Here is a 113,489-nt window from a genome sequence, read left to right as displayed (position 1 = left end):
TAAATGTATATAAGCAAAGCTTTTAGGACTGTGCTTGGCATGGAGTCCAGCACTCTACAGGGTAACTATTGTTATGATGACCTTAGTTGTCTTCGTCCCTTCCAAATCTTCCCGGTGCACCTTAAATGCTTCTCTGATTAACCAGAATGCACCTTGCACCCCAGTCTCAAAGCACTCATCCTTCCCTCATTCCTCTGAACGTGTTAGTCTTGGCCCTTAACTGCTTTCCTCTGAGTGGCCCATATGTCTCGCACCAGGTCCATAACTCCCACCACGTTGGGATGAAGGAGGCTTGGTCCATGAGTGTTCCAGAATTCTTATCCAATGGTACTCGGAGGAAACAAGATGATTAGAAGGGAATTCATCTTAAAGCTGAGTCTTCTGAGTATACGCGATGATTTTACTTAAAACCCAAGTACAGGAAGGTTTTCAAAAATTGAGGCAATGTCAATTGTGTCTAGGAAGGGTTATTTTTCTTTTATATGGAAGGACATTGGGAGTGACATACGGAAAGGGGGGACATCCCTCCCAGCACACTCTTGGCACTTGTACTACGAAGAGGAAAACAACTGCCCCACCCAACAAGGCAATGGAACAATATGGGAGGTGATGCTTTAGGTGGGTAGTCAGGGAAGGCCTCTGTGAGGAGGTGTCAAGTCCTGAGAAGAGGGAGAAAGCCCATCATGTGAGCATACGGTTAAAGAGCACTCCAGGAAGAGGGTACAGTGTGCAAAGGCTTGAGGTGGGGATGAACTTGGGGTATTTGGGAAACAAAGAACAAGCTGAGGGGAAAGGCAGGATAAATTACAGTGACAAGGACACAAGGTCCAGGCCAAGGTCCTCGTCGGCCATGAGTCCCCCAACTCTGTTATCTGCATGCCAAAGACCTGATTCATTTCACAGCCACGTGGTCAGATGCCTCCTCATCCCCCTTCTCCCCTTCCTGCCCCTGCCTTTCTCTGAGCTCTGAATGTCCCCTTTTCTACCAGTCATATTTCCCCAGCCCCCTCCTCTCCCCACTCCTTTGCCCATCCCATCTGTGATAAATTTGGCAGATTTCTCCCATGAAAGCCTAAATTATCGGGGTCCCTAGTCACTTTGGGTCTTAGTCCCTCAAAAGACAGTGTTGAAATTGCAAGCATCCATCAGAACGTGAATTTCAAAATTTCTAAAAATTCCCTAATTTAGGTTTGTCTCAACTGTTCTTCAAGACCAGAACTCTCCTTGGATTTTTCAGCGGGCAGTTGAGCCCGATCCCTACTCCTCCACCAGACTGCAAACTCCCTGAGAATGAGAAGCTCAGACACTCAACTCTGAGCCACTCTAGCACAGCACCCAGCTCCTAATACGTACCTAGAAGGTGGCCTCTTTAGTATTACTATTACCATGATTGCATCGCTGCTGTTGATACTGCTGTCTGCTCTGCTCTCCTCATGCCTTGCCCAAGGCCTCGCACACAGTAGGGTCTCAGCAAAGTCTTACAGGTACACAGATGACAAATGCATAGTTGTCACCCCCACCTCGATGGTCTTGCTTCCTACTACCTCATTTGCCTGTAACAGCTTCTCCCTCATTTGCCTTTTTTTCTTTTCTTAACTGCTGCTATGTTCTGAGCCAGAGCATTTGAACGATTTTTGTGCAGTAACTCCCCACCCCCATGCCCAGATCTTAGAGGCCTAGGAGATTAGTGTCAGGAGATTTGGTGGGTAATGGGTTCTGGGCAGTACAAAACAGCCCCCTTTACAGAGATACAATGACACAGGTTACACTTCCCTGAGTTCAGACACAGCCACAGACCTCAGGGAACCTGGTGTCAGCACAGATGGTGCATGGGGCCACATTATACGGAATATTCTCCGCTTGCTATAAAGCTGTTGACAAATATAGGAAATGAGATGTTTTTCTTTTCCATGATTTTTTTCCTTTCCTTAGCCAAACACTGCAGGCCCTCGTGAGTCACAAAAGTTTTGAGATATTATTCAAAAATATAGGAGGAAAACCCCATATTTCCCCCGTCAAAGGTTTGGCTTTCTTATTTATTTATTCGCATGCCACTGGGTAAATTGAGCTCCGAACAACATTAAAAGGAAATAAACATACCTCTTAGCTGCTCACAGACCTAGCACTCATCAGGGAGCTGGGTTATCAACAAGCAAGCCTCCCCAGGAGGGGACAAAGTTGCAGTCTGGAGCGGGGTGGGGGTCCAGGGGCCTGCAAAGTGGAGAGGGCCCTACAGGTCCCCACTCCTGGCAAGTCGAAGCTCCCTCTCCCCTGGCCAGCCTCCAAGACCCACAGCTGATGAACACATCCACTTGGTGTCCACAGCAGCTCCCAGAAGGTGGAAAGACTCCATTTCTATTTCCAGCTTTCCAATACCTGTGCCTCTCACTGACCCAGCCCAACACACACACACTCACACACACGCACACTCACATGCATATCAGCAATGACTAACAAGCCCAAACCATAGGGGAATGTCATTTCAGAGTCTTACCTGCGTGGTTGAAATCAGAGGGTGGAATGCCTGAGAGCATTCATATGGCCTGTTTGCATTCACTGAGAATCAATACTTACTTTGAGGGAAGAAAAAATTATATTAAAATATATATATATATATACACCTACACACACACTCAGATACATATCGGTGGTGGACAGATGGATCTTTCTCACCCTGAAAACCATGACGGATGAATTTTGTGTGGACCTCTATGCATTTTAAAGGGGCATTTAAACTCACTAAATTAGAATCTGAATTGGTGGTGGTGCCAACCCAACCCTGCCCTCCTCTTCCCCTCAGCGGGGGGACAGCCAACCAGGTTCTCATTCAGAATTTAATCTTGCCTGGGTGGCGTGACCACTTCTCTCTCTGCCCGGTTTCTTTCTTTCTTTCTTTCTTTTTTTTTTGAGATGGAGTCTCACTCTGTTGCTCAGGCTGGAAAATAATAGCATGATCTTGGCTCACTGCAACCTCAACCTCCTGGGTTCAAGCAATTCTCCTGTCTCAGCCTCCCAAATAGCTGAGATTACAGGCAGGCACAATCACGCCTGGTTAATTTTTGTATTTTCAGTAGAGACGTGGTTTCGCCATGTTAGCCATGTTAGCCAGGCTGGTCTCAAACTCCTGACCTCAGGTGATTCACCCACCTTAACCTCCCAAAGTGCTGGGATTACAGGTGTGAACCACCAACGACCGGCCTCTGCCTGGTTTCTGTGATGAGAAAGCTGGGCCCTCTCCCCAGGGGGACAGGCCTGGCCTAGGTGAGTTTATAGGGTGAAGGCAGAGACCCCACTGCCCTGGGGTCTTCAGAGGGCCCTTCCCTCACTGAAAGTCAAGGTTGATGGGATCATGATAAGCAGTTCACCCAGGATCCAGGAACACAAAACTTGTTCTGACACCCATTCTCCTGCTCAAGAACATGCAGTGGCTCCCAATTACCCGCAGCAATGATGTTCCCTCTCAACGGTAGACCATAGGTGGGGACTGCCTGGAGCTCTGGGTTGAACAGATCTCTTAGGACTTGTGTGGGTTCAGCAGGGAGGGTGCAGTGGCCGATGATCCATGTCTGCCATGAAGGGAGATTGCAGCTGCCCACACTGAATATCAGTCTTCCCCTGGCTACGGAACTAAGTCTAAATGTCTCTGCTGCTCTACCAAACTCCTCCACCACCTGACCCCTCATTTCCTCTCCAGGATCATTGCCCATTCCTCTCCAGCAAGGCCACCCCTGCCACGACAAGCTTTGCACTGTACTTGGCACACGCGACCTCAGACCAACCTCTGTGCCTTGACTCAAGCTGCTATTCCCACTCTCCTGCGCCATCTCCATCCTTCAGGTATGAGTTTAATTCCTAGCACTTCTTAAGGTCCAGCTCAAATCCTCCTCCTCCAGGAAGCTTTCTTAACTGTTCTGATCCATCCCAGCTCTCAAGGCACTCAGGAGCATGACCATATATTGAAATAGTCAGTGTTCAAAGAGTTTCCTGTTTCCAAGTACTCTTCTCACCAACCTGATTGGAAACGCACCATCACCACCACCAATGAGAATCACATCTGATTTTCTTTTTTTTTTTTTTTGAGACAGAGTCTCACTCTGTCACCAGGTACCAGGCTGGAGTGCAATGGCGCCATCTCGGCTCACTGCAACCCCTGCCTCCCGAGTTCAAGCAATTGTCCTGCCTCAGCCTCCCGAGTAGCTGGGACTACAGGCCTGCGCCACCACGCCCAGCTAATTTTTTTTGTATTTGTAGTAGAGATGGGGTTTCGCTATGTTGGCCAGGATGGTCTCGATCTCTTGACCTCATGATCTGCCCCCCTCAGCCTCCCAAAGTGCTGGGATTACAGGCATGAGCCACCGTGCCCGGCCTATCTGATTTTCTTTTGATTGATTTGATTTGATTTATTTAATTTTTTTGAGACAGAGTCTCGCTCTGTTGCCAGGCTGGAGTGCAGTGGTGCAATCTCGGCTCACTGCAACCTCCTCCTCCCGAGTTCAAGAGATTCTCCTGCCTCAGCCCCCAAGTAGTTGGGACTACAGGCATGCGTCACCACTCCCAGCTAATTTTTTTGTATTTTTAGTAGAGATGGGGTTTCACCATGTTGGCCAGGATGGTCTTGATCTCTTGACCTTGTGATCCGCCCACCTCAGTCTCCCAAAGTGATGGGATTACAGGCCTGAGCCACCATGCCCGGCCTTTGATTTTCTTTTTTATCCTCCACAGCATTTCACACGATGCTTTCCAGGAACCAGCCTGGTCACAAGCGCTTACTGACGTCCACAGGTTTATCTAGTTGCTTTAAAATCCTTGGGGTCTTAGAAACCAAACTTGTGGGGCTGGAGGTGAAATCAGAAAGGCCCACCCTGGACTGAGAGTCCCCCCAACACAAGTCCCATTCCCAGCTCATTGTGCAACCTGTGGCTTATGGGCTGGGGTCACTTAACTAAATATCTAGCCCTCGATGTGCCCATCTGAAAAATGGCCAGCCATGTTCTACTTCCTCCCTCCCTGCCCACCACACCAGGGGCAGAATTTTCATCTCAACCCTTCCGCTCAGTAACCAGTGGAGCTGGGCACCAGCCCTCCTCAAGCCCCAGCATCCTCCCTGTGCACTGTAACGTTCCGAGTAATGGAGCAGGTGTGCGGACAGCCACGCTCTCCTGAAGCTCAACAGCGGGCCGCTGGGGGGTGGTGAGGTGTGGGAGGTACAGAGGCGTGAGCTCCAGCATCTCATTTGTGGCATGCTTTCCTTCCTCCAGAGCTGTCTTTTCCCCCCTTCTCTTTTTTCTCCCTTTCCCTGGGGCTAGGAAAGGGTTTGGGAAGACAGATGTGCTCCCCAGGGTGTGGGAGGGGGACCCTCACAGCTCCGCTGGCTGAGGTGGAAAGACACCCCTGAGGTCTAGAAGTCAGTCACAGGACAAGACAAGGACAAGGGAGGTGGGGAGGGCTCGAGGCCCTGCAGCCGCCCTTTGGACTTTGGAGAGGGCCTGAGAAGGCAGGCAGGCTCCAGGGAAAAATGAAAGAGGGGCAGAGAGAACATGTCAACCAGGCCAGGAGGCTCCGGCTCCATTCATCACAGGCCCCACCCAGCCAAGTGCCCACAAATCCTTCCCCACCCCAAGTGGGACCCACAAGCCCCTCCCTTCCCCCCATTAACAGCAGACCGCAGCTGCTCTGCCCTGCCCTTCCCCATGGAGCCACCACAGATGCTGATGACAGAAACTATGGGAAATATCTGTGGCTCGGTTAACTGAGGGAAGCAGGGCACAGGCAGGGGGGCAGCGAGGGCACTGGGGTGCAAGGGTGCCAGAGGCAATGGCGGGCTCTCCAGCAGACCACCCAGGTCGAAACCCAGCTCTGCCTCACATAAGCCGTGCAACAGTAGCAAGTCACTCAATCTTTCTGTACCTCAGTTTCCTCACCTTTACGACAGAGGTGACTAATGTGAGGACCCAGCTTGCATGACTTAGTCCTCAGAAGCAATTTGGGGCAGGCGCAGTGGCTCACACCTGTAAGGCTGTGAGAGGCCTTACAGCCCAAGAGTTCAAGACCAACATGGCAAGACCCTTGGCTCTACAAAAATACTGTCTGGGCACAGTGGCTCACGCTTGTAATCCCAGCACTTTGGGAGGCCGAGGCGGGTGAATCATGAGGTCAGGAGATCGAGACCATCCTGTCTAACACAGTGAAACCCCGTCTCTACTAAAAATACAAAAAATAGCAGGGTGTGGTGGCACACACCTTTAGTCCCAGCCACTCGGGAGGCTGAGGCAAGAGAAGTGCTTGAACCCGGGAGGCAGAGGTTGCAGTGAGTGGAGATCATGCCACTGCACTCCAATCTGGACGATAGAGCAAGATTCTGTCTCAAAAATAAATAAATAAATTAGCTGGGTGTGATGGGCACACCTGTGATCCCAGCTACTGGGGAGGCTGAGGCAGAGGATCACTTAAGTCCAGGAGGTTAAGTGAGCTGTGAACCCCAGCATGGGTGACAGAGAAAGACACTGTTTCAAATTTTTTTTTTTTTTAATGAAGAGAGAAAGAAAGAAAGCACTGCAAACAGTGCTTGCTTTTTTTTTTTTGAGCCGGAGTCTCACTTTGTTGCCCAAGATGGAGTGCAATGGCACAATCTCGGCTCATTGCAACCTATGCCTCCCGGGTTCAAGTGATTCTCCTGTCTCAGCCTCCTGAGTAGCTGGCATGTGCCACCATGCCCGGCTAGTTTTTGTATTTTTAGTAGAGACAGGATTTCCCCATGTTGGCCAGGCTGGTCTTGAACTCCTGACTCCAGATGATCCGCCCGCATCAGCCTCCCAAAGCGCTGGGATTACAGGCATGAGCCATCGCGTCTGGCTGAACAGTGCTTTCTACCACTATAGAAGCGACTGGGATGTGAGCCCTAGAAGGGTACAGACTTCCACCTCTTTTATTCATGACTTCATCCTTGTACCTAGGCCGACATCCAGCATACAGGAAGCACAGATGTTTGCTGAATGATTAAACTGGTGAGGGGGAACACATGGATCAATTAGCGGCGGCCACACACCCACTCCTGTTAGGAAGGCAAACGCACGCATGGTAACTGTCAATACAGGCCTTTCTGCAAACATGGAGTGGTTACTATGTACCAGGCAATGTGCTGTGGGGTGGCTGGGGCACAACACAGGGATGAGTGAGGCAAGGGCCCTATGGCAGAGACTGCTGGTCGTCCCCTCTCCACTCTCCCCTTCTTCCCTAGTCATGGAATTTGTGGGAAGGCACATAGTGTACAGAATAGAGACTAGATTTCCCAGCCTCTCTTGCAGCTAAACATAGCCCTTTCACTAAATTCAAATCAATACAGTGCAAAGTGTCAAGTGATAGCTTCTGAAACTCTCTTTAAGGGATGGCTAGCACTCCCTCTTCCCCCTGGTGACTGAAAAGTGTATGAAATGGCTGGAATTGAAGCAGCCATGTTGGATTGTGAGGAAATGGACGTCACCCCTCCCAGAGCAACAAGACAGTAGAAGCCTGGGCCTCAGAGGAACATATCAAACAGAGCCATCAACCAGCCCCATACTGCAGACCTCCAGGAGAGAAAGAAAGAAAACTGCTAAACTGCATAAACTGCGGGGCACAGTGACTCACGCCTGTAATCCCAGCACTTTGGGAGGCTAAGGTGGGAGGATTGCCTGAGGTCGGGAGTTCGAGACCAGCCTGACCAACATGGAGAAACCCCATCTCTACTAAAAATACAAAATTAGCAGGCATGGTGGCGCATGCCTGTAATCCCAACTACTCAGGAGGCTGAGGCAGGAGAATCGCTTGAACCCGGGAGGCAGAGGTTGCGGTGAGCCGTGATCACGCCATTGCACTCCATCTAGCCTGGGCAACAAGAGCGAAACTCCATCTCAAAAAAAATTGCATAAGCCAATATTTGCGGTTGTATTTTTCATGACCTACAGCCCATGCTAATGCTAACTCACATTGACATTGACCCGTCACTAGAAGCTCATAATCAGCTGGAGGAGACACACAAAGAAACAGACTAACGCATCCTTCAGAGTAAGGTGAGGATGTGTAGGCACAGGGGGAGGAAGCGCAGGGGAGGGAAGGGTGGGAGGGGATCTGAGAAGGCTTCCTGGAGGGAGTGACATCTACATCAAATCTCGAAGAACAGCGGGAGTGGAAGGAGAGGGAAGAAAGTGCTATAACTGAGACAGATACACGCAGAGTTTGGGGAGTTCAGGAGTGAGAGAAAGAGAGAGACAGGGAAATTTTATCCCAAGGGACTGAGAAAGATTTTTCCATAGTGGGTGGAGCAAGGCTCTGAATGATGAGAAAGACTTAGGTTGGGAGAAAGAATGTTCCTGACTAAGAAACAGCAAGTGCAAAGGCAAAGAGGCCCCGACTGGACGTGGCTTCAGTGTGGTGTGTTCAGGGAGGGGCTAGGAAGGATGGCAGATATTGGGGAGGGCTTGGATCTACGTACCGGGTGCTTTGTATTTTAAGCGTGTAACTCGTATTAGCTAGCTTACCCTCACCACCCTCTGAGCTAAGTTTGAAACTATCATTGTCTCCCTGCACAGATGCAGAAACCAGGCACAGGGAGATTCGGCCACCTGCGCAAGGCTGCACAGCAGTGCCCGGCAGAGCTGGGATTGAAGCCTGGGCAGTGGGGCTCCTCAGCCAGCATGCTCCACTATCACAAGGCGGCGGGGTTTGACAGTACCCACCACCCCTTCCCGCTCCCGACCTGAGCACCTGTGTCCACGCCCAGCATCCTCCAAGACCTCCTGTACATCTATGCTGGCTGAAAGACATATCAGGAGGTTTTGATATTGGACATGGAGGGAAAGGGAAATGAAGGGGCACCAGAGAGGCCCAGGGAAGTCCAGAGCAGCCAACGAGAAAGGCAGATCTGAAAAGGGAGCCCTTGGGTTTTCTCAGACGCAGCCCTCTTTTCATTCCAGGGGTGAGAGTTCCACCAGGAAGCATCACATCTACCATCTTACATCTGAGATAAGGAGGTAACAACTAATTATATACTAATGTGTTTCTTACATTGTCTCATTTATAACCCTCACATCAGTCCTATGAGGCTGACAAGCTGACTGTCACTTTATAGATGAGATGAAGCACAGAAAGGGTAAGTAACTTGCCTGAAGTTGCCCAGCTCCTAAATGCGGAAGCCAGGACTCACCCCAGGTGGGCCTGATGCGAAGTCCACATTCACAGCCATCTCGCTCTTACAAGTCCTCGGGCAAGGCTCTTTCTACATCCGAGACAGAAGTCTGTTCAGACGCTGCGGCCTCCCCGCCTCCCCGTTCTCCTCCCCTCCCCTCCATCCTGCTGCCACAATCTGTAGTCAGCATATGCCTCAAAAAGGCAACAAAGCCACAGACACGTCCTCAGAGGTTTTTTAAAAACGTAGTATTATTATGCAGGAGCTGAGAGAATCGTTGCTAGAAACACCCCTCACCTTACTTAATCCTGGCACGTTGGAAAACCCATCCGAAGACATGAATCTGAGTCTCTGGGGCACGGAAGACCTTGGACTGGTTTTCTCCTCCATCCCCTGCCTCTGGAAGGAGGCCTCTTAAATATGGGCTGAGACAGAGAAGGGCTGCTCCTAAGAAGACATGTGCTCCCCTCACTCTATAGGGAGAGGCCCAAACCAGGATTGCCCAGCTGCACAACTCCAGGGGGCGCCATTCCCACAGGGTGCAGCGTGCCTGCATCCCTGCAGTGGCTGCAAGCGGCCTCCCTCCTCCCAAATTGCCTGCAGTCCTCCAGTGCCCATGGTCCTGTCCGTCCTCTGGAAGCTTTGCGCTGGCTCTAGGCCTGCCTGCTCCAGGCCTTGTGGCATCTTAAGCCCAAACTTGAGTCTGATGGATGGCTGGAGCTGGGCGCACACGCGTCTGGAGTCTTTCCCGGGAGAAGCCCCAAGTACAGGCCAGTAAATCAATAAACAAATTAATAAGCAAATACTGCTGTCTGCTGAGCTGAACTGGGACTACTCAGCGAACAGATTTAAAATCCACAACAGACGGCCATGGGGTATGCTGGAACTGGGGCACCATACCTGGGTGGAATTTTCAGAGCCTCCAGCCCCCAGCCCATCGCTCCCAGGACTAGAAACAAGGTGGGGCGGAGGCCGGAGGGACTCCTGATTTGGGGCTGGCAGGGAGCAGCATGGGACAGGCTGTTACCTTGGAAAGCCCCTCTCCAGCTTCAGCTCTCCCCTCCCCTGCTCTACTCTGCTGCTTCCGGCCAAGAGGAGGGCTTGGTGCGCCACTGGCAGGACTTTTGACCTGGGTACCACAGATGATGATGTGACCAAGGAATCCCAGTCACGTGGGGCACCAATAAAGGGGGTTGGCCCTTCAGAGCTGACTCTCAGCCACACTGGCAGGGAGGGGGAGGCCAGGTGGCACAGGACTGACCCCTGTGGATGCCACCTCATCACCCTGTTGGTGAGAGGGAAGGCAAGCAGGGCACATGGGCCTGGGGAAGACCACAGGGCCAGGTCCTCCAGGCAGGGAGGCCCTGGCAGAAACCTCAGCGCCAACCCCCTCCTGTCCCCGCATGCAGAGGCCTGCCCCTCCCACCCCCCCCACAACAGTGCCCAGGAGGCCAGGGTCAGGAAGCAAACAGAAATGCCTGCACGCCTGCAAATAGACTCCAGCCAACCTCAGGGGAATCTCAGCCAGCAGGCCTGTGGCGCCCTTTGCTGAAAGGGCCTTCTGAATGCCTGAGTCTTCTCTTTTGTGCTCACAAATGCCACCCAATCGCAGCGAGGCCCCGAAGCTGCATAATAAGGCAGAGAGAGTGTCTGCCTGGGGCGCTGGCCTCTGGGCTGCCTGCCAGGGCTGTCAGGCCGCCCAGACTTCAATACCAACAGACTTAAGGGACAAGAAAACAGCTCCAGTAAAGGCTTGGAAGCTTGGGAGGGGAGTGACCTGTCTTGTGAGGAGACGGAGATCAGTCTGCTCAGGGCCTTTTGACACAAGGGAGGCTGTGGCGAGGCCCATGCCCTGCAGGCTTTTTCCCACCAAGTGGGCACTAATGGTGCCCAATGACTGGGGAAGCAGGCCTTGTGAGCGCCGCCCTGCTGCGGCCCATGCCTCGTGCTGCTGATAAGCCAGGTCCACCCTTTCTTTTGCAGTCCCTGGGGAGAGGCTCATCAGGCTGCTTGAGCTCTCAGCAGACACTTCAGAAAGCAGGGAAGATGTTAACTGGGCTTGATGGTGTGCACTGCAGTCCCAACTACTCGGGAGGCTGAGGCAGGAGAATCGTTTGAACCTGGGAGGCGGAGTTTGCAGTGAGCTGAGATCGTGCCCCTGCACTCTAGCCTGAGCAACAGAGACTCCGTCTCAACAAAAAAAAAGGAAGGGAGGGGAGACATCAGCCAGCCCCAATCACCCCAGGACACGTGGACAATTCTGACGGTGAAACTCACCTGCTGGAAAACTCTGGTGACCCACCAGGCCCACAGAACATGTCAAAACCCTTGAGCACATCTGAACGTTCCTTCGCAGATTCCAGCAGTCATTGGTACCTTCTGTGTCCCAAAGCACCTTTGAGGAAGGTGTCGGGTGGTGACAGTGGGGAAGACAGATGTGGTTCCTGCCTTCCAGGAGTTGCAGCGAGGGAATCCGGGCTCTCAGATTCACAAGGCTGGGGCGAGCAGGACACTCTCCAAAGACACTGCGGGATTTCCCTAGGCCTGGAAGGCAGGGGCGCATCTCATGGACTAGGGGCAGCAACCCATTGCAGGTGGTGGGGAGGGAGGTGACAAAGAGCTGAGGTCAGGGGTCGCCAGTCAGCCAGGGAGGGAGAGAAGGAAGCCAGCCTGCCCGAGGTTGTCTGAGCAAACAGAAACCTGTCCCTCCTCCAGGCTGGCTGGGAGAAAGTTTCCACTCCGGGCCTTGCCTCTGCCTCCACGCTGCCTGTTCTAGGGCGCTGCTCGTTAATTACCACAGTGCAGCCAAGATAGCCCCGGCCTGGACTCGGGTCCCACGCCGATTGCCACATGAGAGGAAAAGGGCTGGAATTTGGGAAAAATGAGAGAGACAAAAAGAGATCAGCTTCAAGGGAACAGGCCCCGAGTGTAGCATTCTTTCTGGCCCTGGGGAAGACAAGAGAAGCTGCATAATGTGGATTGGAGCACAGGCCCTGGGGTGAGTCCTGGCTCTACTCTGCATGCTGTGTGGCTGTGGGTGAGTCATCTGACCTCTCTGTGCTTCAGTGTCCTCATTTGTAAAATGAAAGTAAAAACAGTACCAGTGTTAACGGACCTGTTGTGGGGATTAAATGAACGAATGCATATTCAGTGCTTAGCCTGCTGCCAGCACATAGGAGGAGCTATATACGTGTGACTCCTTATTACTCTCACTGAACAAGGTGGTTGGGTCTCCCCTGGAGGCAGACACTCTGGGCTGGACCACTTTGGCCTTGTAGGGATGGGCTAAGAGGAGTGAGAAGAAAAGACAGGGAGGGTGGTAGCCCTGGAACTACAGGCAGCCCCAGCCTCCTGGTGAACAGTAGAAGAAAAGGGGGAACCCCCGGGCCCAGATCGGGGTGTGTGTGATTCACACACGGCCACGTGCACTTTTTACATGTGTGTACACTCATCTAGTCGCCATACAGCTCGAGATCATGTTCCCATCACCCTGGAGTGTTCCTTCCGTGCCCTGGCCTTTGAACACGGTGTTCCTCTGAGCAGGGAAAGCACACCCCCACGGCACAGGAAAGAATCTACAGGGGGTAGAAGAAATGGAACTGAACTTCCACTTCTAACTATTTACCACATACCATCCCCCTTTTTCTGTATACTTTTTTTTTTTTTTTTGAGATGGAGTCTTGCTCTGTTGCCCAGGCTGGAGTACAGTGGTGTGATCTCGGCTTACTGCAAACTCCACCTTCCAGATTTAAGTGATTCTCCTGCCTCAGCCTCCCAAGTAGCAGGGATTACAGGCATGCGCCACCACAATCAGCTAATTTTTGTATTTTTAGTAAAGAGGGGGTTTCACCGTATTGGCCACGCTGGTCTCAAACTCCTGACCTTGTGATCTGCCCTCCTCGGCCTCCCAAAGTGCTGGGATTACAGGCGTGAGCCACTGCGCCTGGCCTTTCTGTGTACTTTATAATGCACATATTAGCACAGTTGCACGTTTCGAATTTACTAATAAATAAGTGTACATTTGCTGGGGATACACGCTGAGTATCTCCTGCTTACCCTGGGTTCTTCACCTCCTCTGTCCCGCTCTGAGGCTATCCTGCGTGGACCCCCTCATCTGGGCTCCCTGCCCTCAGGTGTCAGGTAGGATTTGACTGAAGGGAGACTTGGGGAGATCAGAGGACACAGCAAAGTGCAATTGGGAATTGATTCCACCGCTCCATCCCTTCAGGGCACCGCGGGCAACTCTTTCCTGGAAGCGGCTTACAAGCTGACTCTCTCCTTCCAAATTTGGCTCGGCACCCCTCCCCTCACAGCAGCCACAGCCCTGCGGTGGTGGCCAGCTCCTGCTTACTGCAGTATCCCCCCCCTTCCCCTGCACTCGCACCTTTATAAAGAGTCCTTTGTGAAGAAAACTTGTATTACCCTAATTTAAAAGTGGCATCTGTCTCCCGCTGTGACCCTGACCTGATACTCGGCACATCCTCAAAAATATTCTACCCACTGGGGTGTGTGATCAAAGTATTTGGAGGTGACTGTTAGTGCACTGGATGGTCCCCATGGGTGGTTCAGAGCAGCTTGCCTTCCTAGGGGAGGAGTGGAAGGAGCCGCCTTCAGCCCTTGCTCTCAGCTCCATGCTTGGAAGCAGCAAACACTAAGACAGTCAGTGGCGTTTACTGAGCTCCTGCCTGTAGCTCCCTGAGGGGTGCCTCCATTCCAGGAAAAGGATGCTCAGGGAGTGGCGGGGGTGGCCCCCTGCCCACAGCCTGCTGTCTCAGTCCCTGTTTCCTGTCTGGGGATTCGCCTCTTCCTCAAGCACTGGATTCGTGCAGGATGCTGGTGGCACCGCGATGGCAGCCTCACCCTGCGCAGCATGAGGAGACTTTAATAACGCGTCTGTGCAAAGATGGAGGGAGGCTTTAGGGAAACCAACATGCGGAGCCTTGGAACCTAGGGCTGTCAAGAGTGGGGAGGCCCCTCTGAGAGTGACTGCCTGGCAGCAGCTGCAAGCAGGGGTCAGAGGGACACAGCCACCCTGTGGTGACCTTGCAGGGAGGGAGCTGGGGTCATAAATTCCCTGTCCTCACTCCCCTCCCTTCCTCCAAACCCAGCTGCAAGCCAGAGGGCAAGGAAACCCTTGGATGCAGAGAAGTCAGCCTTCCAGGCCCAGAAGGAGGGGGAACCAGGTGTGGAAAGGGAGTATGCATGGAGAGAGACAAAGGGAAGCTTTCCTGGATGCACTGCAAGAGACCTCTGTTCCAGAAAGGCCTGGCCCCTTCCCACATGGCCGCTCCTTGCCCCTTAGGCGCTCATGATAACCACATCGCATCTCCACACAGCTCCCCTACAGGAAGGAGAGAGGGCAGAGGGACTGAGCGGTGAGGAAAGGCGGGCAGAGGCTGGAGGAGTGAGCTTGGGCCGATCAAGTGGAATGTCAGATGAAGAAGCCTCAACTTTCCCAGCCGGCAGCGCAGCGCTGGCTAAGGCTCAGCTAAGGCAGCTGAGCAGTGAGCTGGCTAAAGCCAGGCCCGAGCAGGTGCCTTCGTGGAGGGGATGCAGGCAGGACGTGGAAGGAGAGCTCTCTGAATCCTTACTCAGCTCAAAGAAAGAAGGCAGAGAGACAGGTCACCAACACAAACGCTGGCCCTCCAGCAAGACATTTAGGAAGAGCCCCCTGAGTCTTTGTTCACTGCCATATACACAGCTCAGGCTCTGACTTTCCCTCTGGAGCGCAGGCTTCTGGTGTTGAAGGCTCTGAACTAGCTGGGAAGAGGCGGCTGGCAGAGAAGCGGGCACGGGAGCTAACTCTCTGTCAGCCCTGAGGAACTGAGAGGTGGCTCTGACCCCTGTGCCTCCGACTGACTGTGCAGCTGCTCTGGGCAGGCTCCTGCCTTTCTTGGGGTGGCAGCGTGCTCGTCTGGAAAGTGGCAATAAAGCACCCACTTCCCGGGGTTCTTGGAGGATGAAATGTGACAGCACTGGTAAAAGCATGTGTTTCCCATCAGAAGAAATGTGGGGGCTGGAGGATAGGCAAGCCCCACTTGATGGGAATCCCAAAGGAAACGCTAGTCGCTACATGTGTCTGATGGAACTGACAGCACCTTTCCCTCTCCCTACGAGAGTTTACTGAGCATCAGTGGGCGCCCTCACCCTGTGGGCTTCTTGGTGCACAGGAGGAGATGGGCTCTGCTGTTGCAGGCCGGAAGTGGGGCTGCAGACAAAACTCATAAAAAAACAATGTGAGATGGCTGGGCGCTGTAATCCTAGCACTTTGGGAAGCCGAGGTGGGTGGATCACTAGGTCAGGAGTTCGAGTTCACCCTGACCAGCATGGCGAAACCCTGTCTCTACTAAAAATACAAAAATTAGCTGGGTGTGGTGGCGTGAGCCTATAATCCCAGCTACTCGGGAGGCTGAGGCAGGAGAATCACTTGAACCCGGGAGGCAGAGGTTGCAGTGAGCCAAGATGCGCCGTTACACTCCAGCCTGGGCGACAGAGCAAGACTCCGTCTCAAAAAAAAAAAAAAACCAATGTGAGAACTCTATGAGGCTGCATTCATCCTTGGGCTGAGGGGAGCAGCACAGGCTTCAGTGCACAGGAATCCCAAAAAGGGGGAAATTGGTGGGAGGAAGCAGGGACTTTGGCTAAGCAGGACCGGAGAAGTCAGGATTCCATGACAGGAGTCGCCCAGGTAAAGGCAGGTGCTGGGAGTGGGAGGGAGGCAGGCAGGGGGCAGCCCTCTTTCCACTGGTGAGAGCTGGCCAGGAAGGGCTGGATACAGGTCCTGGAGTCCATGCTCTCTCACGCCACACCATGTGCCTTGCTAACCGCAGACGTGCAGATCTCGCCCCAGAGGAGCCTCTCAAAGCCCTCGCCCCTCTTGCTGACTTTCCTTTGCCTCCTCTGAGCCAAGCCCCATCCCTGAATCAGGCCAGATATCTGCTTTCATCCTCCAGGCGGCTGAGATCAGCAAGAGAAAGTAACACCTTCCTATCAGTCCTGGAGTTCCTATAAATTCATTCATTCAGCAAATGTTTAGTGAACATTTCCTGCTATCCTTCACTACGCTAGGCCCTGGGGATCCATCAGGGAGGAAATGGAGCTACATTCTAGTAGAGTAAGACAATAAGCGAAATATACAGGAAATGCTATGGAGGAAAAGGAAGGGGAATAAGGGAAGTTCAGAGGGGACTCAATGTAAAGACAGTAGCCAAGAGGGCCTCCTGGAGAAGCAGCTTTTGAATGAAGACTGGAAGGAGGGGACAGAGGGAGCCATGTAGGCTTCAGGAGGGAGGGCATGCCAGGGCCAGGAGTAGGGTGAGAGAGTGAGGCACCGCAGGGACAAATGTTAAGGGGGTGTTCCCTCTGGAGTGGTGTTGCAGCCCTGCTCCCCACCATCCTCCCTATTACAACCAGGCTGCCTGTTCTCAAACACAAATCTGATCACGATGGCAAAAAGCTCAGTGCAGCCCAGGGGCTCCCCTTGGCTTTGGTATGAAATCAGACTCCTTAGAATGGCCCAAAGACCCCGCTGTCCCCCCAGCCTCCTCTCCCCATTCCCTCCTCCCTGTGCACGCCATGCCTTGCCTTTCTCATGCCTCCACCGTTGCAATCTGGAGCCTGGGCCTGCAGCACCCTTCCCCCACCTCTGTGCTCTCCTATCTCTTTTAACTTTTCTTTCTATTAATATTATAAATATTTAGGAGCCACATAAATGGTATAAATAACAGTAAAACAATTCCCCATGCACCGGTACCACCACCCAGCTTAAGAAAGAAAACATTACCAATGCAATAGAGGCCCCCTGGGCACATCTGTCTCTCCAGGGACTGGGACCGTCACTATCTTGCTTTTTATATCTACCATTAGTACAGCACATATTTGAAAGTTAGCCATGCTGTGGTTTGAATATTTGTCCCCTCCAAAACTCATGTTGAAAAATTAATTGCCATTGTAACGATATTAGGAGATGGGATCTTGAAGGGGTGATTGGGCCCTGAGGGCTCCACCCTCATCTGTGGGATTCATGCCATCAGAAAAGGGCAGATTCAGCCCCCTCTGGCTCTCTTTTGCCCTTCCACTTTTCACCATGCAGAGACTAAGCATTCCTCCCCTCTGCAGGTCACAGCTTGGAATCAGAACTACCAAATCTGCTGGCATCTTCATATTTGATTTCCCAGCCTCTAGAACTTCGAGGCAATACATTTTTGTTCTTAAATTCCCCAGTCTGTGGTATTCTGTGATTGCAGAACAAAGAGACTAAGACAAGCAGTATGTTGCGCCGTTTAGAACATTTTGAATGTTTCAGACCTGTAGGTGAATGGGATCCTCTGCTTTACATTCCTCTGCAACTTGTCTTTTCATGGAACATTATGTTTGTGAGATTTATCCATGTCGACATATGTAAATCTATGTTATAAGTAAAATTTTCAGTGCCACAAAAGAAGAAACACTCTAATATAAATTTCCTCGGCAAGTTAATTTACTTCTACAGAAGGGTGCAGCTCACAGATGGAACAATGGCGAGTGCACACCTGGACAAGGAGGGAAAGGGGTACTTATGCCTGACGAAGGTCACCCCTACTGCTGTGTCGTTCCCCCATTGGCTAGGATTAGACAGCACAGTCTAGTCTAATTCCGATTGGCTATTTTAAAGGGAGCAGGGGGATGAGCCAAAGTGGAGGGGTGGGTAGTCTGGCAGAAAGGACAATTATGGGCAGGTCAGAGCAGGTAAGCAGGGGTCAAAGCAGGTGACTGGAGCACGTGACTGGGATGAGTCAGGATGGGGCAGGGGACTGGGGGAACAGATGTGAACTACCGATTAGAACTGGTGGAGAAGGTTGTTTACTGAAACTACAAAGAAGTTAAACTTTACAGAATTAAAGAATAAGAGAGCTGAACATACTGACATACTGAATCTTTGAAGAGAAACTTGGGGTTCACTATATCTAACATCTAGATCAGAGCTCAGTAAAGTTTTCTGGAAAGGGACAGATTGTTGATATTTTAAGCTTTGTGGGCCCAACAGTCTGTTACCGCCGCTCAACTCTGTCATTATAGTGCAAAAGCAGATACAGACAATGGGTAAATGAACGGATGTGGCCACGTTCCAATATGACCTTGTTTACCAAAACAGGCAGCAAGCTGGATTTGGCCCATGGGTCATAGTTTGCTGATCTAGGCCATTTGTTTCCATTGCTGTATAATATTTCATTGTATGACTATACCATAGTTTATTGATCCATTCTTCTATTCATGGTATGAATGAATTAGCACTCCCAATTCTTTTTTCTTTTTTTTCTTTTTTTTGAGATGTAGTCTCTCTCTGTCTCCCAGGCTAGAATGCAATGGAGTGATCTCGGCTCACTGCAACCTCCGCCTCCTAGGTTCAAGTGATTCTCCTGCCTCGGTCTCCTGAATAGCTGAGATTACAGGTGCCTGTCACCACACCCAGCTAATTTTTGTATTTGTAGTAGAGACAGGGTTTCGCCACATTGGTCAGGCTGGTCTCGAACGCCTGACCTCAGCTGATCTGCTTGCCTTGGCCTCCCAAAGTGCTGGGAATACAGGCGTGAGCCACCATGCCCAGCTACTCCCAATTCTTTACTCCATGACTGTATAGGACTATACATTCACACTCTTTGATGTAAAGAGTAGAGGTAGAATACATCCCCATCCCATTGACTTGGGATTTGGCCTAATGGAATTTAACCATCCAAATGCTAAAGAATGGATGCATACGGAGGTTTTAAATGGACTTGTATGATTTAGTTTGGCCTCTTGTGGTCCTGCCATTTGACACAGAAGAGCATGCTCCCAGTAAGCTGTTGTTTCTTCAGGTTGAGTCCCCAAATGAGAGCTACATGTAGCCAGTGTGAATGTGAGCTCGCCCCAGCTCACCTGCACTCCTGGGTGTAAGAAATAAATGTTTGTTGTTATAAGCCAACGGTATTTTTAGGATTGCTTGTTTTACAGCTTTACTGCAGCAGCAGCTAATGAATACAAAGGACATTTCATCTTTGCTTCTTTGTTGTTGCAACAAAGTTCAGGCTCATATACCTCAACTGGTGCACAAATGCATCTTCAACTTTCCTAGTTAATGTTGATTTGCTTTCCAAAGTTTTGTACCCATTTACGCTCTGCCAGCAATATCAGAGTTTTCTTGGCTCTACAGGCTTGTCAACACTTGGTTTTGTCAGGCGTCTGCTAATCTGTGGGTGTAAATTTCCATCGCCCATCTAACTCTGCTCATCTTTCTCTTCCTCTGGGCCTCCTTCCCTAATGCCCCCGTCTGAACTGGGTCCATATACTCATTGCATCCATAGCTCCTTATGCTTGCCTCTTTCACAGTCCTGGTATTATATTTATCTATTAATCTGTCCCCATACAGACACTCTCTGTCCAGCCCTGGTATAGAGCTCAGCACATAGTAGGCACTTAGCAAATAGTTGTTGAATGAAAGTTTCATGGGAAACTTCAATCAAGCTGATCAGCTCTTGTCTTAGGGGAATGTATACACTGAGACAAGTGCCTCATCACAGGCACAGTCCTCACATCAAGGTGTGTCAAAGGACAGAGACTGACTGCTTTTCATGTGGTTATCACGCATGGGCTTTGAATGCGACTTGTTTTTATGCTAAAAATGTGATCATTCCAAGCGGGATCTCAGAGGATCTGCAGTAACTAGAGAGATGTAAGTGAAAGCTAAACCCTAAGGGTCTAGGAAGGTTTTGTCAGAAAATGCCATCTTTTTTTTTCCCATTTATTTATTTTATTGCATTTTAGGTTTTGGGGTACATGTGAAGAACATGCAAGATAGTTGCATAGGTACACATGTGGCAGTGTGATTTGCTGCCTTCCTCCCCATCACCTACATCTGGCATCTCTCCCCTTGCTATCTCTCCGCAGCTCCCCACCCCCCACCGTCCCTCCCCTATTTCCCCTCAACTGACCCCAGTGTGTAGTGCTCCCCTCCCTGTGTCCATGTGTTCTCATTGTTCAACACCCTCCTATGAGTGAGAACATGCGGTGTTTGATCTTCTGCTCTTCTGTCAGTTTGCTGAGAATGATGGTTTCCAGGTTCATCCATGTCCCTACAAAGGACACAAACTCATCGTTTTTGATGGCTGCATAATATTCCCTGGTGTATATGTGCCACATTTTCCCTGTCCAGTCTATCATCGATGGGCAAGCAAATGCCATCTTTTAAAAGCAAGTTACTCGCCTAATAAATAGTCTGCATTGCCACACACTGCTCTAAGCACTTTACATGTATGTGAAGCCTTACAATGACCCTATGAGATAAATATCAGAGGAGGAAGTTGAGAGAAGTAGCTTGCCCAGGGTGCACAGCTGGTGAAGGCCTCACTGTAGCCACCATCCTCTGTTGCTATTCATCACACTCCCACTCCAAGGTAATTGCTTTAGAGATCAAAGAACTTGACACCTGCCAGAACTACACCCACCCCCACCCCTACTCCCACCCTACACCACCACTTGCCCCCACCCCCATCCCCACCTACCCCCAGCGTTTGGATGGCATGAGTTTGTTTGGTGTATCCAAGGTCACATTTAAAGAGCAGAGAAAGTTCTGAAAAATCCATGGGGAGACTGTCTTTGCTGCCAGTTGGCATGATGAAAAAACATGGGAGGCGGGTTTGAATCCAAGCTTGGCCACAATCTTAATTTAGATTATTTTGGTTGGAAGGAAGAGAAATCAATAACTTCAATAACTTCAAAACCCCTAAATGAAGAGGAGGCATGTGTTGTAAGGAATGGGTGGTGCTCGTAGGACAACAAAGTGTTGGAACCAAGAATTAGACCATTGATATAACCATACTGTCATTCTGTCCCCTTCCTCCCTGGGCTAACTATGATCAGCATCTCATCCTAGGGTCAAATTCCTGGGAGTTAAAATCTGATTGGCCCAGCTTCGGTAGGTGTGTTCCTCTGGTCCAATCAGCTGTGACGGCATAGGTAGGATCACACAAACCTCAGGAAAGGAGGCCTATCGTGAGCTAGGCAGATATTCTCTAGAAGGTGTCTAACAAAGTTACTAATCCACAGTAGACCGTAGGGAAGATATCTTCCTTCCAGGACTCACGGTTCTCATTGTAAATGAGAGATTTGATCTGTGTCTGGTTCATCATTACATCTACTATGCCTGTTTAATAAATGCTGAATGGACTACAGTGATCTCTATATTAGCTCCTGGTTCTGACTGTCTGTCTTTTAGAATTCTCCTAAGTAGAGTGTGTGGGCACAAGGAGCTGGCAGTGAGGGAGATGAAGGGGAGAGGGAGGGTGCATTGACACTGGCTAGGGGTGCCTGGGGACATCAGCTTAAACAGTCTTTTCTCTGGGCATCTTTCCAGGGCCAATCCCTGGAGGGACAGTGCCCTTTATAAGCCATTAAATTGGCCTCCTGAGAGTTGCCAACATAATGCCATTTGGGAAGCGCAGTCCAAAGGGGAGGACTCCGGATTTCATTCCAGTGTCCAGAATCCAGACTCTTCCACTTATCATGTGACCTTGTGGGTCACAGCCCTCTGAGCATCACAGTCTTCGCTGCCCAGACAGATATGAGAATATTTGTTCTGCCTCATTCATAGAACTGTTTGAGGGATATTATGTATAAAATTATCCATAATAGCCAGGTGCGGTGGCTCAAGCCTGTAATCCCAGCACTTTGGGAGGCCGAGGCGGGTGGATCACGAGGTCAAGAGATCGAGACCATCCTGGTCAACATGGTGAAACCCCGTCTCTACTAAAACTACAAAAAATTAGCTGGACATGGTGGCGCGTGCCTGTAATCCCAGCTACTCAGGAGGCTGAGGCAGGAGAATTGCCTGAACCCAGGAGGCGGAGGTTGCGGTGAGCCGAGATCGTGCCATTGCACTCCAGCCTGGGTATCAAGAGCAAAACTCCGTCTAAAAAAAAAAAAAAAAAAATTATCCATAATAATTGAACTATATTTGTGGTGTGTTAATTAGATGCCAAGCATAGCATCATGTGCTGAAATGTATTATTACGTATAGTTCTCACAAGAGCTTTATGAGGTAGCTGCTACTATGATTTCTGTTTCACAGATGAGAAAACTGATGTTCAGAAGTTAAATAACTTGTTGAAGCTTACACAGTTGATGAGCAACAGAGTCAGATGCTGTGCTCTGAACCACGAGTACCTTTGTTCGTGGTCCAGTTGCAGACAGGCACATTATCATGATTACTTCCCAGGGTCTAACCCCCCTTGGATAAGCTGAACACTGGGAACCAAAGGTGGGAGGCCAAAACTTGGACACTACAGGAGAAAACTTCTGGGTTTATTTTTTCAGTCTAAAAACTACATGAATCGAAAAATCTGTGGGCTGTAAATAAAGTAGCTCAGCTCAAATTAGCTCACTCAAAAAAGAAAATTTGTTGGCCTCCATTCTCTGAGGGGCAAAAGTGAGGCTAGGGCACTTGGAATTCAAGTTTCAAACAGGCATCCTCAGGGCAGTCTGCCTCATCGTTTCTCATTGCTCCTGCCCTCTACTGGCTGCCTGCCCTCTCTCATACATACCTCATCAGCTTCTCAGGAAGAGAACACCGTTGCCAGCAGTTCCAGGATCACATGTCAACTGCTCTGCAACCAGACCTAAGGTGGGATTTCATTTCCCAGCTACAGATGAAACAAATCTCAGGGAAGGATTCTTATTGGCCCAGGTCAGGTCACGAGTCTTTCCTTCTGAACCAATCATTATGGCTAGGGACGTGTGGTTCTCTGATTGGCTGCCCAGCTTAGATCTTATGCAACCCATGTGACCAGTGGGAGTGAGTCTGTTATAGGATGGTGGAGTGGGAGGGGGAGATGGCAACACCAATGTGAACTCTGGGGGACTCTGAAGCCTGGGTCACCCCAATTTGTATCCTTTCCAACTGGCAACAGCAACCTTGGTTTTTTCCTTCCTCAACGTATGTCTACTAAGAAGTCACCTAATAGGTTGTTCATTTCATATCCTTGTCTTCTTCAGAGAGGCTCATATAGAAGAGACTTATATAGAAAGGCTTCTATATAGAAGGAGGGGGTGAGAATCCTCTCCTGCAAACTAGTTCATTTATACATGTACCTCAACTTCCATGTTTGCAAAATTGGGGCAATGGAGCCCGTCCTACTTTCCTCACAGAGGTATGTGAGGAACCCACAGAGTTAATGGATACAAACAAGGCTTTGAAAAGAACAAAGCGCCATATTTACAAACACAGGAGTTATTTATTGATTTATTTATGCTCCTTTGTGCTTCAAAAAAGGATTTGAGGGAGCTTACCAAAATACACACAATATAGTGGAATAAAAATAGTAAGAGGATCGAGCAGAGGGAAAACACAGGTAGAAAAATGAAATAAAGCCAGCGAAAATGCTAGTACCTGGAAACTTATGCTCAAAGTCCCTGAGCAAGTTTGGCTCTGAGCTTCCTCACGGACAAAGTGGGAAACACAATCGGTTAACAAAAGGTATAGTGGTCATAGGATAAGAGACTATCAGCATGCCAGGGGAGGCCATAGGGTTTAGCTTGGCACCAACATCTGGTAGAAATTTCTTCTCATCAAAAGGATGCTGTGGGGTGGGCCAGGCATAGTAGCTCATTCCTGTAATCCCAGCACTTTGGGAGGCCGAAGCAGGTGGATCACCTGAGGTCAGGAGTTTGAGACCAGCCTGGCAAACATGGTGAAACCCCGTCTCTACTAAAAATACAAAAATTAGCCAGGCGTGGTGGCACATGCCTGTAATATCAGCTACTCGGGAGGCTGAGGCACAAGAATTGCTTGAACCCAGGAGGCAGAGGTTGCAGTGAGCCAAGTTCACGCCACTGCACTCCAGCCTGGGTGACAGAGTGAGGCTCTGTCTCAAAAAAAAAAAAAAAAAGAGGATGCTGCGAGGTAGAGTGGTCTGCATATCCAACAATATTTAGAGATCCTTTGATTTTCATGTCACTGGATGTCTAATTCAATTTCACGTGGATTCACTGTCTATGATTTGATTTACGTTAGCTAAAAACGATACCAGCGAAATAGAAAGCACATTCTTTTCCTCTGTCTGCTGCCTTCCTTCCTCCCTTCCTTCTTTCCTTTTCTTTCTTTTTGCATGGTAACACAAGGTTGGGTGCAAGGAGTGGTATGTGAGTTTTCCCCAGTGAACTATGTAGACAAAAAAGTTCTAGCATCTTGGCTTAGCTGAAATGTATAAAACTCACAGAGACATAAAACTGTTCCAAGCAGGCCATAAAGGCGCTGGGCCTTTGCCTCAGAACTTGGGCTATAATCTGCTGCCCTGGAACAAAATTCAAACATAAATCAGCTTTCACAGTATTTTTAACCACCTACAAAATTCTTCATTTCCTGCCTGAAATGCTTCTGACAGTGAATGATGCCACTCTCCCTCACTCTTGCTCTGAAAAGTTTCCCTTGGGGCAGTGATGGGGACCCCACCCTGGGCCCCACAGCTCAGGCAAGGCCCAAAGGAGGCATGGGATAGAGAAAATGGTCTCCCAGGGTCTCTAGGACAAATAAGCCAGGGATGTGGCTAGAGAATAAAGTGCTTTCGTGCAAAGTTGGAAAGGGCGCCCCCTCTTGGCACAGGAGGTCCCGTGGTTTCCCACCTGGGATGCCCTCTCCTGCATCTTCGCCTGACACAATCTCTTCTGTCCTCCTGGACCCATAGCCTCCAGAAAGCCACCCCCAAATACCCACCCCATTCTCTTCATTCTGCACTCCTAATGCATCAATAGTGAGTACCAGACAGTTGGCATTTAATTATATGACGCCTGGCATGCACTATTTCATGTTGTCAGTCTGTCTCTCTAACAAGATTAAAGGGATCTTGAGGGTAATCATTAGTTCTTACTTTATATCTCTCCCTTACAGCTAACGAGGGAGCTTTATCTGGGTACCTTACAAATAACAAGGTCACGAAAAACAGGAGCTTAGGGTTTCTGTCTTGTTCTCCCCACTGTACCCATTGCACAGACAAAACTGAAAGCCAAGGCCGGGCACGGTGGCTCATGCCTGTAACCCCAGCACTTTGGGAGGCTGAGGCGGGTGGATCACCTGAGGTCAGGAGTTTAAGACCAGCCTGATCAACATGGAGAAACCCTGTCTCTACTAAAAACACAAAATTAGCCAGGTGTGGTGGCGCATGCCTGTAATCCCAGCTACTTGGGAAACTGAGGCAGGAGAATCGCTTGAACCCAGGAAACAGAGGTTGCAGTGAGCTGAGATCACGCCATTGCACTCCAGCCTGGGCAGCAAGAGCAAAACTCCATCTCAAAAAAAAAAAAAAAAAAAGAAAGAAATTTGAGAGCCAAAAAGGAGGCTCGACCTGCCCAAGGTCATGCAGTGAGAACTTGATCTAGCCAGGAACAACCCCAGTTCTCCTATCTGCCAGTGCAGTCTTCTACTTCCTTTAAACACTTAGCTCTAAAACCCCCAAAGAGGAGGTTCAGAAGCACATCTCCCTGGGGTAATAAAGACAGACAGACAGATAGCTGGCCCACAGTAATCCATCTGCTCATGGGCAGAGTTTCTAACATAGAGCCAAGCCAAGCTGTTCTAAGGCTCAGCAAACAGCCTCCACGGGAATCCAAGCTGGGTCTCTGTATGTGTCAGGGGGATGAAAGGACCTCAGTGGGGTACTGGGGCGCCTGCATCCGACCTGACACCATGCAGGCCACTATTGTCTGCGATGTCTGGGGCAAAGGAAACTAGCAATTGATGGTCTCAGCAGGAAGGACACATAGGTGGAGAGGGCATCTCCTGTTTACGGAGAGATGCTTGTGTTTACTAGGGGTTGTCTTTTACAATGAACTACCCACCCTTGATAGCAGGAAACCACCCAAGTATTTGCCCCAAATTTGTAACAACAGAGACTACACAATAGTGCTAAAGCTGACAGATACTGAAAACAAAACAATAACAAAAAATGCCAATGGCAACAATTTCTAAGCAAAACCCTATGACAAGCTGGCAGCAGCCTCATCAGTTCTGCTGAGCCTCTCCTGGGCACTCACAAGTCACAGTACCCGCCACTTAGTACTTCTCGCCAACACCCTATGAGTTTCACATGATGTGCTCATTTTATAGACATGGAAACGGAGGCTTAGGGAGCTGAAGTGTCTTGCCTCACATCACAGGCTGCTAAGAGGCAGAGCTGGGCTAGGCATCCAGGTTGATCTCCCTCTAAAAGCCTTCCATTGCACTACAACCCATATTGACTCCCATTCCAACCCCATTTCAAATATTTCGCCCCATTAGCGGACCTGTGGGACAAGGTTTGGTTGGGAAATTATGAGGCTCTTCAGGGAGATAGACTGCCCATCATTTCATGGGGGAATGGGAGAAAGAGACAAGGGACCGATAGGAGGTGCACCCAGATCTCTGTGGCTTTTTCTTGGTGCCAAACAAATGCAGAAGGAGCCACTTCTAAAAGAACACAGTGTTTTTCTTCCTCTTCTCACCTCCCCTGGGCTGGTGCCTGTGATAATTGGGAAGCAAAGAGTCTGGTTTTTCTGGGATTGGAACCAATGCTGTGAAGAGTGCTCTGACAATAAGTGTTGTTGATTGACAGTTGATGGACAATGTTCTTGAATTAGTTTTTCCTGTGCTGGGTGGTAAGCTGAGAATTGCACTAAACAACTGCTCAGTGGCCTGCTTCCCGTTCAGATAGAATTTACTACACCCTCTCTCTGTGGGCCTCAGTCAGGCAGCCAGGCGAGATGGTATCTCAGGCCCCTTCCAGCTCCATCACTCAATGACTCTATCAAGAGGAGAACACAAATCCGAAAACACTTTTTTCCCCCAAACACCGAGTTGGGGTTATTATTCACACACAAAAACCCAGGCACCAACAGAGAGATAACCAGTCAGGAAATAAGGAGCTTTGATTCTGGTCTCATACTCTTTGACCTAATAATTCTACTTCCGCAATTTTATCTTGAAGAAAGAATCCAGAACAGAGCTGTGTACATGAAAATGTTTGCTTTGGCAATATTTGGAGTTACTGTCAATAAAATGATGTCCAATGCAAGAACGGGAGAGACTCAGTGCCACATGCTGCCACTGCAAATGATGATTTCAAAGACACAGAAAAACGTCTTTGGCAGCGTTTTTCAAATTTCAGTTCACCCTCCATTAAGGGGTCATGAAATAAACCTAAGAGGTCTCCTGCCACCAACTTGTTTTTTTAATTAAATCGGCTAGAACAGAAAATAACAGAGTGCATCACAGGCGGTAAAGGTACTTACTGCGAAACTTTGGTTTTGGTTTCATCAGTAACTGGGCCATGGTATAAAATGTATTTTTTATTGTGGGGTCACAGTCAAAATATTTCAAAGGGCGTGGGTTTACAGTGTACAGTATAGTAGGATTACAACGGTATAAAATTCTGTGTGTGAGGCCAAGCCAGGAAGGAATAAACAGAAGCAAAGAGGAACTGATAAGGTTGGTAGAATAAAGGATGCTCTGCTTCTCAGTTATATGTTTTCTGTGCTGTTTGTAGTCTGTTATTACAATAAAACAAACCCAAATAAAAGAGCAAGAACTCAAGACACCAAGGAGGAATAACAATAGAAGGCTATTATCAGATTCCATAGGCCAAGGAGCTCAGGGCTCCAGCACAGGCCTTGAAAGACGGCCAGAAATTGAACGGGGGGCGTGGCCTAAACGGGGGTGGGATGGTCGCTGAAACACAAAACACACTGAAAGAGAATATGGGGTTAAAAAAGGCTCTCAGTGATCAAAGCGGCTTAGAACTGGGGAAGAAAGGGGCACCTTCACTCCCACGCGGTCCCTTGTGCCTCCCGGCACCGAATTTTCCTCCCTCCATCCACCGAGGCTGAGGTCTCAAGCTAGACGTTGCCCCTCATAAACATGGCCGCACCAAGCCGGCCGCGCCCCTCAACAAGATGGCGACGGCAGCAGCCTCACCTCCCGCTGTCTCGAAGGCCAATGAGGGAGAAGCACGAAGACTTGAGCATGCGCATAGCTACTTGGTGGGCGCGTCCAGTCATGACTGGGGGATGCCGGCAAGTAACATGACTAAAAAGAAGCGGGAGAATCTGTGCGTCGCTCTAGAGGTGAGGGGAGAAGTGGGGTTTGGGCCACCTCGTCAGTTGCCTTCTCTTGGCCGCGGGGTAAGGGATGGGCTGGGCTATAGGTGGGAGGAGGAGCCAAGTGGTGGAAGAGAGGGCAACGCGGCTTGGGGAGAGGGACGCGAGGGGTGAGAAGGCCCTCGGGGTTCCCGGAGGCGACGGAGCCCAGGGGGGTGCCGGATGGGCGAACCAGACCCGAGGGCACCTCCAGAGCGGAAGAGACATGGAAGTGAAGGGGAGCCCCAAAGACGGCCTTGCACAGAAGTGAGGGGACTCAAAGCGGGGGACACAGAACAAAAGGATGGGTACAGAGGTGAGGGAGACCGCAGGGAAGTAGGGACCTGTAGATGAGGGGAACTCTAAAGGGCTAGGAGGCAAAGATGCGGGAGCCCATTCTGGTGTATATTACTAATGGTTTAAATATCCTCTAAAAGAGGAAATTTTTCCTCCGGAGTGTTGAAGTTTGTACCTTCAAAATTACTTTGGGAATATGACAAGAGAATTCTGGAATTGGTGATGTCACTGAACGGCTTAAAAATAATTTGCTGCATATAGAAGGGAAAGAAAACATGCACAGTGAACAACTGCTTTCATTGCATTCTCGGTTCATCCTCCCTGCAAGCCTGTGAGGTTTGTACAGATGAGGAAAGTGAGGTTTCAGGTGGAATCCAGGCTCAGGTGGTGGAAGTGGTGGAGCTGAGAATCAAGCATAGGTGGTCTTCCTGGAAATACATCTTGTTTCCTGTTTCCCTTCCCTTAGGGCATCCTCCCAGAGGTTGCAGGAGACGTACAGGGTAACAGTCTTCAGGCTTCGCTAGTGAGTTCAGTGATTATCAGATTTTAGCATGCATAGAGTCACTTACAAGGTTTGTTATAAATGGAGAGTTGTACTCTTCCCATGCCCCAACTAATTCAGTAGGACTTTGTGATGTGCATTCTTAACAAGGAATCTGCATTTTTTAGAGTCTCGCTCTATTGCCGAGGCTGGAGTGGGGTGGAGCGATCTCGGCTCACTGCAACCTTTGTCTTCAGGGTTCAAGTGATTCTCATGCCTCATCCTCATGAGTAGCTAGGATTACAGGCACGTGTCACCATGCCCGGCTAACTTTTGTGTTTTTGTAGAGACAGGGTTTCCCCATGTTGGTCAGGCTGGTCTTGATCTTAAGTGATCTGCCAGCCTCAGCCTCCCAAAGTGCTGGGATTACAGACACAAGCCACCATGCCTGGCCAGAATCTGCATTTTTTTTTTTAACAAGCCTCACACACCCCATGGTGATGCAAGTAATTTTACTAGCACCCCTTGAGAAATACTTGCCTACTTGGTAGGAAAAAGGCTGATGGAAATGTGAAGAGGAGGGTTTATGAGTGGTAAAATGAGGGCACTGTGTAGCGGGAAGAACACAGACTTTATAACCTGTATTAGGGTACAATAAGCTGCAGTAACAGAGAAACCCCAAAACTTAATGGCTTCTAGAACAAGAAAGTTTGAGAGTTTTTTTTTTTTCTAACAGGCTAGCACAAGGGGCAGCAAATGCAAACCAGTGGGAAAAAATTTGAGTCACCTGAGGTCCATGCGCCCAGCTAAAATTGAACAGCTGCCTTGTTTCAGCTGTCTTGTAAACAAGGGTCCTTATTGTGGTCTATTTAGTGCCCTGTTTTTTGCATTCTCGTGTTTTTTATTGTCGATTTTGCTGTTTTGTTTTTGAGACGGAGTCTCATTCCGTTGCCCAAGCTGGAGTGCAGTGGTGCAATCTTGACTCACTGCAACGTCAACCTCCTGGGTTCAAGCAATTCAGCCCCCTCCCATTCCCCGCCACCGCCTCCTTAGTAGCTGGGATTACAGGTGCCTGCCACCACGCCCAGCTAATTTTGTATTTTCAGTAGAGAGGGGGTTCACCATGTTGGCCAGGCTAGAACTCCTGACCTCAGGTGATTTGCCCACCTTGGCCTCCCAAAGTGCTGGGATTACAGATGTGAGCCACCACACCCGGCCTAATTTTGCTGTTTAAAGTGCCCCCCCACCCCCAAGCATAAGTGCTGTTGGCGTTCCTAAGTCCGAGAAGGCTGTAATGTGTTGCAGAAGAAAACAGGTTTCTTAGACAAATTGTTCAGGCATGATATAACTCATGGTGTAACAGCACTATATGTGTTGTTGGTTGTGAGGTCCACTGTTAATTAAGCAACAATATATATTAAATAAGGTCACTTTAAACAGAATCTCACATAAAACAGGATTTTGTATGGATCAGTTGTGAAATGCTGTGTCCAGAGGCTTGTAGGAACCTGACCTGGTTCGGTATTTGCTAATTCAGTGTTGGAGGCAACTTTATAAGACACAGCTACCAGGGATAACAAGAACCAACTGTACTCAGGCTAAGGAGTATGTAAATGAAGCAATATGTAAATGAGTGGGCGTGTCAGCGTCCACTAAAGCTTTATCTACGAGAACAGGTATTAGACCTTTTGGCCACAGGGCTTAGTTGCCAACTCCTGGTCTAGAGTACCAGGACTATGTTGGTTCTGCCAGATTCCCTCCCTTTGGCTCTGCCAATCTCTCAGGATCTTATCCCCTTATCAGTGGACCCAGGGTGTACCCCCATTGATGTGTCCACCAGCAGGGAAAGAGGAGAATGGAGGAAGCACACCCACTGTCCTGTCCCCAAACTTAAAAGGTCCTGGGCCCAAACTGCCCACTTTCCATTAGCAAGAACTAAGACATGTGACTCCACCTGACTGCAAGGGGGCCAAGGAAATGTGCTCCCCAGTCAGGAGGCCACGTAGCCAGCTACTGCTTGCTTACTATGGAAAAAGAGGCCAGCATGTTTTCACAGAAAGCCTGCAGTCTCGCTGCAGATGGCACCTCACCTCACAGTGTGGTTGTGAGGATTAAATAAGACAATATGTGTTAAATGTCCAGCACATGCCTGGCACAGGATTAGTAATCAATACACGGTAGCTCCAGCCTTTGCATTTCTTTCGCATCCTTCCACCATGGCTAAGTCAAACTCCTTCTTGGGTATTGGTTTCCTTGTCTATAACATGAAGGACTTAAATTTCACCAGGGGTCACAAACTCCTTGACTGTGGTCCAAATACAGGTCACAGATGTCTTCTGTTTTGCAAACACAGATTTTTAAGTTTTTATTTATTTATTTTGAGACAGAGTCTTGCTCTGTTGCCCAGGCTGTAGTGCAGTAGTGTGATCTCGGCTCACTGCTGCCTCCGCCTCCCAGGTTCAAGTGATTCCTGTGCCTTAGCCTCCTGAGAAGCTGAGACTATAGGTGTGCACCACCACGCCCAGCTAAGTTTTGTATTTTTAGTGGAGATGGGGTTTCACCATGTTACACAGGCTGGTCTCGAACTCCTATCCTCAAGTCATCTGCCCGCCTCTGCCTCCCAAAGTGCTGGGATTATAGGCGCAAGCCACTGCACCTGGACGGATTTTTAAGTTTTTAAACTTGGTGGGGCATGTACTCTCCAAGTGCTTTATACTGGGGCAGATTGCATTGCTTTACCCTCTTCATACCACCATAGATATTTATATTTGCTATCTTATCTTGGTTTCCAAGTTTACTTTTTGCTTGGATATTTGAAGATTTGACATCTGGAACCCTGTGCCTTGGAAAAAGCCTGACGTCTGGCTGGCTGTCTCCCCACCTTGTTTCTCAGTTGCCCCCAGCAGGTCTGAGTATTGAATGTGCACTGATGCTCAGTATCTGTAGATATTGTCCTCTTATTAAAAGTCGTGTGCTCACAGCCAATGAAGTGGTGATTTAATCAAAAATGTTTGTTAATCTGACGAGTGCAAAAAACTCCCACAAGTGAGTGATCTCAGCACCTGCAAACAGTCTCCACTTGTAATGAAGCAATTTCCAAGTAGGCAGCACTCACCCCTAGGGCTGGCTTGGGCCAGCTGTGCAGGCAGTCACCTCCTAGGACAACCAGGGCACCTTCCAGCCTTCACATCAAAGTGGTTCCTTATGAGGTCTTTTTATCCAATTCAGTTGCCACCATATGAGATCTCAGAGTTGGAAAAAACTGAGTTTTAGCTTCTGAGAGTTTACTCTTAATAAGAAAATTATAGTTCAAATGAGAAATCACCCACCCAGTTCTGATTTTAATGTTGTGTGGGAGGAAGGAAAGGTTGAATTTCAGTCTAAACGGATGGGAGGGTTTGGGCTGATGTAGAACCTGTTTGTGTTTTTGGATCTCTGATAGTAACAAGCTATTCCTTGGTCATTGCACTTTTCTCTTGTAGCTGTTCAAGCTGGTGTCTTTAGGTGTTTCAGTGACCAGTTGGTCATAAGTTAACAGATGTGTGGTGTCTTAGCCGATATGTTAAAGCAGATAACTTGGTTGGATCTGACCCCTAGTACAGGAAATCTGTTTGGAAAGCTTTTCGCTACAAGTTATAGAAAACTGACCTCAGTGACTTAAGCAAATGGGAGTAGACTTTTCTCCCTATAGAAATTTGTAGGTAGGTGGCTACTGGCATAGGTTCAAAAGCTCTGCTATGCCAGGGCTGATATTTCTGCATTCTCTCTTTTTTTTTTATTTATTTAAGTTCTGGGGTACATGTGCAGAACGGCAGGTTTGTTACATAGGTATACACGTGTCATGGTGGTTTGCTGCATCCATCACTTTGTCATCTACATTAGGTATTTCTCCTAATGCTATCCCTCCCCTAGGCCCCACCCCCACCCACAGGGAGGATGTTCCCCTCCCTGTGTCCATGTGTTCTCATTGTTCAACACCCACTTATGAGTGAGAACATGTGGTGTTTGGTTTTCTGTTCTTGTGTCCGTTTGCTGAGAATGATGGTTTCCAGCTTCATCCACAGCTCCGTGAAGGACATGGACTAATCCTTTTTTATGGCTACATAGTAATCCATGGTGTATATGTACCACATTTTCTTTATCCAGTCTATCATTAATGGGCATTTGGGTTGGTTCCAAGTCTTTGCTATTGTGACCAGTGCTGCAGTAAACATACCCGTGCATGTCTTTATAAAAGAATGATTTATAATTCTTTGGGTATATACCCAGTAATGGGATTGCTGGGTCAAATGGTATTTCTAGTTCTAGATCCTTGAGGAATCGCCACACTGTCTTCCACAATGGTTGAACTAATTTATACTCCCACCTACAGTGTAAAAGTGTTCTTATTTTTCCACATCCTCTCCAGCACCTGTTGTCTCCTGATTTTTTTTTTCTAAAAAAAAAAAAAAGAAAGAAAAAAAAGAATGAAGGAGAGGAAGAAAGAGGAAGAGGGAGAGAGAACGGGGGGTGTTGCTTTATTGCCTGGGCTAGAATGCAGTCTAAAAATGGGTATGCCTATAATTGTGCTTAATAATAGAGACATGAAAAAAAAATGAGGGAAGAAAATAACAGACAAGCAGCCAACCAATATTTCATTGAAACCTGTAAATACATGTGATGTGGTACTGATAAGAGTGTATATTTTTTGTATTTAAAGTGGAGAGTTCTATAAATGTTAATTAAGTTTACTTGTTCCGGATCTGAGTTCAAATCCTGGATATCGTTGTTAATTTTCTGTCTCATTGATCTGTCTAATATTGATGTTGAAGTCTCCCACTATTATTGTGTGGGAGTCTAAGTCTCTTTATAAGTCTTAAATATCTGGGTATCCCTGTATTGGGTGCATATATATTTAGGATCTTTAGCTCTTCTTGTTGCATTGATCCTTTTATCATTATGTAATATCCTTCTTTGCTTCTTTTGATCTTTGTTGCTTTAAAGCAACACCTGCTTTTTATTTATTTATTTATTTTTGCTCTCCATTTGGTTGGTAAATCTTTCTCCATCCCTTTGTTTTGAGTCTTTGTGTATCCTTGCATGTGAGATGGGTCTGGATGCAGCATACTGATGGGTTTTGGCTTTTTTTGCCTGTCTGTGTCTTTGGATTGGGGGATTTAGTCGATTTAAATTTAGAATTAATAATAATATGTGTGAGTTTAATACTGCCATTTGATGTTAACTGGCTGTTTTGCCTATTAGCTGATATAAATTCTTGATTATGTTGATGCTCTTTACTTTTTGGTATCTTTTAAAAAGGCTGATACCGGTTGTTCCTTTCTATGTGTAGTGGTTCTTTCAGAAGCTCTTGTAAAGCAGGCCTGGTGGTGATGAAATCTCTGAGTGCTTGCTTGTTCACAAAAGATTTTATTTTTCTTTCGCTTATGAAGCTTAGTTTGGCTGGATGTAAAATTCTGGGTTGAAAGTTCGTTTCTTTAAGGATGTTGAATATAGGCCCCCCACTCTCTTCTAGCTTGTATAGGGTTTCTGCTGAGAGATCTGCTGTGAGTCTGATAGGCTTCCCTTTATTGGTAACCTGACCTTTCTCTCTGGCTGCCCTCAGTATTTTCTCCTTCATTTCAATCCTGGTGAATCTGGCGATTATGTGCCTTGAGGTTGGTCTTCTTGAGGAATATCTTTGTGGTGTTCTCTGTATTACCTGGAGTTGGATATTGTCTTGCCTTGCTAGGTTGGGAAAGTTTTCCTGAATAATATCCTGAAGCGTATTTTCCAGCTTGGATTGATTCTCTTCGTCACGTTCAGGTACACCTATCAAGCATAGATTAGGTCTTTTCACATAGTCCCTTGTTTCTTGGAGACTTTGATCTTTCCTTTTTATCCTTTTTTCTCTAATCTTGTCTTCTCGTTTTATTTCATTAAGTTGGTCTTCGACTTCTGATATCTTTTCTTCTGCTTGATCGATTCGGCTGTTAAAGCTTGTGCATAGTTTGCGAAGTTCTCATGTTGTGTTTTTCAGCTCCATTAATTCACTTATATTCCTCTCTAAATTGTGTGTTATTGTTAACATTTCATCAAACCTTTTTTCAAAGTCTTAGTTTCTTTGCATTGGGTTAGAACAAGTTCTTTTAATTCACAGAAGTTTCTTATCATCCACCTTTTGAAGCCTGCTTCTGTTAATGGAACACACTCGTTCTCCATCAGGCCTTGTTCCATTGCTGATGAGAAACTGTGATCCCCTGTAGAGGGAGAGGCGTTCTGATTTTGGGTATTCTCAGCCTTTTTAGGCTGTTTTCTTCCCTTCTTTATAGATTTATCCATCTGTGGTCTTTATAATTACTGTCTTTATAATTGGGTTTCTGAATGGACATCCAACTTGTTGATTCCCAGCCGCTAAAATCTGAGCAACCCACTGCGCTGGCCAAAACAGTGGCGTTATGATTGATGGTGCTTTTCTGACCCTGCACCAAGAACCGCCACACCAAGGCAGTGGCAAAACTGCCTCGCCAGCCACAAGAGTCGCGCTGGCAACCCGTGGGGCTCCTCCACTGGGAATCTCCTGGTGCGTGAGCAACAAAAATTCGTCTGAAAATGTGGCGTCCTCTCGTTCTCTGCGCTTTCACTGGGAGCTACAATCCCAAGCTGCTAGTGATCAGCCATCTTGGATCTCTCTCCCCTGTGTCCTGATTTTTTAATGATTGCCATTCTAACTGGTGTGAGATTGTATCTCAGTGTGGTTTTGATTTGCATTTCTCTAATAGCCAGTGATTATGAGCTTTTTTTCATATGTTTGTTGGCTGCATAAATTTTTTTTTTTGAGAAATGTCTGTTCATACCCTTCACCCAGTTTTTGATGGGGTTGTTTTTTTCTTGTAAATTTAAGTTCTTTGTAGATTCTGGATATTAGCCCTTTGTCAGATGGGTAGATTGCAAAAATTTTTTCCCATTCTGTTGGTTGCTGGTTCACTCTAATGATAGTTTCTTTTGCTGTGCAGAAGTTCCTTAGTTTAATTAGGTACTATTTGTCTATTTTGGCTTTTGTTACCATTGCTTTTGGTGTTTTAGTCATAAAATCCTTGCCCATGCCTATGTCCTGAATGGTATTGCCTAGGTTTTCTTCTAGGGTTTTTATGGTGTTAGTTCTTATGTTTAAATCTTTAATCCATGTGGAGTTAATTTTTGTGTAAGATGTAAGGAAGGGATCTAGCTTCAGCTTTCTGCATATGACTAGCCAGTTTTCCCAACACCATTTATTAAATAGGGAATCCTTTCCCCATTGCTTGTTTTTGTCAGGTTTGTCAAAGATCAGATGGTTGTTCTGTTCCATTGCTTTATATCTCTCTTTTGGTACCAGTACCATGCTGTTTTGATTACTGTAGCCTTGTAGTATAGTTTGAAGTCAGGTAGTGTGATGCCTCTAGCTTTGTGTTTTCTTTTTTTGGTTGTTTGTTTGTTTTGTTTTTTGCTTAGGATTGTCTTGGCTATGCAGGCTCTTTTTTGGTTCCATATGAAGTTTAAGGTGGTTTTTTTCCAATTCCGTGAAGAAAGTCAATGATCGCTTGATGGGGATAGTGTTGAATCTATAAATTACTTTGGGCAGTATGGCCATTTTCACGATATTGATTCTTCTTAATCATGAGCATGGAATGTTTTTCCATCTGTTTGTGTCATCTCTTATTTCCGTGAGCAGTGGTTTCCAGTTCTCCTTGAAGAGGTCCTTCACATTCCTTGATAGGTGTATTCCTAGGTATTTTATTCTCTTTGTAGCAATTATGAATGGGAGTTCACTTGTGATTTGACTCTCTATTACTGGTGTATAGGAATGCATGTGATTTTTGCACATTGATTTTGTATCCTGAGACTTTGCTTAAGTTGCTTATTAGCTTAAGGAAATTTTGGGCTGAGACGATGGGGTCTTCTAAATATACAGTCATGTCATCTGCAAATAGAGACAATTTGACTTCCTCTTTTCCTAATTGAATACCCTTTATTTCTTTTTCTTGACTGATTGCCCTGGCCAGAACTTTCAATACTACATTGAACAGGAGTGACAAGAGAGGGCATCCTTGTCTTGTGCCAGATTTCAAAGGGAATGCTGCTGGTTTTTGCCCATTCAGTATGATATTGGCTGTGGGTTTGTCATAAATAGCTCTTATTATTTTGAGATACCTTCCATCAATACCTAATTTATTGAGAGTTTTTAGTATAAAGGGCTGTTGAATTTTGCCTAAGGCCTTCTCTACATCTATTGAAATAATCGTGGTTTTTATCTTTGGTTCTGTTTATGTGATGGATTACATTTATAGATTTGCGGATGTTGAACCAGCCTTGCATCCCAGGAATAAAGCCGACTTGATCATGATGGATAAGCTTTTTGATGTGCTGTTGGAGTCAGTTTGCCAGTATTTTATTGAGGATTTTTGAATCAATGTTCATCATGGATATTGGCCTGAAATTTTTGTTTTCAGTTGTGTGTCTGCCAGGTTTTGGTATCAGGATGATGTTGTTCTCATAAAATAAGTTAGGGGGCATTCCCTCTTTTTGTATCATTTGGAATAGTTTCAGAAGGAATGGTACCAGCTCCTCTTTGTTCTTCTGGTAGAATTTGGCTGTGAACCCATCTGGTCCTGGACTTTTTTTGGTTAGTAGACTGTTAATTGCTGCCTCAATTTCAGACCTTGTTATTGGTCTATTCAGGGATTCAGCTTCTTTCTGGTTTAGTCTTGGGAGGGTGTCTAAGTGTCCAGGAATTTATATGTTTCTTTTAGATTTACTGGTTTATTTGCACATAGGTGTTTGTAATATTTTCTGATGGTAGTTTGTATTTCTGTGGGATTGGTGGTGATATCCCCTTTGTCACTTTTTATTGCATCATTTGATTCTTCTCTCTTTTCTTTATTAGCCCGGCTAGCAGTCTATCTATTTTGTTGATCTTTTCAAAAAACCAGCTCCTGGATTCATTGATTTTTTTTTTGAAGGGTTTTTTTTGGTGTGTGTTTCTGTCTCCTTCAGTTCTGCTCTGATCTTAAGTTATTTCTTGTCTTCTGCTCACTTTTGAATTTGTTTGTTCTAGCTTCTCTAGTACTTTTTAATCACGACATTAGGGCATCGATTTTAGATCTTTCCTTGTTTCTCTTGTGGACATTTAGTGCTATAAATTTCCCTCTAAAATACTGCTTTAAATGTGTCTCAGAGATTCTGGTACATTTAGTCTTCATTCTCATTGGTTTCAAAGAACATCTTTATTTCTGCCTTCATTTCATTATTTATCCAGTAGTCATTCAGGAGCTGGTTGTTCAGTTTCCATGTAGTTGTGTGGTTTTTGAGTGAGTTTCTTAATCCTGAGTTCTAATTTGATTGCACTGTGGTTTGAGAGACTGTTTGTTATGATTTCCATTCTTTTGCATTTGCTGAGGCATGTTTTACTTCCAATTATGTGGTCAATTTTAGAATAAGTGTGATGTGGTGCTAAGAAGAATGTATATTCTGTGGATTTGGGGTGGAGAGTTCTGTAGATGTCTATTAGGTCCACTTGGTCAAGATCTGAGTTCAAGTCCTGGATATCCTTGTTAATTTTCTGTCTCGTTGATCTGTCTAATGTTGGCAGTGGCATGTTAAAGTCTCCCACTATTATTGTGTGGGAGTCTGAGGCTCTTTGTAGGTCATGAAGAACTTGCTTTATTTATCTGGGTGCTGCTGTATTGGGTGCATATATATTTAGGATGGTTAGCTCTTCTTGTTGCATTGATCCCTTTACCATTATCTAATGCCCTTCTTTGTCTCTTTTGATCTTTGTTGGTTTAAAGTCTGTTTTATCAGAGACTAGGATTGCAACCCCTGCTTTTTTTTCTTCTCCATTTGCTTGGTAAATATTCCTCCATCCTTTTATTTTGGGCCTATGTGTGTCTTTGCATGTGAGATGGGTTTCCTGGATACAGCACACTGAGGGGTTTTGGCTTTTTATCCAGTTTGCCAGTCTGTGTCTTTTGATTGGGGCATTTAGCCCATTTGCATTTAAAGTTAATATTGTTATGTGTGAATTTTATCCTGCCATTTTGATGCTAGTTGGTTGTTTTGCCCGTTAATTGATGCAGTTTCTTCATAGTGTTGACAGTCTTTACAATTTGGTATGTTTTTGCAGTGGCTGGTACTGGTTGTTCCTTTCCATGTTTAGTGCTTCCTTCAGGAGCTCTTGCAAGGCAGGCCTGGTTGGTGACAGAATCTCTTAGCAGTTGCTTGTCTGTAAAGGATTTTATTTCTCCTTCACCTGTGGAGCTTAGTTTGGCTGGGTATGAAATTCTGGGTTGAAAATTATTTTCTTTAAGGATGTTGAATATTGGGCCCCTCTCTCTTCTGGCTTGTAGGGTTTCTGCTGAGAGATGCACTTGAGTCTGATGGGCCTCCCCCTTTGTGGGTAACCTAACCTTTCTCTCTGGCTGCCCTTAGCATTTTTTTCTTCATTTCAACTCTGTGAATCTGATGATTATGTGTCTTGGGGTTCCTCTTCTGGAGGAATATTTTTGTGGTGTTCTCTGTATTTCCTGAATTTGAATGATGGCCTGCCTTGCTAGGTTGGGGAAGTTCTCCTGGATAATATCCTGAAGAGTGTTTTCCAACTTGGTTTCATTCTCCCCATCACTCTCAGGTACACTGATCAAACATAGATTTGGTCTTTTCATGTAATCCCATATTTCTTGGAGGCTCTGTTCATTTCTTTTCACTCTTTTTTCTCTAATCTTGCCTTCTCACTTTATTTCATTGAGTTGATCTTCAAACTCTGATATTCTTTCTTCCACTTGATTGATTTGGCTATTGAGACTTGTGTATGCTTCACAAAGTTCTTGTGCTGTGTTTTTCAGCTCCATCAAGTCATTTATGTTCTTGTCTAAGATGGTTATTCTAGTTAGCATTTCATCTAACCTTTTTTCAATGTTCTCAGCTTCCTTGCATTGAGTTAGAACATGCTCCTTTAGCTCAGAGAAGTTCGTTATTACCCACCTTCTGATGCCTGCTTCTGTCAATTTGTCAAACTCATTCTCCATCCAGTTTGTTCCCTTGCTGGTGAGGAGCTGTAATCCCTTGGAGGAGAAGCGGCATCCTGGTTTTTGGAGATTTCAGCCTTTTTATGCTGGTTTCTTCCCATCTTCGTGGATTTATCTACCTTTGGTCTTTGAAGTTGGTGGCCTTTGGATGAGTCTGAGCAGACATCCTTCCTGTTGATATTGAAACTATTTCATTCTGTTTGTTAGTTTTCCGTCTAACAGGCCTCTCTGCTGCAGGTCTGCTGGAGTTTGCTGGGGTCCACTCCAGACCCTGCTTTCCTGGGAATCATCAGTGCGGGCTACAGAATAGCAAAGATTGCTGCCTGTTCCTTCCTCTGGTAGCTTCGTCCCAGAAGGGTACCCGCCAGATGCCAACCAGAGCTCCCCTATATGAGGTGTCTGTCAGTTCCTGCTGGGAGATGTCTCCCAATCAGGATACACAGGGGTCAGGGAGCCACTTGAGGAGGCAGTCTGTCCCTTATCAGAGCTTGAGCACCGTGCTGGGAGATCTGTTGCTCCCATCAGAGCTGCCGGGCAGGGACGTTTAAGTCTGCTGAAGCTGAACCCAGAACCACCCCTTTTCCAAGGTGCTCTGTCCCAGGAAGGTGGGGCTCTATTTATAAGTCCCTGATGGGCTGCTGCCTTTTTTCAGAGATGCCCTGCCCAGGAAGAAGGGAGTCCAGTGACACAGTCTGCCTGCAGAGGCCTTGCTGAGCTGCTGTGGGCTCTCCCTAGTTGCTCTGTAAACTTCCCAGCAACTTTGTTTACATGGGCAAAGGTAAAATTGCCTACCCAAGCCTTAGCAACAGCAGACGCCCCTCCCCGCAAGGAGCTCACATGTCCCAGATCGAGCTCAGACTGCTGTCCTGGCTGTGAGAATTTCAAGCCAGTGGATCTTAGCTTGCTGGTCTTTGTGGGAGTGGGACCTGCTGAGCCAGATCACTTGGCTCCCTGGCTTCAGCCCCCTTTTTTAGGGGAATGAGCGGTTCTGTCTCGCTGGTGTTCCATGCGCCACTGGGGTATGAGAAAAAGAAAAACCTTCTGTGGCTAAAACAGCGGCTGCCCAGTTTTGTGCTAGAAACCCAGGGCGCTCGTGTTGTAGGCACCAGAGGGAATCTCTTGGTCTGTGGGTTGTGAAGACCATGGGAAAAGTGCAGTATCTAAGCCAGAGTGCCAGAGTGTCAGGAAAAGTCTCTAATGGCTTCCCTTGGCTAGGAGGAGGGAGTTCTTTGGCCCCTTGCACTTCCTGGGTGAGGTGATGCCCTTGTCCTGAGACAAGGCTAGGAGCAGGTGAGTGGACTGTCAATAACTATTTGCTGAATTGGCTCGAGTGGCCGGAGGAGGCATTGGACTTCCACCCTGACGTCTGGGCCCAGTTGAGTGGCTCGGTGGTCAGAGGTGAGGCGGCCACAGTAGAGCCCACGGTTAGACACTACGTTGTGGGGAGCCCCGAGCCAGGGGCTGGGAGAAAGCCTCGCAGCACGCAGGGGACTGTTCGGGGGCCGCTGACCATTAAATGAGCCTCACCTGCTGCCAGACGAGAGCGACAGGTCGCCATTGGGCAGGTGATTTCTCGCCAGCCTGCGTCTGGCTCTGCGCCACCTGACAGGGGTCAGGAGACTAAAACCTCATTACCTAGCGTGGCTGGATGGCGGCTTGTGTGGAGTGGCTGTCTGCCAGCATCTTAATTAATGAATTCATAAGGCTCGGGGTAGATGCCAGTTCTTGAAAAGTGCTTTGAGCCTTTCAGCGATGAAGAAGCTTTTGCTAATTTATCAAAAAATAGATATCGGGAGGAAAGAAGAGAAAACAAACCCCACACCATCTTCCAGCCCAGGGACAGCTGGTGGCTTCGGGCACGGTCCGACTCGGGTGCTACCCGGGCTTGGCCTCCGTCTCTGTGCGGGCTGCAGCAGCCCCCACACCTTTCCAACCTGGCCTGGGGGTGAGTGACCAGGCAAATGACAAGCCCCCAGGCTCTCCCTGCTTTTCCTGAAAATCGTTCATTGATTAAAAACCGGGAAGGTCTGCCGTCTTCATTTGCACAACCTGCGAGGGAAATCCTCACAGGGCCTGCTGATTTGGGGGGCTGTGAGCAGAGGTTTGTTTGTGAACTGCCTCCACAGAACATCCCTTAAGTGGTGTCAGGATGATGGGCCCTTTGGGGTTTCAGGCTGGTCACCTGGAAAATTGAGGCCCAAGGCTCCTATGTGACTTGCTGTGGAGACTGGAGGCCCCAGATGGAAAGGCCCTGTGCTCTTGCCAGAGACCATCTGGAGAGGCACTTGGCTGCTTTACCCATTATAATAAACGTCCTGGGGTCTCCTGACGTGTGAAAATGAGTGGATTTTCAAAAATCCAGTTCCCAGGCTGCTGGGGTGGAGATGAAACAGCTGACACCACTCTCCAGGCTGTGAATTAGCAAGTGAAAGGGATCAGGCCCCAGTAGCCCACTGTGTTCTCCAAACTGGATCTGTTTTGTGTGAATGTTGGAGGGTGCTTTGACAGTCGAGGTGATCTGGGGCAGGGTGCCTGGGATGTTTGTGAAGCTCATTGAGTTGGCTCGATGTAAGGGCTTCTGCCTCCTCTGTCTCAGCAAACAAATTTCAGTCAGGGCTTTCCCTCACAGAGAGTATCTGTTATGTAGACAGAAACTGACCAGAGCCTTGTACAAGATTATTCCGAGGAGAGAATCTGTTGAAGCCAGATCAGAAAGCTTAGAGGGACTTCAGCTGGGATGTGGAATCACTTTGTTTTGCAGAACCCTTCTTTGTCATGAATGTTTTCATGGCCGATTTTGGAGAAAGAGCTTGAAGTGGTGGAAAGAGCATAAGCCCTGATGTAGACAAACCCAGATTCAGGCCCCAATTCTGTCCCTTCCGACTTCCATGACCTTGGGCAAGGTGCTGAAGACCTCTGAGTGGGGCACGTGCTCCTCTGTAAGATCCAGACAGACCCTTCCTTGCAGGGCGGTTGCAGACACAGGAAGCCACCCTCAACCTGCCCAGCCCTGGGGGTAAGGTGTGGAGGCTGTGCCCAACGGCTAAGAGTCCCTCAGAACTGGTGATTGCTGCCTTCTCCATATGGTGTGGCAGTGAAGGGCACAGACCCGGCTGCCCAGCTTCCTAGCTTACTGCCTGTGTGGCCCTGGACAGTTACCCCATCCCCGTGTCTGAGTCCCCTCGTCTGTCAAATGTGGATGCTGATAATACCGCCCACCTCAAAGGGTTCTTGTGAGCATTACATGAGTTGATCCATGTAAAGCACGTAGGTCAGTGCTTGGCACACAGCACAGACTACAGAAGTGTTGCTGCTGCTGTCACTGTTGTTCCATTTTGCCTGGACTTTTGGTTTCCAGGGGCTGCTCATACTCATGCTGTGTCATGCAGATACTGGAGACTCCGAGACTTGAGCATGGCTCAGGTACCCTGGCACCACGCTCTTTATTGAAAGGTCTCAGTGCCCAGCAAGGACCTGGCCAGCCAGGTGCAGGGTATGCCCCATGACCACTGCCTGACCCTGTGGCAAACCTGTCACTCGCTGTCCAGAAGCTCCCAAGAGTAAGGCTGGAGAGACAGCAAACAACTTCCTAAACCAGAAAGCAGAGCGGCCTGTGTGGCCCAGCGCCAACCCCGGAGGTGCCTTCTGCCCTTTCCCAGTAAAAGGTCTGGCCCTAGACAGCGGCTCATTAGGGAGTGGGCAGAGAGCCGCCTCCCGGCTGTCCAGATGCTCTGTGGGAGCACCATTCAGTAGGAGAATGGCCCGAATGGCAGCCTGTGGCTCGGACTGTCTCGTGCTTGTTGGCAGAAGAAAAGCCTCACATGAGGCCCCCAACAGCAGCCAGACTTGGAGCTGGCACCCCCTCAGCTGACCTGGCCAGGATGCGGGGGCATTATCTGTGCATGAGCTGGCACGAAGTTCCGTGCCCCAGTGAGGCCTCAGTGGGGCTCTGATTCTGAGAGGGCCTACACTCCTGAAAAGATGCCTCGTGGGGATTTCAAGCGAATTTTACAGTTTCTCTTAACACAGTGGTTTTATGGCGTATAGGACCCCAGGGAGACTTCCCTAAAGCTCCCAAAATAAGGTGATATTCCCCAAGTCAGGTGGCAGAGGGGAGTCTGCTTATCTGCCTGGGGGCTGCTGAACTCCAGGCCCGGGTGCTCGGAGCTGCCTCTGTGGGACGGGCTCTCAGGGAGGCCGCAGGAAGAGTCCCTGCCCCTGCTGCTGGGCATGAAGAAGCCCTGTCTGCTCTTGGCACCTGCCAGCAGGATTGACGGCCCTACCTGGCTCGGGCCTTGTCCCCAGCATCCCTCAGGCCTGCAACACAACCTTTGAGGCCTTGACTGCCAGGCTGACTTTAGATCTTTTCGTTCTTCTGTACAGAACACCCCTTCTTGGTCTCATGGGTCTCCTCCCTGAGCTTATCCTCCACCCAGCAAGTGGGTGCAGGATTCCCTGGCCCAGGCTCTGATACCGAGAAGCTGCAGTTCTCACACTAACTGCGGTAGCATCACTTGTGGGGCTTTTCTGTTAAAAGAGCAGACTTGCTGGGTCCCAGTTCCCAAGGCTTCCCCTGGGGCCTTTCCCACCCTTCTGCCTGAGGGAGACTCCTTCTCCATTCCCTGCCTCATTTGCCTCTTTTTCCTTCCTCCTCCCCTCTTCATGCTCTGCGTCTCCCCTGCCTAGGCAGACTCCCCAGCCATTCCCCCAGGCAGCTTTTAGCCACTGCTTGTCTATGGGTAAAGAACAGACTTTCCCCCAGGGCACCCTTCACACTCACCCACCTGTTCCTTGGGCCCCCTGGACCATCGGCACAGGGCTTCACACAGCGCCTCCCAAGGGCTCAGGCTGGGCCAGGTGCCAGGAAGCACGGTGTGCTGGCTCACAGTTGTCCATAACACTGCCTTTCTCTTTCAGGGGTCCCCAGGCGCCCTGCAGATGGGAGCCCTGCGCCCCCTGCTGACTTATCTCAGTGACTGGGACATAGTGCTCTTCTTCCCTGTGTAAAAATGGACCTTGGTCGGGCGCGGTGGCTCAAGCCTGTAATCCCAGCACTTTGGGAGGCCGAGGCGGGTGGATCACGAGGTCAAGAGATCGAGACCATCCTGGTCAACATGGTGAAACCCCGTCTCTACTAAAAATACAAAAAATTAGCTGGGCATGGTGGCACGTGCCTGTAATCCCAGCTACTCAGGAGGCTGAGGCAGGAGAATTGCCTGAACCCAGGAGGCGGAGGTTGCCGTGAGCCGAGATCGTGCCATTGCACTCCAGCCTGGGTAATAAGAGCGAAACTCCGTCCCAAAGAAAAAAAAAAAAAAAAATGGACCTTGGTTTTCTGAGTGTAAATATAACGCATGGTGCTTCTTCATGTTATTGTACAGCAGGTGCCATCTGTCCCCACACTGCATGAGTGCCGTCTAGGTCACAGCCAGAAGTGCTGCCCAGATAGCTCCAGGTGAGTGCTGGCACTTGAGCCAGCCATGCCTCTTCCTGCCAGGGGGCCCTGCTATGCAGCCTGTTGGCAGGAGTCCTGGGAGCCGCCGTGGCCTTCAGAGTATACCTTTCTCTTCCCACTGGGCTTGGTCGGATCCCTTCCATGGGGCCTCTTCAGGTGTGGGTGTGTCCTGGCTCTGGTTGCCAGGCCTCACCAGCCGTTCCACATTTCCTCAGATACCTACTGATGCCCAGGCCACCTTGTGGCTGTTCCACCTTGGACACGGCTCCAGGCCTCTCATGCTAGGATTCTACTAGGCGCCATGTCTGCAACCAGCCCTGGCTCCGGAGGCCCACCCCAGCTTCCTCCCTGGACAAGATGGCAAGGTTCCCAGCATGCCATGTCTGGAGCAGGCAGAGCGAGCTGGCCTGTGGCCTGTTGCAGTCCAACATCTACCCTGGGGGCCCTCCCTGTTGAACCCCTTCATGGACTGGGAATGGCCACATCCAAGCTAGAGGGGCTTTCCTCCCTGTGCTGCCCGTCAGCAACCCATGGAGGTTCCTCTCCACCTCACACCCCTGCTTCTATCACCTTCTCTTCCTCTTGCAACGGACTAACTAGGCTTTCTTTTATTCTCCAAAGATCCAGTGCAAATCACTCTCGGATAATAAAGATGGCAAACGCTTTCTGAACTCTGATCATGTAAAGCGTGTTCTGGGCACCTTACCTGTGTTGCTCCAGTTTGAAACATAGTTATCTTTGTTTTACATGTGAGTCAACTGAGCCATAGAACTAAGGGACTCGCCCGGTCGTACCACAAGTGAGTGACAGCCGAGGGCACTGATTATAACCCATGCTCCTTACCACTCACCCTGAACCACGATGACAGGCTCCTGGGCACTTGAGCTCCCAAATGCCCACTTCTGGCCCTTACACTTCTAGAATCTTCTTGACATTTGTCTCATCTGGTCCTAACCCCCATGTCTTCTGTCCTGATCTGGGCTCTCATCCTGTTGCCTTCAGCCTGGTTGTGGCAGGGAGGGACTAACCAAAGACTGCACATTTGTCTCGGGTTGTCTACAAAGTGCATAACCCGTGTGCACGTGGTTGAGAGTTGGCTGAAAATCCAAGTTGGGATTTCCTTTAAGGCCCATTTTCTGGGTCCTCTCCGACGTTCCTCTCCAGGCCCATCCTGCTGTGTCAGCTCTGCTCTATAGCCACCACTCCTGACCCCAGCCACAACTAAAAGAGGTGTCTGGACCAACCTTCCCTCCCTGCCTCTGCAGCCAGGTCCCCTGGGGTCTCTGCACCCATAGTGACAGCTGGCTCCTGCGTCAGCAAATGCTGCAGCGTGTTTGATTTTCAGCGTTCCGAACCAGGCCCGGTGCTGGGGACCCAGCAGGGTCACCTTCTGAAGATGGGTTTGTAGCCTCTGAAGAGCCTCTTGACAGCCTTAGCCTCCCCTCACTTAGCCCACATCAAGCAGCTGGGTTATAAAGAAGGGGAACTTGCTATTTAGAAGGGAATCAGAGAGAGCTGTCAGCAGGACATAAATATTCATAGAGGGAGGTTAGAACTTGAGTCCCTAAAACCTTGATTTGTGTTCGACCGTTTAAGCCTCATTAAAAAGTGGCAAATGAAAGTGGGAATATTCAGTGGAACTGCAGATAAATTGGGCTTGTTCAGATAAAGGCCCCCGACTGTCAGCTCCGCAGGCTCTGCCCAGAGCAGGATAGCAGATTGGCTTGGCCACTTGTGGTTGGCCAACCTCAATTTTAAGATTTTGCTTAGCATGAGTTCCTGGCCTTGCTCTGGGGGCAATTACCACTTGTTTGGGCACTTGGTAGCCTTCCAGAGGTGTTCTGGGATAGAAATCCCCAACCTGCTCCCTCCCCAAAATGACATGCAAACCAAGGCCTGGTCAAGGGCTTCAAGGAGAAATCTCACCTAAGAGGAACGCTTGCATTGGGCAATCTGCAAAGTGCATAATTTATGTGCATGTCTAGTTGCTTCTCCTCCTCCTAGCTTTTTCTAGCTTCTGTGGACATGAGGGATGGTTTCAGACTCCAGTTGCTACATGAGACCTAAACCGTCTGTCCCAGCCCCTCAGTCCCACCCATGCTCAACTCCACTCATTGTGGCTAAAAATACAAAGACTGTAGCAGGCCAGGCCTTGTGGTGGGCACAAAGAGGAGACAGATGGCCACCGTTCCTTCTAGGACAGGAGCTTTGGACTCAGGAATCTGCCAGGACCAGGCAGGTCACATATATAAGTGGAATGGGCCAATCTGTGGACTAGACCTGGCCTGTGGGCTGCCAGTTCGTACTATCTAGAGACCCCTAGCGTTTGAGGAAATAAGATTTGGACACAAACAGGAGGGCAACAAAGAATATATTCTGGGCCGGATGCGATGGCTTATGCGTGTATTCCCAGCACTTTGGGAGGCTGAGGCAGGTGGATCACCCGAGGTCAGGAGTTCAAGACCATCCTGGCCAACATGGCGAAACCGTCTCTACTGAAAATACAAAAAAATTAGCTGTGCAAGGGCCGGGCGTGGTGGCTCACGCTTGTAATCCCAGCACTTTGGGAGGCCGAGGCGGGTGGATTACCTGAGGTCAGCAGTTCAAGACCAACCTGGCCAACATGGTGAAACCCCGTCTCTTTAAAAAAAAAAAATTAGCTGTGCTAATTTTTAAAAAATTAGGTGTGGCAGTGTGCTCCTGTAATCCCAGCTACTAGGGAGGCTGAGGCAGGAGAATTTCTTGAACCTGGGAGGTGGAGGTTGCAGTGAGCCAAGATCACACCATCGCACTCCAGCCTGGAAACGAGCGAAACTCCGTCTTTAAAAAAAATTATAACAAGAAAAAAGAAAAAAAAAGTGATACACACACACATTTGGCCTCATTGACTGGTTAATTTGCCAGGAGAAGGAGGGTGGAACGCACCCACCACCCCCCAACAGCCAAGGGCAACAGGGAAGCCTGGTAAGGAGGTAGGGCATCAAGAATTAAGCTGTATTTGTTCCCCTAAGTGGAATCTGGTTCCCTGATTGTGGTTTCTACACCACAGGAAACAGTCTCAGGGTGCTATGGGGCTGGGCTGTGTGTGCTGGGGGTGCTGCTGTAAAGTGGGAGGCACATGGTGGCCTGAGGCACTGGCATGGGGCTGTGGCTCTTCCCTGAGCCTGCCTTCATTTCCCTGCCACACAGGTTCCAGGAAGGCCTTTGGCCTCCCCAGGGACAGCCCCATCTTCTGGCTGCGTCTGTTTCCCAGGACAGCCCTCCCTTTGGATGCCCATTAGCAAAGAAATGACACAGTTAACCAGGCAATTAACTCAAGGCTCTGCAGTTGCTCCCTCCCACAGGGCCCTGCTTATGGGGCTGGAGGTGGCAATGGTGGGGCTGCAGGGCAGGGGGTGGATGGTGTGTCACTGCCAGGCCTCTCTCGGGAAGAAGGAAAGTGGCTGATGTGGAAGTGGCTGAGATGGGTGTTGGCCAGGGAGAGAGGCATAAGGTCCAGAAACTTGGAATGACTCTCTGACACCCAGCCCCCAAATGCCTGCCACCCTCTGACCAGCCATTCGTCCTGGGAGGCAGGGATCTTACCTACAGTCATTGATTACTGAACCTGCAGGGGCTCACACCAGAAGTGAATCGAGCAGAGTACCGGCTGAGACCGATGAGTAGAGGAGTGCCCCACCCTGACTCCTCAGAAAGTCATTCCATTTGGGGGGCCCCCATTCTACCATTCCTGAGATAGAGGTCTTATTTGCCATGTCTCCTAGGGAAGTGCTGAGAATGAGTAAAGTCAGAGATGGGAAATGGAGCATTATGGGGCTCCGAGACACTAGTTGCAGTCAGCTGCTGTGAAGGCCACAGAGCCCCCTGAACCTCTGCACCCACTGACACCCAGGGTCGCCCCAGCCAGGGAGGTGGCCGGCTAAAGACCTGGAGCCTGAGTCAGACACAGGGAGATGGACTTTTTTTTGGAGGATGGAGTCTTGCTCTGGCTGGAGTGCAGTGGCACAGTGCAACCTCCGCCTCCCAGGTTCAAGCTATTCTCCTGCCTCAGCCTCCTGAGTAGCTGAGATTACAGGCGCATACCACCACGCTCAGCTAATTCTTTGTATTTTTAGTAGAGATGGGGTTTCATTGTGTTAGCCAGGATGGTCTCGATCTCCTGACCTTGTGATCTGCCCTCCTTGGCCCCCCAAAGTGCTGGGATTACAGGCATGAGCCAGTGTGTCTGGCCAGGAGATGGACTTTCAATGCCAAATGCATGGTGCCAAGACCCAGGTTTGGACAATCCAGTCCCATATGTTATAAAACATTTCCCCACTACTCAGATATTTCCCCAAGAACACATCTCTGAAACTAATCAAATCAGATGGGAAAACATAACTATTTTGCCACCTTGATGATAGGCAAAGTTTTTGCTTACGAACGAAGTCAGAAAGGAAGAAAGGTGTTTTTGGGCATTTTTCTCAGTACTTTTTATTGATTCTTACAGAAAAAATGTATATTCTTACAACTTGGACTGCTAAGTTATTAAGACAAAGTGTGTCAATGAGAAAAACACCTCTGCGTTGCCCCTAGATGTTTGCTCACCCGGCCCCACGTGTGGAGTGTTTGGAAGCCAGGGTTTCCTCACGGCGTCTCCGTCACTCTAGGATACGCTCGTGGGGCAGGTGCGTTCCGTGTTCAGGGATCTAGTTGTTCCTTTTGTGGGCCCAACTGGGGCATCATGCTGGGGAGACAGCAGCCCAAGGCGCTGCTCCTCTCCACCCCCACCTGTGCTTGGCCCAGAGGGTCAGGACAGCCATGATACCCTGGGCAAAACCCACTGCTGTTTCCAGCATGGTTTAGGCCACTGTCCTGTGCAGCTCAGAGCTGAGCCATGTAGGCAGACAGCAAAACAAAGACACTCCAGGGAAGATGGGCCTGGGTGCCCTGCCCTGCCAAAACCAATCGGGGGGACACCTGTCCAGGAAGACTCCTGTAGGCCCTGCTTCCAGGTCCCAGTGTTTTGAGAGCTGAAGGCTCAGCAGCCCACCTCTCTGTGGCCTGTGTTTCAGATCGATGGGCTAGAGAAGAAGCTGTCCCAGTGTCAGAGAGACCTAGAGGCTGTGAACTCCAGGCTCCACAGCGGGGATCTGAGCCCAGAGGCCAGGTAATGCTCCTGCCCAGCCACCCCACCCTTCCCATCAGGCTCCCACCCCTTGTCTCTATCCTGGGTCCCCAGAGTAACTAGGCCCGAGGCAGAGGGTTTGGGTCTCTGATATCTTAGCTTCAATGCCCCCCCAAACAAGATCCGAGCCCTGCCAACCTGGCATGTCAGCTGCTGCTCAGGTGGGAAAAAGGTAAAGGTTTGGGCCATGAAACACCTTCCCCTTCACAGGAGGTCCCTGGAGAAGGAGAAAAACAGCCTAATGAGCAAAGCCTCCCACTACGGTAAGAAAGTTCCTTTCAGTTACCAGCCCCTGCCTCCAGTTCCCAGGGCCCGAAGGGATCAGAAACCCAAGGAGCCTGACAAGGCAGCAGGGACCAAGGGGATCCTTTGTGAGGGAGCCAGCCCCCCGAGGCTGCAGACACTCATGCTAGGCCCAGCCGCCTGCGGGAGAGCAGGCTTGTTCCTTTGTTCTAAGGGAGGATGAGACGGCCTGTGGGTCTGTCTGCTCTGTGGGATGAAGGGATGTGGCTGTGGCCAGGTCTAGAAGACACTCATTCACCCAGACATTGGAAGTCTGCCCTCCCCCTACCCCAGTGCAGCCGACCCTGCCACACTCTCCCAGGAAAACTGCAGTGGAAGTGATGGGTAAAGGAAGCTGAACCTCCCACTTGGGTACCGCAAGGGCTCCTGTGGGTGGAGCGATGCCGCCACCTTCTGGGCACTAGGGGCAGAGGCAGGTAGAGGCCAGGCCTGGCGGGCTGCTAGTGGGCAGTTGACAGGCTGGTGGGCTCCCCACTAAAGGCTGGGGAGGACCGTGTTCTAAGGTGCTCCTCAGATTTGTCTGTTCTGTTCTCCCCTGTGGGGGCAGGCCTGGCCAAGAATTGGCCCCAGGAAGGCTCCGATGGCAGGGAGCCCCCCAGAAGCGCTGGTGTGATGAATGCCGTAGGCGTAGTGCATATCCACCCACCCTGCCTGGAGTTCAGCATGGCTGGGCCGGTGCACCCTGGGCCCTGGACTCTGTCTGGCCTGCCCAGAGCAGCTCGGCAGGTGTCTCCTCCCACTGCCCAGCACAGACAGGGGTGGGACATCAGTTTCCCTTCAAGTTTAGCAGTTTTCACACAAAACCATACCACTACTCAATTTAGCCCTCACAGAGTACCCCCTACCTGCATGTCACCTGGAGGGGATAATTAGGTACAAGTGGGGCCACAGAGCAGCAGGACTAACTTCCTCTAGAGTCAAGACCAGCTGCCTCACGGACACAAACTGCCTCTTAGCATCCCTTGATTCTGCTCAACCGGGCACCTGACAGAGGGCAGGGACTCAGGAAACAGCCCCACTTGGCACCTATTCCACGTGCGGGCCCAGGGAGGCCCTGGGGGCCCTCAGTTTCTGGTTGGTGGATGATGGGCACAACACACCCAACCCCTTGACAGGCGAGCAGACTCACCTGGCAATGTCACACCACCTCCTAGCCTGGCTTTCAGGTGTGGCATTTTTGGTGACTCCACCCACCTCATCCTCAACCTCAACCACATTTAATGAGCAAGAGTTGAGCAGCATTGGGCATCGGGACTTTATTAGGCTGGTTCTGTAGCCAAAAAGGTGTGTCATGATTTGGGCAGATTAAGGACAGGGTCATTTTTATGGGTGGGGAGGTGGCTGGAAGGGGGCATCTCTGCCCTCAGCAGTGTGTACTCACTCATTGGAGAGGCAGAGAAGAGCAGTGGATGGGCCTAAACTGCCGGTCCCATCCCTATCACCCTCTTTCCTCCCAGAGAAGGAACTGAAGTTGCTTCGGCAAGAGAACCGGAAGAACATGCTGCTGTCTGTGGCCATCTTCATCCTTCTGACCCTTGTCTATGCCTACTGGACCATGTGAGCCTGGCACTTCCCCACAGCCAGCACAGGCTTCCACTTGGCCCCTTGGTCAGGGCCAAGCAGGCACTTCAAGCCTCAACAGGACCAAGGTGCTAGGACATCCCCCTCCTAGTTTCCTGGCGGCCCAGGCCGCCTTGCCTCCCCGGCCTGCTGGGGGGTTGTGTCTCCAGAAGGACATGGTGGCAATAAAGAACACCAAGCTGCTTCTGTCTGGTGAGTAAATGTCATGGTCTGACTAGCTGGGAGTGGGGGGATGGGGTGGGGAGGGGGCGGTGGCAGCAGGGGTGGCACTCGGGAATTAAGAGATGTTCAAGGGAAAGCTCTAGCTTACAATTCAGAGGAGAGGAGGCCCCCAGCTTGACTGGGAAGTAAGGAGATAGTGGGAAGCACTTTCCAAGGCTAGGAGTGGGAGTCACTTCCAGGGCTCGGGGACTGCCGGAGCTGAGAAGCAGACGTTGTGCCACCTGTCCATCCCCCCACCACACACTACTGTAACCTCCAGTCAGTGCCATTGCCTGTAATTATGGCAGAAAAAATGCAGTCTGCAGTGAAGGGCGGCTTGGGGACTTGAAGTGGTCATGTGGCGATCCCGGGGGAGTGCGGAGTTAATCCATCTTCGATAGGCAGGCAAGGCTGGGGAGGCTGCGAGTGGGCAGCAGAGTCATGGTAATGACCAGACAGACTTACGGTGACAGTGGCCAGTAAATCAGCTGGGGTGTGTAGTGAGAAGCAGGGGTAGGGCTGATCAGAGGGGGAGCTGTGGCAGGAACTGCAAAGTCAGACATGCCCCTTTATCCCTCCACCCCGCATGTCTAACTCCTAGCTTGGGAATAAGGAGGAGAGCAGGTGGGAGGCTGAAGCAAGGCAGAACAGAGGAAGGGCGTGGATGCCGAAGATGAAACCAATTAAGTAGGAAAAACAAGAGAAGGAGTTGCTAAGGCCATCCACAAAGGACTCGGGGCCAGAACGAGGAAGGCCAGCAAAGTGCAGTTGGGTTTTGTTGGGGAACCAGCACCAGCACGATGACTAACTGATGGAGAAACCACCCCGGAACAGAGAAGGAGGTGCCTGCTGCATCTGCATCCCCCACCCCCAGGAACAGCCCCCCTCCCCCCTTCCCCCACCCACTGCAAACAGAACCAGCCCTCCACCAAGGGAAGGCAGGCGAGGGTCAGTGAAACCATCTCTCCCTCCCTCTTTCCCCCCAGTCTAGTGACACTAATTGGTCTGACGCCTCTGTTATTTTGGTCACACAGACTGATCCTGGACTGTCACGGTGCCACCACAGAGTGAGCTGCATGATTTATGTAACGGGGGAAGGTGTCTCTGCCCTCCTGGGGCTGTACGTTCATTCATTCTGCAGTCCCTGCCATAATTTCCCCCAACTCTTTAGGCCCCTTCTTGAGCAGCAAGCAGCAGGCCTGGGAGCCCTGCAGGGCCCCAGAAGCTTGGACAGGCTCCGATTAAACAAACCCTCTTTTCTCTCCTCTGCTATGAGTGGAGCTGCCTCTCCTTCACCTCTGACCCAAGCTGTTTCATCCAAGCCAGTCCCAGACCACAAAGCACTGAGGACAAATAGCAGCCCCAACACAGAGCCACACAAGCATTAAAAATATGTTTATCTTTAATGATCCAAGATTCTGCAAGACACACTGATAAACCCAGGATTGGGTGGAAATACAGCATCTCAGCAGTGCTGCTGCCAGCCTGGGGGTGGGAAGCTGGATGCTGGCTGAAGGACCCCCACGGTGAAGTCGATTCCAACCTCACAGGAGCCTCGGTGCCCTATCTCCATGGAAACCAGCCTGGCACTGGAATGGGGCCCAAGGGAGCCTGCATGAACATCTCTGAGAGGTATTTCCCATTAGAAACAACCACAGGTGCCCTCCCCCACCCAGAGCTACTGCCCAGCTTCCCATCCTCTCTGCCTCCACCAAGATAGAGGAAATGGGAGTGACCATGTAACGACAAACAAAAGCAGACTGTACCTCCTATTAGGGAAGAAAAACGGGAAAGGGCAGCAAGGGAGCTGCATTTCCAGCTCAGAATTCTGCCAAGACCTTAGGGTGGCTATGGCAGATGGTGGTGCATGACTGCCAGAGGGCAGCACCACCCAAACCCCTAGAGGTGCCTTTGTTACTGGTGGGGCCACTGTTGTGGGGGAGAGAAAGACAGGTCTTCAAGGCTGCCTCCTGCCCTCTAGCGCTGCCCAATGTTTGGACTAAAAGGGGATGGGGCCCAGGACGGCTCTACAACTCCATACTCGGTACTAAAGAGAGGGCTCCCGGGATCTCAACGTGGTGTCAAGGACGTGAGGCCTACACTCCCTCCTTCCCACCTTGCTGGACTGTCGAGCTCTGGGCCAGGAAGAACTCCAGCGACGGCCAGGATGAGTGGGGGGAGGAGACAAGAATATCGTCTCCAACTTGGCATCAAAATGGTAAGTTCAAAGAAACAAAACCTTGATTTTTTACAGCAGGTTCTCCTGGCCAGCTCACAACAGCAGGCCTCCGCCTACTCAGGGATGGCCCAATAAAAAGTTGGGCAAAACAAGGGCATGGCTACCCTCAGGGGCAGTGCATGGAACTCAGAAAAGTGAGTCTACAGGATGCAGGAGAGAATAGAGAGCCCACAGCTCTGCTACTCTGACGTGTCCTCCATCAGCCCACGTGCCCTAGGCACTGACCTCACACCTGCCTCAGGAGCAGCTTCCTTCAGGCTGAGTCCTGGCAGGGGAAAGTTCCCAGGCAGGTGTCCCAGAAGGAACATGGGAGTGTCCTCTGCAGGGCCCTGCCTGAGCTCTTCAGGGGATGGAGAGGAGGCCACCCACTCCTCATGCCAGGTGCAATGCTCCCAGGTCCCTTTTCAAGAGGGGAAGAAGCTAGCACTGGGGGCCCCAGGTGGCCCTGTCTCAGGAATGACAGGACACTCTGCAGGGGTGGCGCATCCTGAGGCCCTTAGGCGCTGTGCATGTGGATGAAGGAGAGGACATCTTCCTTGGACAGCTTGTCCTGGTCCTGGGGCTTCTGGGAGTCATGCACACGAATGCCATCCCCCCACTCCCAGAAGAGCCGGCCATAGTAGCAGATGCTGGGGAGGAGGAGGAGGGCAAAGAGGTCAGAGGGCTGCACCCAGATGGAATAGGATCAAGTGTTCTTAAAGGTGTGGGAGGCAGGGGTCTGTCAATGACTTTAGTTGAGGGTCTTCCCCCGGCAGCCAAAAGGTACCCAGTAGGCCCCAGCTCCTCCCTGCCTCCCTGAACCAACTTTTCCCAACAAACAGATGTTGCTGCTAATTGCATCCAACTGGATTCCTACAAAGACTGATATTCCTGCTTTATCTGTCTGTGCTTCTCTAATAGAACAGTATTAGTAGTGTGGTGACAGAAAATGTCAGTGGCTAACTACAGGCACATGAGGGCTGCTGGGGAAGCCCATGACCAACAGTCTAATGGACACTGGGTCCTAAAAAGGACAGCTGGGACCTTGAGCGCCAAGGGGCAGGGCTGTGGGCCCTCAGTATATTCCCACCATCAGGCCAGCGTCAGAATGTCACTGAAACGTGGCTGCTCCATGGAGTGAATATGCTACCCAGAGGGGTCCTCCACAGCCAGGCCCCCAGCTATCACAGCAGGTCCAGGCATCATGCCCAGCCACACCTGCAGGGGGCTGCCATCCCCACAAAGGTGTTCTCAGGCTCAGTGGAACCCCTGGTGGGCAGTAGTGTCAGAACCCAGGGTGTGCCCCAGGACAGCTGGCTAGCATTCTGCAGGAGTATTTGAGGCTGCTAAGGAGGGCAGGCTTGGAGAACAGCTACTTACTGAAATGGGGCAATAGAGTCTGCAGGGAGGTCAAAAGTAGAGTCCTTGGTTTTCTTGTTGTAGAAGAACTTCCTCTTGAAGCTTTTGCTGAATCCCATAGTCCAGGGCTCTGACGGGAGCAAGAGGGGATGAAACCCAGAAGGGACACACAGCACTTGTGGAGGACAGGTGCGTGCCCTTCTCCACTCCTGGTGGTCCTATTCCTGCCTCCCCACAAAAGCAGGCAGGGAACAGCCCATGAGGTGGCAGCCTTCATCACCAGCCCAAAGTGGCTCCAGGAGAATGACCAAGTAATGACTTCTCAATGACCCCACCCCAATCCTGCCAACCAGCTATCAGGGTAACATCTCTAGGACTCTCAGCCAGAGGGCTCTGAAGAAAGGGGGATGCAAATGGACAGAAGCCAAGCTTGACTTTCTGGACATGCTGCCGTCTGCTGAAAAGGCCCTTTTCCTGCCATGAGAACAACACGTGCATGTGTACAAGTTGAGCTCTCTCACTATTCCCTACCCAACTCCCAGGGCCCATGGAAGAACAGGAGAGGCTCAGGGAACACTGTCCCCTAACATGTACCTCAGAGAAATGCCAGCCTGGCTGCTACCCACCTTAGCAGTGAGACCTTAGCTCTGGCTCAGGCAGCATCTGGGCCCATCACCTGGCGAGGAGGGGGGAAGGGGGAAGAGGGGAGGGAGTGGCAGGAACAGTCCCTCCTCACCCACCATTCACTGTCCTGACGATGTAGAGGCCCATGGGTACAAAGTGCCGGTCATCACGCCCTGTGTAGCTGAGCTTTGGGGTGCCACTGGAGCCCTTGATGATCTTCATCTCCAACCTGATTTCCCCGAGAAGGTATGTGCAGGAGAGAGCGAAAAGGCCCTGGCTGATGAAATTAGTCTCTGGCTAATAAATTCACCCCAACCGTAGTATCTGATGCTGGTTTGACTTAAGACGAAACTGAGGCACAGAGCCAAGTGAGTGAGTAGCCATGCTGGGTTTGGAATTCAGGCCCCGAATTCCCACTCAGACAGTGCAGGGGAGTAACAAATGGCCCTGCTGTGTTGCTGCTGTTTGAGGGGTTTCATGGTGACACCAGTAAGGGTGAGATCTGAGACCATGGGTGCCGTGGCAACACTGTGGCCATGAAAGAGTTAATGTAACCTTCTCCACACAAGCACACCCAGAAGGAGACTGAGATCTGTGAGCACCCGAATACCACTAAAAGGACGCATTTATGCCCCTTCTACCCCTCCAGGCTCAATCTCTCTCAGCACTGGGAGCTGGGATTTATGGTATTTCAAGCAGCTTGCTGCTCAGCCCCTCGCAGGGCCCATCGTAACTATGACAGCATCAATGAGCCCGTATTTCTGTCTGACACAGCCTGCCCGGGTCCCTCCTGACAGGAAGCTGAAGCAGCTCTCAGCCAGGGGGCTCTTGGCTGCAGTGGCACTGCAGCGAGGCAGGTGAGATGAGGAGGCCACTAGAGCCAGCTCACTACCCCACCCCTGACTCATCTCTACAAAACGGAGGATGACTCCAGGACACGGCCGCACCCCCGCCTCCTCTTGACTCTGAGCTTCAAAGGTTAAGTCACTCACCTGACAAAAATCTTCTCCATCTCTTCCAGTCTGTACACCTCCTTCACCCTGCAGGCAGAGGGACAGAGACAAGGCAAAGGCTTCCTGGGGGACATGCTTGTCCAGGAGGCAGCTGGGAGGCAGGAAACTGCACCTGACCTTGGCTTCTGCCCCAGGCCCTCCCTGAAACCACCCAGCCCACCGGCAGTGAGGACATTGAGCCTGCCAAGCAGCTGTCTACACAGATAAGCCCTGGGTTTCAGGCCTGCATCAGGACAACTGGGGATTGCAACTATGGATACTGGAAGACAGGAGGTAGAAAGGAGGCAGACAAAGATGTCTCTGTCAGCTTCCCACCCCCAAGTCATCTTCACCATCACCAGAGGGCAGAAAACCAAGGAGCAGGCTCTCGCCCAGGTCTATCCACGTGGATTTTAGACCTTCCATAACAAGTTACTGCTCAACAGTCCTAATGGTTCTATTACCCACAGCAGGTGAGGGACCCCAAACCAAGATGTAGGGCTCCTGTTTGATGCCCATGCTCCACCTCTGGGGGGCCCTGAACATGTCTTTGGAACTGCTAGTGGGGAAGGTTCCCAGCAATCCAGCCACCAAACGACAAGCAATGAAGGCAAGGTTCCCCCTGGGAGCTGCCTTTCAGGACCTAGCAGACAGGACATTCTAAAGTGCAGACAGAAATTCCTTTGACACTTTCACATGCCATCTATAAAGGGCATTCTCAATACTGGATTTAATTTTAACTAAATTTATGTTAAAAAGGACAAAAATGATGTTGGTGAAGTGTAAACAGATACCTCAGTCTCCAGTGCATGAAGCCCCCAAGAGCAGGGCTAAGCCGTGTGGCAATAACCTCAGACCTCAGCCTACCCTGGAAAAGTGTGTCCTCCGTCTGTCTCCTCCTGACCCTGCTCTCTTCCTCCTTTCCCTCTCAGGATCCTGGAACTTTCTCACTATCTAACATTACAACAATCCTGGCCGCCTCCTCCCCAAGCACTGGGGGTCCCATTCCCTCAAACCATCCTTCTCTTTTTTCATGTTCAAAACTCCCATTCCGTCAGCTCCCATTTCTTACCTGAAAAAAATGAGGTCAGGTGATGTGCTAACAATGCCCAAGTGGGAACGGGTGATTCATGAGGTGGGCCGGCACTCTCAGAAGCACGTGCATCTTAAACAAGGCCACCTTAACCCCTCAGAATGCAGTCCACCCACTGCTAGGCAGGATGGGGAGATGCTCTGGAGCAAGTCACCTACCTAGCACCCCCAAACTCCTCAGCAAGAACAGTCTTGTCCCTAACACCAACTTGCCTAGTGCCCTCCACTGAGCCATCCCATCCCTCACTGGACGGGAGCAGCAGGTACTAGCCAGAAAGAAGCAAGGAGGGCAGGGATCACATGCTCACCTGATGGGATTCATGTCAGGCCGACTGGGCTTGGAAACGGCTTTCACAAATTTCTCGGCAAGCTGAATTCTACAATCCAAACAGTCTCTCTCAGAGGCAAGAAAGGATGCCTCCATCAGCACCCCTACTCCCAGGGCATTTTCACAGCTCCAGTAGGAGAACCTTTTGAATCTGCGGCAAGACTGCTCCAAGAGACAGAACCCATGTTCCCCAGGAAGCCTGCCCCGCCCCTGTGATTCTGGCCTCTATTTTCACTATGTCGGTTGGTTTTCTTGAAGTGTGCCTTCAGCTGTGCTCAGTCACCTCCACTATAACTTCAAGTATCGTCTTTATTGTATGTGTCTGCCCTGTCACCCCAAACCATGGACACCACAGTGCACCCGCTCAGATGAAGCTACTTAAATGGGACCACTGAAACACAGGACGTTTCTTCCTGCAAGGTCACCCTCTTGCTCAACTTTAACATAAATATCTCAACCTGAGCAGCTGTGGCAAAATGGAATGTGCTGGTATCTCTGATAACCAGGTCCCAAGCCCTAGCAAACTCTGAAGTGGCAACACCAGTTCTCACCCTGACTTTGGTATCAACCAGTGGGTTGGGCGGGAATTCTCAGGATGTCAACAAGCAGAGAAGGCCTGGGTGAGGGGCCACACCTCAGGAGGCCGCTGTCCACCAAGCTGCCCTTGCCCACCCCCACCCTCCCTACCCTGGGGCCCAGGTCAGACCGCTGGTTAAAGTGCTGCTCCCGGACATCGGTGCCATTCAGCACAAGGACATCGAGGATGTGGATGGCACTGATCTTCCGCTGGGCCTTCCCCTAGAAGGATAAGTAAGTACACTGCCCACTCTGCCAGATGTCAGTCTTCAGCCCCCACTACCCACCATGGTATGTGGCTTCTTTCCACCTATAGCTAAGGAAGGGTATGGCTCTAAATGCAGGATATTTCTTGTCTCCCTCCCAGCTGCTTCTCAGCACCAGATTGGCCTGGGCATCTGAGCAGGGGAAGATCCAAGCCACTGGGTGAAGAGGCCCTGAACCTCAAACCCAGTGAGGCTGCTGCCATGGCACTCCAGACAGGACCTGGCTTACCCCCCTTGCCAACTGTTCCTACTGACTGTTCTGAATGTCACCATATAGATTTGATACTTATGGCTTCTGAGAAATAACAAGTCTCTTCTTTCCCAAGGGATCTCTGGTTTTTAGCAAAAACTAAATCAGCTGCTAAAAAATACCCAGTAGACTCATCAGGGTCCTCAATGCACAGAGACAACTGAGGTCTCCTTTGATGCACACAGACTGCGTTCCTCCTTACCTGAACCACTGTGGCTTAGAGCAACTGCTCTGGGAGAAGGAGTAATTACAAACCCTTTCCCTAGCCCTGGGCCCTGTCAGCCACCACACAATGTAACCAAGTTAACTCAGGGCAAAAGGCCGGGTTCAGCAGCACCCTAGTCCCCTAGCTGCAGGGCTAACACCTGAGCAGAACCATCTCTGACCTCCCCTTTCAGTTCATGCACAATTTCCACAGACAGCAGAGTGTCCCGGGGCAGCTCTGTCTTCAGGTCTAGCTTGACCCAGCGGTCTGACTGGCGGCCATCCCACGTGTAGATCTGGGATTTCTACAGGCAGAGAGAAACAGCCGGGTAAGGAAGGCATGACGATCAAGGGTAAGAGGCTTATTTCTCAAGAGCTTTTAGTTGGCAGCCTCAAGCTGACGGGATTGGGAAATGTCAGAAGAAAATGTCTATGAGAGATTAAATCAATTATACTTTAGTCATAATGATAGTAGTGTTCTCCAGTGCCTAGGCAGATGACAAGCAGACATCTGGCTCAGCCTTGGAACAGGAGCAGGGCACCACTCAAAAGACCTAAGTCCATGATTAGAGGCCCTCAAAAATCCAGTTTCATGTATGTCTAGGGTGGGTTTGGTGAAGGGTCTAAAGAGCAGAGCAGTAAAATGAGAAAAAAAAAGTATGAGAGGGCACAAAAGAAGTAACTGAGGAAGACAGGATCAAATTATACAGAAACATAAGAGTTGAAAGAAAAAGCAATGACTTTACCCAGCTAAGTAAGATAAAGAGCTTGCCAAGGCTTTCCCTCTTTCTAAATTTTAGACTCCAGGGGGCCCAGAGTCGGAACAGGGAGTATCTTCGGAAGACGGGGGATGGCATGGGACGGTGGTGGTACTGCAAGGAAATGGCTGCATGGGCTCAAGCCAGATTAGCCTCCTGACCATGCTACTAGCCTGGGAAGCTCTGTATCACAAGAAAAGTTGTAGGGTCCCTTTAGCAATGCACAGAGTTGAAGAAACAAACACATGAACAAATGAAAGCATGAATGAATGACACTTGGCAAACTCAGGAAGAAAGCAAATGAAGTTTCAAGAAATACATTCACTAGGTCAAAGCCCTAGCTACTTAGTGCCAAGAGAACATGCACCAAATGTGGCAGGCAGCTGTCCAGATTCCCACAAAGGGCAAATCCACCATCCCAAGCTGGGCAGGAAGCCAGCTGCAGACTTACCCCTAGGCCGATGAGAAACTTCTGCTCACTGCCAGACACCATGCAGCGGTAGTCAAACACAGGGCGGATCTTCTCCAGGGTTTTAGAGGTGAGCAGTGTGGGCTTGTAGCTGAAGATATCAATCTCAGTGCCCTGCAGCCATGAGTCAGAGAAAACACTGCCAGGTTGGGGGAAGGGACAGTATGGGTGCCTATATGGGCTGAGGGCAGGCTCGACAAGGCAAGGGACAAGAAGCATGAGCTCTCTGAAATATGCTCCCCTGCATTCCCTTCTCTACCTAACTGTGTAATAAATGGGATCTATTTCATTTCATCTGCTTGGAGTGTTCCTGTAGGACCTATTAGGAGAGGCTGGGAAAGGAAAGAACACTGAGTCCCCAAGTACAGATCGATTTACCAGAACTATAAGAAAATGTCACCAGATTTTAAAAGCTGCCCCTTCAATAAAACTAAAAGCAAGGATTCCTCAGCATTTGGTTTGAGAATAGTTAAGTGATCTCTTTACCCCATTAAGAAAAATGTATACATACTATTGTTTTGAGGCCATCTGAACCTCGGTCTCCAGTCCCTGACCCCAACAAAACCAACACAATTGCCCATGATCTAAGCCAGATTTAAATGAGGCTCAAGTAAAAGCTGGGAGTTGAGTGGTAGGAAGAAACAGAGCAAAAGAACTCTGAGGACCAGCTCCATGGCAGCTCCCTTCACCCTGTGATCACCTCCCTTGCCTAAGATCGCCCCACACTCCATGTCTCCTTTGTAAGCAAATCCCACAGGATCCTGAACTTGCCAGGATGACACAGCCAGCACCACCCTTTGGGTGGCTTGTGCCTGGGCATAAGCACTGAAGATGAGAATCCTCTGTTGGCCTGACTGCTCTTGGGGACCTCAATACTGTATATCAAAGGTTCTCACTTGTGGCAGCCTTAGCTCTACCCCTTAGAGCCCATGAGAAGTGCCTGCACAAGCCCTTGGGAGGCCTCAGTGGTACCATCCACATCTAGAGACAGAACTCTAATTTTTTATTTCCACCACAGATACCAGTCTTACCTGGATCAGCTCAAAGAACTTTGATTTGGGGTCTGAGGAAGAAGGAGCCACACGAGCCTGGTCTGGGATCTGAAATAAGACAGCAAAGAGCTTTGACTTTCAAATGCCCTTTTGACCAAGGCCGTGTAAGAGTGTATGCACGTGGAGGTTAGGGTCACACTGGGGAGGAGGAATGGCACACAACAAAGGAGGCTGTGGTGGCAGGGATGGAGGTGGATAATTCACTCACTGCTCCCTTTTGGACCCTGTGGTAGTGTACCCCAAAGGCTACTTCCTTTTCTCTGGTGCTCTCTGTGGTCAGTGCTGCTACACAGAGCCACCAGTTGCAAAAATGACACCAGTCCACCTCCCTGCATCCCACCCCGTAGTCCTTTCTGACCCAGCTGCAGGGCCAAACGGGCAGTAAAAGGGCCAAAGAGGTAACTACCAACAATGCCGAGATGTCAACCTCCAGGGTACTGTGAGGGTAGCAGATATCTTGGGATGCGGAGAGACCCTAAGCTGACAGGATTGGGAGTTAATTCCATTCTTCTCTACAGCTTCCCTGCCCTGATGCAGCAATGGGCTGAGGGAGACACTCACCCCCCAGAGTCGGAGGCACTCCTTCCGGATCTCTGCCTGCCGAGGCTCACTCAGTGTCCTAGGAATATGAAGCCAGTTAGTGATTAAAATCTCTAAGAGGCACAGGAGTGCAGCCCCTGTGCACCCCTCATATCCCATGGAGTGGAGGCCTGAATGAATGAACATGTGAGTATACACACAGACACCAAGCTGCCACTGGCCCAGGGTGATTACAACACATGGAAGGCTCTCCTTTTGAACATACATGAAATGGGATTTCCTGCCCTTCTCACCACAATGGGAAAGGAGAAAGTACCCTCCAGACCACCTGGATGCCAGGGTCCTCCCCGACACCCCTTTTCAATCACCCATCAGCATGTTCTAGCTCCTCTTCTGCTGACAGGGGTCACACTAAACCCGTCCCAATGGATTCATCATGCCCCACAAAGCTGAATTAGCGTACGTTCACCCCTACCAGAGGTTTCTCTCATCAGTCCTACCTCCCCTCTCTCAATCAGTCTTTACCCCGTGTCCCCCGAACGTTATGTATTCTACTTGTGCTATTCTACTCTACACCCTCTGATGCACTCTTGATAACTTTTCCCATATCCTTTTCCTGGGTTACTCTTATCTGCCCAAAGACAATGTAAAGTATCTGGGGACAAGGTTCATGTCATACACGTCTCTGGCATCCTTCAGAGACCATCACAGAGTATGAGATAAGAGTAGGTATTTAAAAATATTCATTGAAATGAAAAAACAAACAGCTTGTGGGGAGGAGAAAAGCAAGATGTTGAAATAGGTGGATTCTGAAAAGTGGGCAACACTCACGTGTCTTGAACAAAGGCATGGATTTTCGCCAGAGCTTTAATCTGTAGACTACAGTGGCTAAAAGAAAAAAAAATTATTTGATCTCAGGATTACCAAAAAAAGACAGGCAACTGACATCAGGACAGAGAGATTAAGCTGGAGCAGTGGCCATCTGCATTTGGTGGAGGAGCTGAACAGTTAATTAAGAAACCCACACCTCTACCCCAAGGTGCAGTTATGTGGGGCTCACTGAAGGCTGAGAGTGGAACAGTAAAACTAAGTCGCTCAGTTCTTAGATCCCAAGTCTTACTAAAAGGAAGCTTCTGATTCCAACCTTAAATAATCTGAAAGTAGTGGTGAACTCATTCAAAGCCCAGACTCGGTTCAACTACAGACTAAGCTTACTCAACCCATTTATCCTCTACCAGCCACCCTTTCCACTTTAGTCTTCACTGTTCTTTACACACAATGTCTGGCATTTAATAAAAAATTATGAGGCATGTGGTAGAGCAAGAAAATGCTACCCATTGACAAGAGGGAAAACAGGCCAACAGAACAAGACCCAGAGATGGCCCAAGTGTTAGAATTATCAAACGGGGCCTTTAAGGAACTGTTAAAGATAACATGTTAAAAGATCTAGTGGAAAGGGAGAATGACATATATAAAAAAGTGAAGATTTTCAGCAAAGATATAGAAAATATATTTTTAGAAGGCAAATAGAAATTCTAGAAATGAAAATATGTTAGAGATGAATAATTATTTTGCTGGGATTAGCAGACTGAACATAGTAAAGAACCAGTGAACTTGAGGACAGACATGTCAGCAGAAACCCAAACTGAAACATAAGAGAGGAAAAAAAGTGAAAAGAAAGACAGATCATCTAGGTATCGGGAACAATAGCAAACTGCTTAACATAAACATAATTGGAGTTCCAGAAGCAGAGGAAAGAATAAAACAACATATAAGGCCAGGTGCAGTGGCTCACACCTGTAATCCCAGCACTTTAGGAGGCTGGGGCAGGTGGATCTCCTGAGGTCAGGAGTTCAAGACCAGAATGACCAACACAGCAAAACCCCATCTCTACTAAAAATACAAAAATTAGCCAGGCATGGTGGTGGGCACCTGTAATCCCAGCTACTTGGGAGGCTGAGGCAGGAGAATCACTTGAACCCTGGAGGCAGAGGTTGCAGTGAGCTGAGGTCGTGCCATTGCACTCCAGCCGAGGCAACACAGCAAGACTCTGTCTCATAAGAATAAAACAACAAAAACATATTAACAAACAAATGGCCAAGAAACTTCCCAAACTGATGAATGAAATCAATCCAAAGATCCAAGGTCAGTGAACCCCAAGCAGAATAAATACAAAGAAAACCACATATAAATATATCAAGGTTGACACACTAAAAATAAAAGATAAAATATTAAAAGCAGCCAGGAGGGAAAAAGACACATGACGTACAGGAAAACAATAGAAATAATGGCGACTTCTCATCAGAAACAAGGGAGGCAGAGAAGCATGGAATTTTATCTTTAAAGTGCTAAGAGAAAAAACATCAACCTCAAATTCCATACCCTGTGAAAATATCCTTCAAAAATGAAAGGGAAATAAATACATTTTCTTTAAAAAAATTTTTTTTTTTTTTTTTGTGAGACAGAGTCTCATTCTATCACCTAGGCTGGAGTGCAGTGGCTCAATCTCAGCTCACTGTAACCTCTGCCTCCTGGGTTCAAGTGATTCTCTTGCCAGACAGAGTTTCGTCATGTTGGCCAAGCCAGTCTCAAGCTCCTGGTCTGAAGTGATCCACCTGCCTCGGCCTCCCGAAGTGTTGGGATTACAGGCATGAGCCACCATGCCCGGCCTAAATACGTTATGTTGTTGTTATTATTATTATTATTATTATTATTATTTTATTTTGAGATGGAGAACTGCTCTCTTGCCTACGCTGGAGTGCAATGACATGATCTTGGCTCACTGCAACCTCCACCTCCCAGGTTCAAGTGCTTCTTCTGCCTCTGCCTCCCTAGTAGCTGGGATTACAGGAGCCCACCACCATGCTGGGCTAATTTTTGTACTTTTTTTTTTTTTTTTTGAGACGGAGTTTCGCTCTTGTTACCCAGGCTGGAGTGCAATGGCGCGATCTCGGCTCACCGCAACCTCCGCCTCCCCGGTTCAGGCAATTCTCCTGCCTCAGCCTCCTGAGTAGCTGGGATTACAGGCACGCACCACCATGCCCAGCTAATAATTTTTGTACTTTTGTAGAGACAAGGTTTCACCATGTTGGCCGGGCTGGTCTCAAACTCCCGACCTCAGGTGATCCGCCTGCCTCAGCCTCCCAAAGTGCTGCGATTACAGGCGTGAGCCACTGCGCCCGGCCTAAATACATTTTTAAATAAACAAAAGCAGGAAATTAGTCTCCAGAAGACTTGTACTACAAAGACAGGCTAAAAGAAATTCTTTAGGCTAAAGCGAAATGATTCCAAATAGAAATCTGGTTCTACAAGAAGGAATGAAGAATACCAGAAAGGGTAAGTATGTCAGTAAATACCAAGGACCTTTTTAAAAAAGTTAGAATCTATGTGCATGCGTGTGCATCTTTAAAAGACAATAAACGGTTTAAAGTAAAAATAGTAACGATATAAAATAGGGTTTATATAAAAACAAAAACAAAAAGATAAAAGAACAATAGCATGTACAGTGTTGTAAGGTTCTTACACTGTTCATAAAGCAACGAAATATTTTTGGAAGGCAGACTATGATTAAAGGTGCATACTGTAATCGCTAGAGCAACAACTGAAACATAGCACAAGAAAGGCATTTAAAAAAAAAAAAAACCAAGGGGATAAAAGAAATACTAAAAAATACTGAATTAGTCCCCCCAAAAAAGGAGGGAACAAAGAGAGGAACAAAGAGCAGACAGGATAAATATAAATCAACCAACCAAGACAGGGGATTTAAATTCAAACATTAATAATTACACTCAATGTAAATGTACCAATCACCCCAATTAAAATGCTGAGACTTTCATCCAGGTCAGACTGGACAAAAAGGTAAGACTCAACCACATGTTGACTATAAGAAATGCATTTACTTGTAAAGAAAAAGGTAGAAGGACAAAAAGACCATACAAGCACTAAGCTAAAGAAAGCTTATGTGGCTATATTAATGTCCAATAAAGCAGACTTTCAGACAAGGAGTATTACTGGAGATAAATAGGATTTTTCATAATGATAAAAGGTCAATTCATCAAGAAGACAAAATTATCTTACATGTGCCATGTGCCTAACAACAAAGAACCCAAATAAGAACTGACAAAACTAACAGGAGAGACAGACAACCCAATAATCATAAAGACTTCAACAACACTCTTAGCAACTGACAGAATAAGTACTCAGAATATCAGCTAAGATTTAGAATATTTGAAAAACACTATGAACCAAATTAACATTTATAGAGCATTACACCAAGCAACATCAAGACAGAGCACATGATGGGCCATAAAATAAGCCTCATTAAGTTTCAAAGGATCAAAATCATACAGGATACATTCTCTGAGAATGGCATGACTAAATCTAATAGTTATCTTGAAAATCCTAAATTACCTGAATATTAAATACCACACATATGCATAATCCAGGAATCAAAGAACAAATCATAAGGAAAAACTTTAAAATATATTAGCTATATGATAATTAGACTCATATCAGGATTCCATATTTGGGCCCCCTTCCATAATTTCATGGAAGCTTTTCTCTTTATCTTTTTCTTTCTCCTTTTTCTCTTCCTCTGCCTAAATAAATCACTTTCTGCAAAAACTCTTTGGATTCCGATATTTACTTGCAAGCGTACTGTGCCTGGTGTTGTCCCCTCTCCCATTCTTGGGTGAGTGAGAGACCAAGAGCCTGGAAGAACAGCCCACCTCCCCGCTCTCCCGCCAGAACCCAGCAACAAATATTGGCGAGTCAGCCAAGAGTGCAGCTTAAGAAAACTGTTACTTCAGAGGGGTGAGTCAGACCCCTTTCACTTGAAATCTGTCCTGTTGCTTTAAAGAAACACCAGAGTGGCTGTGCTGAGCCACAGCAGGGGATGGGGGCAGCCTGTCTTTAAGAGGTGCAGGCCAGCCAGGTTTAAATAAAGGCACAGTCTCTTTCTCCAATCTTGCTCACTTGCTTGCTCGCTCGCTCACTCTCTCTCTCCCCCTCCCTCCCTCCCTCCCTCTGTCTCTCGGCTGCATCCATATTTCGGTCCCCTTCCACGATCTCATAGAAGCTTTTTTCTCTTATCTTTGTCTTTCTCCTTTTCCTCTTTCTCTGCCTAAATAAATCACTTTCTGCAAAAAAAAAAAAAAGGATTCATATCAAAATGTAGAAGATTCAGCTAAAGCATCCTTTTTTTGAGACAGGGTCTCGTTCTGTAACCCAAGCTGGAGGGCAGTGGTGTGATCTTGGCTCACTGCAATCTCCACCTTCTCGGCTCAAGTGATCCACCTGCCTGAGCCTCCTGAATAGCTGGTACCACAGGTGCAAGCCACCATGCCTGGCTAATTTTTGTATTTTTTGTAGAGACAGGGCTTCACTATGTTGCCCAGGCTGGTCTCAAACTCCTGAGCTCAAGTAATCTACCTACCTTACCCTCCCAAAGTGCTGGGATTACAGGTGTGAGCCACCATGCTTGGCCCTAAAGCATCCTTGAAGGGAAATTGTAACATTAAAAAAATAATATATTGGTTCTTTACACATGTGCAGTACTGGTAAAAATAAATTTAATAATAATAATATATACATATGTGTATGTGCAGAAATAGAAAAACCCATCCTAAAATTTATATGGAATCTCAAGGGACATCAAATAGCCAAAGCAATCTTGAAAATCATGAGCAAAGTTGAAGAACTCACACTTCCTGATTTTAAAACTTCCTACAAAGCTACAGTAATAAAAACTGTCTACTAATGGCATACAGACAGACACATAAGCCAATGGAAGAGATAGCCGAGAAATAAACTGTTACATATATGGTCAAACAATAGATGCCAAGACCAATAAATGAGGAAAGGGCAGTGTTTTCAACAAATGGGGCTAGGAGAACTGGATATCCACATGCAAAAGGACCCTTACTTAATACTATACACAAAAATAAACTTAAAATGAATCAAAGATTTAAATGTAACAGATAAAACTGTAAAACTCTTAAAACTGAGGAAAGCTTAATGACACTGAATTTAACAATGATTTCCTGCATATAACACCAAAAGCACAAGGAATAAAAGAAAAAAATTGGTAAACTGGATTCCATCAAAATTTCAAACTTCCATGTATCAAAGGACACAATGGAGTGGGGAAAAAAAAACCCTACAGAATGGCAGGTGATATTTTCAAATCATATATCTGAAAAGTGATTAATATGCAGAATATATAAAGAACTACTACAATTCAACAACAACAATTCAAAACAGCCAAAGGTCAGCCGGACATGGTGGCTCATGCCTGTAATCCCAGCAGTTTGGCAGGCGTAGGTGGGTGGATCACCTGAGGTCAGGAGTTCAAGACCAGCCTGGCCAACGTGGTGAAATCTGTCTCTACTAAAAATATAAAAATTAGCTGGGCATGGTGGCGGGTACCTGTAATCCCAGCTACAAACAAGACTTTTATCCAGAATGTAAAATAATTCCTTCAACTTAATAAAAAGGCAAATCAATTTTTGTAAATGATCAAAAGATTTGAAGAAACACTTCATAAAAGAAGATATACAAATAGCCAATAAGTACATAAAAAGGGGTTCAATATCACTAGTTGTCACAGAAATACAAATTGAAACCACAGTGATTTAACACTACACCCCAATAAATGGTTAAAATAAGATTGACAATAACAAATGCTGACAAAGATGTAATCAGAACGTCATACTTTGCTGGATGGAGAATAAAACTATATAAAAATTGTTTTATTGTTTATATATATAATATACATATTATATATACTATATACATTGTCTTGTCTTATTGTACACACACATACACATACACACACACACACATAGTGCTTTAGAAAACTACGTGGTATTTTTAAATAAACATACATCTACTCTATGATCCAGAATTTCCCACTCAGGTATTTACCCAAGGGAAATTACAACATTTGTCCACCAAAAGCTTTGTATAGTAGCAGCTTTATTCATAACAGCCCCAAACTGGAAATACCTCAAGTGGCCATTGACAAAAGAATTCCCATACAATGGAATGGAATACTAGTCATCAATAAAAAGAAACAAACTAACACAATATAATGAATCTCAAAAACATAATGAGGAAAAAATTCCAGACACAAAAATGCATACTGTATGATTCCATCTATACAAAGTTCTAGAACAAGAAAAACTAACCTGTGGTGATAAAAATCAGAAGAGGGGTTACTTTCGGGTTGACTGAGTAGAGGTACAAAGAAATATCCTTAGGTGATGGAAACGTTTTTTATCTTAATAGGGATGTAGGCTACAAGGATATATGCATTTGTCAAAACTGATTGAAGTATATACTTAAGATCTGCATTTCACTTTCAGAATTATACCTCAACTTTTTTAGAAAAAGAAAAAGTCCAGTTCTGCCATGCATCTGTGTACACTTGTTCAGCCAAAAGACATGTTCCATAATCCAGAAGTGTTATAAAGCCCCAGCCAGGCGGATCCCTGGGTCTGTTTGCTTCCTCATCTATAACATGCTGAAGTTTACTGTCTGTTCCACCTTGGTGCCTACCAATGCTATCAAAATGAGGGAGCAGGCCGGGCGCGGTGGCTCATGCCTGTAATCCCAGCACTTTGGAAGGCCGAGGCGGGTGGATCACGAGGTCAAGAGATCGAGACCATCCTGGTCAAAATGGTGAAACCCCGTCTCTACTAAAAATACAAAAAATTAGGGGCCGGGCGCAGTGGCTCAAGCATGTAATCCCAGCACTTTGGGAGTCCGAGGCGGGTGGATCATGAGGTCAACAGATCGAGACCATCCTGGTCAACATGGTGAAACCCCGTCTCTACTAAAAATACAAAAAATCAGCTGGGCATGGTGGTGTGTGCCTGTAATCCCAGCTACTCAGGAGGCTGAGGCAGGAGAATTGCCTGAACCCAGGAGGCGGAGGTTGCGGTGAGCCGAGATCGCGCCATTGCACTCCAGCCTGGGTAACAAGAGCGAAACTCCGACTCAAAAAAAAAAAAAATTAAATAAAAATGAGGAAGCTTATAAGGCAGTACTGTGGAAACTTAAAACACCAGCCAATACTGGAGAAACAGGAAAGTATGGGATAAAGACTTCCTCCCCTTCTATGATTCTCCAGGGCCACCTGTATCTTCAAAATTCTCTGAGGGACTTGAGACTGGACCCTTAACTAAAGCCTTTCCAACACGTGTTTGGCCCCCTAACAGAGCACTTTCTATTGATTCACTGCTACTATACAACCCTCCAAACCAACTCCAAAAACTATTTTCTAAGCCCTGCCCACTGAGAAAACTAAGCCAAATGTCACAACTTTAAATTATTACCACTAACAGGGAGTAGGGAAAAGAAAGATACGGAAAACAGCATTCGGATCACCAGCTAGGGAACTCATGAACTTGCAAAAGTTTGGGAACTTGCAAAGCATGTTGTACACATACTTTCTATCCGTCTCCTGCTTCCAAACAGGGGACTTCACCAGGCAACAAGCATGATGGCCTTTTACGAACAGCAGCAATTAAAGGGAAATTACTCCTGCCTCCAGGGACACAGACTGCTCTCTGTCAGCTTTCACTGTCATACACAGGCTCCTGCAGGCAGGCCTATACCAGCTAGGCACCTACCTGCCCTTGGGATAGGGCATGGCAGCAAGATGAGGGTCCCTGAGGGTAACTAAACAAAGTCCCAGGGAGCCCTGGAACCAGCAGACCGTACCCAGTTGCCAATTTGTCAGGGCTGACAAAGTGATACCAAGAGCCACCCATTCAGTCTTTCACTCTCTGGTCTTCATCAGGACCTCAGTGGTACCGGCAAAAACCAGCCCATTGGCTTACCTCTCATTGGACCGTATCATGTAGTCAGTAAATTCATGGTCTCCCTTGATCACCTCCAGGGGGACCACCAAGTTGACGTCTGAATCAGTGTTCCGCAGCTGATTGAGTTTAATATTTACTGCGAAGAGGTAATCCCGAACGTCATCTATGCCCACCTTCAGGCCCTTGCACACCACATACCTGGCAGGAGATATTCTGTCACTCCACTGAGCAAGGGCTTCCTCCCCACACATTCCTTTCCCCCCAACCCCTTGGGGAATCTCAAAGCTTAACAGCTTCCCTCTTCAACCCTTTGTGGTGCTAAAGTTCCCCTCAAATCCTTCCCTGTTAAGCTCTATTTCTACTCTCTATGTCAGTCTTTCCCAACTTCCCTGTGACAGCCGGGCTGCATCACAACCACCTGGGGAGTCTGCTAAATTACAGACCTAATGAATCAAACTCTCCCAGGAGAAGGCCCAGAAATATGTATTTGTAACAAGCCACCTGGCAATTCTGATTGGTTGCGTTTTATCTCACTTCGTGTGTGGGCACTGTCACACTGAGACACCAGTAGTGCCTCTGGATAGCAGCCCCTTGCCCCTTCCCAGCCCATGTCCCTCCAAGTGTCTTTATTATTGGTCACCTTCTCCTGGGCCAAGCTGAGAATCCCTCACATAAGCATAGAGAATAAGGCTTGGGAGAAGGAGGCAGAGGCTAAACTAGCACATCGCAAGACCAAAAGATCCAGGAATCCTCAATCCTGTTGGCTCTCATCACTTCTTTGAAGTCAAGGTTTTAAATGTAGCTTAAGAGGTCATGCCAGAGAGATGCACCATGATTTGCTGTTATGACATTTAGCCAACTAATCTGGCTAACATAGAGAGAAAGTCTTCACCTCTCTGAGTTGGCAGGACGGCTGGTAATAGGCTTGAAGAGACAAACTCGTTCAAAGCAGCAGTACAGCAGGTAGACAAGCCCCACACTGAACGGTGTGAACAGGTCAAAGGTTTTACAGATGAAGTGGCCTCCTGGATTAGAGAGAAAACACCAAAAGCAGCCAATGGGTCTATTCTAGGAGATGGGTGAAGTAGTCTTGGGAGTAAATATGACAAAGTCAAGGAATCAGCACCTGGGCCCATTAAAAATCAGAGACAATTTAAGGGAGAGAATCAGCTTTGCAGGGGACTTTGAGGATTCCACAGCCCTTTCTTCCCTAAATTACTCATTTAGCCACCTGTCATCTAATAGAAGCAGATTTTTTAACTTCCCAACCAACCCCTTGTACATGCTCTTGTCCTACTAGTAGGGCCTCTAGTGAGTCCTGGGGTAAGGAGACAGCTGAGGGAGTGTCACCTGTCCGGACAATGGACAGCGCCATGAGGAACTGACACAGCAGCAGCTGCTTGCTGAGGATCTCCTGCAGGTTCTCCTGTCCCTCCACCGAGAAACCCTGAAATGAGAGCACAAGGAATGGGTTGGGAAAGAGAAAGGAGAAGAACTGAGAATAACATCACTACCTCATCTTCACAAGAGTTCTTGAAGTATTTTCATTGATCACTATCTGACTGATGAAGAAGCAGCTCAGCACTGAGTTATTTCAGAAGGTCGCTGGGCTTGTTAGATGGAATAAGCACAGGACCCAGGTGTATGACTGAACCAGCTCCACTGTCCTGCTCTATCATTCCCAGGGGATGGAACCAAGCCTGCTTTTTCAAGGAGATGGTTTAGAAAGTTTCAACTCATGGGAATCCAGGGAAGAGTAAGGCAGAACAGAGGCAAAATGTTGGCTAGTCACAGGTCAACCACAACATAGGAAACAGAATGTTCTGGTGAGTCCTAACAGGACCAGGGAATGAGTGCAGTGAGAACACACTGCTTTGGTTTTCCAGTCTGGTGACAGGAGAAAAGTTAACTCTCCTAGTCACAGTAATCTCTCTCTCTCTCTGTTGACTCAGGTTTTTTGTTTTTTTGTTTTTTTGTTTTTTTTTTGAGACGGAGTTTCGCTCTTGTTACCCAGGCTGGAGGGCAATGGCGCGATCTCGGCTCACCGCAACCTCCGCCTCCTGCGTTCAGGCAATTCTCCTGCCTCAGCCTCCTGAGTAGCTGGGATTACAGGCACACGCCACCATGCCCAGCTGAATTTTTGTATTTGTAGTAGAGACGGGGTTTCACCATGTTGACCAGGATGGTCTCGATCTCTTGACCTCGTGATCCACCCGCCTCGGCCTCCCAAAGTGCTGGGATTACAGGCTTAAGCCACCGCGCCCGACTGACTCAGGTTTTACTTACAATACCCCCTTTCCTGTCCTAGGACCATGGTGCCTCATCCCTCTAGCTGGCAGACTCTCTCGCCAGGGATTTCCCGAAAGAATGTGTGACGCTGTTCCTAGACTTGTCTCCCTCCTTGTGCGATCCCAGCAGGAGACAGAGAGCCAGGCTTATATAAAACTAAAGGAGGCCAGGGACATGGAGTGGCAGAGTATTGTTAAATGGGGATAGTTTCTGTTTTGCAAAATGAAAAGTTTGGAAAATCTGTTGCACAACAGTGTGAATAGACTTAACATTACTGTTAACACTTAAAAATGATTAAGATGATCAAATTTGTGTTTTTTACAATTTAAAAAAAAGGGAAGTTGCCCTCTATGAAACAGACCCCAGTTAGGCCAGGTCTCCCTGACTCAGTTCTACAAAAGTGATAGCTAAGGACTCAGGATAAACAAATGTTTAGCAATGTCTTCCAGACTTAAAGATGCTTCTCAAAATGCATACCTGATTATGGGGTCAATTTAAAAAAAAAAAAAAGCCCAGGTCGCTCTCTACACTGCTGAAAAAGAAAGCCCTTGAGTTCGCAACTCTAGCTACCGCACTGCAACAGCTGCCTCATAAGCGTTATCAGACTCCCTCATCTGCTCAGCCAGAGCAGCCCCTCCCTCACAGCCAGCCCCAAGCCTGTCATCTGTTGTTCCCTGCCATGCACAGTGCTTTGGTGAGCCTGGGCATCTCTGGATATCATGCTGACATCATGCCCACCTTCCCTCACTGTCCTCACAGCTACTGCTTGAGAGGCCACCCAAAGAGCCCAGAGGCTTTTCTCAACTTTAGCTATATGACCCTGGAGCAGCTGCCACATTGTGTGTCCTTCCTCTAGAGTAAGTGGTGGCTCACTCCAGAAAGGAACACCTGTATTGTCAGATTACTGGGTGAGAGTTTCTGCTGAACAAAGCTGCAATGAGCTTCCCTCTGTGCCTCAAGCAGCTGCCTGTAGACAAGGCCTCTTGAACATTCACTTTAGCCCAGCCCTGACAAGAGCCTCCCGTGGGTTCCCCTGTGCTGCCATCTTTGCTTAGGTGGCCATCTGTCAGCCTATGAGAGGCTTCCAGCTTCCACCAGCAGCAACACCAAGATCACCCTGCTCCGGGCAAAGGTATCCACAACATCACAGTCTCTACAAAATTATCATAAAAAATATGTACAAAAAGAATAAAAATGCATTCCCTACTATCTGAATTGTGAAATACCATCTTTGGGGGCAGCTAAAGAACCAAACCAAACAAAAACAAATCTCAAACCTCTAAAATAACAAATCCTTAATGCATCAGCCTATGGAAAAAAAGATAACCTACCCCATCAGCCATCAGAAAGTGGACACCCTTGCGATCTGTGTTATCCAGGACAAAATTCCGAAAAGCAGAGATGTTCTCTGGGCGGGTGATATCTCCATCTCCATCAATCCCACCTTCACCTGTCAGAACACAAGAGTCATCGTGAGTTTATATACATGTCAGGAGCTGGGACATGAGTGCTCTGGGACAGTGAACACAGGCATCAGGTGTCTCAAGAACTAGGGCCCATCCTGCAAGGCTGCCTTACAGTGATGGACCAGGAGGAAGAACTGTACCCTGCTATAATGAAACATAGTCCCCAAGCAGCTGACCAGCCAAAAGTCATCAACTCTTGGGCCTTTCTCTTCAAGACTCAAGTTCTGTTTAAGGCACCTTCATGTTGGCACCAATTTTTTAATAAGTACTGTTTAGAAAGGACTTAGGATTTGCTGCCAAATTACAATCAACATAGAGCAGAGGGACTGCTATGGGGTTGCTGAGCTGTCTGCAACCCAGTGCATTCTGCACCTGGCACAGAGGACTAGAGATGGGTGCGGGGTTTGTATTTGTTAATAATCCTGCCAGTTCTCAGCCAGAGATCAGGCAGTTTCATTATCTCCTGCCACCACAAAAGCAGACTGCTCCTGAAAGGAGGAATTAATATGGCCTTGATGAGAATCTGCTGAGGGAGTGTTTGACCTGTATTCTGCAGGCTCAGGGTAAAAAGGGATGGTCCAGAGGGAACCAAGATTCTGACATGAACTGTGAACCCCAGGGTAAGAGACCTAGGAAAGAAGACATGGCATGTGGATAACAACTGCTTCTGACCTCAAGTCCCCAGAGAGGGGCTGTCCCTCATACCTCCTAGTACCCTCCACAGTGTCCCTACCATAGTAGGGTTCGAAGAGTTCACTGGAGGCAGAGTAGAAGTCCTCCAGCTTGAAGTCATTAGGGCCCTTCAAAGTCATTCCAAAGCCCTTTGCATGCCACTTCTTCCTCCACAGCACATACTCTGAGAAGCCGCCTGGGCCTGCGCAGACATCAGCAAAGTACAGAAGCTCAGCTTCCCGGTCCTTCACCAGTGGCTTCTGCAAAGGCAAGTGGAAGACAGGAGAGGAAGGAAAACAAGACAGCTCAATGGAGAACAGGAAGAATGCAGGGAGTAAAATAAGCCTTTCAGCAAGTACAATCCAGACCTCCCACCATGGCTATAGCACCCAGGAAATATATCGTCTGGTGATCAATGCCCTTTAGTGTTGCCTCACCCACCCTCAAAATACCCACAACAGCTACCACATCACCAGGCCTAGCTCACACTCCTCATAAAAACATCTTCATTGAGCTAGGCACAGTGGCTCATGCCTGTAATCCCAACACTTTGGGAGGCCAAGAGGCAGATCGCCTGAGGTCAGGGGTTTCAAGACCAGCATGGCCAACATGGCAAAACCTCATTTCCACTAAAAATACAAAAGATTAGCCAGGCATGGTAGTGCATGCCTATAATCCCAGCTACTCAAGAGGCTGAGGCAGGAGAATCGCTTGAACCCAGGAGGCAGAGGTTCCAGTGAGCTGAGATTACGCCACTGCACTTGAGCCTGAGACAAAGCAAGACCCTGTCTCAACAAAAACAAAAACATCTTGATGAGTATCTGACTGTGCATTTTTTATATCTCAGAGTGTTTTCCTTACCATAGCCTGCCTTTCAAGGGTCCTACTGTACAGAATATGCCCCACATTACAGATAGGGAAAAAGAGGCACGAAAATACAAAGTCACAAAGTAATCTGTTCACAGCCAGTCTGCAACAAAGTGAAATCAGAGTCCAGTTGACCTAACCTCTAGACTCAGGTCTTCCTGTCCAACCAAAGGCTGGGGGGCTCTAACGTCACCCTCTCCCAGCCACAGGAACCCCCCCTTTCCCCATCATAGCCTCTGTCTTCCTTTCTCCCCTTCCTCCTTGGCTCTCCCAACCACCTTTTAAAAAATCCCAATTAACTTTTTATTTTGGAATAATTTTAGATATACAGAAAGGTTGCCAAGATAGTACAGAGTTCCTCTATCCCTCACCCAGTTTCCAGTTTTGTTAACACCTTACACCATGGTATGTTTGTCAAAACTAAGAAACCAACATTGACACACTACTATTAACTAAACTCCGGACTTCATTTAGATTTCACTAATGTCCTTTTTCTGTTTGGGATCCAATCCAAGACACCACATTGCATTTGGCCTCCCTCCTTTTTTGCACTCCCTTTCTTCTTCTCCTGCCCAGTGCTGGGTGGGGGGTTGGGGTAGGACACAGTTGGAAGCTGACAAGACAAGAGAGGGAAGGAAATGCTGGTGTGCCACAATAGCAGCTTCCAGGCAACCCTTGGAGCACTCAACCAACTCAGGACTGACTAATCATCATTTGAATTTTGACATCATTACATTTGTAACCCCTTGAGTAGCCTTCGCTCTCTCACCTTTTTTTTTTTTTTAATTGGCAACGAGTTCTCACTCAGCCCAGGCTGGAGTGCAGTGGTGCAACAGTAGCTCACTAAAACCTTGAACTCCTAAGCTCAGGCAATCCTCCTGCCTCAGCCTCCTGAGTAGATGGGACTCCAGGTACACACTACCACACTTAGCCAATTTTTTTTTTTCCTTAGAGGCGGGGTCTTAGCATATTGCCCAGGCTGGTCTTAAACTCCTGGGTTCAAGCAATCCTCCCACTTCAGCCTCCCACAGTGTTGGAATTATAAGCGTAAGTCACCATGCCTGGCCTAGCTTTATCTCTTAACCTCACATTTATGTTAAACCCGGTACTGGCCCATATTGTATGTTTGTACGTCTCTTATATGCAAATGCTAGGTATGCTCTTACCCATACCTGAGCCCTAGACAGTGAAATTCTACCCACCCTCCACAGCAGAGAGGATGAACCATTTGCACCGGTGACAACAAAAGGCTGAGTTCTAAACTGCAGAAGACTACATCTGGCCTCATACCATGATGAACACTCAGCCAGAAGGGGCTTAGGAACCCTAGTCTTCCCTCTCTACAGGTTCAGCACAGCTGAATGCTGGTCCGGAGTTCTGCAGCTGCTAGATAACGATCAGAAAGCTTTAGGGGAAACACTCACAAGAAAGAAACAGACATACTAATGTTTACAACCCAATTACTTCTAGGTGAGATGGGCCTTTCTTCTGATGATAGCTATTCTAGCTTTACCAAAATACTGAAAAACTCTCTGGAGAAAGTGTCTTTAGCTAAAAATAAATGTCATCATTCTGTGACAAGCCCACCCCAGGCATGCTGGGTCTTAATCATTTTTTCTCCACTTCCCTACTATGCCGCCCAAGGATTCTTTGTTCCTGAGCCATCAATTATTCATCTTTTTGGATTATATTCATCTGCACACAAAAAAAAGACCTAATGGTATTTACCAAGAACATTATGTAGCATCTTCAAGTCAGGCCTGGTGGTGATGAATCAGGGGTCAGGAGTTTAAGCCCTGTATATACTGCAAAGAGGGAAAATAAGGTTCCGTGCCACTGGCTGTGCCCTCTGTGTGAACCACTGGTCCAAAGGAATACTGGGAGAAGGAGGCAGAATGATCAATGAGAGCGCTTCAGCCCTGAAAAGGGGGCATGAGTATGACCTCGTTCTGTGCGGCATTTCAAGATGTGTGGCCCTTACAGGTCATGGCCAGGAAGTCTCTTCACAGAAAGGACAGCTGGGGTTCTCAGCCCTGCCACTTAATGACTGCAGTCAAGGGCAAGCACACAGTTTAAGTCATTAAGCTTGAGCTTGCTCAATTATAAATTGGGACTAATGCAGGTATTTCTCCAGGCTGTTGTAGGACTAAATAAAGTATCCTATATTGAAGAGCTTTATAAACTGTAAAGTATTAAATAAATGCAAGATGCTATTATAGTCAATCAGATCAATTTCCTCAGAGTCAAAACTCTGATCCTTTTCCATGTTTTTCTCTTTCCAGTGCCAAGTACAGCAGTACTCCGCACTCAATGGAAATTAGAAAAATGACATCTACTTTCCTCTTAGCTAGGACTGAAACTTAAAGATCTACATTCAGTTGCCTTCTGCAATGCTTCACAGACAACTTTGTCTCAACAACATCCCCAGGCATGTGAACCCCTGACATATGTAACAGTTTATAATGTGCTTCCATATATGCCAAGGATCTAAATTTCCCTCCTTCCTTTGTCTCTTGCAGTTATTGCTTATAGCTTCTTTTCTTCTCCTTGCCCCTTTTCTCCTTTTACCATAACCTGCAGCACCACAGACCTACTTAAAAACTTCAGAGTCCGCTCTCCCCATCACCCGTTACCACCACCTAACCTCTCCACATTCCAAGCTTCAAATTCTCCTGCTCTTCGTCTGTAATCTGCCTGACCCGAGAGCCACTATGACCCTAGCAAACGTGAGTATGTGCCTGGGCCTTCAGCCACTCCTCTACTGCTGGAGACCGCTCTAGTGTCTCTGCTTGCCTGAAAACCACATGGAGCCTGTTGGGCTTGGATATAACTCTGGTCCCCAGGGGACAATGCAAATGAAAAGAGAGAGGAAAACACTTTTCCTAGAGACTTGAGAGAAATCACTTTTTTTATAGTGGAGCGTAGAGAAACATCTCTGAAAGGGCAATTCTCCATGGTCACTAACAATCAATTCAGGTCAAGAAGCTGCCCGAAGCATTACAAACATGGCTGCCTTCTGCTATGTAACTGACATCTCTACCCTAGGCCTGAATGGTACAACCCTGGTGCCTACTTCATTTTCATGACAGCAAAAGGCAATAACCAGATACCAGCTGCTGGAGGCATTTATATTCAAAAGCCAAAAAAGACACTGTGACTTCCCATCAGCTTGACAGAGCTCCTCTGCCAGGCAGGGGTTTAAAGGAAATCATTTGGAGCTCAGAAAATTAAATCAACATTATATCAACCTAATTTTCTCAAGATGCTAATTCCAAGAGCCCTTTTGTGCTGCCTGCTGGTACTGGAGAATAGAGAGGGAGACCTGGGAGCAAAAAATGAGTAATGGCTAGAGGGGCTATATGCCAGTTTTTCCAGCAAGGAGGAAGCAGTTAGGTAGGTGGAGCTGAAACATTAAAGAACTTGGAAAATAAGCTTCTTTAGCCAGTGGATAATCAGGGGGTCTAGTGGAATGAGAGTGAGTGAAGCAGAAACAGGTTTGGGGATAGTAGCTGGCTCTTGGCCCTGTCACTGCCAAAGAAAAGTAACTTTCTAGTACCAGTAAAAATGCTTTGAGACCCTTAAGGGAATTCTAGAATTAAATTTCCTTTTTTTTTCTTTCTCTATCACTATGGAGAGTCTATGTTCAGAGAAATGAGATGCAGCAGAGTAGAAAATCATTTTACTTTACCACTTCTTGAGAAGGGCCAAAGCCTTATATAATTACGATCCCACACAAAGCTTGTTCAGAGAAGCAGAGAAGGAAAGCCACCCAGTCTGAAATTACAGTCTTAGTGCTGGGACAAATCTTAACAGCCTTTTGGTTCTACCCCGGCCCTCTGGCAGGGTGGTAGGGCTCACTTCAGAATGAGGCAGCTGAGGTCCAAAGAAGGTCTAAACTTAAGTGATCCCTCCTGCTTCATAAATGCTACCTCCCTCCCCACCACATTCTAACAACACAGGCTAGATTTTCAGATACAATACTGATTTTAAACAGATCAGTGAAAATGCCCACTGAAATGCCCACATTTCATCCAACACTCAAACCATATTTCCCAGCACACCCTTCTCATATCACAAACAGCACCCAAATCAAGTGATGTCACTAAGTTTCAATTTGGAAAATAAGCTTGCAGTATAAAAACAGTATTCACCCTTCTGTTCTACCTTCTGTAGGGTTAGGGGCTTGGATTCCAGGACTGAAGCCCTGGAGACAACTGCTTCACTCCTGGGACCACAGAAGTACTGTGGGACTCTATCTGAGGAGCTCAAAGCAAAATATCTCCATCACATAGCCAGAATACTCTCCTAGCATTGAAGAAGTGGCAATGGCTGAGCCACTGAAGCTTAATCCCACTTGGCACCATGAATTTAGAAGCAGAATCTTGTTCTCACCCCATAAGAGTCCCTCGGATTTGTGAACATGCGATCAAACACAAAATCCATGTTAGCCATCTTCATTGCTGCCCTGCAATAAAGCAAGACAGAAAAGTACCAGATGTATGGAAAGCTAGGCTCAATTGAAAAGGTAGAGCAGGAAGCATCAAGGGAGGGAAGGGAAATGTCAGCAAACCTGTTTAGAAAGAAGACTCCTCGGATCATCTCGTAGGGATTGGCCCGAGTCCGAGCTCGCCGCATCTCTTCCCCATCCAGGACATCAAACACGCTCTGCCCAGAGAATCAGAACCTCAAGGTGAGCTCCAGGACAGGAAAGGGGTCTTAAGAGCCTACAATGCCCAACTCACAGCCCTCCAAGGAACAAGGTTCCTGTGGCATCTCAGCTCTGAAATGTCTTATTGTGTGACCCTAGACAGGTTGCTCAATCACTCTCTCAATCACCTTGCCAGTAAATTGGTTAAAAAAAAAATGTAAGCAGGTGCCTGGCACATGGCAAATGGTTAAGAAACAGCACCCATTGCTACATACAGAGTCACCTCTGGGCATTGCCAATCCTCATAGCAAATCTGTTTCTCCATCCCATACCAGCAGCTACTTTCGAAGGGATCGAAGTTGACAGGAAGGCTTACCTGACTAGAGCTCATTTACAGAGAGGAGAAACAAGCAAACAAGACCAGGGTTTTCTGATGGCACCTACCACACAGTAGCGATCCTTTCTCCTCTCAAACTCCCCTGATCAATTTCCTCTCTAGATAAAGAAATCCTCACATTACCTGAGTTCCAGTCGCCTTACGGATATTCCCAACCCTATGCCTGCCAAAAAATAAAATATCTGAGGCTGGTCTGAGGCCTCCTCAAGAGTTTCCTTGGCTCATTCTGCCCCAGACAATGTGCTTCCCAATAAGGCCAAAAAGTGTCAATGGGGGCTAACATTCACCCACGTACTTCACACCACTATTTTACTTAGCTCTCACAACAACCCTGAGAAATGAGTATTTTCTCCTCATTTTATAGATGAGGAAACTCAAACTCACAGACTAAAGGAACTGGGCCAAGGTCACACAGCAAAAGAATTGTAGATCTTGGATTTGAATGCAGGTCTATCTGATGCTGAAGAATGATTCCAAACCTTTTGCTACACCAGGCCCTCTCAGGATTACAATGAACAGACACACTGAGGTTATGTGGATCTGTTCTTGGCTGCTGACCACAGGGACAGCACAACACCAGAGAGCAGGACAGTTACCAGGGAAAAGGACAATTTGCAGATACAAACCAAGCTACGCGTCTGATCTCCTGGAAAAATCTTAACTTTAGCTTTCCCACAACAAGCCCAAAGAAGAAATGGAAAAGTCCAGCAAATCACCTCCCACAAGGTTTTCATATCTGGTTCTAGCCACAAGGCCTTACCTTACATTGCAACACACTATGAAGCAGCTCTTCCCCACAAAACTCTGTTTCATCTTCAATAATCATCTTTCTCTACAGGGAGAAGAAAGCAGTAAGTAATGACCACATGTGACTGCATTTGTGGGGGACGAATTAAGAAATTAGGGTTTCAAGTGAATAGAGCAAGAAGGGACTTGGTTCTCTGCCAAGAAACATCAATTCCTGAAGGGTGGGAAAGAGAAAATCCTAAATCCCTCTGGCTCTTCACCAGATGGCTGTGAGACGAAGCACCCCCTCAACCCCACCCCAGAGGCTCTGAGTAGAGCACAATATGGACACAAGACTCATGAATACTGAGGCTAGGAAAACCAAACAAGAAGGAGACATTCAAGCCATCTACCCCTGGAGCACAAAGGCAGAAGAATGGGGAATGCCTCAAATGACAAAAGCTTGTCCTTCCACCAGGAAACCTCTCACTCTGTGATGAGTACAAATGTATGATACCAGGCACTGACCTGGTAGCATTTCAGAAACAGGGACTCACCAGGCACAGTGTCTCACACCTGTAATCCCAGCACTTTGGGAGGCTGAGGTGAGCAGATCACTGAGGTCGGGGGTTCAAGACCAGCCTGACCGACATGGAGAAACCCCGTCTCTACTAAAAATACAAAATTAGCTGGGTGTGCTGGTGCATGCCTGTAAGCCCAGCTACTCAGGAGGCTGAGGCAGAACTGCTTGAACCCAGGAGGTGGAGGTTGCAGTGAGCCGAGATCACGCCATTGCACTGCAGACTGGGCAACAAGACCGAACCTCTCTCAAAAAAAAAAAAAAAAAAAGAAAAGGAATAAAAAGAAAACAAGGATTCTAAGGGGTCTCACGGGGATATCAAGTGCAACCCCCATATGAGTGAAGCCACCTCTAAACCAGTGAAATTCAATCTCTTTGGTCTCAGGTTTTACACTCTTAAAAATTACTGAGGATCGTAAAGAATTTTTGTTTATGTGGGATAGATAATAGGTAATCCATTATCTAGAATTCAAATAATTCTATTATTAGAAATTAAAACTGAGATTTAAAAAATATTTTTAAATTCAGTTTAAAAGACTAATGTTAACATAAATATTTTTCATGAAATATAACCGTATTTCCAAAAAAAAAAAAAAATTAATGAGGAGAGTGGTAGTGTTTTCCACTTTTACAAATTTCTTCAGCATCCGGCTTAATAGAAGGCCAGATTTTCCTCTCCGCTTTTTCATTCAGTCTACTGTAATATCAATCATAGTCTCTGGAAAACTCCACTGGACACTTGTGAGAGAATGAGGGTGAGAAGTGCAAATAACTTTTCAATATCATTATGAAAATAGCTTTGCTCTTGTGGACCCCTGAAAGGATCTTGGAGATCCCCAGGAGCACATATACTTGGAGAAGTGTCCTCTAGACCATATTGATTTGGTAGCCATCTACTTTATTCTCACAATTTTCCAGAATAAAATTAAGCAAATTCCCTCTGTAACAATTCCCTCATTACTTTCCGAGCACAGGGACAATGTCTTTTCATCTAGCAGTGATAAGAATATACGCAGATATATATGATAAGCCACTTCAAAAGGCATCCATGAAGAAGACAGAGTTTATATATTTTGTCTGCCTTATAATTTAAATGACTAGGAGAAAAGAAAATACCTGCCACATCTCCAGGGGGCCTTATTTGTAAAGCTCATGACACACCCTCTTGACACCGTTTTATTCCTACCAACCTGGATGGTCAGATTCACATTTTTCTTAAACTGCAAGTACATGTACATACCAGACTTGAGCAAGTGAAAAGTTGGGAGAGTGCCAAGGAGTCAGGGTACATTTTCCTGAAAGCCTACCTTTCCCACAACCATCCAATCACTCATTTCCTTAGTGTCAGGAATTTCAGTGGTACATTCCGGGAACCATGACACCTGCTCACAGGCACTGGGCTGCAAACAAAAGAGAGGCATGTAAGACAGGTATGACAGAGCCTCAGAGCTAACCCCCCACTCATCAGGACTTCCCCAAAACAAGCAGAAGGGACCGAGACAGACCAAGAAGGGTCCATTTGCTGAAGCCAAATGCAATGGTCAGACATATGAAGTGAGAGCCAGAATTCTAAAGTTTAACTTCTAAAGGCCAGCTCCAATTCTGGTTAGAATCCTTAGAAACTTCCCAAAACTAAGGTTTATTTCATTTGTTCCATTATTATTTAATGAATACCTACTATGTGTTAAGTGCTCCGAATGCAGAGTTAAATAAGACATGGTCCTTGGCAAAAGGGGTTTGCAATCAGAGCAGTGGAGACACAGAGAAGTAAATAGTAATCACATTGATGTAGATCTATGACAAAATAAGTGTATCAGAAAGACTTAACGGCAGTGAGTCGGCTGGGCGCGGTGGCTCACACCTGTAATCCCAGCACTTTGGGAGGCCAAGGCGGGTGCGTCACCTGAGGTCAGGAGTTCGAGACCAGCCTGGCCAACCTGGTGAAACACTGTCTCTTAAAAAAAAAAAAAGGTAAAATAAATAAATAAATTTTTTTTTTTTAAATGGCGATGAGTCTCATCTCCCAATGCCTTTCAAAGTGTTATTCACAAAACAACCCAGTAACTGGTAAAAAGGATTCCTAGCCCTTCATTCTGACATTCTAAAACAGAACAAAAACTGGTCTCTCTAATGGCTGCTTCCTCTTAATTTTTCAATTACCTATCAGGCCAAAGCAATGGTTCTCACTCTGGCTGTGCATTAGGATCATCTACAGTGCTTCTAAAAAGTACTGATGCAGCTGGGTGTGGTGGCTCACGCCTGTAATCCCAGCACTTTGGGAGGCTGAGGCCGGCGGATCACTTGAGGTCAGGAGTTACAAGACCAGCCTTGGCCAACATGGCGAAACACCATCTCTACTAAAAATACAAAAATTAGCTGAGCATGGTGGGGCACATCACAGCTACTTGGGAGGCTAAAGTGGGAGACTCGCTTGAACCCAGAAGGTGAGGTTGCAGTGAGCCAAGATTGCACCACTGCACTCCACCCTGGGCAACAGAATGAGACTCCATCTCTAAAATAAAACAAAATTAAATTAAATTAAATAAATAAAAAATACTGATGCCTGGGGCTGAGCACAGTAGCTCACGCCTGTAATTCCAATGCTTTGAGAGGTCAAGATAGAAGGACTGCTTGATGCCAGGACTTTAAGACCAGCCTGGGCAACATAGCAAGACCGTTTCTACCCAAAAAAAATCTAAAAAATTACCCAGGCATGGTGGCACACTCCTGTAGTTGTAGATATTCAGGAGGCTGAGGTGGGAGGATATCTTGGGCCCAGGATTTCAAAGTTGCAGTTAACTGTGTTGGTGTCACTGCATTCCAGCCTTGGCAACAGTGCAAGACCTTGTCTCAGACAAAATTTTCAGAAGTACTGATGCCTGAGACCCACCTCCAGAGTATAAGATTCTACTGGTCTGAGGTGAGGCCTGGGGATAAGTTTTTAGAAGTCCCTAGATGATTCTACTATGCAGGCAGCACTAAGTGCCGCCAGGCTCGAGAAACAAGGATTATGAAACCTAAACAGGTGGCTAACCTGCATGGCAGCTTCACATATTGGCTCCCACGCAAGTGTGGAGAAGAGAGTCACCATTACAAATTGAAGCAATGTGATTAAAAGTAATATTCCATGCTCTGAAAGCCGTAAAATGGTATCACAATGCCAGGTCTTGAGGGCAAGCCAATCAGCATCAACAGAGAAAAAGTTGAATAGAAAAATTACTGAAGCCTTTTGTCCATGAATCTGGCAGTGAATCATGGCTTCTTCTCCTGTTGAAATCTATCACCTTTAAGCATAAAGGTGATCGATTTGGTTATAAATCATAAATTCTAGAGAACAAGAAGTTCATGTAAACTTGGAAAGAAAAAGCAGATTCAGGCCGGGCGTGGTGGCTCACGCCTGTAATCCCAACACTTTGGGAGGCCGAGGCGGGCGGATCACGAGGTCAAGAGATTGAGACCATCCTGGCCAACGTGGTAAAACCCCATCTCTACTAAAAATACAAAAATTAGCTGGGTGTGGTGGCACGCACCTGTAGTCCCAGCTACTCAGGAGGCTGAGGCAGGAGAATTGCTTGAACCCGGGAGGCGGAGGTTGCAGTGAGCCGAGATTGTGCCACTGCACTCCAGCCTGGCGCCTGGCGATGGAACAAGACTGCCACAAAAAAAAAAAAAAAAAAAAAAGAAAGGAAAAAGAAAAAGCAGATTTGATCTCCCTATGGGAGTCTGACTATTATGACTACCTACAGAGTGGACTTTGTGCAGAGGGTCATACCTTGTCCTCTGCATTCCTAGCCTACAGTAGCCACTGAGCACTTATCCTGGGGTAATCCCAGGATTGGATATTCACCCATGGACACCCAGACTCACCTGCTGTGAGGAAATGGCTGCCAAATGACACATGACCTAACTCTTACTTACAAACTTTTACTTACTTATAGGGCTTTTGGTTTGTTTTTGTTTTTGAGACAGAATCTCACTCTGTTGCACAGGTGGGAAGGCTGGAGTGCAGTGGCACGATCTCAGCTCACTGCAACCTCTCCGTCCTGGGTTCAAGTGATTCTCCTGCCTTAGCCTCCCAAGTAGCTGGGATTACAGGCGTATCTCATCATGCCCAGCTAATTTTTGTATTTTTAGCAAAGACGGGGTTTTGTAATGTTGGCCAGGCTGGTGGTCTCAAACTCCCGACCTCAGGTGATCGACCCGCCTCGTTCTCCCAAAGTGCTGGGATTACAGGTGTGAGCCACGATGCCCGATCTATAGAGTGTTCTTTGTAAAAGAAAAACTGAATTACAATAAATGGTAACTGGGTCAACCTCACATTACAAAAAGGAATTTCAATAGTCTGTCTCCATTAAAAACAGAAAATTAAAGGGCAAACTACAGATTCTGAGTTTAGTATAGTTCAACTTCTGCCCACTGAAAGGATACAGACTCTTGGATTTTTGTCTTGTTTTGTTTTGTTTTGAGACAGAGTCTCACTCTGTCATGCAGGCTGGAGTGCAGTGGCGTGATCTTGGCTCACTGCAACCTCTGCCTCCCAGATTCAAGTGATTCTCCTGCCTCAGATCCCAAATAGCTGGGACTACAGGTATGTGTCACCACACTGGGCCAATTTTTTGTATTTTTAGTAGAGATGGGGTTTCACCATGTTAGCCAGGATGGTCTCCATCTCCTGACCTTGTGATTTGCCCGCCTCGGCCTCTCAAGGTGCTAGGATTACAGGGGTGAGCCACCGTGGCCAGCCTGGACTCTTGTCTTACATGAATGAAGACATGGAAAGCACCGGGTACTTCTGAGATGAAAGCCCACACCCAGCAACCAGCTGCAGGTATCTACCCTATTCCACATTGTCAGTCTGCTGGTCTCATCACCCACAACTACAAGGCAACAGCGAGACCGGCTCCAGAACCCATGAGCTCTTCATTTGTCAGAATCTTATTTGGAAGGCTTATTAGGCTTTTATCACGTGCAGATTCATGGGACTTCTTTCCTGAACAGGAACACCAGGAAGACAAATAAAATATCAATTTTCCAGAGTTCAGAGCCACATCTGAAGCTGAACTACAGCAACTATGTGGAAAGCTAGACATTTGAGTTCCAATTTCTCTAGTTTCAACTCTGTAATGGTAATATCTCATTGTTATTTTTAGGTGTTATTTTTTGAGACAGAGTCTCGCTGTCATCAGGCACCAGGCACCAGGATGGATTGCAGTGGTGCAGTCTCGGCTCACTGCAACCTCTGCCTCCCAGGTTCAAGCAATTCTCCTGCCTCAGCCTCCCAAGTAGCTGGGATTACTGGTGCACGCCACCATGCCCAGCTAATTTTGTATTTTTTAGCAGAGACATGGTTTCACCATGTTGGCCAGGATGGTCTCCATCTCTTGACCTCATGATCTACCTGCCTTGACCTCCTAAAGTGCTGGGATTACAGGTGTGAGCCACGTGCCTGGCCTATTTTTAGGTGTTTTTATTGTACCCACTACAAATCCTTTGTGGAATAAGATAGGACATAAATAAATAAAATAAAATCTCGCCGGGCGCAGTGGCTCACGCCTGTAATCCTAGCACTTTGGGAGGCTGAGGCGGGTGGATCACGAGGTCAAGAGATCGAGACCATCCTGGTCAACATGGTGAAACCCCGTCTCTACTAAAAATACAAAACATTAGCTGGGCATGGTGGCGCGTGCCTGTAATCCCAGCTACTCAGGAGGTTGAGGCAGGAGAATTGCCTAAACCCAGGAGGTGGAGGTTGCGGTGAGCCGAGATCACGCCATTGCACTCCAGCCTGGGTAACAAGAGTGAAACTCCGTCTCAAAAAAAATAAATAAATAAAATCTCACATCTGTGCCATGAAAAGGGATAATGGGAGTTTCTTTTGGTCTTCAAGGTGAAAACAAACTGGTACCCAAGTAGATAAGCAATTATATCCACAGTAGAAAAGCAATGTGGCATAAAAAAAGCACCTATTTAGAACCTGGATGGCATAAACCTGTGGAGGTACAAGGACCTTCTCAGAAGGCACCTACTCCAGTCACTCACACAATGAGAGTGGGTGCACTTGGCCTGCGTGAACACTTTCAGCAGAGAGAGCACACTGTCTCACGAGGTATCCTAGTCCACTAGTGGAGAGCTCTACCTACTTATTAAAGTTTTTTTGTTTTGTTTTATTTATTTATTTATTTTTTTTTGAGATGGAGTTTCACTCATGTTACCCGGGCTGGAGTGCAATGGCGCGATCTCAGCTCACCGCAACCTCTGCCTCCTGGGTTCAGGCAATTCTCCTGCCTCAGCCTCCTGAGTAGCTGGGATTACAGGCATGCACCACCATGCCCAGCTAATTTTCTGTATTTTTAGTAGAGACGGGGTTTCACCATGTTGACCAGGATGGTCTCGATCTCTTGACCTTGTGATCCACCCGCCTCGGACTCCCAAAGTGCTGGGATTACAGGCTTGAGCCACCGCGCCCGGCTGTTTTGTTTTATTTTGAGACAGACTGTCGCCCAGGCTGGAGTGCAGCGGCACGATCTTGGCTCACTGCAATCTCTGCCCCCTGGGTTCAAGTGATTCTTCTGCCTCAGACTCCTGAGTAGCCGGGACTACAAGTGTGTGTAGTACCATGCCTGGCTAATTTTTTGTATTTTTAGTACAGATGGGGTTTTATCGTGTTAGCCAGGATGGTCTCAATCTCCTGACCTCGTGATCCACCTGCCTTGGCCTCCCAAAGTGCTGGGATTACAGGCGTGAGCCACCGCGCCTGGCCTTATTAAAGGTTTTAAGGAGCCAAACACTACCTTCCAAGCCTCTTCTACCCATTGATCTCAGACAGTCCTAATGCAACACGAAATCCACATCCCACCATATCTTCCGCAGCCTTCTGTCTTCCATTCTGGATATCCCCAGTACTTTCCATGTAAAAAACCAGTTACACTTTGCTCTTACTGCCTCTGGAGATTTCTAGTTTATTTATATGGCTTCTTAAAGCCATGCATCCAAAAACACAAGTGGCTTTTCCATCTCCTCCTCCCTGTAACAGTTACCTCTGGCTCATCTCGCCAGTCCACGTTCAGCTCCTGGTCAAAGCCCCGGAGTGTCAGACCCAAGCCTCTTCGACCTTTCTGATTGGAAGCTTCAACGATGTCTTTCCGACCCTGGCTGTATTTACCCAATCCTTCACCTTCTCTGAAGCCCATCTTGGCCTGAAAAAGAGAAGTAAGGGAGCACAATTAATTAGGTCCATCACATGCCAGTGTGCTAAAACCTAAGAAATACAGATGAGTAAGTCTAAAGTTTGTCTTAGTCTAATGAAGAAAAAAAGCATAAATAAATAACTGCAGTATAACTGTGGGCCCAGTGGCTGGCTGTTCTGGAGGTTAAAGTCTAGGGCAACCAGAAACTGGATAAATGAGAAGGGACTTCATAGCCATAATTAAAAGCACCCAGAGTACTTAATGAATCTCATTGGACATTCGCACAACTTACTCTTCCAGCTAATTTGTCTGATTAAGTGAGAAGCAGATCTAGAGTAGAGTTGATAAAGAGAACATAATTTAAAATGGAACCGCTTCAAGCAGTAACTTCTACCTCACCCTTATCCAGTCAAATAGCCTTACTAGGCAAGGATAAGTGGCTTTGCAGGAGCCCACGTAAAAGATGAACTATGAAGTCTCAGCAGATTTTAGAAAAAAAAAACAAAAAAAAAAAACGATGAACTAAAAACTTGGCTCATGTAAAAGTGGGGTATGGGAGGTACTATAACACCCTGGACAAAAGCCATTTTTGAAATGTCACAACTATCTATAAGCTCACGCTAAACTTTAGAGTTATCGAGTCCAGGTATACATCCCAAAGATTAGAGACTTAAATCCCAAAACCCACAGACTCCTGCCTAATTAAAAAAAAACTCTAATCCTAAGATCTAAATTTCCCTGGAGGGTCTATATCCCCTCTGAAAGGGGTATTACCAGCTAACGAGCTGGATGGAATTCCTATCATAGCCACAAACACTTCTCCCAGGTCAAACAGACCGACTGAGCCACAAGCCTCCCCATCTTTAACTTCCCCAAAGCTTGTGGCCTCCAAACTAGAGTCCTGACCTATGACTTTAGCTCAATTCTCATTCTTAAATGAATCCAAGAGAAAATGGAGGGGTTAACTTTAATATTTCTCTTTCTTTTCTTTTTTTTTTTTTGAGACAGTCTCACTCTATTAACCAGGTTAGAATGCAGTGGCGCAGGCCGGGCACGGTGGCTCACGCCTGTAATCCCAGCACTTTGGGAGGCCGAGGCGGGTGGATCACGAGGTCAAGAGATCGAGACCATCCTGGTCAACATGGTGAAACCCCGTCTCTACTAAAAATACAAAAAATCAGCTGGGCATGGTGGCGCGTGCCTGTAATCCCAGCTACTCAGGAGGCTGAGGCAGGAGAATTGCCTGAACCTAGGAGGCGGAGGTTGCGGTGAGCCGAGATTGCGCCATTGCACTCCAGCCTGGGTAACAAGAGCGAAACTCCGTCTCAAAAAAAAAAAAAAAAAAAAAAAAAAGAATGCAGTGGCACGATCTCAGCTCACTGCAACCTCTGCCTCTCAAGTTCGGGCAATTCTCCTGACTCAGCTTCCTGAGTAGCTGGGATTACAGGCACCTGCCACCACACCCAGCTAATTTTCTGTATTTTTAGTAGAGATGGGGTTTCACCATGTTGGCCAGGATGGTCTCAAACTCCTGACCTCAAGTGATCCACCCACCTTGGCCTCCCAAAGTGCTGGGATTACAGGCATAAGCCACCGCACCCGGCCCAACTATAATATCTCTAAAGATAGACAGAAGGTAAACTTGGATTTCTATAACGTCTGCACATACACTAAGGAATATGAACAGGTCTTCCTATTCACCATTCTTCTTGTGATATATCAGTGAGGTATGAAAGTTGGGAAAGAAAATTGGGCCTTGTTTCAGAAAAAGAATAAATTGAATATTTCCATTTATTTTAGGCATCTGGGACTGAACAGGATTTTAGTCATTTCATTTGAGACCACTCAGTAGAGCAAAAATTCACAGCAAGAAGCTTCTTTACCCACTGACAAACATCCATGTTTAGGGAAGTATATTCACACATGTTAATAATAAGAATTCATTACTAAGGATACAAAAAGGTGATCAAGTCCTGGACAGACCAGCAGAACCAGGCCTAAGCAGTCACTTCCCATAGATGATACAAATGTGATAGATACTTCTATCAAGAAGTGGGCCACGCTCTGCTAAATTTCAGTAGCTGATAAGCAAAGGAAAAACCTATGGCCAAACTTTTCTTCTTTTCATACCAAGACAAATTGCCCTTCTTTCACTCTGCTGGTGGGGCTTGAGAAACCCAACCCAAGCACTAACATACCATAAGCTTCTGGGAGACACTATTATACATGGAATAGCGAGAAGAAGTTCCCTCCACAAGGGAGTCTGCTTTGAATGCATCGTCGAAAGAGTCAGAGCTGCGTTGTTTCCCCTCGGTCTCACTGTCAGACCCACTAAGGCTTGTAGCAGATGCTGAAAAAGAAAAAGGAAAATGTTTAGGTAGGTTTATGGCACAAAATAGCCTCCAGAAGTTCAAGTTTCATTTATTCAACTACTGTCTAGTGTACACATAGCGCACATGAAGTTCATTTAATGACCCAAGGTCAAATCTATTCTCTAGGTCTTACTAGCTTTGTAATCTTGGGCAAGTCACCACTGAAAGTTCCTAATGGACTTGACACAATGGGAGCTCAAAAATAACAGTTTTCCTTCCCCACCCTTTCAATTTCTTCCACTACAAAACTGGGACAGTAATACCACTTCACAGGATTGTTTAAAGATTCAGTGAAACAGTGGGCCAGGCATGGTGGCTCATACCTGTAATCCCGGAACTCTGGGAGGCCGAGGAGGGCAGACCACTTGAGGTCAGGAGTTCTAGATCAGCCTGGCCAACATGGTGAAACCCCGTCTCTACTAAAAATAGAAAAATTAGCTAGGTGTGGTAGTACATGCCTGTAATCCCAGCTACTTGGGAGGCTGAGGCAGGAGAATTGCTTGAACCCAGGAGGCAGAGGTTGCAGTGAGCCAAGATTGCGCCACTGCACTCCAGCCTGGGCAAAAAGAGTAAGATTCCATCACACACACACAAAAAAAGTACATTGTCAAATATAAAGTGTATTTACTGAAGATATGGTTATTTCTGCTGTTGGTAGTTATTATTTGAATATCAATATCCAAACATTGATGCCTGATTCCATTTTCAACAATTCCATCATAAGGCTAACATATTTTTATTTTTTATAACTGCAAAAAGAGCTTTTCAAAGGAAGATACACAAGAAGACCAATAAAAGTGATTATTCACACATTCAGGGGTTGGCACTTGGAGACAGAATACCAAAACAATTACTTGGAAGTAGTGAAAACAAAAGTGAAACTTGAATTACATTTTTATATCATGAGAGTTTACACTGGCTATCTTTTTGTATTTTTTGACTTATGAACCACGTGAATATATTATCTATTACAATTTAAAATAAATATGCAAAAACTGACAGCGATGTGGCATAATTCCTTTGAAGAAGAAGGGACATCACTGAGAAAGGGTGTTGATTGAAAACTTGGCTGCTTGTGAGAAGTGCTGAGGGAAAGGCACAGAAGGCAGTGTGTAAAAACATTTTTTAATAGACCCGAGGTATTCATTATTCAGCTATTTCTAATTTGAAGATTACATCATAATTCTGAAGCCAGTCTTCACTGATTCATCCACTTCCCTACCTGAACAAAAACCTGCTAAAGGTTGACATTCAAGAAGAATGAAGCTTTCCTCAGCACCCCAGGCCCAACTGATTCTCCCTCCACTGTGCTCCAGTAGCACCAGTGTCATCAGCACAGCACCCATCACACTGCCTTAGAGTCAGTTATTGTTTGCCACCTGCTGTCCCCACTGGACAGGGTCACTCCTGGAAAGCAGGAACTCTGTCACAGTCAATTCTGTACCCAACACCTGGACTGAGGCTTTCCATTTAATAGAAATTAATTAAATGATTACTGTAGTAAATGTAGAGATGTGTCAGCCACGTGTCACTTTCCTAAGGACCTACGGAGTATATAACTCCTTAAGATATTTCCTCTTAAAAGCAGTGCAAGCTGTTCAGGCCTCAAAAGTTTAAGGACAGCCGGGCACGGTGGCTCATGCCTGTAATCCCAGCACTTTCGGAGGCCGAGGTGGGCGGATCACGAGGTCAAGAGTTCAAGACCGTCCTGGCCAACATGGTGAAACCCCGTCTCTACTAAAAATACAAAAGTCAGCCAGGTGTGGTAGCACGAGCCTGTAGTCCCAGCTACTCGGGAGGCTGAGGCGGAAGAATCGCTTGAACCCAGGAGGCGGAGGTGGCAGTGAGCCGAGATTGCGCCACTGCACTCCAGCCTGGCGACAGAGCAAGACTCCATCTCAAAAAAAAAAAAAAAGTTTAGGGATGAGAACGAGATCTCTCTATCTTACCAGAGAGGGGAGCCCTCCTGGGGCTATGATTTAGCGACCCCACCCCACCACCACCAGTAGGCTGAATTAGGACATCTGCCATAGTTCAGAACACTGATACTGTTTAAAAGATCAGACTACTACACTGGTTCAGCACCTATTCTATAAAAGATCATGCCATATGTAATGGGGTACTTATGCAAAAGTAACAACCTTCAGAGATCTTAAAAATCTAATAGATAAATATGCACTTTCAAGGATATAATATTTTACAAAAGAAAGAAAAGACAAGTGAACATGTGTGAAAGAATAAACTGAAAACCAAAATTCTGGTTCCTAATAAGTTAGCAAGGAGAAATTTTGGTTGAGAATGTCCCTGTATGGGAGGCACAAAATCTGCCCTTCCCCTTAAGGTGACTGTCCAATTCTCTTAACAAAGAGTTGACTTGCTTACAAGAACCAATCCGGCAAACATCACACAGTGCCAGAGTGTGCCACTCAGAAAACCCAGACCATTAAGAATGAGTAACCATGGAAACCGAGAGGTGAAGTGCTATTTGTTTTGTTTCGTACTTTCCTGCATTTTCTGCGTTTGTGAGACACAAGAATGTATTAGTTTGAAAATTAGGGTAAAAAAAGCTACAAATAAATAGATTACCATTCCAAGCCTTGGGAAGAGGTTGGTTCCTTTCCAGAGAAATCTTCCAGGAGCAGCAGATCTGAGGGGAAAGGCCTTCTAAGTGGCTCAAGACTGTTCCATGGCCTCTCATCTATTCTCTCACGCAGACAGAAATGCACTCTGCAACAGTGCCCACATGCTAAAGAACTGCACCTCCAAAGGTGTAGATTCTGTTCACTTGGTTGCTTTCATGCCTTCAATCTGTACTGCTTAATACAGAAACAGGTGGTACCAGGAATGTGGGCAGCTCCCTAAGCACAGCCCTAAAGTTCCTTTTTGGCAGCCCAGGGATCCAGGGCCCTGACTAATCACAAAGGGTTCCTGCCACCCTAGAACCTCAAAGAGAGACCTTTTGTTTCCTTCTGTCATCAGAATGTCTCTGGGGAAAAATGACAGGGAGAACCAAACTTGAGTGGAAGGCTCACTAAGCACATCAGTGGTGACTCTGGTGTAAAATTCCAGTATCAGATTTTGGCACAAAGACTTTTCCCGCCTACTTTTTCTCCCCAGGTGTTACCTAATGTACATTATCCTTTCCAGGCTCTAAGAGTGAGGTTAATAGGAGTAAAATATCACTCTACTATGCAATTCCTTGTAAGATCAAGAAGTGTGCCAGATAAGCAAATAAGTCTTATTTTTTCCTTTATTCATGTGGTATAGGAGGCCACGTCTTAGCTTGACATGCTTTAAGACAAAGTTCCCTAGATTACTCCTGATGTCCACAGACGGCTACAGCTACTACTTATTCTTACTCAGGGGCCTTTGAGGTCATTCTTTTCTTATGAAAGGCAGACAACTGTCACGGCTGCGGTAGGAAATAAAGAGGAGGCTTAGCTTCTCAAGGCTGATAAACAATTTGGCAAATATTAAGCAGATAATTTTGTAATGAGGTTATAAATTAATAGGAGTAATAAGGTCAGTCTATTAAACTCATTAGTTTCATTAAGAATTTGCCAAAGCTGGATGGCATTCCCATTTACCTCCCAAGGAGCTCCCCCACTAAAACTTACCAGAGAGCCAAACAGTATTTGGGGTTTTAAGGTTTCTTCTCTACCTGACAGAAATCACTATTAAGTCATTACAAGGAAGAAAGGTTCAACTTTACAGAGGAATCAAACGTCTCCCGGCTGTTGGCAAAAAAATGACAGTGACAAGCTGGTCACAGTGGCATGTGCCTGTAGACCCAGCTACTTGGGAGGCTGAGGTAGGAAGATCACCTGAGCTCAAGAGTTCATGGCCAGTGTGGGCAACATAGTGAGACCCTGTCTCTAAAAAAAGATAAAGAATAGCCGGGCGCGGTGGCTCAAGCCTGTAATCCCAGCACTTTGGGAGGCCGAGGCGGGTGGATCACGAGGTCAAGAGATCGAGACCATCCTGGTCAACATGGTGAAACCCCGTCTCTACTAAAAATACAAAACATTAGCTGGGCATGGTGGTGCGTGCCTGTAATCCCAGCTACTCAGGAGGCTGAGGCAGGAGAATTGCCTGAACCCAGGAGGCGGAGGTTGCGGTGAGCCAAGATCGCGCCATTGCACTCCAGCCTGGGTAACATGAGTGAAACTCCGTCTCACAAAAAAAAAAAAAAATATATAGACACTATATTTGAAAAATGACAGTGACAACACACCAAGGGGGGCAGCTCCAACCACTAATGGCCAAGGTGAGCAGCACACAGATACAGAAAAATAAATTATGAATTTTAATAAACATCACATTCTGCTTAACAACTGTTGTGAAATAAACTCATCCCTGCTTAAAGACTGGATTTCTCCTTCATGCCAGACAAATGGTAACTTGTTAGAGCAATTCAAACAGATACCGATAAAGGAAGCTTTTGATTAAGGTCATGAATCTGAGCTGACAGGAAAGCGATGGTGTTTCAGGGCAAATAGTCTATTTAGGAAAGAATTAAACCTGGTGGAGAGGAAGGCGCCTTTAATGTGATACTGGTGAAGGAGCCTGGCAACTTCCAAAGCAACTTGCTGCAGGAGGGCCAGGAGCCCACACTAGATGCACAGCTAAGGAGAGAAGAAATTTTCTTGGGTTGTGCACTATAGTTTCCCTGTGAAAACCAACCAAAAAGAACAAAATGACCTAATCTGTCTCTCCTTATTTCAAAAAGTTATTTGTCAGCAAATTTGCAAGAGTGTATATACACTTGAAAATGCCTTCAAACTCCTTTGAAAATACTCAAAAGATCACATGATGCAACAGTGGCCATGACAACAACATCCCTTTTCTTCTTTACTCTGGCCAGATGTCAGTCTTTGACCTGGCAATGCAGCTCCCATGTGAATAATGTAAAATAAACACACTGATTAAATAGGTCTAATAATGAGTCACCACATGGATTTAGCAGAGGAAGAAGAAATAAGGTCCACACAGACAGAAATGGTAACTACTGTTTTGTTTTTCTAATTGTCCTCCCTAAAGAGCATTTTTCAATCATCTATTTGAACATTATGTTCAGGTAGAAGTGGCTGGAGTAAATGGAAACATCCCTGCTAAAATACAATGATTTGAATAGGAAAGCTGCACATACATTTCAGGGGATATGCAGACCGCAAACCACCAGGGTATATCGTCCAGGGGACACCTAAGAGAATCTGATACAGAACACAGACGATATAAATGCTAAGTACCTAATGAAATGATCTTCTGCAGACTGGAGAAGATAAGCAAAATGGAAAATGTGAAACATTTTAAGCTTCTTGGAAAATATGCTATTGTTGCCTTTTATCAGTTCTACTCAGTAACTATTTACTGAGCTTTTACTCCAGGCCCAGGCATGGTGGGAAAGAAGGCACAGCAGTCTTGCTGATAAAGATACTGCCCTCAGTTACTGCATCAATGCAGAGCTGCCCCTTCCTAAAATAAAATAACCTACGGAAATATAGAAATGTTGGTTTGCCTCTGCCTCCCATCTCATTTTCTGCAAATGAAAGGACCAAGTGGCCTGTTGCCAGGCATAGAAGGAAATGGACATCTCTGGATTTCCACTCTTTTTTTTTTCTTTTTGAGACAGGGTCTTGCTCTGATGCCCAGGCTGGAGTACCATGGCACAATCCTGGCTCACTGCAACCTCTGCCTCCTGGGCTCAAGTGATCCGCCCATCTCAGCCTTCTGAGTAGCTGGATCTACAGGTGCACACCACCATGCCCAGCTAATATCTGTATTTTTTTGTAGAGATGAGTTTTCACCATGTTCCCCAGGCTGGTCTCAAACTCCTGGGCTCAAGCAATCTGCCTACCTTGACCTCTGAAAGTATTAGAATTATAGGCGTGAGCTACCATGCCCAGCCTGGATTTCCATTCTATACAGGTAACAGCAATAGTCAATCCTTACTGAGTCACATAGTACTACTTCTAGAGAAGGGGGAAGGGTAATCTCAATTCAGTCACAAAAGCTCGAAATTTAAATCAGAATGGCTTCCTTCAAGGATCTTTACCCTTATACAATTACCTTCTTTTACCTGGGAATTGTCCTTGCCTTACTTCAAAGAGATGTTACTTGAGAGCAAATGTCCCCCAAGCTGCACTTAGAACTAGATATCACTTGTTCCCCAGACATACTCTCTCTTTTTGCCTTACAGGCCATCTCTCCCAATACCCCTATCCAAGGAGATTCTATCTTCACCACGCTGCTCAAATTCCAGGTGAGAGGTAAAATTCCCTTTCCTCAAGAATGTCCAGAACCATCGCATCCGGTAAGTTTTTGCCTTCCCACTCAGGAACTCCAATTACATACAGCCTTTCCCACCTACCTGGAATCTACTGTGACTTTAAAGCAGGGGTGTCCAATCTTTTGGCTTCCCTGGGCCACATTGGAAGAACTGTCTTGGGCCACACATAAAATACACTAATACTAATGACCGCTGTTGAGCTAAAAAAAAAAAAAAAAATCCCCCCAAAATCTCATAATGTTTCAAGAAAGTTTACAAATTTGTATTGGGTCCCATTCAAAGCCATCCTGCGCCACATGCAGCCCATGGGCCGAAGGCTGGACAAGCTTGCTTTCAAGGCATGAACACCTCCACACACAAAGTTGCAAGTGAGTCTCTTATTCAGCCTGGACTACAGCCGCACCAATGCTCCATTCACTGCACCACCTGTCAAGCTTCTCTCTGGACCAGCTTCTCAGTAGCAGCTGATGAGTAACTGCCCTTCAATAAGCCTAAAGCCTACCACTTGTGAATAAACTGTATTTCCTACTACCCTCAAAGGGTGCTTCACACCCTTTCAGTCACCAATCTTTTACGAAATTTCATTCTAGTTTCCCAGTGATCCAACAGAGAATCCAATATGCAAGCCTGCTGGTGCGGTGGGTTGAATGCAGTATCCCCCCCACAAAGCCTGTGAATGTGACTTTATTTGGAAATAGGGTCTTTCCCGATATCATCAAAAGATGTAATACTAGATTACAGCAGGCCCTATACAATGACTGATGTCCTTATAAGAAGAGGGAAATTTGGATACAGACACACACAGAGGAAACGTGGGGGCAGAGATTGGAGTTACGCTGCCACAAGCAAAGGAACACCAAGGAATGCCAGCAGCCAGCAGAAGAGAAGTAGTAAGGAAGGTCTTCCCAAGAGCCTTTGCAGGAACATGGCCCCACCAACACTTTGATTTTTGGACTCCCAGCTTCCAGAACCATGAGAGAATAAATGTCTGTTGTTTTGTGTCACCCAGTTTGTAGTAATTTGTTACAGCAGCCCTAGGAAACTAATACAGCTGGCAAGTAACGTAAATGCAAATTTACCTTAAAGTATTTGAGGCAAGCTCCCAGACATTTTACCACTTCTCAGAAAGCACCTATGTCAACTGTGAATAACCCTAAAAGACAGGCAAAGCAAAATGCTAGATTCAACCAGATCAGTTAAATCCTTTGATGCTTAATGCAGTGAACACAGCAGTGCTCCAATACAGTTGGATTCCTGACCACGACTGCTGAAGGAACTGAGAAAACAATATGCATGTGAAAAGTGAGAATTAGGCTCAATTGCAGCAGCAAAGGGGCCCTCCCTTACAAAAGGGCCCCAGGATCATGTACAGCTATTAAGACCACAGAGCACTCAATGCTTACACTACTTCTAACTGGTTTAAGGCAGCAAGAGTGCCAACTACTGAAGGACCAACAACAGAAAGAAACTTCTGGAAAAATTACCATTTTTTATTTAAAACAAGTTTCCCCACTCTTAGCAGGAGAATGGCAGAAGGGAAAAGAGTCTATAGCCAACATCTCTCTGTAGAGTATTCCTAATTTTCCTCAAGGGACCAACGGACAGTGGACTACAGTCTGCTCCACCCAGACACTGGGAGTTCAAATAACCAGATGGCCAGTGGCCTCAGACCACACAAGCATGCGTACCTTTTGCTCCATGATTGACAGAGGAGGGAGGTTCGTCATCGGATGTGGAGCTGAGGCTCAGGGCAAGCTCTGCAACTCTTTTTTTCTGTTTCTTGATTGGGGCAGTGCATTCTGGGTCAGTTCTCCTCTTCATCGTTAACTGTAACCATAAATCCAGACAGTCAGCTGCCCTGGGTCAGAGCCACTGGAATCAGAGCAGGGATTCCAAAGTGTAAAATCATCAGTGGCACGAGATTTGGCAACTCTACACACCTTCCAGTGCCAGCACTTGAATAGCCTCTTCCTAAGAATGAGATCTAGGAAGGATGCTAGCCAAGTGCTGGTTTTCAGTAATAGTTGTTTTACTGGAAAATGTGGTGCTCACAGACTGAGAGAGCCCTGGGCCACTGGTGTCAGACACCAAAAAGTCACGGATCAACTTCGCAAGCTACAGGGGGAAAAGACTTTGGGTACTTGTAGTTGTTCTATACGTTTTTTTTTTTGTTTTTTTTTTTTTTTTTGGCAGAAAGTGATTTATTTAGGCAGAGAGAAAAAAAGAAAGATGAGAGAGAAAGCTTCCAAGAGGATTGTGGAAGGCGGCCCAAGTATGGAATCCTGGAGAGGAAAGCAGCTTCCACACTGAGTGGAAGGGGACCTCAGAGGGGGACATCCCTGACAGAGAGAAAGCTTCCACAAGGATGGTGGAAGGGGACGCAAAGAAGGAATCCCTGTTCTATACTTTTGATGCAATATTAGCCATGCATGGCAATGTATACTCAAAATGAACGATGAAACCTAATAAATATTAACCAGTATTCCCAAGGTGAAGGGACCATCCCAGGATGACTGTTTCATCAGCATTATTATTTTATCAGAACAATTAAGAAATTACATAATACGATAAAAATACTAGTTTTGGTTTACTTCATGTCTGAAAATATGAAAGAATTGGGAAAGTTTTTAAGCAGAGTAAGGAATGAAAGCAGTGAATGGCTTAAGACTGAGGAAACAGAAGAGTGGCAAAGTTATTGGGACTGGAGGCAGCCATACTGTAGAACTGAGCTACAAAAACAGTAATTTTAAGGACAGAAATGCACCTCCACAAAAAAGAATGGAAACAGGCCAGGCACAGTGGCTCACACCTGTAATCCCAGCACTTTGGGAGGCTGAGGCAGGAGGATCACCTGAAGTCAGGAGTTCAAGACCAGCCTGGACAACATGGTGAAACCCAATCTCTACCAACAAAACATAAAAGTTAGCTGGGTGGTGGCACATGCCTGTAGTCCCAGCTACTCAGGAGAATTGCTTGAATTGCTGAGGTGGAGGTTGCAGTGAGCTGAGATTGTGCCACTGCACTCCGGCCTGGGTGGCAGAGCAAGACACCATCTCAAAAAAAAAAAAAAAGAAAAGAAAAGAAAGGAAACAGGCACCATGCCACCATTAAGCATCCATCCCCATGGTTAGGTACATGAGAGATAAGCACAAGAAAAAAATGAGATAGAATGCAGTGATTATGAAACCCTGAAATCTTAAGGAATGGTCAAGTTAAAGAGCAAGCAAGAGAAGTAGTAAATACAGTGTGGCTTAAACACAACTGATTGGCTGTAGAAAACTCAGACGAGGACTCAATACAGAGTGGGCGACCAGCTGGGCCACAATCCTTAGGGAAGGCGAGGTGCAAGGAGACAAGAGCGGACCTACAGCATGGGTCACAGCAGAGACAGCAATAAAGTACTGAAATCCAAAAGTGTCACTGATCCCCTCAACCTCACAAAACCCTGGATCACATGTTTCAGCTCTCTCCAACTCAAGGAAGAGACAACCCAATACACAATCGCCTCCTTCCTGAGAAAGCAGCCTCTTAATAGACACAGGCACGGGCTGTCCCAGGAAAGTAGGAAGAACCAGAGACACTGAGCAAACAGAAAGCAAGACCAAGCTAAGCCACATTTCACTTCAAGCCATAGTCTTAAACACCTCCAAAAGGCCCCCAGGGTGAGTTAAAGGAAGGCTCATCACAGAGCCTGCTTCTAGCCATTTCAAGGGCTAAAAGCTTCTAATTCTTAAGTGATTCTGAGGGAGACTGGAAGTAGAAGAAACTCAGAGGACTGTGTTGCAGTAGGTGCAAGAAGAGGGGAAATAGTTGTGTGAAAGGCAGGAGATGCGGATGCTCCTCCCCAGACCACATCACCTTAAATTTGGGCCTTCCAAATCATCCCATCCAACCCTACCATCTTCCGCTGGAAAAGACTGCGGCCGCAGAGGAGGCCACACAGCTAACCAGTGCCCAGTTCAAGTGACCCACACATGCCAGAAGAATGCTCTGGCAGGGAACTTCTAAGAGGAAAGCAAGCGGCCTGGTTCTGCCTGCTGCCTCCGCACAAAAGGGGTTCAAATCCCCTCTGCAGTCTTCTCTCCCTGGGCCTCGGTTTGGCACTGCCACCCCTATTCAGAGAGAAGAGATGAGCTCCCATGTCCCCCGGCCATCCCTTCATTTGAAGATAACGTGAGCGTGTGAATGTGTGCGCAGAGACGTGTGTCAGCGGCAGCTCAGGCTTTAGGGAGCCGGCGCTGGGGTTGGGAGGAGGAGGGAGGACATAAGGGGCCAGAAGGCGAGAAGAGTCACGACCGAAGGTGGGGGGCCCAGGCGGCGGTGGAGGGGAGAAGGATGCTGAGCCCGCGCGCCCGCCCGCTCGCTCCCCCCGGGCCGCGCGTCGGCACTCACGCTAAGGGGAGAGAGCGAGCTGCCGGGGAGCGGAGGGGGGGGGGTCAGGCCGACACTGTCGTCGCCGCTGCCAGAGCCGCCGCCTCCTCCCTCAGTTTCGTTTTCCCGCAAGCCAGCCCGGGTCCGCCAGCCGCGCCGTCGCGCTCGGGTCCCGCCCTGCAGGCCGCGCAGCCTGATGACGTCACGGGCCGCGCCGCACCCCGATCCTCCCAAAGTCCGGTCCTGGCCAGGGAAAAGGCTGCTGAGATTCTGGCCCGCCCCACCCCTCGACCTGGGAGGTTCAGGGGCGCCTGCGCGGAAAAGTCGCCCGGAAAAGGCTGCGAAAGGAGGATAACTGCGTATCTCCTCTTCCGGCTCTGGGAAAGAGAAACCAATACAAAAATTTTAAGCGCTAGGTGTCCTCGCACGACCTCATCTTACTTAATCTTATCATTACCTTCATTTTACAGACTAAGAACAAGTTCAGAGAGGCAGATGGTACACTGGTTGAAGGCAGGAACCCAGTGTTCTTGTTCCCTGCTGTATGCCCAACACCAGCCTATGGGACATCTCAACAGATTTTGAACGAAGGACGGGAGGAAAGAAGGAATGCCGCCTATAGCATCTTACCATATGGACACAGATGGCTCTTCATCCCAAACCTCTCTTCTGATTTTCAGGCCAGTATGGCCAAACGTCTGTTGGACATCCTCACTCAGTCACCTCAAATCCCTGAGTTCAAATTTCACCTTATGTTTTCCCATCATCTCACTTTTTTCCTGGTGAAGGGCGCTGGCATCCATCCTGTTGGTCCAACTAGAAACCTGAGGAGTCGCCCTCTTCATGCTCCAGAGCTTCTCATACACAATTATTTTTACCTCCTAATTGTATCCCAAATCTATCCATTCACCTCCATCCCCATTGCCACAATTCATGCACTCACCTCCTCTCGGCAGAATTTCTCCAGGAATCTCCAATCCCCCGTGCCTGTCTCCCGTTGTGATCCTTCTAATGCGTTCTTCACAAAACCAAAGTGATTTTTTTTTTAAATAAAATTTTCAATACCTGTGAAAAGAAGGGAATTTAAAATTAATTAATTAGTTAAACCTGATCCTGTCACAACCCATCAGTGATTAAAATCAATCAGTGATGTCCCATTGCTCTTAAAGCTGATGTCCTTTAAATGGCCTCCGAGACCCTCCAGCATGACCTCTTCTGCAGGTGTGCCTTGTACTACTATCTCTTAGTTCTCCCCATGCTGACTCTTCTCAGTTTGTTAAACATGCCATGTCTCGGCTGGAGCGGTGGCTTATGCCTGTAATCCCAGCACTTTGGGAGCCTGAGGCAGACGGATCACCTGAGGTCAAGAGTTCGAGACCAGCCTGGCCAACATGGTGAAACCCCTATCTCTACTGAACATACAAAAAAAGTAGCCGGTCATGGTGCGCCTATAGTCCCAGCTACTCGGTAGGCTGAGGGAGGAGAATCACTTGAACCTGGGAGGCAGAGGTTGCAGTGAGCAGAGATCTCACCCCTGCACTCCAGTCTGGGTGACAGAGCGAGACTCCATCTCAAAAACAGAACAGAACAAAACAAAACAAACCATGCCATGACTCTTAAGAGTTCAGCCCCTTGCCTGGATTATGCTTCTCCTCTTTGCAAGGCTAATGTCCATTTATCCCTCAGGTCTCCCTTTAGTGTCCTTATCTCTGGAAATCTTTTCTGATGTCACAAGTCTAGGTTGGGAGCCCCACCTCTGAGCTCCTAAAGCAGTCTGTCCTTCCACTATCAAAGCACTTACCGCAGTGTTGTGTAATGGCCTGTGGACTCATCTGCCTCCCTGACTCAGTTGTAAACTCTGTACAGGAAAGATTATGTCTGTCTGTCTGTCTGTCTGTATTAAATTTATAAGATTTAACAGAGGCTGAGCAGGGCGCAGTGGCTCACGCCTGTAATCCCAGCACTTTGGGAGGCCGAGGCAGGCTGATTGCCTGAGCTCAGGAGTTGGCGACCAGCCTGGGCAACATGGTGAAACCCTGTCTCTATTTTTTTTTAAATGCAAAAAATTGGCCAAGTGTGGCAGCGTGTGCCTATAGTCCCAGCTACTTGGGAGGCTGAGGCAAGAGAATTGTGTGAGCACGGGAGGTGTAGATTTAACAGAGGCTGTTGGTGGGTGCTCAATAGATATTTACTGAATCTGTGGAAGTGTGGAATATGAATGAAAGTTGAGTGATGTGCTCAAGGTTACAGAGCTAGGAAGCAGCAAACAGGTATTTACCTAGTTCTCTATGTTCTAAAGCTTAGTTTTTTTTCACCTCACCAAGGCTTCTGAACATGCGTTGTAAAATGAACACCTTTGGTAATCTTGTGGAGCTTATGGACCCGTTTTCAAAATAATAATTTGAAGGGCATAAAACAAGGTATAGGAAATGAGTTATATTGGAAAAGTTAACATATTTAGCAAATTTAGTGATTTAATTTTTATGTTGAGCATTAAATAATGAGATAATGTATTCAAAATATAGTCAAGTTAAAGTTAAATTTTATTTTTTAAAGCATATGGCTATATCCAATGAATAGTGCTGGGAAAAACATAAATATATAGGTAAACATGAAACTTGATTCTTACTTTATGCCAAATGCAAATTAAGTTAAGATAGATCATAGACCTAAACATAAAATCTACAATGATAACGCTTATAACAGAAAACACAGGAAAATATTTTTATAGCCTTAGTGTAGACAAAGATTTTTTTTTTACATGGGACCCAGGGAGCATTAATTAGAAAGAAAAATAATGATAAAATGGAGTTCATCAAAAGAAAAGCCTTCTACTCAAAAAAGACGCCATTAAGACACTGAATAATCAAACCGCAGAATGAGGAAAACATTCACAATACATGTGTCTGGCAAACAACTTATTTCTAATATATATGTATACACATATATATAAAATACCCAAGAATAAAAAGAAAAGCAGAAATTTCCAATTCCTGTCAAAATGGAAACAGCACATTTCATTCTGCTTCTCCCAGTGAATGTAATTTAAAACCTTGGATGGAATGCATAAAACAACTATCTGAGGATCCTGAAAAGTAAATGGTAAAGTAAAAAATAGATGGCAGGAATATGGACAAAGGAAACCAGAAATCAAAGAACTGTCAAATCAAGAGTCAGTTTCCCAATTTTTTTCTCTTCATTTTCTCCCAAGTTGTACTAAAAGGAAGCCTAAAATGCACATATTTTGCACAACAATGTGAATATAGTTAACACTGCTGAACTGTACCCTGTTAAATTACATTTGACTGAAATCTGTCTCCATACATAATGTACTGTAATCTAACAATATGTAAACAAACTGTAACCTAACTTGAGAGTATATTTTATTTATTTATTTTTTGAGATGGAGTCTTGCTCTGTCACCCAGGCTGGTGTGCAGTGGCGTGATCTCAGCTCACTGCAACCTCTGCCTCCCAGGTTCAAGCTATTCTCTTGCCTCAGCTTCCTGAGTAGCTAGGACTATAGGCACACACCCCAACGCCTGGCTAATTTATGTATTTTTAGTAGAGACCGTGTTTCACCATATTGGCCAGGCTGGTCTCGAACTCCTGACTTCATGATCTGCCAGCCTCCACCTCCCGAGAGTATATTCTTGTAACAAGTAGCTGAGTTTGGGCCAATCCTAACAGGTAAACTTTCAGCCAGTCACAATATGTAAACTGCCAAAATATGTCCAAATAAGGCAAATGCCAAACTGTAACCAATCAGGGTTTTTTTGTATGTCACTTCCTTTTTCTGCCTATAAATACTGCCTGCCTCCATTGCTAGGTAAAGCTCTCTGAACCCTTAACCTTTACTGATTTGGGATGCTTCCCAATTCATGCGGCAGCGCAATCTTGCTCATTGCAACCTCTGTCTCCCAGATTCAAGTGATCCTCCCACCACAGCCTCCCAAGTAGCTGGGATTACAAGTGTGCACCACCAAACCTGGCTAATTTTCCGCAAGACTTTTTTGAAATTTTCCCTGGTCAGGCCCAGTCACTTTCTAATTTGCTCCATATATGTAGTGGTTTTTTTTTAAATGTCCCAGTCTAATGTCTGGCTACCAAAAGGAGAAAAAGCAGAAAATGAAATGGGGGAATAAAAAGGTCACAAGCACTTTAAATCTCTGGAATTCACATCAGCCAGAGGGCAAGAGGCTTGCAACAAATAGGGGAAGTTGCAACAACAATGGCTTTTCCTGATTTGTTTATACCTCTCTGATAAGAAGCAGCAATGAGAGATCAGGGGCGGAACCCCCATAATCAGAGGACAAGGTCCTCTTTGCCTACACTGGCTCCCACAGGCTGTTTGTAAGCTGCTCCGGGAACATGTGCACAGCTGTTTGCCATATAGCTGAGTGGTGGTGGATGAGTATCTGCTACTGTGGTAAGAGTTGAAATAGACTAAAATTAACCACAATTTACCATCCTTGCCTTCCTCTGGATGTTGCAAGCCCCCTTTAGACTCTGGAGTCCCATAATAGTCACATCAGACAGATTCCACCAGTGCAATTTTTGTCTGGGTAAAAAGCCAAATTCCTGGTGCTTTCTACTCTGCCATCTTCCTAGAATCCTCTCCTCCCAATTTTGACAGTTTTGCTAGTATTCTCATTGTTTTTGTGGAAGATTATATTTTAGAGGTCCTTACTTCACCTTTCCAAAAAGGGCAATTCCAGAATAACTTTCACAGTGTATTTAGAATTAATATTTTACCACATTCAGTGAAATGTAGAAAACTTACTGCCTTACAGGTCCCTTCACCCTCCCCCATTTATGTTGTAGGTGTTGTATGTGTTAATTTACACACACTGGCAACTTCCTCAGACGATGTTATGCATTTTACTTCTAATCATCAGGTGTATCTGTAAGAACTTAAAAGGAGAAAAATAGCCTATTATATATCTACCTAGCTATTTACCACTTTTGTTTTTCCTTCATTCCTGACATTGCTAGTTTTACTGTTATCATTTCTTTTCAGACTGAATAACTATCTTTTTAAATTACTATTACATGACAACTTCACTGCTGGCATACTGAATAGACTTTATTTTATAAAGTGTGGCTGGTGACAAATTCTCTTAGTTTTTCTTCCTCTGAGAATCTCTTTAGTGTGCTTTCATTCCTAAAGTATATTTTTACTGGATATAGATTTCTAGATTGGCTGTTCTTTTATTTCTGGACTTTTTTTTGTCCAGAAAAAAAAAAAAAAATTTGTCTCACTACTTTTTTGGCCTCCATGGTTTCTGATGTAAAATGCATGGTTATTCTAATTGTTTTTCCCCTAAATGTGATACATAGTTTTGTGAACCTAAATAACAAAGAGAGAGAGAGAGAGAGACTCTCTAAAAGAAACTGATGTTTATTCAAGAATAAGCATTGCAATGGGAAACCAAGTACCACATTAAATAATATGTGTATTCAGACAGGTAAAGGAAGACCAAAAATTTTTGAGGAAAAATGAGGATTACTTAATGTTTAGAGACAGTTATCCTTAACTACAAGGATCCTTAATAACAAAGGTGGTGTCAGTCCAAGTCCAAGTCTGGACAGACAGTTGCTAGGCAGATGTCCTTATAGAAGTATTTGTTGTTGTTGTTGTTAGGTTGTGATGGCTTTTGTGGAAGATTGTGATTTCTGTAGAGCCTTTTGTGATAGTTCTTGTTATCAGGCATTTATGTTTGTCAGAGGTTTTTTTTTTTTGAGATGGAGTCTCACTCTGTCACCTGGGCTGGAATGCAGTGGTGTGATCTCAGCTCACTGCAACCTCCGTCTCTGGGGTCAAGCGATTCTCCTGCCTCGGCCTCCTGAGTAGCTGGGATTACAGATGTGTGCCACTGTGCCCGGCTAATGTTTGTATTTTTAGTACAGACAGGTTTTCACCAGGTTGGGCAGGCTGGTCTTGATCTCCTGACCTCAGGTAATCCACTCACCTCGGGCTCCCAAAGTGCTGGATTACAGGCATGAGCCACCGCGCCCGGCCGGTCAAGAGTTTTAAACATAAGTGACTCCATTTTGATTCTGACAACTTTCTCTGGCTGTTTTAAAAATATTTTATTTGCCTTTAGTTTCTAGCAGTTTGGTTATGATGCATTTAGGAGTGGATTTCTTTGGGCATTTACCGTTTGAGAATTTATGAGCTTTTTGAATCTGTAAATTTATGCCTTTTGCCACTATGCCCAGCTAATTTTTGTATTTAGTAGAGAGAGGGTTCCACCATTTTGGCCAGGCTGGTCTCAAACTCCTGACCTCAGGTAATCCGCCTGCCTCGGCCTCCCAAAGTGCGAGCACCTGTAATCCCAGCTACTTGGGAGGCTGAGGCAGGAGAAATGCTTGAACCTAGGAGGCAGCAGTTGCAGTGAGCCAAGATTGCGCCACTGCACTCCAGCGTGGGTGCCAAGAGCGAAACTCCTTCTCAAAAAAAAAAAAAATGAGGGAAAATTTAAGACATTCCCAGATAAACAAAAGCTGAGAGCGTTTGTTACCACTAAATCTGCCTTTCAAGAAATGCTCAAGGAAGTCCTGTGGGGTGAAATGAAAGGACACCAGGCCATAATATGAAGCCATATGAAAAAAACAAAGATAACAATAAAGGTAAATACATGGACAATTATAAAAGTCAGCATTATTGCCACAAAGGTTTGTAATTCCACTTTTTATTTTTTGTATGATGTGAGAGATGAATACGTTAAAAAACAGCCTAAAAACCAATATTATTTCAACTTTGGTTTGCAATTCTATATTTTGTCTTCTGTATAATTTAGGAGACTAATGCATTTAAAAAATATTAGTGATACAGGAATTAAGAAGGAACTTAGGCAGATAGTGAGGGTACAGGAATCCTCAATAAGGTTTTCCTTTTAATGAAAAGCAGCCTCCAAATCATTTTCTTTTCTAACAAAGAGCAGCCTGTAAAATCGAGCTTTAGACATAGACAACCAAGCTAGAAGCTTGACCGGGTGATTGCCGGCAGTTGAGCCAATGAGAAAAAGCTACCTGTGACTAGGCACGATCAAAATGGTGGCTCCATCTACTCCTCTTTGCCAGCCACGTGTACAGTAAAGAGCAGACAAGATGGCACTTGCCAAGTGGAAAGTCTCTTTACATAATAAGATTAGGGTGGGGTAACAAGCCTTCCCTGAATGCTATGTAAATGTCACACCTGGTTGAACCAATCTGTGAGCCCTAAGTAAATCAGACACCACCTCTTCAAGCCTGCCTATAAAATCTGCTGCGGTCAGCGGCAGGCCACCTTTTCCCTTTTGGACACCTCTCTCTCACAAGAGAGAAACTTGCTCTCCTCTCTCCTTTCTTCTGCCTATTAAACTTCCCACTCCCTAACCCACTCCGTGTGTGTGTGTGTGTGTGTGTGTGTGTGTGTCACTGTTGTTAATCTTCTCGGTGTGAGATGACAAACCCCACCCAGGTATTTACCCCAGACAAAGAGGCTGCTTCTTTAGTTTAGGGGTACACAATGTATAGATGTGTAGTTTTGTGACTTCAACAACCAAAAGAGGTGAATACAGTGTTGTATGTAATGAAGCAGTTTTTGTATGTTATTGAAGTTAAGCTGGTGTAAATTCAAATTAGAGTACTATCACAGGATTATCATGTTAAATGTAATCCGAATGGTAACCACAAAGAAAATAGCTAGAGAATATACATAGAAAGAAATGAGAAAGAAATTTAAACATTTTACTACCCCAAAATACATAAAATATAAAAAAGAACAATAATGCAAGAAATGAGGGACAAAAAAGCTACAAGGCATATAAAAAACATATGACGGGCTGGGCATGGTAGCTCATGCCTATAATCCTGACAGTCTCAGAGGCTGAAGCAAGTGGATCGCTTGAGACCGGGAGTTTAAGACCAGCCTGGCCAACATGGCGAAACCCTGTCTCTACTAAAAATACAAAAATTAGCTGAGCATGGTGGCATGTGCCTGTGGTCCCAGCTACTCAGGAGGCTGAGGTGGGAGGATTTCTTGAACCTGGGAGATGGAAGTTACAGTGAGCCAAGATTATGCCACTGCACTCCAGCCTCTGTGACACAGTGAGACTCGGTGTCAAAAAAATCAATTAATTGAATTGAGTAAAAAAGAAAACATAGGGCCGGGCGTGGTGGCTCACGCCTGTAATCCCAGCACTTTGGGAGGCCCAGGCGGGTGGATCACGAGGTCAAGAGATCGAGACCATCCTGGTCAACATGGTGAAAACCTGTCTCTACTGAAAATATAAAAAATTAGCTGGGCATGGTGTCACGTGCCTGTAATCCCAGCTACTCAGGAGGCTGAGGCAGGAGAATTGCCTGAACCCAGGAGGCGGAGGTTGCGGTGAGCCGAGACCATGCCATTGCACTCCAGCCTGGGTAACAAGAGTGAAACTCTGACTCAAAAAAAAAAAAAAAAAGAAAACATAAAACAAAATGAGAGAAATAAGTCCCTCCTTATCAATAATTACTTTAAATGTAAACAAATTAAATTTGCCAATCAAAAGATGAAGATTGGCAGAATGAAAAAAAATGTAATCCACGTGATCTGTTTTATGCTGTCTACAAGAGACCCATTTTAGATCCCAAAACACAAATAGATTGAAAGTGAAAATATGGAAAAAGATATTCCATGCAAATAGTAACCAAAAGAGAGTAGGGTGGCTAGACTAATAGCAGACAAAATAGATTTTAAATCAAAAAAGGTTATAAGAGACAAAGAATGATATTACATATTAAAGGTTCAAAACAGCAAGAAGTTATAGCAATGATAAACATATACACACCTAATGACAGGTCATCAAAATATATGAAGCAGGCTGGGCATGGTGGCTCATGCATATAATCCCAGCACTTTGGGAGGCCAAGGCAGGCAGATCAGCTGAGGTCAGAAGTTGGAGACCAGACTGGTCAACATGGCGAAACCCATCTCTACTAAAAAATACAAAAATTGGCTGGGTGAGGTGGCTCATGCCTGTAATCCCAGCACTCTGGGAGGCCAAGGCAGATGGATTGCCTGAGGTCAGGAGTTCGAGACCAGCCTGACCAATATGGTGAAACCCTGTCTCTACTAAAACTACAAAAATTGGCTGGGCATGGTAGCATGCACTTGTAATCCCAGCTACCCAGGAGGCTGAGGCAGGAGAATCACTTCAACCTTGGAAGTAGAGATTGCAGTGAGCCAAGATTGAATCACTACACTCTAGCCTGGGTGACAGAGCAAGACTCCATCTCAAAAAA

The 113,489-nt window shown here is 47.0% G+C and overlaps 2 protein-coding genes across 3 annotated transcripts; one reads left to right on the top strand and one right to left on the bottom strand.

Moving 5' to 3' along the window:
* Window positions 1-28,163: 28,163 nt before the first annotated feature.
* Window positions 28,164-52,790, top strand: CCDC167 (coiled-coil domain containing 167). The gene is made up of 4 exons (XM_032253611.1): window positions 28,164-28,267; window positions 50,606-50,700; window positions 50,929-50,981; window positions 52,479-52,790. Exons 1-4 carry the CDS (start codon window positions 28,211-28,213, stop codon window positions 52,580-52,582), a joined length of 309 nt encoding a protein of 102 aa, XP_032109502.1. The 5' UTR covers window positions 28,164-28,210; the 3' UTR covers window positions 52,583-52,790.
* A 1,397-nt stretch (window positions 52,791-54,187) lies between these two features.
* On the bottom strand, window positions 54,188-104,485 carry CMTR1 (cap methyltransferase 1). 2 transcript variants are annotated; one of them, XM_032253609.1, is made up of 24 exons: window positions 104,242-104,485; window positions 101,538-101,676; window positions 93,387-93,538; window positions 91,039-91,197; window positions 85,309-85,401; window positions 83,456-83,527; window positions 82,221-82,315; window positions 82,043-82,115; window positions 76,845-77,043; window positions 75,977-76,095; window positions 73,707-73,803; window positions 73,249-73,381; window positions 72,375-72,554; window positions 64,363-64,419; window positions 63,553-63,610; window positions 62,971-63,039; window positions 61,922-62,053; window positions 60,895-61,017; window positions 60,123-60,214; window positions 59,397-59,465; window positions 57,997-58,044; window positions 57,121-57,233; window positions 56,402-56,510; window positions 54,188-55,671 (listed from the first exon to the last, which is right to left on the bottom strand). In XM_032253609.1, the coding sequence occupies exons 2-24, from the start codon at window positions 101,668-101,670 to the stop codon at window positions 55,539-55,541; spliced, it is 2,508 nt and encodes an 835-aa protein (XP_032109500.1). In that variant the 5' UTR covers window positions 101,671-101,676; window positions 104,242-104,485; the 3' UTR covers window positions 54,188-55,538. The 2 variants fall into 2 exon arrangements, with proteins under 2 accessions (XP_032109500.1, XP_032109501.1); XM_032253610.1 differs by lacking the exon at window positions 72,375-72,554.
* Between the last annotated feature and the right edge of the window lie 9,004 nt (window positions 104,486-113,489).

The sequence above is a fragment of the Sapajus apella genome, unplaced genomic scaffold, assembly GCF_009761245.1.
Source record: "Sapajus apella isolate SASKATOON/1434 unplaced genomic scaffold, GSC_monkey_1.0 scaffold83, whole genome shotgun sequence".
Lineage (NCBI taxonomy): Eukaryota > Metazoa > Chordata > Mammalia > Primates > Cebidae > Sapajus > Sapajus apella.
This window is presented reverse-complemented; position numbering and strand designations above follow the sequence as displayed.

Excerpts from the sequence above, each read along its gene's own strand:
- CCDC167 (XM_032253611.1), top strand. The coding sequence starts at position 28,211 with ATGCCGGCAAGTAACATGACTAAAAAGAAGCGGGAGAATCTGTGCGTC. Across the intron at positions 50,701-50,928 it reads GATCTGAGCCCAGAGGCCAG|GAGGTCCCTGGAGAAGGAGA; the intron begins GTAATGCTCCTG and ends TCCCCTTCACAG. Across the intron at positions 50,982-52,478 it reads GAGCAAAGCCTCCCACTACG|AGAAGGAACTGAAGTTGCTT; the intron begins GTAAGAAAGTTC and ends CTTTCCTCCCAG.
- CMTR1 (XM_032253609.1), bottom strand. The coding sequence starts at position 101,670 with ATGAAGAGGAGAACTGACCCAGAATGCACTGCCCCAATCAAGAAACAG. Across the intron at positions 64,420-72,374 it reads ATGATACGGTCCAATGAGAG|CCACTGTAGTCTACAGATTA; the intron begins GTAAGCCAATGG and ends TTTTTCTTTTAG. Across the intron at positions 63,611-64,362 it reads CATGCCTTTGTTCAAGACAC|GACACTGAGTGAGCCTCGGC; the intron begins GTGAGTGTTGCC and ends TCATATTCCTAG.